At 41.5% G+C, this 144179-nt stretch overlaps 1 protein-coding gene across 1 annotated transcript; it reads left to right on the top strand.

Moving 5' to 3' along the window:
- Positions 1-23232: 23232 nt before the first annotated feature.
- GPC4 (glypican 4) lies at positions 23233-125069 on the top strand. The gene is made up of 9 exons (XM_045537773.1): positions 23233-23991; positions 90675-90833; positions 103617-104008; positions 114848-115013; positions 120622-120752; positions 120845-120991; positions 121979-122115; positions 122756-122931; positions 123028-125069. The coding sequence occupies exons 1-9, from the start codon at positions 23832-23834 to the stop codon at positions 123228-123230; spliced, it is 1671 nt and encodes a 556-aa protein (XP_045393729.1). The 5' UTR covers positions 23233-23831; the 3' UTR covers positions 123231-125069.
- The last annotated feature ends 19110 nt before the right edge of the window (positions 125070-144179 follow it).

Genomic DNA, 144179 nt, shown 5'->3' with positions numbered 1-144179 from the left:
TGGAGGGGCGGAAATGGGAGGCTAAGAGGAGCTCTGTTCCCGGAGCAGTCCCGGCGCTGGTGACCCCAAGGGGAAGAACAGGCAGTCCTTTTCGTCCTAAGCTTTGCGCCACAGCCTTGGGGAAGGGAAGTTCAAGTAGAGTTAGGAAAGAAAAAACTGTGTGGATAGGCCCTTTAAGAGATGGGAAATTGGGGCAAATACTTCCGAGGAAGAAAGCTTTAGTGGGAATTTGGAAAACTGAAAGAGGCAATTCAGGTGTATGCACTCCTGCAGAGAGTGGGAATTAGGGATTTTTCTAAGCTGTGGACTGGATTTTGTAAACAAAGGAACTGGATTTGGGCTAGGGTTTTTTAGAGCTGGAAGAGACTTAAAGAGGAACTAAAAGGTAAAAGAACTAAAGTTTCCTGATTGCTGCCTACTAGGTGCCAGCCACTTTAAAAACATGATGCTTTTTAATTCTCAGGGTAGCTCATTCAGAAAAGTATTATTGTCCTTGATCCTTGATTTCTGGTGAGGTGCGGTGAGGTGCAGGGAGGGACTGAGGCTGGGGGAATAACAGTCCAAGGTTACACACTGGCCAATGGTAGTGCCAGGTGGAGACTTCTAGCTGTCTTGAGTGGAGAGCCCCTGCCCTTTCCTCTAAGTCTAAGCCAACCCCTTTCTTTTGAATTTGAGGAAACTGAAAGCCGGGGAGGGGAAGTGATTGATTCCACCTTATTGTACAACTCATCAGAAAGAAGGCAGTACTTGAAGCCCAGTCCTCTGATCCCCAGTGCAGTGCTTTTCCCAGTACTCCTCAGGGCCAACCTCCACCTTTGCCAGGATGCCTCTGCCCAACCTGCTGCTTCCATTGAGTTCTCCTTTTGGGGGCAAATCCTGGTGGATTGGGAAGCCCAAGTTGATGTATCTCCCTCCCAGTTCTTTGCAATTTGGGACTTACTGTAATTAACATCATTATTATTTTTATTTCATTTGATTGTTCACTTCTGTATTTCCTCCCAGGCTGGGAGTATTTGTTGAAAAACATTATCTGTGAAATAAAGAACATGAAACTGAATACATAAAAGCTGTTTGCCCTGGGGCTTTATGTTTGAAATTGAAGTCTGCACGACCATTGAGTGTATTAACCAGATGATATCTAATACCACCACTTTAGAGTGTGAGAATGAACCCGTTTCTTAAAAGAAAAAAAAAATCAGAAAAGAATATTGACCTTCCTAATGTTTCCCAGCACAAAGAAATCCATCTACTGTAGATTCCAAGACAGACCAGACCAATATGTTGACATGCTGGGCTCAGATTTCATTCCTGAAAATCTGGAACCTTATGCTGTATAAATAACATGATCTTTTCCTTCGTTCGAATCAAGGGAAGAAACAATTGCTGGCAGATCTCAGGGTTTCCCCTCTCCCCAACTGTCCCCACAAGTCCTAACTTGCTACCCACAAGTCATGACTCGCATATTTTCATTTGAAGAGTTTTGAAATGTTCTGGAAATCATAGGGGGAAAGAGAACCAGATCCTCCTGAGAAATAGAGTAAGGGGAAAAAAATTTAAAGAAAAAAAGAACATAAAGGGAAATGTCTTGCATATATAAGTTTATATTGAAATAGTTAATGGGACTTGCTAGTAAATTTTCTAGTGTAGCCCTGTTAGCTATATAAGGACTATTAGATCTGTCCCCATTTTTCAGAAAAACAAAGTGTTATACGGAGAGGGTATGTGCCTAAGGCCACAGAAGGAACTGGCTAACTTGGACTTCTGGCCCAGTTCTTACTTCTCTGGGCCAATCAGGAGAGCTAAATACCACATTTTAATCTTGATACAACAAATTTCTACCTAAATTTATATCATTTCCTAGCAAAAACATTCATATTACCAAAGTTATTATTAGAAGTCATTATAATGTTAAACATGTCTGGATGTCTTAGAGTAGCATTGCATTCACTACTGTTTAAATTACAGTCCAACACTCAGCTCTGATGTTTTTCTAGAATATTCAAGAAGCAGGAGAGTCGAGGGCAGTGACCACACCTTATTCTTCTCTGTATTTCCCTTAGTGCTTAGCACTGTGCCTTGCACCTAGTGGCATTCATATAAATGGGTGAAATGAGTGGAAATTAGCCTATGGGCTAATGCCTAGGCTGTTACCTACAAGTACGTTCGCAGAGTCAATGGAATGTGCTATAGAGACAGAACTAGGTTGGAAGCTGAGTGACTCCACTAGGTGTTGCGGGAGTAGAAGCAGAGCCTCTGACACTCCACTGACTTTTTCCATACACACTTACTCCCCTGCACTCCATCCTTACCAGTATACCTTCCGGCATGTTCCCATTGGCATCAGGACCAAGTCCTCAGAGGGTTTTCTGGGATCCTCCCTGCCAACCCCATCTCCCAGGGGTCCCGCACTCCTGCTCACCCCGACCCTGTGCTCGAGCTGCAGCAAACTCTTTTCAGTCTCTGCCCCCTCCCCCAGAAACCCATGGACCACTGCTCCATGTCTCCAGGCCTCTTCCTTGAACACCCTGCTCACACTCCTTCTTGGCTAACAGACTTCTGCTCATTTATTATTTAGTTCTCATGTCATCTTCTCCAGAACTCTTCCCTTGTTTCTGCAATCAGAGTGCAGCGTTCCCTTTTCCATGCTTCCGCAGCACCCTGAAATAAATTGCTTGGATGTCTGTATCCCCTGCTACAGTGAGAGCTCCTTGAGGGCAGGGCCTGGGTCTCACTCATTTCTGAATCCATGGTGCCTAGCACAGGACCTGGCCAAAGTAGCCTAGCCAGGTGGTGCAGTGTGGTGTTTAAACTGCCCTGAGGAGTTTTAATGGGTGAGGCCACAGCAAGATCCCAGTAAGGGTGCTTTCTTTTATTGGGGAGGAGTCAGAGGGAAAGACTAGGATATCTGGGGGCTCCCAATCTCCTTATAAGAGTATTGTTTTTCATTTCCTAGAAGCATTAGGATAACAGATGCCACTGTTTCCTGGGCTTCTCCCCCATTCTCAGCTCTCTACTTCACTTCTACCTGCACCACACCCTCACTCCCCACTTTCAGGCCTAGTTTTTCATGAGTAGGTTGTGAGAGAGTCAGGCATTTCCAGATCTACCGGGAGATCCCTCCCATCCTGCAAAATAGCAGCTCCTTAAATGGACCAGTTCTCTTTTCTTTTCTTTCTTTCTTTTTTTTTTTTTTTGAGACAGAATCTTGCTCTGTTGCCCAGGCTGGGGTGCAATGGTGTCATAGCTCACTTCAGCCTTGAACTCCCGGGCTCAAGTGACCCTCCTGACTCAGCCTCCCGAGTACCTGGGACTATAGGTGCATGCCACTATGCCTGGCTATGTTTTCTATTTTTTGTAGAGACAGGGTCTTGCTATGTTGCTCAGGCTGGTCTCAAACTCCTGGGCTCAAGCCATCCTCCCACCTCGGCCTCCCAAAGTGGTGGTACTACAGGTGTGAGCAAGCCACCATACCTGGCCTGGACTGTTTTCTTATACAATGATGGGGAAAGCCGGGATTCAGAAAGACCAATCAAGGTCAGTTACAACTTTAAAAGCAGTAAGATCATGCTTTTGAGAAATACAATTTTATTAGTTTCAATCATGCAATAACAGTAACAACTAACAGAGTGTCGCCGAAAGAAGTTGGATTCACCTCTTTGAATGGCTATAAGAAAATAATGTGTAATAATCACATTACTGCAAGCAAAAGATTCCAAGTAGATGCTTTAAAGATATTTGGTCTCTTTAGTAGGGTCAGTGTACCATCAGCACACAGTCGATATAACTTTGCTTTTCAAGCCTGTTTTCATAGGTGTTCCAAAGCAGCACTATTCAGTAGAACTTTCTGAGATGATGGAAAGTTCCATATTGATGCTGTCCAATGGGGCAGCCACTAGCCACATGTGGCTGTTAAACCTATGAAATGTGGCTGGTGCAAGTGAAGAGCAGAATTTTAAATTTTGCTTAATTTTAATTAACTTAAACAACTACATGTGACTACTGGTTAGCATACTGAACAGTATAATTCCAAGGAATACCTCAGCCCGGTCAAGGTCTTGGTCATCTTGCCACCTATAGATGGTGGCTCCTGGGAAACTTTTTAGCAAAGCAATTTCTAGAAAAATTAATATAACCACTTTCCCGAAAAGTTGGAAAATAAGGGAAAGGGGGAAAAAATCCATCATTCCTAATCTCAGAATTATAGCACTCACTGGTGCATTTTGGTGCACTTTCCCCCATGCTGCCCAGCTTGCTCATTAGGATCTTGGGCTTTTTGTCAGTCAGAACTTTGTGGGGCAGCAATAGACCTCAGGGGCCCACAGGGGCGGCCATGGCTAGTTGTCTGTGGCCTCACAAGAGTGCTTCAGGAGGGCTGAACAGAGGGCAATCCCCAGGTGTCTCAGTTTTGACTTGCCAGGGGGAAGGGTCCTCTGTGTGTGTTCCAGTCTCATGTCCTATCATACCTTTTAACTTCCAGAACCTCTTCTCAGGAGGTAAATTCCGGAATGGCAGAGCTGGAAAAGTCCCCAGCAAAGAGCTCATCCAACACACTTAGGGTACAGGTGAAGACACACAGCTGGAACATGAAAGAAACTGGACCCCTGCCTCTTGACTCCCAGTCCAGTGCTCCTTCCACTCAAGCACAGATCCTTGCAGCAGCCTCCCAGGGCTTGCTTCTCCTGGTACTGCCGTATGGCAGCTGCTGAGGGGAGGCGGGAGAGGGGCAGAATACAATGCCCTTATTTTCTCCCAGACTTTCTCCCTGATCCGTTGGCTCAGCAAAATAGGAGCTAATGCCCCATAGCTGTACCTAGCCTGTGTCCTTTAGGAAGCCCCTAGCCAGATAGTGAGGTCACCACTGCCTCTCCTCGGCACCTGCCACCATTATGAAAGGCTCTGGTTGCCTGTGCCCACCATTCCCTTCTTTCTGGGCCTTTTCAAAATGGCCAGGTGGAAACCTGAGCCCAGTTCTTTCCCACACTGGAAAGAAAGGCTCCCACAATCAAGGCAGCCGACTTAAAGGCACCTACATCATGCCAAAGGGAGGGCCACACTCCTCCAAGAGGCCTGCTCTGGCCCCGGGTCATTTGCCCACGCTGTCCTGCCCCTTTGGGGGATTCCTAGCTAGGGTGCACGTGCACGACTCTCCTCCCTATGCGCTCCTGGTTTCTCTAAGGGCCCTGGTCGTCACGTGGTCTCTAGTAATTTGGAAGTCAGGACCCTATTGCTACCTTCCAAATCCCCTAGCCCCATTTGCTCCCAGTAAATTTAAACAACTGCATGAGTGGGTCTAAACTCCCCTTTGTGCTATAATTAGGCTGGAACAAGGCTCACCCCAGGACAGAAATACTGTATGGGGCGGGGCGGGTTACAGACTGCTGCTGGTCCCACAGTGGGGAAGCAGCGACCTTTTGAATAGGAGGATTAACACATTAGCACATAGATTCCTGCTTCCGGGGAGGGGAGGGTTGCATTCTAGGATGGGAGCTTCAGCTTGTTACGTGAGGGGGGAGGGAAAGCGGGAGCAATCCACACTAAATACTTTGTGTGTTCCTGGTGCATCTGGGGGGTAAACTCGGGAAGAGTCCGACAGGCACAATCAGAGGAGCCAGGCAGCTCAAGACTCTCTCAGGCTCAATGCTGTAAATGGCAATGACAGGAACCCCAGAGCAAAAAGCGTCTCCTGTTGTGTCCTCCTTGTTCCCTGTCTGGCAGTGTTGGGCAGCAAAGCCCTGAGAACGTGGGCGCTGAAGTTAGACACACAGGAGTACCTGGAGAACCCGCTGCGTGACGCTGGGCTGGTGCCTGCAACACTCAGGGCCTCTGTTTCTTCTTTCTGTACAGTAGGAGATAGTAACATCTGTCTCCTGAGGTTGTTCGGGGGGGGGGGGTATTAAATGAGATGGCACAAGAAAGCACCTAGAAACAAATAACACCTAGCAGGCCCTCAACAGATGGTAGGTAAGGCCTCACCCTCAAATATCCTCTCCGCCCCCTGCATTGGCAAGGATTTCATCAGTGAATTCCCACTGAGTCTCATCTTTGACTCCATTTTCAGCTATGCCCCAAGCTAGTTGTCCCCTCTTCTTGTGCATTAGTATATGAGGCAGAGTACAACTGGCTGTGGCCACACACTTTCCTCAGCCAGCTCTCCCTTCAAAGGGCTCAGACTTGGAACCTGGCTGGGCCACGTTGGTGATCAGCTTGAGCTCTGCCACTCTCACAGGAACCCATTGAGAAGCTGCCCTTCAAGTCCTCAAGGTCCATAGGGAAGGTGGTGGTGGCTGAGAGGGGATCCACAGGGCAGCCTCAGCTCTTGTACCTGAGCCGGGAAGAGAGGAAATAAACAAGCAAGGGACCTGGGTGACAGGTTTATTTTAAAAGACAGAGAAAATTTGGGACCCTACCAATTTTAAAGTATTCCCTCTTTTAGAAGAGGAGGAGAGAAAGCTTAAAAAAAACTTTAAAAATCTTCGACAACAATAAAAAAAGGAAGCTGACAATAATAAAGTCTTTCTGAAATCTAACAAAAACAGCAGAGACTCAGGAAAACATCTGGGTTGTTGAGTTACTAAAATAATGAAGACCTCTTCCTACACCTCTGGGGTAAGATCTGGAGGTGGAAGAAGACATTCAGACCGTAAACTTCCTGGACAGCCGTACCTCTGTGGCTTAGAGATCAGTCAGGGGGCAAAATATGAAGGGATTCCACCCCCATAACAGATCTGCCTTACACGGGACAGCCCAGGAGGCCAGCTCATTTCCATGGCTTCTGCTTCCTCTGGTTTAGCTCAGGATTGGCAAATGAGGTGAGAGGACAAGTTACTGAACAACTCTAGGCCTCGGTTTCCTTCTCTGTGAACTGAAGGTGGGCTCTGGCCACACCCCAAGGGGGCAGTGGCATCTGAGATTTCTGTTGAAATCTTAACATAAATTGCGCAGTGTGCTGGGTCTTTGCTGCTTTAAGTCCGGGTTTTCCAAAAGGCTTTGCAAATTGTAAATAGGTTACCGAGGGGTAATCCTCCCCCACTGTAGCAAAAGTATTATTATTGAAAGTAGTATTCAAAAGTCTCCAATGCTTTCTTTGTAATGAATACTCATTCCAAGGCTGAATACATTTAAAGCTTAGATGCAACTCAGGATGGCTCCAAGTCTACCCCTTAAACCTTACATCTCCAGGTTGTGTCAATCAGGCTGCAATAGCTGAATTCTGCTTTGTGAATAGCCACTCTTTCAGGGGAATGATGATTTGTGTGGGGTCAAAGGTCAAGAATGCTAATTTCATGTCTTTCACTCTTAGCGTACCTTTAGGGGACTGGCAAGCTAGTGAAAAATGGTTTGGAGTTTGTAAACGTCTTGTGTTTCCTTGCCAAGCTTGCTTGCTGGCTGCTCTTTCTTGGGGCAAAGGAATGGACTTGCCTTGGAGAGTGACTGAACAGGTGGGATGCAGGGTCTGCCTGGCACCTGGAAAGCCTGACAACAGAAGGTAGGGCCAACACCTGGAGTGTCCAACTCCCTGAGGGTCAAAGCAGGAGCATCTTAACTCACTCCAGGAAGTGCTGGGTCTTGAGCCACACCCCAATCAGGAGACAGGCTGGGGGGCTCCCACTTAGATTTCTAGGGGAAGAAATCCCCATTATACCAGCAGGGCCTGGCAGTGGCCCTGGCGTCAACAGCCATTGAGGTTAGAATGCCAGAGTCTCATACTTAGTCGCTTGGAATCCTGGATCATCATGGGCGGTTAGGGCTTTGGTTTTGCAAATTTGGGCAAAGAAGCAGGATATGTGGTTAGGAGGACTAAATCAGAGACTTAAACACTTTCCCGCATGGAGAACATTACCTTAGCAGGAAGCCCATTTAAATGTTAACAGCTCTAATGGGTTAGAAAGCCCTTCCTTGTATGGAGTTGAAATCAGCCTCCGGTAACTTCTCCCCTTTGTTCCCAGCTCCACCTTTAGGAACCACATGGGTTAAATCTGCTGTCTCTTTCTTTCCCCAACGGTCCTCAGCGACATTGTTTCCCAACTCTCAGACTTGGCTGAGCACCTGCTATAGTGATATTTAGTTGGTTCGATGCCTTTCCATCCCTGTGATTCTATGTGGGGAGGAAATCAATCCTTAAGCAGGGACATGACTGTCCCTAAGTGACATTGGATCCCAGTGGCTCCACTAGGAATACCTCCTGACTCCAGGTATGCCCTCCTTTATTCCCTGCAGACAAAAAGGCTGCCCTCACTTTCTATTATCAACCAGAATGTCACGCTTTGGCTAACATGGGAAATGGATCCTTAGCCAACAGAAGCAAATATCGTATAAAACCCCATAGAGTTAGTGCCTTTGCTGTAGTGGTGGTAGTAGCAATAATCAAAAGATGTTTATAGTATTAAATGCTTTTTAAAAGGTCAGGCTTTTAAAAAGCATACCCCTCATCTGCCTCACCTCCACGCCCTTTGGCTTCTATCACTTTTAAGCTGCAGTTTTGCTGTCAAAGACTCAATTCCTCAGAAGATAATCTGGGGACATGCTGGAGAGGCAATTATAATACATCCAATCTATTGAAGGAGTTGACTGAGCCACCCCCTGTGCAACCTCCCCATCCCCCATCTGCTCACAGCCTGGCTTTCCCTCATGAACTGCCCTTGGCAGGCTTGGACTCTGTGGTCCCTTTTGCTCTGTCTGCACCAGCCAGCCAGCCAGCCACAGTCATCAGTGAATGCCACTTAACACAACTTAAGCTGGGGCTTCTAACTAGCCTGTTGACCAAGTGCCCAAGGTCAGACAGTCAGCAACTTCTATTGAGGCTCTGCTCTGTGCTGAGTACTGTTCTAGTCGCTGTGAGAGGGAAAGGGAAACAAAAGAAATCAAAGCCAGGGGCCCTTGTCTCCAATGGCTTTACAGGCCTAATTAGCGATCTCCCAGGGGCTGTCTTGAGAACAGACTTAAGGACACTTACAAAACAACATACAAGTGGGTATAATAGGGAGGGGAGTGAGCCGAGGAGAAAGTCTAAGTTCCTTGAAGGGAGGGCCCTGCCTTTGTGTCCCTCCTGGAAGGGCCTCTCCACTTCCTCATTAACCTTTTGTTTGGAGAAATCACAAAGAGCTTTAGGCCGGCCAGCCTCCTTCGCTTTCTCTCTCGTCTCAGGCTCAAGGATCAAATTGACAAGTATGGGGACTGTCATTGACTTGAGATGGGGGAATTTCAAAATCTTGCTGAGATGACTGCATAGGCCTTTGATGTAATGTATATCCATTTGGAGCTCAGCATTGCAGTCAAAGACAGAAATGATAAAGCTGTCCTCTTGAGTGTCTTCCCTCATCTTCTCCTGCTGCATAATAATAGAAGTACTTATAACAATAGCAGCAGCTAATTATTGACTACCTACTCTATGTGAGGCACTTCACCTATATTATCTCATTTAATACAACTTTATATATGGTTATTCCAATACAAGCATTATTTAAAGTTAAAAGAAGACAATTAGGACTGTCCATTCCATGTTTCATTTGTTCAAAAAACAATAATCTACAAAGACAAGAAGGTATTCTTCCACTTGACTTGGCAGAGATGAAAACTTATCCAGAATGCTGGGTGCAACCTGGAGCTCTTCTTCTGCAGGATGGTAAAAATAAATCTGAAGGGAGCCCAGGAAAAAAAAAAAAACACAACCACAAGCATGAAAAGTTCCAAATATACAGGTGAGACCCTGCTCTAAGACTTGTCATCTCAGCCCATTTCCCTATAGCAACATGCTGGCTAAACTAAGTAGTGGCACATTTATTTAAAGCAAACATCCAAAATATAGCTGCTAAAAAACAAAACAGGCAGTCAATAAATGGTCACTCCTTTTCCTTTGAGTCTCCCCACCCCCACCCAGGTACCCAGCTCCAAGCCAGCGTATTTTATGTGCTCAGTAAATACTTGCTAGCATTGATCACAATACTGGTCCTAAATAACACGCATTTTAAAGAAATGACTTTCACTGTTTTCTCACTGTTTTTCCAAATATCAAAGCTGAAGGAGCTCAGAAAATTTCACCCCAAAGTATGACTCCTTGGTATTTTGCCCTTAGAGATTAACAGGCCCTCGGGAGGAAGAGGCACTCCCTCTATCTGCATATCTCCCAGACCGAGGGGAGGCATCTGAAAAACAATTGACTTCCATTCCCCTCCTTGTTATCTTAGTATATTCCAGGGGGAAAGCCATCAAAAATGCAACCGGACCTGGCCCAAATCATTTTAAACATAATAGCTGTCTCTCAGGTTAGTTGAATTTGCAAAGAGAATCATTTACAAGTCAATCTGTTTTCCCTATCTATTCATTCCCCCTATTAACCATTTACTGTCCCCAAACAGAATTACCTGTACTGCTCATCTCCCTTTCCCCTCTAAAAAGCAGGTATAAAAATATCTGGATCCCATTGGGATAGTGGGTAGTCACTCTGTTTTTCTCTGTGATTTCTCTTATTAATCTGCCTTAATTGTGAGTTGATCTTTCAGCCTCACCCCTTCAAAGCAAACCATCCTTGTTATGGAAACTTTTGGAAAACACAGGAAAGTACAATGGGATAATGAAAAATCCTTAAAACATGGGAGCTGGGGGAGCCCTTTTTGCCCATCTGGATGGGTCAACTCTGGGCCAGGTGCCCAGCAGGGCTGGTGGCCTCTTCCTCTATTGACATCTTTAGCCATCCGTCTGGGGGGCCTTGCCTGGCAGGAGAAGACTGGGCCCAGTGACTCCCTGAAGCCCTTTCCAGTGCAGTGAGTCAGGCTCCTAGAAAGCCCTATGGCCCTGGGGCACAGGCAGCCTTGCTGGGACCAGATAGGAAACTGAGGCTGGCCTGATATTCAGCTCACTATGCAAGATGGTGCAACCAGAATGGAGGGCCACCGTCTATATTGCTTCTCCTTATGCATAATGGATCATAATTATAATACTTGGAATGTATGTGGGGCCTGTTTTCCAGAAGCTCAAAGCCCAATAGAGTACTTTAGTTTCTCAGTCAGTCTCTCACAGAGACACACACACGCACACACACTTTAAAGAACTGGCCAAAAAGTGTTATAAATAAAATTCTAGAACATGAGTGGGAGGAATAAACAGGAAAATTTCACTGTAAGAGATGAAAATGCACCAACTCCTTGCGGATGGCTTCACTCTGACAACCCACAATGGTGTTATTCATCAGAAACAGGGTGAGATACATTATTGCTTTGTTCAGGCTTTTTCTTCATCTCCTTGTCAATACAGGTGTTAAAGATGGTGTAAATACTATAGGTTTTCCAGATAAGGCTAAAAGTAAGAGAAAGAAGGAAGTCTTTACTGGTACAGCAGAAATATACCCTGATGGGTCACCCAGTGCCAAGCATGCTGTGGACTCGTAGGTTCCGCTCACTTATTCCCGTCTGTTTCCATTCTTCCTCCAAGCTGAAATGTCTCCCACTCTCCTCCCTCTGCCCATCCCCAAATGTTCCCCATCCTCTAGGCCTTTGTTCAAGGCATTCTGTTTATCTGGTAAGCTGTCAGCCTCCTCCTACCCCCTTGGAGGCCCCTCTGGTGTGAATACCTCTCTTTGCCTAGACTCCCCTGCAGAAGGCCCAGTGACCTCACCCCTCCTCTGATCATGAGGACCACAGGTTATCTGGATGTAACACACACTGCCTGCCTTGTGAGTTAATGTTTAGGTCCCCACCAACAGTGGATGCTCTTAGAGGACAGGCCAGGGCTGGGGCTTATTCGCTGTTCATAATGTATGCTTGACACGTGACTTTTTTCCAAACTTTACAAGCAAGGAGCTGTCTAGGAGGTGGTCCTGGTTTTGATGACTTTAATTGAAACATCATTTGCTTCACTAAATGGCTGTGTATATGATTCATAACTCCTGTGACAATTCCTGCATCAGTTCCTCTCTTTTTCTTCTGTCCCTCCACCTACCTCCCACCCCCAGTTTTTTGGCTTAGTGTTTGTGGTGGGCTAAATGATTCCTATTTTTCAGGCCAAGGTAGCATTTTCTAAAATAACACAAAAGCCAGTTCCATAGCTCTAGAATTTCTTTCAGCTCTTACATTCTCTAAGCCCAGGAAATACACAGAGAGGTTGCTAGCAAGTAGAGAGACTCTTTAGTTAGGCTTCCACAAATTAGAAATAAAAGAGCCCGTGGAAAAAGATTGGTTTTGGAAGGCTCGGAAGAACTCTTAAGAGAATCTGCTAAATAATATTTTTGTCTGCTGTTTGTAAATGTGACTCGCTTTGAAACCATCTGTCATGCAGTCCTTTGGAGAGAGCTGAGAAGTATTTAAATCTGTGAAAATGAGTATATTTTTGTATCCACCAAAGCAATGCTTTAATGGGTCCCTGCTGCATGTTGTCCAGTGCATTCTTTGAAATGTGATTTTATCCAATTGTCTAGTAAGATTTAAAATGGAATTCAAAGAGGGGACGTGGCAATGCACGGAGAGGCTGCAGCACAGTTCTTAGTGCAGTGTGTGTCTCCTGGGCATGAACAGAGGGGCTGCAAGGCAGGTGGCAGAGCAGTGTTCCTTCAGGGCTGTGGGGCGGGGTCGGAGCTTTTGCTGCTGCTCCTTCAGTTTAGGGAAGCAGCCATCCTCCAGGTGGGAGGAGGACCTAGGCCAGCTGCTCCTTATTTCCTATCAAAGAGCTAGCTTTGTGCAGCCAGAATTGGGCATTGCTGACAGCTCAACAGTTCACCGTTTATAACATTTCTGTTTTCACTGCTGCCCTCCATCCCTATGGGTAATATCACCGACTTAGCAGTGCCCAAGACGTCTAAATTACTGGCGGCAGCAGCATCTGTTACAGTAAGACATTTGAAAATCATCGAAAAGGCTTCCTCATGTTGCGTGGACAAGGTAGACTCAAAGAAAAACTCCTTTCTCCAAACACCGGTAAGACTAATTACTGGTGTTGCACACATGCTGTTGTGGATCATTAGGCGTCTCTTGTGGGACGTGTCTTGTCTTTCCAGTAAAATTGTAGTCTTTTGTGGGCCAGGATCACGTCCAGTGCAAAAATCAAGTGTCAGAGCTAGAAGGAGCTCCAGAGCTGAAATACCAGAGATGAGAATATTGGGGACAAGAAAGTGGTTAAGTGGCAGAATTAGGGCTCAGTCAGAAGCCCCTGGACTCACAGCCCAATGACTCTTTATCACACCATTCTCCAACATCTGCCACTGATAGACTACTCAACTGCTGCCCTACAGAAGGAAACAGGGTAGAATCTTTGTTTTGCTCATAATACCCAGACACAATACATGATAAAGTATGTCAATATCCAAAAGAATTGAAAATTGGTACTCAAACAAATACATGTGCACACATGTTCACAACAGCATTATTTTACAACAACCAAAAGATGGAAATACTCCAAATGTCCATCAATGGAGCACTAGATAAAGAGTGATAGATCCATACAATGGAATAGTATTTAGCCATAAAAAATAATGAAGTATTGCTACATCCTACAATATGGATGAACCCCCAAAACATTATGCTCAATGAAAGAAGCCAGACACAAAAAAATTCACGTATTTATGGTACCATGTATATGGAATGTCCAGAGTAGGTAAATTGATAGAGACAGGAAGTAGATTAGAGGTTACCAAGTGCCAGTGGGGGGGGGGAATGGGGAGTTATTGCTTAATGAGTACAAAGCTTTTGTCTGGGGCGATGAGAAAGTTTTGGAACTAAATAGAGGTAGTGATTGCACAACATTGTAAAGGCACTAAATGTCCCTCAACTGTTCACTTTAAAATGGTTGATTTTATATTAATTTCACTTTCAAAAAGAAAGAAAACATTTTGGCACTTGAGCTCATGGGCCTAGGCCATGACCGATGGCTGGTTGCCCCCAAATCAAACAGGATCTTACTGGAATGCAAACAGTGTTGTATAGCAAGTACGGCGGGCAGAGCACAGGTTTTAATCTCAGAACTGGGCACAACTCTCAGCTCTGACGCTGACCATCTGGGTGCTCTTGGGCAAGTCATTTAGTCTCCCTTATCCTCAGTTTCCTCATCTGAGACACTGGGCTGACTTTCGAACGTACTCATAGGGTTGCCACAAAGATTAAACAACACGTAGCAAGTGCTTAAAAGGTGGTACAAAATATTTTTAGGGAGATGCATAGATGACTAGAGCTTGATAAAGAATAGGGTCTGGTAGCAACTTCTTACACAAGCCTCAAAGAAACAACACAGGATTCGAGCCAGTATTGGGCCTTAAAAATGCTAACAGTATTCATCTCAGAGTAGAGGACCATCTCAACCAGTCACCTTTAAGCAGTCTGACAGCTAGGCTCCCAGCTTCTCCTCACTAGTAAAGATGGGCCATGCCCCCACAGAATTTGTAGCTGTTACCCCTGATATTCCTCACTAGTTCTCAACAAAGTTTTATGCTTATCTAATTTCTACCTGGTTCTACACGCCTGGGTCTGTAGCTGGGAACGCTATATACAGTCATTCTCATTCTTGATCTTCAGCTCTCCCTCCAGGACTAGACACGTTCACTGTGCCAGCTCTTCTAGCATCCGCACATCCTGATCAGGCCTTGATAACTCAACACCGAGTTCTAATCACCACCCATGCGCATGCTCCCCCGTGGGCCCCGAGATGATGGATTTGGAGAGTAGCTGCTTGGGAAATGTTTGAGAACAATGCAAGAAGAAGGAAGACTTTTATTTAAGTGAGTTGAGATATGATATAAGTAGAAGACAGGGAACATTAGGCAGGTAAGAAAAAAGCAAGTAAGAAAAATGAGAGCTTCTCTTCACCAGGACAGTGATATTCATTAAAAAAAAAAAGGAAATATACACAGTCTTAGATGGTAAAAGGCACATATATTTACTGTAAAATACAGAAAAGTCCCACAATAATATAAATAATGAATTCTATTATTAATAAATCCAATAATTATATTTGTATGTGTGTATATACCACCTCTAACCCTTCCACTCAAAAAAAATCATAGTTGTGGTTTGTTGTACCCCCCCATTCATGCTAAGGTATAGCATGCATACAATAACATGCACAAATCCGAAGTGATGAATTTTTACATATGTATACACCCACGTAACCACCACCTGAATCAAGGTACAGAACATTTCTAGTACCCCAGAAGGTTTTCTCACATTCCTTTTTTCAAAGTAACTAAAATATTGACTAAAACCAGCAAATTTTAAAAGTTCTATCATTTGTACACATTTATTAAAGGCAGGCAGACTCATATGAACTCATACTTTAAAAGAAATATAAAGTTAGGAGTCATAGAAATTAGAATAGCTTGTTTCAAATTGGACATTTGACTTAATGAAAACAAAATTTTCTTGACACATTTTGTAGCTACCCCCTTTCCTTGACCCTGGGAAGTCGAGGGGAAAAAGCAGGGTTGTCTTGGAGGTGGTAGAATTGGAGGAGGAGGGAAGAGCCCCTTCTTAGTTCCTGCCAATTTTTGTGCATCTTCCTCCCTTCCCCCCAAGCCTCATGCATGCTGGAATTAAGGCACCATGGACTCTGAGAATTATTAAGAAAATGCCGGTTAGAATTAGCATCCCAAGTCAGTGTGAGTGAGGGAAGCTTGCATATGTTAGCCGAGAAGGACATGGGAAAAGCCAACCCCCCGTGCTGTGTGCAGCCTGGATTCAGCTACAGGCTTGGAATGTCTGTCCAGGTTTCATAGTTTCCTTGCTCATTTGAATGCGTTATTGTTATAGCAGCAGTAACAGCAGCAGTTCCGCAGACATTGCCCATCAGTGGTTAGAAAATGACAAATGTCAAACTATGTCTGACCCTCTCTGCAACTCTTTTTATCTGTGGTATCTCTTTGGAATAAAAATGCCTGCTCCCTGCTGGGTCTTCTTAAAAATGCATATTGTCTCTTCACATAAAGGCAAGGATGATGGTGCTATGGAAAAATAAGAAGAAACAGAAGAGGAGGATAAGAAAAAAAAAAGAAAAGGAATGTCATTCCAACCTCTCAGGTTTGAAGTGCAAATCCAAAAACCTGTTGGGCTAAATTAGTGCTTCATTAAGAACTTTTTTGTATCTATTTAAAACATTCTGTTGCTTTCTAACTGGGCCTTGTTTTTGTAGCTCTGCTTTCCTGATCCTCACTGAAGAGGAACAGGTTTCATAAAGTTCAGGGCCAGAGTTGGGGGAGGGTGTCCTTCAGCTCCTTGGAGCCCTGGGAGAGTGAAGCTCGCACCAGACATCTTGTCTGTTTTTCCAAAGGAGGTAGAGAATGAATATAAAATACAATGTGTGGCATCCTTTGCAATCTTGAGCCACAATGTGCCTGATACCTAGAAGCCCTTATTCTCAGATGCAATCCCACAAAGAAGAAGCAAGGTCAGAAAACACTGTTACTATTGCAACTGCTCTAGTCAGATCCTGTGCTTTGCCTCTGACAGTTTTTCACAGGCTCAAAATTTCGAACAAAAAAAGAAAAGGTCAAGTTTGAGGTGGATTGGCTAGATGAATGCCAAGGTCCCTTCCATATCTCATATTCCCATAGCCTCTGTTCGAACAATGCCTCTGCCCAGTTGCTTTTTGCCTGTGTGATTTTCTCATCAGCCGGGTGAGATGTAGAAGAGTAATATAAACATATTTGAAAAATGAATGTTCCAGAAGTGCCTTCACAATCTAAATGCCAACTCAAAGTGTAAGTGTTTTTATTTAATCGAAAGGATATGAAGAAATTATTTTCTTTCTATGAATGAACCATTTATGTCCGGTGGGCAAATTAGAGAAGGAATTCTCTCCCAATTACATTGAAGTGTACATTTTACATCTAAAGTTGTAGATCAAATCATGTGCAACAAGCTAGAGTAATGAATATCTATGGCAACCGTTTTGCCATCACATGGAAGTGCACTCACTGAAAAGTGGGCTCTTTTATTCAGTAATTAGAAATACTCTTTATAAATCAGACTATAAACGCTTAGGTGAAGTGAACACTAACCGGTTTTCTTCCTCTAGTGCCTTTGGTCTTTGTTCTCCTATGAGCATGGGGCATGAGATGTACTTTTTACAAAAGCTACATACTTCATGCAACCTTTGCCCCACTAGTACATATGAGAAAATATCAATACCAGTAGGTATATGGCTATTGCATAAGAATGGCCATGTTACTCTTTGGGCCTCAGTTATCTCATCAGGAAAATGGGTAAAATAAGGAACACCTTCCTTGGAGTGGGAGGGCCATATTGCATGAGAGTCATTCAGATCATTTTCTGTTCTACAACTCTATAATTTAATGCTAATTATGGGCCAATACAGATATAACTCATGTACCCTGATAGAAAATTATTAGACCAATATGCTATCATACTAAACAGCATTTCAGTGCTGGCAGGGCTGGGTCTGAGCAAACTGTGGAGTAAGTGGAATTTATAACAACCATAATCCATAATAACAATAATAGTAGCTGCTATTTATTGAGCCCCTACTTTTAGGCCCCATGAGAGAAGAGATTTTATTTTATTCATAACTATATCTCCAAAGCCTAAAAGAGTGTTCCTCAAAAAATACTTGTTGAATGAAGGAATGAGTAATGGGTAAATAAATGAATGCTTTGTACCTGGCAATGTGCTAACTGCTTTCCAATTACTTTAAGGCATACGTATTTCCTACTCCATGCCTGGTGCAGGGGGCACAAAAGTGAATTAGACATGGTCTGGGGATGCTTTTCACATATTTCCTTTTTTAATCCTCACAGTGTAGGTGTGACACATGAGAAAAGTGAGGCTCAGGGAGGGTAAGTTACTAATCTAAGGACACACAGACAGTAAATGGCAGAACCAGGATTCAACTCTCAGTCTGCCTGGCCCCACAGCCTCTTTCACTGGGTAACACCACCTTTCTTCTTTCTTTTATTTATTTATTTTTTGCTCTTCACACCACATTCCTGGAGGAAGAAATGTTGGGCCTTCGTCACTTTGTCAAGCAGACTGCAATGGCCTCACTTGCCTCCTTTCAGTCTATCCTATGTCGCCCCATTTCCACAGATCATTCTTTCCAATGTACTACTTTTATCTTCGCACTCACTGCTTATAAACCTTCAGGGTTCATAGGAACAAGATGGCACTGTGACCGCAGGTTAATGTGCCCCCGTTATCTGGCACCTTATTTCATGATAGTCTCCTGGACTGAACCTGTACTCAGTCAAGATAATGTCTTCGCTGGCCTCCGCTGGCCTCTACATCCCCACCCTGTCTCTATGCCTAGGTGACTCCTCCCCCATCCTGCACAGCCTAAAGGAGGTCCCATCTTCTCCACTCCTTTACTCCCCAGCTTTGGACTGTCTTCGAAGTTTTCCTGGGCAAGTTTTGGGCTTAGGGTATAATGAAAAGTGGCTGTGTCACTAACTGGGACTCAGAGGTCCTCAATTTCAATTTCTGAGTGAGTTTCCTCATCCATAAATTAGGGAAAATCATAAATACTTCACAGATGAAACACACAAAGGCAATTTCTAAACTCTACAGTACTAGACAAATATCAGTTATTATTGTGATATTGTCTTCCCATGGAAGACCTTTTAACCAAGGACTGTGATACTTGCAAATGATGCTTTAGGAAGATTGATTTGGGGACCATCCCTGGGTGGATGGGTGGAGAGCGGGGCTTGGAAGCTAGAAGACCTGTTTAAAGGTTGGCTCTACAGTACAGACACGAGGTAATGGAACCTGGATAGGGGTTGATGGCTGTGGAATAGAAAGAAGGATGCAACAGATCCAAGAGATCAGTGAAGAGAGAGAGTGAGGTAACTATGGCACTGAGAGAACAGCGGCCAACACTGGCACAGACAGGAAAATAGGATGCTGGAGATCTGGAGCTGGTGGGTAAATCTATAAACACGGATGAACTCTCTGAGGGAAGAAAGATAATGCAGATTTCAGGCAGTAAAAAACGAATACTGAAGGGAGATATGGAATTGGGAGACAGGAACAGGCTCCTTTGAGGTGGCTGATCCTTTAATTGCTGGTACTTCTGTAACAATTCCCAGAGGGATCAAGAGGAGACCAGCCACCATGAAACAAAGAGCAAATTGGGATAACTGTCCTGGGAGACATGCATTGCCTTGTGTCATCTTTGCCAGGGTCTTTCTCCCTGTAGACATGGGTCCTACTCCTCCATGCAGGGTATCAGATGCTCAAAGGCCTCTGGTCTTTCAAGTTTCTGGAGCCTTCACAGAATCAACCTTTGTACAGAGCCAAGAGTCAGAAGATACTGCTTGCTTAAAAAGGAGAGGCATGGGGTGAGGGAGGAAAGCTATAGGGTGAAATCTGGATTGAAGACAGGTTGAGTTTGTTCAACAAACATTTAAGAGTTCTGAAGTAGTTGCTAACATTTAAAAATCAGGAGATTTCAAATACAAATATATAGGTATTTTATTCTCTTGGGAAACTGCCCATCTGGTAAACCTGTACTCTTGCAGGCAATAGGCATGCAAATAAAAATAAATCCTAGAAGAGCTCTTGGAGGCTGGGAGTGGAGGAATCCTCAAAGCAAGTATGGCCTCTGCTAAGGAGCAAGTGTGGCAGTCATCTTATAGAGACAGTGCTCCAGAGGCCTAGAAGCAGGAGCCACTAGCTCTGCTTGGAGGAACCCAGGAAGGCTTTCCAGAAAAGGTGACATTCCAGCTGAATCTGGAAGCATGAGTATGGAAGAATTGTCCAAGAAATGGAGGGGAATGAAAGGATATTCCTAGAAGGTGCAGAGTAAGGGTATAGTAATCTGTGGCATGATAAAAAAGGATGACATGTTCTTTTTGGGCCAGAGTACAGGATACAGGGTAAGGAAGGGCCACTAAGAAAGCTGGTAAAGTAGATGAGAGCCCAATAGCAAAGATTCAGATCTACTGAATAGCTTGGGAACTGATTTGGAAAGCAATGGGGTGCCACAGGGGAGGGCGGCAGGGTTAAGCAGGGAAGGGACACTGTCCAGATGTTGTCAACAGCTCACTCTGGTGGCTGTGCGCAGGATGGGCTGGGTAGGGAGAGAGACTGAAGGGCTATAAGCCAACAGCTTATCCTAAGGGAGGAAGCCACTTTCTACTCCCCATCCCTGCATTTGGCAATACAGGGGTAGCTCCCCAGCAGGCTAGAAGTGCCCCCAAAGCTGAGAGAGTGGACCTGACTCCACCAGTTGTCTTGGCTTGGAGGATAGCAGCATACAAGTACATTTTTGTTGTCTCTGCTTACCAGCAAATGCACCTTCCCCACCGGGGCCACATCAGGAGAAACCCTTCACCTGGGAGGTTGCACATTCACTGCTGACCCTGAGACCCAGAGCACTGTGTTTTTCTGACAAAAAAATAGCAAGGGATGTAGTCAAAGGCCTTAGATTTCAGCCTTGGTTCAGCCACCCAATAGCTCTGTGGCTGTGGATAAACCACATAAGCTTGTTGAGATTTAGTTTGCTTATCAATTAAAAAAATCCCCACTGAAATAAATAAAATAAAAAAAAATCCCCAAACTTTCTAAAGTATGAGGGTGTACCTGGAGGCACTTCACAAGCTGTAAAGTACTATATGACCCAAATCTGGTATATTTGTACAATTAATTATTATTCAGCCATAAAAAGGAATGAAGTATGAATATACGCTACCATATGGATGGACCTTGAAAACATGATTCTGAGTGAAAGAAGCCAGACACAAGGGCCCCATATTGTATGATTTCATTTATATGAAATGTCCAGAATAGGCAAATCTATAGCAACAGAAAGCAGATTAGTAGTTTCTAGGGACTGGATGGAGACAGGAATGGACTTTGTGTGCTTAATGGGTATGTGGTTTCGTTTTGGGGTGATGAAAATGTTCTGGAACTAATAGATAGTGGTGATGGTTGTACATTATGATTGTGCTAAATGTCACTGAATTGTACATTTTTAAATGGTTAAAATGGTAAATTTTATGTGTGTGTGCATTTTATCATAATTTTTAAAAAGCCAAAAGAATGTTACATGAGGGTTAATCAATCAGCCTGAGAAGTCATTGATCCTTGCATTCTATTATACATGTAGAATCCAATCCATTTTTTGGCATTCAGAGAACTTATAAGGAGTAGGTGCATCTCCAGGAAGAAGCCTGTTTCTAAGAGAACTAGGATGGGGGTGGGGGGAAGGAAGAAGGAGCTTTGGCCCATGTGAAAAGCTTCCCTTCTGGATGGTATTTGTTTCGTAGATTGCCAGTTGTTCACTCTGTTTGTATTTAAATGAAAGGAGGCTTTGAAGTGGGAGCCGCCTCTGAACAGGGCTTGGGGTTCCTGCCTCCCATGGTAAAGTTCAGACTTGTCCAGATCCGTTTGTAGCCAGAGGTTACTGTTTCTGGTGGAAAAGGCTCAAGTTTTGGTTAATAATACATTAAGGGGAAGAGCAGGAGTAAATTGGGGGGCAAGGAATGAGTTCCTCCTGGACTTGGTGTGAGAAGCAGCTTTCTGATTTGGACTTCAGAGTTTAGGAGTCTCATTTTCTCTCTATGATCACTACATTCCATTTTATTATTAATGTTGGTTGCGTCTCATATCATATGCTCCTTGGTGAAGAACATCTTTAAGTAAATGCATCAATCAGTGAAAGTTTAAAGTTTAAATGAAAGTTTCAAGCCCCAGCAATGCCTTGAGGAGCTGATGGTTATCAGTTTAAGGAAAACCTGGACTACTTGAAAGTCCCTTGAAAATGGCAGGAAATTCAATTGTAGTTGAGTTTGCATATTTAGAAAAACTGCTCTCCTAGTTTGAGAGTTAAATGTTCTGCCAACCCACAGAAATTGCAAGTCCCAGTTATAGACAGGTCACAATCTGTCAGTTTATGCTGATGGTCTCCAAGAGAGTTAATAAAATGTAGAAGAATCTGCAGTAGGCATAAAAACAACAGCTCCTCACAAGCAACCATGTCAACGTGGTTTACAAACAACAGTGGAGAAAGTCTCAACAAACTCTCTGAGGGCGATAATTGTAATGATGGTTCATATCTTCACCCCATGTAATTTTATGGGAATTGAGAGTCTAGCCAAATAATAAGTTCCAGCCCTTTTTATCTGCCCAGTTCCCAGCACACTCCCGAGGTGAGGTGTCTGAGGCACTTCTCACCCTAACCTCTTAAAGCAGATTGTAACAATAACAACAGTAATGACAAGTTCTCAATCTGCATAGTTCCCTTCATTAAAAGAGCCCTGAGAGCTTCAAAAAACACTCATTAATGGAATCTGACAAAGCTTGGAAGGTGGGAAGACTCGCCCATTTCCAGCTATCTGGTGGCTACGTGGAGACTGATTCGTAGAGGGGTGTCAGCTTCTCTCAAGAGGCTTGAGGGGGAGGGGTTGGGGGGGTCCTGGTCTACCATTATTCCATGTGACTCGGGAGTCCACAGTCCCGGGTTCTGCCCCAACTCCCCGCGTTCTATTAGCAAGTCGCTTCCCTTGTCTGGTCATCAAGTTTCCCTACCTGCGGAAGGAGGGGTTGGGCCAGAAGATCTCCAAGATCTCCGCAGTCAACCCTGACTTTGCCCCATCGTCTCACGGTTGGGGCGGGGGAGGGCTCTCTCCCTTCAGGGTTCCGCAGGACTAGTTGTACAATGGGGGTGGGGTGGGGATTAGAGTGTTGCAGTGGCGGGAAGAGAATGTCTGCCAGGGTCCTGGACAAGTTGGTGCTTCACGAGCACCGTTTGATGGGGAGCAGGTCTGGGGAGGCCAGGTGAGGCTCTAGGGCGAGCTCTGAGCCTCAAGTCCGCCTGGGGCATGCAGAGAAACAATGCGACTAACGTGGGAGCATTCCCACAGGGCAGTTAGGGGCATCCCTGGGTGCTGGAAGGCTGAGGGGAGGCGGGTATGACGGCGGGAGGGCTCCGCACGGCTTTGGCCCGCGGGCGGCAGGTCAGGTGGCCACGTGCAGAAGGCCTGTGGCTCAGACCTGGGCTTTGGGACAAGTCCGGGGCCGCCCGGTTCCCGGGGACTTGGCCCCTTCAGCCAGTAGTAGCCGGCCTTGCCTCTATAGGTGGGGGGCGGCGGGCAGGCTCCCCGCCTCCGAGGAGGACGGGAGGAAGGAGGAGCCCGGCGGGGCGCGTCTCCCGAGGGAGCTCTGCGCGCCCGGCGCGGCCCCCTAGGAAGTGGATTTGGCCGCTCCGAATCCAGCCCCGTTTCCAGGTTTTCTCCCGGCCCGGCCCAGCGTGCTCCCGCCTGTCTCCCGCCCCCCCGCCGCCCGCCCCCTTCCCCCTAGTGCCGCCCCCTTGGCCAAGTTTGCTGAGCGTCGCCGCGCACGCCGGCCAGTCAGTCAGCGGCAGAGCTGAGAAGGGCACAGCCGCGCGGCCGAGGGCAGAGTGAGCCGAGCCGAGTCAAGCCAGGCGAGCGGACCAGCGCCGGGCAGCCCAAGCAGCCCGCAGCAAGCGCCGGCCGCCACCGCCGCCCACACCCTCCGCGGCCCCCGCGGCGCCTGCCACCTTCCCCTCCTTCCCTCGCGCCCCTGCCTCGCCGGCCGCCCGGCCAACTTGCCCTGTTCGCTGCCCCGCGGTGCCCCGAGGTCACCGGCCCGCGCCTCTGGTCCTCTGGGCCGCGCGCCGCCTCCACACCCTCGTTCTCCTTCTCCCCCGGCCAGGCGCCTGGCACCGGGGACCGTTGCCTGACGCGAGGCCCAGCTCCACTTTTCGCCCCGCGTCTCCTCCTCCCGCTCTCCTCCTCCACCAACTCCAACTCCTTCGCCCTCTAGCTCCACTTGCGAGCCCCCGACTCCGCGCCCCTCGGCCCACTCCCGCAGCACCGCTTCGCGTCCCATCCCGTCCTGTGCTGTCCCAAAGGTGGGAGCGCGTCCGCCCCGGCCCGCACCATGGCACGGTTCGGCTTGCCCGCGCTTCTCTGCACCCTGGCCGTGGTCAGCGCCTCACTGCTGGCTGCCGAGCTCAAGTCGAAAAGTTGCTCGGAAGTGCGACGTCTCTACGTGTCCAAAGGCTTCAACAAGGACGATGCTCCCCTCCACGAGATCAACGGTAGGTGGGAACCCCCCGGGAGGCGGGTGTAGAGACAGGCACCCCGGGAAAGGGGCCGCGGACCCCCTGCCCCGCCACCCCCTGTGCTGGACGCAGGTAGCCGAGAGGGAGCAATGGGCATTGGAGAGAGTGAGCAGAGTGAACCAGCCCCAGCCAGCCCTAGCGCAGAGCGTTCCCCGCGGGCGCGCCCGGGGCGGCCCCCCCACCCCCGGCACTGCGAGTTGGAGGGGCGCCGCGGAGTTGCCTGGTGCCACTCTCGAGTTCTGCTTCCATCCCTCCATCCCCCCGCCCCTTCGCAGTCTTCGCGGTCCCGGGAAGCCCCTGAGGACTCTGGCCCTGAGAAGTGTGTGTCATCGGTTCCCTTGCCTTTTCCGGGTTGAACTCCTTACTGGGCTCCCCGCTTTGTTGTGTGGGTGACGAGAGGCCGGGTGGGGGTGAGGGGGAACCTCCTGGAGCTTGTCAGATTCGGGGGGGGGGTCTCAAAACGTGGAACTTAAATTGATGTTTCATTGATGTTCTTTTAACCCCCCCCTTCTACCGCTGACACGGATTAGGAGTTTTAGTAGCTGCAAAGGCTTTAGAAGTCGCCTTTAAAAAGCAAGCGACTCCCCCACTCTCCACCCCTCCAAATCCTGACTTTTGGAAACTCTCCTGCTTTCCGGAAGGTATTGGACTAGAAGGGAATTTTTCCCCCTTTCTTTTTTCTCGCCTCATTTTAAGGGTTAATTGCACATTCAATTACAGACCTTTGAACGGACTGATTACAAGGAACCTGAATCTCAGTTTGGAGATGGTTATGCAAATAGAGACGGCTTAGCCAGTGACAAAGTTCACTGGATTTGGGCGCCGGGGGGTGCGTGGGGTATTTGTGAAAACTCTTCTGGGAGCGCTGGGGAGGCGGCGTCCCAGGGGGCGCCCTCCGTCCCTCCTCACGAGGCCCGCGGCGATGCCCAGGCGGGTCCTCTGTGAGTCGCACTCACTAATTCACAGCGGGCCAACTGTTGCGCTCAGCCCCGCGGGCCGCGCTGGGGTCGGTGACGGCGCAGGTAGCCCTTTCACCCCAGGGATTCAGAAAGAACCACTAATCTGGTTGGTTGGTGGCCAGCTTAACGTAAAGGAGGAGTAAGAGATTCGAGCCCTGGGGGCTGAGCCTCCATTCCGAACCTTTCATGGAAGTGAGCGGAGCGCGCCTTTGCCTCGCGGTGCTGATCGCCGGGTGGGGCGGACAGGGGGCTGGTAGCCAGCAAAGGAAATACTGTAATTTCAACTAGGCGCTTCCAACGGCCTAGGAAGACTTGGGGGGGGGGTCATTTTCTGGAAGGGCTATTAATAATCTTGGAGATTAAGTGCAGTCATCAATTACATAAAAATTACTAAGGTAATTGAGGGAAGTTGCTGGGCACTTTCGGAGAGTAACCGGCATCTGTCTAGAAATAGAATCGAAGAAATTGCTGGAGCAGTCCAGTCGCCCACTGCACCTTGGCAGTTATCAAATAACTTGCACACTACTGATTAGAGACTGTTTGCCCTTCAGCTGCCTGTCTTTTTGGGAACTCAAGTATGTCCTCACAGTGGCACGATTTTATTGGTTGTAGAGTCCTGAAAAGCCCTCTTTCTTCCCCCACTTCCTCCCGCCCCGCCAGAAAAAGTGAAGTGAACCAGCAGCCACTGAGGCTTGGGGGCTCCACAGGTCAGACCTGGTGTCTTTGTACCCTGCACAGTTTGGGCCTGGGCACAGCGGAGATGATTGGCGTGAAGGTTACAGTTGTCATTCCCACATTTTGAAGGGCTAGATGCAGCTATGCGCTTAATGGGAATGTGACAAGGTTTCATCTTCTGCTCATGCAAACAATATGTGCCTTTGAGATGGACTGGAGGCATTCAGGGAGTGGGTTGTGAAATCGCCCTCCCCACTTTCTCCAACTTAGCTGTGTAGTCTCACAGTGGCAGGGCACCTTCCCCAGCCAGCATCTCAGAGAAAAGGAAGCTTGGAGCGTGCTCAGGGACTCTCAGTGCTAGGTGTTTCCTTTGATTGTCATCATTCCCAGAAAACACCTGAGGTATATTTTTGCATAAATGTCTATCTGGACATTTCGCCCCTGGAAAGATGGGAGAGTTATTAGTGACCAGCAGCAGGAAATGGAAGCTAATGTGCTCACACCCAAGACATTTTATTCTTTTTGTCTTGTCCTTCATCTCCCTCCCAGGGCTGCTGCTTTTATTTCCCCTTTTGAATGACCTACTGGACTGCATTCTCCTGAGGAACAAAGGAAGTGCCTTTTTAGCTGGAATCCTTGGAAGACCACCAAGGACTTTAGCTCATGCAGTGCAATTTCGCACCACTTTCAACAATAACAAAAATGCATGACTGAATGGCTCAAAAATGTGGAGTGTTAGAGGCATTCATTTGAGTCTAGGACACTGTCACAACACAGACAGACCCAAGTAAATACCTTTAGACGGCCAGTATAGAAACAGGCGTAATCTTTACCATCACCCTGGCCTCTCCAGATGCATACATTAGTCTTGTCTTCTCTGGGTTACACTCAGATGATTTTTGGTCATTTTAGGGGAGATAGTCAATATAATGACTTATATTCAGCCTAGGTCTGAATGGATTAATTGCCAGGCACTTTCCCTTGGTGGGGAGGGTATATTTTTTTTGGTGCAAAACATCCGGGATTGTTTTCTAGGCAAAGAGTCGCAAATTCTGGGTGTCTAGTCCATTGGCTTAGCCCAAGTTTAAGGTTTTATTCCCAATAGCCTTGCACTTGCCTTCTGGAGGTTTGAACAGGCTTTAAGAGTACTCCATGTCCTGAAAGAGTCTCAGTCTTTATAGATCATAATTAAGATGATCTGATATGCTCTCAATGGTGTCAGGGAGTAAGTATATCATGCTGCCAGGGCTTCCCGCTGAGGTCCTGCATTGCCTGTCTATCTGCTTGACCCCTGTACTTTTCAAATAATGGGGAGCCCAGATGCCATGATCAAAAAAAAAAAAATCTTTAACACAAAGGACACTTTTTGTTCAGCTTTCAATGGCCATATATTTTTGGAGCCCCTACTATTTGCAGTGTCCTGTGCTTGGCAACATGGAGGCAGCAAGAAGGGCGGGAGGGGCCTCTGCCACCAGGACCGTTCCTGGTAGTAGGGAGATAAGCCAGGCACACACATAATTGGAATACAACACAGTGTGTGATGAGTACCATAAGAGTGACACAGATGAAAAGAAGGGAGTGCCCAGGCAGTTCCAAGTGGGAAGGGATTTGGGACTCTAATATTATAGAGTATTAACTAGGTAATGCTAGTTCACTAGTAAAAGCAAAAATACTAACGATAAGCTTAAAGATCTCATCATTTTCATTGTACCTCCCTCCATAAAGACAGAGGATAAAAGTATATGCAACAAATGGCATTTTATTACTAATCTGATCTCTGCTGAAATTGTTTGTTTTTAAGAGTGTGGCAGTTGATGAGAAAAGTTCTGGAGCTTGTCCCTTTCACAGTGATATTGACCAATAACCAGGAGAACTTTGCTTGACCCCTATACTTTTCAAGTAATGGAGAGTTGTGGTTTTGGAGTTTTTGTTTCTTGTTCTCATTTATGTTTATGAGCAATGCACCTGTGAGCTTGCACCCACACCCACAAATGCACATGCACAGAGGATTCTGGGAATCACATAAACTATGTTAGGATTACATGGAAAAATGTGTGTGTGTGTTGGAGAGGTAGCAGTACTTTCTAATACTGAGCTGATTATATATAAGAAAGCATGTGTCTTCAAGATTTGTATTCTCCCTTCTCCACCTTAAGTAAATGGGTTGGATTTTGCAATGAACTTTTCTCTGTTCTGTTGGAATCATCAATTTGGCTGTGTTTCACTTGAGGAGAGGGTTTGATTAAGCCACAGGGCCCGTCACTGTAGAAATTGCCCCAAGTAGTTACAGGAACTATCCCCTGGACGTGTTCCAAAAAGAGCTTAGTAAAAATTCTGGATTATGTGGCTCAATCTCCAGTTAGAACATACAGATATAAAATGTTTGATTCAGCATAACTACTGTTTTCCTTTTTTGTTTGGTTCACATTGAGTTGCATGCAATTTCAGGATTAACTGGAGACTAGACTGAGGAATGAGAAAGGAAGTTTTTTGTTATCTATGCAAGGGACACGACATTGATATTAATCTGAGTCAGCTGGAAGTTAGTCTTTCTGGCTCCCCAATAACATTAACTGTTTTAGCACTGAGGTTTATTCCCATTTGGATTAAAAAATGCATTTTGGTCTCATGATAAGAGCTAGTAGCTATTGAGTACTTTGCCTGGGCCTGGCCCTATGCTAAGGACTTCACATGATTGTCTCATTTAAAGCCCACAGCAACCATATGATGTCAGAATTATCATCATCATCTTCATTTTACAGACAAAGAAACTGAGATTCAACGGGATTAAGAAATATAGTCACAGTCTTAACAGCGGTGACAAGAGGTGGGATTTGAACCTAGGGTTTTTTCTCCTTCACCCATCATTATGTTTAATCACATGGCTAAACACAGCTCCATTTCTTTGTTTTTAATTTCAAAATATTAAGGGAGTATAAATGTAGACCTATCATTTGATCCAGCAATCCCACTACTGGGTATCTACCCAAAGGAAAAGAAGTCATTTTATCAAAAAGACACCTGCGTGTGAATGTTTATCTCAGCACAATTCATAATTGTAAAGATGTGGAATCAACCTAAGTGCCCATCAATTCATGAGTACAAAAAAGTGTGTGTGTGTGTGTGTGCATATATATATATATGCACACACACACACACAGACGCATATATACCATGGAGTACTACTCAGCCATAAAAAGGAATGAAATAATGTCTTTTGCAGCAACTTGGAGGAACTTAGGTTTTATCTGACCCAGAGTATAGTTTATGTTATGTTGTACACAGTAAGACAAAAAAGTGCTTTCTCTACTCACACAGAAGTTGTAAAGATATAAGCTATGAGAGGACCTTCATTAACTAGTAAGAGACCATCACAATGGCCCTATTTTCACACTGTAGTAGAGAGGATCCAATCACATCTTTGGCAGGCAAAATGTCAAACCCAGACATAGACAATATAGTTAACAGTGGAAGGAATATGAATTGTATTTCCTGGGCAATGGGGAGCCAGTGAGGGTTTCTGAGGAGGGGAATGTCATCAGTCAAGCTGTTTTAGGAAGATAACTAGTGGCACTTCGAGTTAAGGGTTAGTGAGGCAAGAGATAAAGTCAGGGAGATCTTTTAGGAGGTGTTTGTAATAATGCTTAACTGGCCTACTTGCTTCTTGTTTGTTGCCCTCCTATTCCATCCTGAACCGTGCCAGCTGAATTTCCTCACATTACTGCTTTGATTAGAGTCTTTTCTTTGAGCTTCAGTGGCTCCAGGTATCTCAAATGGTACTTCTTCCATTAGGTCACTTCTGAACTCTGCAGGGTTATGTGCCATCTTCCTCCTGATTCCCTGCTTGAACCAGATCTATGGTCTTTATACATAACTAACGGCCTTGTATTATAGTTAACTGTGTGTACGGGCTTATGTTTGTCTTATCTCCTCAAATATAAGCAACCTGAGGGCAGATATGGCAATTCCTGGCATTTTCTGTGCCTAACAGTACCACATGTGGTAGCTCAGTGCAATATTTGTCAAACAAGTGGGGGGATAACATAGACAATTGTATCGCATGCTTTTTCAGGACACCATTCTCTTTCAGGACATCGGTGCTATAATGGGATTATACTGCCTTGATGATAGATTGTCATCCCCATGGTCTGTTGATCTCCCAGGAATCTTCTGGATCTAAACACTTTGAAGTGAGATAAATTTAAAGTAAATCTCCATGATATGTTGGTATAACTTGGAGAGCATTTTTATTCATTTTGGGGAGTACTTGTCTTTACCACTTCATTAATATCCAACTGCTTATAGGAATTTTTCAGAAAGATTGAGCATTTTATTTTCCTTTATGCTTTTTGACATATACTTCTTTAAAGAACTGTTGACACTCTTGTGATTAGGCAATTTAGAGCAAATTTACAGCAAATTTAGCACATTAGATTCAGAACATAGAGCTTGTTCAGTACACATGAGTTATCTTTTAACAAACAAAATATCTTCAGTTTATTATCTTTGCTGAGGAGAAGAACACAGGCTTAAGGGTGTCAGAATATTTTGTATAATATAAATAAGCAGACACACTAAAATACGAACAGGTAAAAACTAGCGTTTTCAATTCCACTTGGTTAAACATCTGTTGCTTACTATAGAGAACATGAAAGTGTAGAAAATTCACGAAGCAATTCCATCCTGGAGGTAATTTGAAATATTATATTTAAGTTCTGATGCATTTAATTCAGCAATCTGGTGGAAGAGAAAAATCAAAGAGATCCATCAGCCAGGTATTCAACTTTTGAAAAAGAAACTCTAACAAATGTTAGAAATTAGGAAAAAAAATTGAAGAGTTAAAAAAGTCAATAACCTCCAGGAAGCCTGGAAACTATGTAAAAACATCTTATTGGAAGCCCAGATAAATGTGTGCCAGACATCAAAAAGACCAGCTGCTTGGGGGAAGAAAAAAAGAACCCGGCATGACTAACTGGCAGAGTAAAAGAGGCTGCTTCAGGGGAAAAGGCATCTTTCACAAAATGGAAAGAGTTTAAGCCAGAAGAGGGAAGTCCACTAGGTATGGCAAGGCAGGTACAAACTAAAAATTAAGTGGACTGACAGAATTGGAGGTAAACCTTGCTAGGGATTTGAAAGAAGGTCCATGTGATAGTAACAGTGAAAAGGGTAGGCTGAATCCAACCTATCAGAGAAGAAACAATATGGCTTCTTTAAGGGGAAACCATGCCTGTTCAATTTCCCATAGTTCTTTTCTAGTAAAGAAGCATGTAGATACAGGGGAACAGACATGTATAGTTTAGGTTTTCAAAAATTATACAATGGGATTTCAAGGCAAAGAAAATTCAGAAAATACATTTACTTTGGGATAGGTGGGAATATTGGGGGAGGAGAGAGAGAAGAAACTCCATTGACCTAGATGGAGTATTTTACATGGAGAGGGCATGGTTTCTTGTAATGAGTATTTCTAGCCTAGCTCCCTTTGGTAAGGTTCTTCCTTCTTTGAAAAATGGGGGTGAGGGTGTTAGAATGCTAGATTAGATCAGTGGTTCTCAGCCCTGGCTATACATTGAACCACCTGGGGAACTTTTAAAATACACTAATGCGTGGGCACCACCCCAGACCAATTAAATCACATTTTCTGGAGGTGGGGCTAGGTCATGGTGCTTTTTCAAAAGCTCCCCAGTGGTTCTAATGAGCAGCCACAGTTGAGAATCACTGCCCTAAATGATCACTGAAGTCCCTTCCATCTCTGAGTTCTATGATTCTAAATTTTCCAGTGAAATTCATCACAAAGTGTTGTCTCAGATGAGAGCTCTGATTTAAACTCAATGCATGCTTGTTTTAATTTTGGCTAACTTGGATTTAAGAGAAAGAGCTTCCAAACTTGGGAGAATATTTTTCAATCAAAATACAACTATGAGCCCCAACTAGTGATGCTTTGCTGTAGGTAGAGACGTAAGACAAGGACATTGAGAGTACTTTGGAGAGAATTAGAAAAGAATCCAGTGTTTCGGTCATTTATTGATTAAGTGTCAGCGTGCTAGGTGATATTTCTTCCTTTTCTCTTTATTGATAACATAAAACAATCTCTTTATCCCTTACTTTAATGTTCTCTTTGCCATGTGTTTATTCTCTTCAAGTATCTTATCAAGAAAGAGAAGTACAGTAAATCCCCAGGCTTCTGGCTGGCACCACCATCTAGAACACAGCTGGGAATGTGGAAGTAAGCAGAAAAACTAAATGATGGAAACAGCTGTCATAAAGCCCATGCATTCTACTTGGAGAAAAGACCTTCAGAATTTATCATCAGCAATCATTGAATAGCTCCTGTATGCAGAGCAGTATGCTAGGTGCTGGGGATTCCAGGAGGTGTCAAACAGGAATCAAGCTTTGGAGGAGATTACATTCAAATTAGGTAGATAGGGTTTATACATGACAAGATAAAATGCTTTGGTTATCCAGTTTCCTAGTCCATGGCTGATTAGAAGTAGCAAGTGGTACTGGTTGAGGGTGGTGGAGGGGTCAAAGGGAAGGGGTAGTTTTAGATGCAGGTAAGACTTGACATCTGGGAGAAGTTGGTGTGAAACAGGGTGGGGCAGCCAGAAGCTGAACAGTAGACCCAGAACTTGTTTATCTTGGCAGTTTGAGACCTTTTACGATGGGATGAATGCTCAAAGGCACCTTTGTAACCGTAACCTCCCAGGGCACTAGTATATTTCAGGACAGTATTAAGTAAGTGTGTTTGGTATATTCTGATTTAAAAATTCAGAAAGTATATTTTAGAAAGAGTTCATTTGGAAATACGAAAACTGCTCTTAAAAGTAGGGAAAGTTCAGTTAAGTTAGACATTTACCTATTTAGAGTACCCAGTGCTGGATCAATAAGGAGTCATTTTATGTGTTGCTTTGTCTTTTTATTAAAAAAAATAAGTTAAAGGCTGTATGTTATGAATTCAATGGCTTTTTCACTTTTGAGCTTTTGGTTTGTGATTTTGTTCCTCTGTGCCTCCTCTTCTGAGCCCTCTAGAACATCCAAGTTAAATTTAGTTACTAATACTGAATTGCCTGCTGTGGTCAGTTTAGAAAACTGACATTCTGACCTGAAGTCCCAAGAAGCAGGAGAGTGTTGGTTCCTAGTTAGAGGTGACAGGTTTAAATAATTGAATATTGGTTTCCCTTTTAAACATTTACCAAACTAAATGTATAATCATAAGAAAAGAAACAAGAGAAGTTAAGGATAGTTTCTGACCATGTAACTATTTAAACCTTAAAAAAAAAGAAACCTTTCTTGCCCTATTATTAATGATTTGAGAGACCACGTATCCCCAATTCCTGTCACGTTGCATGGCATGTGGTAGGTGCTCGAGAAGTGTTTAGTGGTTCAAAAACAAATTCAAGCATGATTTTTGACTTTTGTATTTATTCCAGGAATAGATATTTCTATTCATCCTGGTATGGTCTAATTTTTTGTGTCCTCCCCAAATTCATAAGTTGAAATCCTAATCCCCAAGGTGATGGTATTAGGAGATGGGACCTGTGGGATGTGACCCTTCATGAATGGGATTAGTGGCCTTATGAAAGAGGCCCCGGAAAGATCCCTTGCCACTTATGGCATGTGAAGTTATGATGAAAAGATGGTTCTCTGTGAGTAAACAGGCCCTCACCATACACAAAATCTGCCAGCATCTTGATCTTGGACTTCCCAGCCTCCAGAACTGAGCAATAAATTTCTGTTATTTATAAGTCACCCAGTCTATGATATTTTGTTACAGCAGCCCAAACATACTACGACTATCCCTTTTTAAATTTAATTAATTTATTTTAAGCTATTTAATTTACTTCTAACTTTCTAATACATTCATTCCTTAGATACCTAAGTAAGAAAGGGAAAAGGAAAGTAAGTATCCTTTTTTTTTTTCTTAACTTAGAATGTGGTGCTCTTTCTTGGCTTGCTTGGAGGTGGGAGCTTAGTATTTCATGTGGTTTGTTTTAATCCTGGTAGACAAATGGTTGCTTCTTCTATATTGTTTGTTCCAGATGTTAGCATGAACTTGGCTGTGCCTGCAGAGGCGCTTTTAGAAAAGAGGCTCTTTGCTCCTTTTCCTTTCTTCAGCCTTTCTACCAGGTACTCCTCTTCTTCCTCTTCTTCCCCAGGAGGCTTGGGTCGGGCTCTTATCTCTGCTTCATCTCAGCCATTCTTTTCATGCTAGTCCTTTCTTCCCACAGCTACTTTCTCAGTTGGGCTTTTGCAAGCCTCTTAAAGCCAGTCTTCTTTCTTATGTGTTCGGCCTCTGTCTTCCAGGGCAGGCTGGAAGTGATTTCTTCTGGACTGTAGAGGTTTCCTTAGTTCTCCAAACTCTTGACTTCTACATCCCAGCAACAATCAAGCCACTGGAGTATTTTTTTTCCTTCAGTTATTGTTTCTATTTCACCACACATTTGTCTCCATTGAGTTATCAGTCTGGTGTTTGGTTAGAGATGAAAACAAAGCACTGTGTCCTTGCAAACTGCAGTGTAAAGCATGTGGTTAGCAGTTACTACTTGCAATGGTCCAGTCTGAGTGGGAGTATCATTTTTCTTGGCAGTCACTTCACAGAAAGCCCTGTTTTTTTGGTGCCAGAATAAGCAGTCATTACATTCCTTAAAATTTATAGTCAAATTATTATCTACTATTGTTAAAATTGCCTTAATTATAGAATATTTCCCCATGCTAAGATTTTAAAAAGCAAAATAAGACAAATTTTCACCAATGTACTTTAGAAACAGTCCTTAAAAATCACCCCCTCACCAGGACATTGGAGGCTATGGTGAGGATTAGTTCTTTGTGTTTATGGGGAGATTTTTTTTTAAGGGGAAGAGTGAAATGAGTTCATTTTAAACTGAATTTGAACTACCTGCCCCCAGCTTGATGGTTGGGTAATATTCTGCCTTGTTGTTTAGCCCCAGTTTGGAATTAACTTTTGTTTTCCTGCCCCTTCAGGTCTGATGGGCCTGGATACATTCTGGGGAGACTCTTCTGGTGGGAGGTCAATTGATCATTAAGCAGTGTTGTGTGTGATCTTAGAAGATGTTCTTGTATTCTTCAAATTGGAGGGCAAATGATGAAATAGCAGCCTTCAAAAATAAGGGACTGTATCAGTTTTCTTGTGATCTGCACAAAGATTCAGGTGACTGGATAAGGGTATGTTTCAGCTTAGTCAGTCTTTCGTAATATCTACCTTGGGTTCTGCTTTAAAGATGCATCTAAAACCTGTCTTCTTACCATCACAACAACTACCATCCTAGTCTCGGCTCCCATCACCTCTTGCCTGGATTATTGCAGTTACCTGTAACTAGTCTCCCTGCTCTAGCACTCTGACTCTCCCCAGCCCATGCTCTCAGCACAGTAGCCAGTGCAATAGTATTCTCTTAAAATGCTCCAGTGGCTCCCCATGCTACCCAGAATGAAAACCAAGTCTTAGGATCTGCCCATCAGCCCTCTACCGTGCCAGTCCCTTCTTCTCAAGCTTAACCTCCTGTTTCTCTCCCAACCCCACCCATGTTGGTCTCTGTTTTTCTTCAAGCACATCAGGCACACTTGGGGGCTTTTGCACTTCTTATTCTCAGCGCCTAGAACACCCTGCTGCCAGATCGCAACGTGGCTCACTCCCTCATATGTTTCAAAGCTTTTTTTAAATTTATTTAATTTTTTTTTTTTTGAGACAGAGTCTCACTCTTGCCTGGGCTAGAGTGCTGTGGCGTCAGCCTAGCTCACAGCAACCTCAAACTCCTGGGCTTGAGTGATCCTTCTGTCTCAGCCTCCCGAGTAGCTGGGACTACAGGCATGCGCCACCATGCCCGGCTAATTTTTTTTCTATATATATTTTTAGTTGTCCAGCTAATTTCTTTCAATTTTTTTAGTAGAGACGGGGTCTTGCTCTTGCTCAGGCTGGTCTCGAACTCCTGAGCTCAAATGATCCACCCGCTTCGGCCTCCCAGAGTGCTAGGATTACAGGCGAGAGCCACCACGCCCCGCCTGTTTCAGAGCTTTGATTACCTGTCACCTTCACATTAATAGAGAAGCCTTTCCTGACTGTGTATAACATAGGATACTCCCCCTTCCCCACCCCCACACACATACACTTTGCCCCTTTCCCTCTCTGCTGTCTTCATCAGTTATCACCAACTGACCTGGGGGTAGGGGCTTTGCCTCTTTTATTCACTGCCCTATACCTGGTGTCTAGCACATTGCCTGACACTCAGAAATGTTTGTTGAATGAATGCATGGATGAGTACTTGTAAATAGAATGTTTTTAGTTAGGACAAGCTTTCAGAGGGCGTAGTTGACTCTTGGGGACTTCCGAGCATAAGACTACACATTTGAATCTCCATCTGTATGTAGAAAGGGGGTGCCCAGGCTGAAGATTCATTCATTCAGCAAATATTTACTGACTGTTAATTGCTAGGCACTGGGGGATAAAGCAGTGAACAAAAATGACATTGGCCACGCCTCACACTCACAGAGCTCACAATCGAAATGAAGAGACAGATTATTTTTATTTTAAAAATATTTTTAAGGCCAGTCACGTGAAGCAGTGGGAGTGGAGAAGGAACAAAGAAATCCGTAACTGGTTGTGATCAATTAGCTGTAAACACCACTGCACTCAGACCAGCCAAGAAACAGATACTGGCTCAGTAATTCTGCAAATCAGTATTTAATTGCAGTTGTGATAACTGCTTCTAAGGAGAAGCCCTTGGTCTTGGGTGTGGGGTGGGGGAATGGCAATCAGGAAAGAAGCATAGTTTTCTTGACCGTTTAGGCCTATGAGGCTTTTCTCATTTTCTAGGAGTAGTGCTTTTTACACCATCACAAACCCCCACGTCTGGCCAGAGTTTGTGTTTCTGGCAGTGGGATCTGAGGCCAATTCTAGAGTACTTGTTGGAGCAGTGCAGGGGAGATAGGCCTAAGATATCTAAGTTATTGAGACTAACACGGAGTACTTTTTCTGGTTGCATACCCTGGTTAGCATTTTTGGGACTGGGTTTACATGGGCACTGGAAAATGCAAAGTTAACTCTTGTACCACTTCATATGTTCTCTTTTCTCAAGGTGGTCTGCAGAGGGACCAGACTATGAATACTAAAGCTTTCAGGTTTTTGTGTAATGTCAGCATCCACTCTCATTGTCATAGAGAACACAGAAATACTGGTCATTTGAATGGTGAGTGGCTCAGAGCGAAGTCTTCTGGCCCGTCAATGACTGTTACAGTAGAACTCTGGTCCAGTGAAATATGGATGGAATGTACCTGTCAATTGGGAACAGGATTCCTTCTCTCCCCAAGCCTTTATTAGCGGTGACCAAGTAAGTGTGCAGGCTGCCTCAATGAAAGGAGGACCCTGGCTGTGGGGTGCAAGTGCAGAGGCTGGCCAGGGAGATTAGGATTGTAAGCAAATGCAACCTTAGTGATAAGTGTTTGCAGTTATCATAACAGGATGGGAAGGAGCATTCCCTGCCACATACTGCTGCTCTGAGAACAGGGTTTTCCCCATTTCAAGAACGATTGTTTTTTAGAATTTTAGGTGAATACTGTGGGTAAAATAGGGCCCTATTTGTTAGTTCAGAAATTCAAAGTCCTGATGAGGAACACGGAGGCTGGGGTATATACAGATACTAGTTTGCATGCCTGGCACTTTTACCTAGAGGTACGTGAGTAGCCTTGAGATCGCAAGTGTTTCCTGCTTATAACCAAGTGTTTTTAGCCATCATCTAATCCAGATCCTTCTTTTGAAGGGCATACTACATAGCAGCGACAAAGGCTGAGACCTCAAGCTCTCCATTTAATGCAATGAACTGTCTGCATTGTTGTAAATTGAGTGCATAAGTTTGTAGGCAAGGGCCAAGTCTTGCTTAAATATGAAGACTAAGGTGGGCCATAATTTAAATATGAATTTAAATATGAAAATTATGGTACATACCCTATTTAAAATAATATAGGCTTGCTGTTATCATAAGGGTAAGTTGCCTGGTGGAGAATAGAAGTAAGCGTTTTGTTTCTTATCATCTAATCTCTCAAATTGTCCATATGCTGTGAAACACTCTCATGTTGTGGGCTGAGCTGCCTGAGTTCATGATAGGGCAAACCAATCCTTACCTTTCTAAACTTAGCTTTAAGTTTCCGGGGAAGTGATTATCTGTTCTTTTATTTTTCAAACAGATGCAATATTTACCATTTCCACCAGTAATCTCTTAGTGTTTGTCCCGGACTCCAGAGATTTTCTTGGTCGTTTCTAAGCTAAGAATGAAGTAAAATACAATGAGATTCTTGGCATAGCCGTTCTTATCTCTGCTGGGTCAGTAATGAAAGGGTTTGCTAAGCAAATGGATGGTGTAAATACAATATTAGGAGATGTTTAACACCTACATAGGGAAAGAGACTATTCCCAAACACCCCAGGAACAATGATTTAAATTGAAACCATTGTGTTAATTACAAAAATATCTCTGTTTATTAAAGTAGGTCTCTCAATTGCTATAGTTGTCAATACTTCCTGGGGTCACTTTGAAAGTGATAAGTTGTTTTTTAAAAAAATACTGTATAATTCAGCCCATATTGTCTCCAATTAGTCAAATTTATAGAAGGCATTTCTGTAATTGACCATATTAACATGAGAGACTAATGGCAGCTCTGCTGTTAGGACAGGATATTTGTTTTCCTTCTTGAAGTCCCAGCAGCTGTTGTATCGTCATACTTTGCAGAAAGGAAAAACAACTAAAAAAATTGAGATTTGTTTTTAATGTGAGGGGAATGCAAGCTGATCACTAAGAATAAAGGGAAATGATTGAATTTGGCACAGTTATTAATTTCAGAAATGTCTTTGAATCTGTGTTATATGCTTCAGTGTTATGCCAATGCATTGTGGCTTCCTGGGGTGACATTTAGGAAGCGTAGATTTAGATCCTACATTTTGCCAAATACAAATTGCCTCAGGTATTAAGTACTTTTCTTAACAAAGATTGATCATAAAGGAATTTTTCACCATTTTCAGCAGTTATTACATGTGTGATCAGAGAGTTATGCCAAACCTTGAATTTTTTATAATCTGGTATATTTAGGAATGTATACTGTTCTGAAGAAAGCATAACCCCAACTGCAGATAGTTTCCTAAGGATCATTAATTTATACTTAAAGTATTTCAATTATGATAGTCATTTTTTTGAAATGAAGGAAAATTTTGATCATTAAGAAAGAATAGCAGGCATTTTACTCTTAGTAAATGCAAAAAGTGTTAGAGATTTCTTCAAATACTGCATAAGTTAGGTTTCTTAGTTGCATTGAATTCTATGTGCTGAAGCAGTTGACTTTGTGCCTATGTTCCTTTTTAAACAATTTATTGTAACCTTGAGCTGGCCTTTCTCCTCTCATATCTCTTTCTTCCCTTTCCTAATATTTGTTTTCTTTTAATCGGTTGATATTGATAATTTTTTTTCCATTTTAAAAAAAAAACAAGACTAGACTAACATGATTTCATTAGCCCTCTAATTGCTTTACTAATGGAAATCTGTTGGTCCCTCAAACATCAAGGGTGCAGTTTTAAAAGGAACTGGTAACTGATTCTAGAACCATATGTCTTTAATTTTTAAAAACCCAGCAGGGCCTGAAACTTTAAAAAATCATTCCATTTCTTCCCAAGGTTTTAAATTTTTAATTATAATATAAACCCTACCTACTTAAAATTATTTAATCCATATTCAATAGAATTCCTACAATCATAGTGATAATTTTTATTAATTATTATCTTAATAACCATAGGTAACAATTACTCAGCACTGACTGGGCCTATTTTGAACCCATTATGTGTATTATTCTGTTTAATGGAACCAGAAAATAAAAAGAGGGAGGATGGAGTAGAGAATTTTAAATGGAGTAAAGAATTTTAAAACCAAGGCTATTACAGTGAAGGAACCATGGGATTCCAGGTAGCTGAGGTAAAACAGGATGCCCAACTGGTTATGCATTTCTAGTTTATCTGATAAAAAGAAACATAACAATTCTTCGGGCAAGATATTTTCTTATTGTTTGCTAAATCTAGGAAGAATTTATTATGTGGGTTCTAATGTAAAAGACAGTAAACAGCTTAATAATCAGTCAACATGATTTCACATGGCCATTTCTTCTACTGATCTTCCAACAGTAGAAGATTAAACCAAAGAAACAACATTCAAGAAATTCAGTCGGGCTTTCAGGTCCATGGGGTTGTCTTGGTCTTTAGACTAAAGAATCAAACTCTTCCTATCTTTAATGGTAACTACTTCCTTTTTGTGTATGAGTTTATATCTTTTGGTCTCTGAGTCACAGTTCTCCTGATAAGTAGCTACCAACACCATGATAACAGCAAATACAGCCACCTGCAGTGGCCAGAAACCCGGAAAAGAGTTGCACACTGGGGCAGTGAGGGCCTGTGTGCTGAAGCCACTTTACATCTTGGAAGTGAAATAATTTGGGGGATCCAGACAGCATCTTCTCTTCTTCTTCATTCCTTTTTTTCTCACTGCCTTGATTAACTCTGCTCTCAGGACTTCGTATCTGGCACTGAGAGTTGTCACAGTGTCATTGGGCCTCCAGAGATTATGGTTTATGGTAGGTTGAATGTTTTCCAAGTGAAAAGATGATATAACAACAATAGTAAAGAGTAACCTCTATATCCTTTGCATGTCACAATCCAATCCTAATTCACAGATGTATGTTTTTATATGGTTTAAATTGTAGTACATACTATTTGGTGTATCTGCAATTTTTAATATAACAGTTACAAAAATGCTTCTACGGTTCTATACGGTTAAAAAATCCAAATGGCTGAATAATCTTCCCTTAATACAATAAAACTTTGAAATGATCAGTTCTTAAGTTAATGTACCATAATCTATCATATGTGCCACATATGGACATTTAGGTTATTATGGTGTTTTTAAATGTGTGTTTGGTTTTATATTGGAACACAGCAATGATCATCTTCATTCCTATGTGTTTGGCTTCTGTTGAATAACTTCCTTAAGTTCAATTTCATGGTAAATTTTTTTTCCTTTTTTAAAAAATTTTTTTACTTTCAGAAGGTTTAAAAGAAGGAAAATTTCCGTTTATGCCTAAAGCCTGGTTCAACTGCAGCACATGCCAAACTCCTCCGTTACAGGTGTGCAGGGAAGGGGAAGGGAAGGAAATTTGAAGTTTAACCCAGGGAGTTAGCTCTGAGAGTTCGGTTTTTTTCCCCCCAGCATTCCAAGATTCACCGTCTCTGAGCTCTTGCCAGGAACCTGCATCTACTTTGGTTTATAAAAACCTAGTTCAGCAATATTCCCAGAAACAGCTAAATCATTGGCTGGTGGGGGGGATTAATTAAACCTGAAGGCAAGTACAAATTAGTTGTTTGAAGCGTAGTGCCTTTTCTTGTGGTTATTCTGTCCTTTGATTGAAGAAGGGTTTCCCCACGTGTCCATGTGTCTCACTTTTAAAAACAAAACAAAGGAAAAAAAAAAACCAAACAAAACCCTTCCTAAAACATTTGTCATCTGAACAGAACTTCCTAGAAAGCAGTGTCATTGTTTATAAAAGGAGGAGCTCCTAATAACCCTCCATTCTCCCTCCTCTCCCACTTTTTTTTACAATGAAATGATTCTATGACTATTAGTTGTGAAATGGCTTAATTCAGCTTCTTATTCTCTATTGAAAATAACTTTTGCTATGCCTAGTGTCTCTCTCTGGTCAAAGGGCGTTTCCTGTGTCATTGGCTTCCACGGTTTGTCTGCTTTCAGCTTTGTGATAGGGAGGGTACAGTCTTGCTTTTTAAATTGTCTGCCTCATCTTTTATCTTTCAACAGGTCCTGGAAAGAAATCATCCAACGGCTTCTTTCCAGTGTCAGTTTTTGAAAGATCCGTGGCTTGCTTTATTTTGACAGGTGGCTGGTGAAAGAGGTGCTTAAAGGGTGGGGTAAAGGAGGAGGGGCATCTAAAGTGGAAGGAGAGGAAACAGTTTAGCTGCTTCTTTTGGGGCTGTGTCTGACAAATGGCGAGTGATTATTATGCTCTCTCTTTTTGTTTTTTGTTTTGTTTTTTTTTTTTAAAGGAGGTTGCCAATAAAGCATGCAGTTGGAAGACAGCTGTACCCTTTTTAGGACCATTTCTGAGTCTTTCCTTTTTAGGCTGGAGCACCACCTGTGGAAGCAGAATTGGAACATACAAGATGCAACTGTGTAGATTAATTTCCTGTAATGGACAAGAGTGATAAATCATTCAAAAGCTAGGTGTCCTTATCAGTAGGAGCTGTCCCATTGGATCAGCCACAGAATCAAAACCAGCGTGATGTCTCAGGGTCATCCCAGAGACTGTGGTGTTCAGGGATATTTCCTAGTAGCGCTGATTTGCTTTAGCAATGCTTACTTTAGTTTATTCCCACCTCTGGGGTAGCACATTGGCTATTGACTGCCTACAGGATATAAGCTAGTGCTTCTCTTTATTGTAACTGAGTATAACTCCCCACCTCTTTTAACATTTGGTTGTTGGTAGCTTCCCTATATTGTCACTTCTAGGGTTGATGGGCCTTTATGATGCCATTAGAGTTAGAACTCTGGATGTATCCATTTAAGTCTTCTGTTCTGTACCAGACTCATCTCACTCCTCATCCCACCCTACCCCTGGACTCTCCAGAATTTCAGCTCTTCTCTGCTGAACCCTCATTTCAGTTGATGTCTTGCTTGATGTGCACAACCCAGAATTATGCAGTAATGTTCCAGGTGGTTTGCAGAAAGGTAGGAGAATAGTTTTTTTTTTTTTCTGATTCCCATGCCCTTTCTCTGTTCATGAAGCAGTTTGGTGGGGGGTATCATTGACTATAGTACATTTAACAGATTAAAGCCTGTTAATAATTAAGAGCAATATGCAAGGTTCAAATCGATTTAAAAAATTAACCAGCAGAAACCACTGAAGCTGCAACAACACAGAACTGAAAGAATTTTGGATCCAGGCAATTCTTTTCCAGACCCCCTTTTCTTGTTCTATCCCAGTCCTCGTTTACAAGTGGCCTCTTGGGAGGAAAGGAAGTGAACAGTAAGGGTAGAATCAGGGAGCAGAACGCAGTTCACATTGCCTTTTTGTGCTAGAACTGTTGTAACAAAGACTGCTTGAAAAGAGGGCCATCTGCCCAGGCAGAGAAAGCTTTCTGTCCTGAAGGGATGTTTGTTGCATAGCGTTTTAGGAATTCACTCTAACTTATAGAGCCCTCGTATTAGGGAAGGTATCTCAAGCTCATAGGTGAAGGCAGACAATAATTTATTAACAATAGAAATTTGATTAGGGATAGGTTTCTAGAAACTTAGCAATATACATAGCTTTCAATTCCTTTTACTGACCTTTTCAGAAGTTGTAAGATACATTCTTTCTTGTTTGATGTCATCAAATTTCAATATTTACATTAGACTCCAGGCTGATTTTCTTTTTTCTGTTCTAAGTGGACACAAGCTATAACATGAGCACATAAACACATCACTGCCAGGCAGGAGAAAGAGCCTTTGGGAGTCAGGAAGCCTGGATGCTAGTCTCTGCCCTGCCACTGGCTGGCTGGGGGCTGGGCATTCAACGAGTCATCATATCAAGGCCTTGTTCCTGATGTTTATGAAATGGGGATACAACTCGATTATATTACTAAGATTCTCTCCAGCTGTGACATTCTGTGTTTCACTGCAAATGTGTTGAGTGCTGATGAGATGATCTGGAAAAATAAGGGGAATATGAGGAAGGGCCTTTCCTCATTGCATATGTATTCTTGAATACAATAAAACCTTGAAATGAGCAGTTCTGGGTAACTGAGCTTTCTGAATGGTTTTTGTCTCCTTCCTTGCGGTCAGCTGTCATTCTGTGCTGCTGTTAGCATGCGCACGTAGCAACTCCCATGCCTCCTTCTTGGCTACTTCCCTTGTGGTCTTTGGAACTGTAGCATTAAGCTCATCAAAACTCTGTGTCAAGTTAAGGTACGTAAGTTGTGAAGGGAGGGCCTCTTCTATGACTCCAGCCCATGGATTTTGGCTGATCAGAGCCTTTTGGGGCTTATTTGGGGGTTTCAGATAGTTAAAGTGTTACTATGTCCCTGTTTGTCTTAGTCTAGACATTAGTGTAGTTAATATGCTAATTCAGTAAGAAAGACGAGTAGGTGGATGAGAGGAGGCAAGAGAGGCAGTATGTGTACATCAGAAGAGGCCTCATTTTGTAAAAGATCAAAAAAAGCAGTTTGAGGTGAAGAGCTAGGCTGTGCAGCTTTTTGAGACAGCTGGAATCAGACCTGTAGCTTGGACTCTAATGAGAAAGCTGGCTTGGGTGTGCCTCTGCTTGAGGTTGAGCGCTGGGGAGTTTTTATACAAGCTGCCTCGATCAGTGTGTGTATGTTTATGGTCTGCTTATCTGGCTGGTGCCTAGAATGTTGTACATGAACTTCTGAAAGCCCACGGAGACCCTGTTCCCCTTGTCTCAGTGCATAGTCGCAGAATGAATTTGAAGCCAGCTGTTCTTCCTTCAGAAAGTTAAATGTCAAGGCATTAACATCCAGATATGCTCTCTTGCTCCAGATTTCCTTTAGGTTGCTCCCACCTTAAATATAACTCCATTGAGCAATCATTATGTTCAGAACAGTCTTTTAGGCTGTCAGGCCAATAGCAGTATGTACCCACAATCCGTGGTGCCGGCCACATGTGTATTTTGTGATCAACACAGAATTATCTTGGGTAGATACCCTGGGTTGTTTTTCTCCATTTTCTTTCCTTTCCAATTTTATGTCTCCTTCCCACACCCTGTACTCCATGTAGCCAAATCAGACTAATCATTCCTCAAGAACAGGTAGGACTGTCTTCCCTCTTCCCACCCCCACATTTATACTGGTGTTCTTGCTTCAGCCTAAATTTGCCCCTCCCTACTTCTGTTGATAAAAAATCCTGCTCATCTCTCATAGATCTTTGCATCCATTTTCTCAGATACCCATGGTTAGAAATCTTATGTTCCATAGCATTTTGCTATGAATGAATAAATGGATGAATGAATAGACATTAAAATAGTGAATTTTTCATCCATTTATTCGGTAAGCATTTGTTAAGTGTATTCTGTGTGCCCAGCTAAGTGTCAGTTACTAGGGATATAAAAATGAATAAGATGAACACAGTTCCAGTCCTCAAGGAAATACTCTACCTTATATTAAAATTGGCTATGGTAGCAGGGTGCAGTGACATGTGCCTGTACTTTCAGCTACTTGGGAAGCTGAAGCACAAGGATTGCTTGAGCCCAGGAGTTTGGGGCTGCAGTGAGCTATGACGGCACCTGTGAATAGCCACTGCGCTCCAGCCTGGGTGACATAGGGAGACTGGGTCTCTTAAAAAAAAAAAAAAAGGCTATTGGTTTATTACCTCTACAGGGATATAAGTTCCTTGAAGTCAAGTATCATGTCTTGCTCAGCTTTATAACCCCCTACCATGCCTTACATATAGTAGAGGGGCTCAATAAATGTTTATTAACTTGATTTGGAAAATGCCCAGTTTCTTTCCCATTAAAAAAAAGCATACATTTCCAGAAGCCTGCTCCAAAGCATCATCTCTGGCATAGCGCTTTGATCTAACAACAGTGGGGATGCTAGGCTTTGAAGCACATTCTTCCCTCGACATCAAGTGGACTAAAATCACGGAAGGTTAAGACTGGCCACTGGCAGGTATATGAAGGGTCTTTTCACTCTGAAGCTTTAAAAAGGAAGGACTTCTGCCCATTTGTGCTCCCAGGTAAGTGTACATTTCCGGTTTGTCTCGCCTGCCTTGCAGCCAGAGTTGCTAAAGTGCCTTTAGCGCAACAAACCTGTGGATCTGTTGAAAAGATTTGGTGTTGTCTTAGAAGAGCCTAGCAGAAGACTTGTCTCAGGAAGAATAAGGCTTTTAGACCACACAGAGATGTGGGGAAAACAGTTCCTCATCATCTAGTTCTTGAGCTTAAGTCTTAACATGAAAATAATATAGCTGGGGTTGAATTATAGTGGGTGTAAATGGATGTTCAATGTTAGAAACTGAAGAAGTTACTGGGTAACTCAATTCAAGCATTTGAGCCCTATGTTATATCAGTGCTGCACTCGAGTTAGAAAAATAAAAAGCTACAACCTCACAAGTCAGATGTACCATGTGATGAACAATCAACAAACATTTTCGAAGTATGATTATAAAATTAAATGCAGCTCTCATTTACAGGAAACCCTGCCTCTAGTACAAATTATAGACTTATTAGGTTTATCTGGCAATGCTTGTCCTTTAAGTGCTATATAATTATTCCTAAACCTTTCAGGAAAGAATTTGAGAATAATATTTTAAACCCATAAGCTATAATTCACTAACAAGGTGGAAATCTCATTTAGTCTTCTGTGCACTTTTCTTTCTTTCTTTATTTGATGTTCAAAAATTAACCTTTATTCACCAGAACTGCTTCCAGTTCTCTACTGTTTCCATTCTGGCAGACAACTATAAATAAGAAGGAATTAATATCCCTGCAAAGTGCTTTGGAACAATTATTTGCAGCGTATAATTGAAACCCACTGCTGTCTTTCATGCCGCATTACTACAATAACAGGAAATACTGGGAGACCAAAGTAGAGCCTCTCAGCCCACCCCAAGGATAACTGTAGGCTTTCGTCCATAAAGCCACTTTGCTCTTGTGAACCCAGGCTGATGTGTTATGGCCAAGTAAGATTTAGTGGACGTATGTGAAAACAGGATCCTGTCAGGGTACAGCTGATCCTAAGTCGGTGCAGATTTTAAAAGTCTGCTCAGTAGTGGTGCATGCATTCCTCCTTTATAGTAATAGTGAAGATTCCAATTTCTGCTAACACCAGTGTGCCAGGTCGCATGAAATTCTCCAATCTAACCCTCAGCGGGAGGGACTACAGGCTTCTGGCTGCCGCCTCCTTCAAGTATTAAGCTAGAATCTTGCCTCTAATGGCCATAAGAATTAGCTTGGGGTCCAAAAGCATCGAGTGGATTAACATGCGGGTTATTTTTTCTAAAATCTAATTCTGCATAAAATTGGCTCTAGTCTCAAAAACATAAAGTAAACGGGCTAGAAACCGGGGGTGGGGTGGTAGTCCTTTGTACTCAGAGAAGAGGTACTTTTACTTCAAGTGTGTCAGGGCGAATTAGGCCTATTAATGCTTTAACAACACTGCTACTTATTGAGCTGGCCCTTAAAACAAGGGAGGCGAGGGGGATCTGAATAGACAGATCTCTAACTTAATAGCCACCTCTCAGGTTGTTCTTTAGTCTCTGAGGATATGCACCTGCCTCCCATTTCCATTAATGTCATTAGGAGCTGCATATCATATGTAATACAGGATCATCAGGGTCTTTATTGCTGTTCTTTGAAAGGGAATAAAATCATGTCCCTTTCATTCTCTCTGAAACATTACATGTTAAAATTAAGAGCCCTTGTGCTTTGCCCAATTTCCAGATAAAGTTTCCTGATAATGTGCCTAGAGTAATTTTAATTTGAACAAGCAAATATGTATTCTTTGTTTAAACATTTTTCTATTCCATTTGTGTCCCTGGTAGAATCATCTGAAAGAGCTGCTTAGAGTTTTAAAAATGAGAGTTAAAATGGACTGCAGCGCTTGCTGTTACAGCTATTTCAGAGCCCCCCTCCCTCTAAGGCTCCCACATAAGAAAGCTACTGCACAAAAACCAAGTATCAGTGCCCTCAGTGAAGCCTAAATCCCAGTCCTATCCCCCTGTCAAACTGGTATTTTGGGAATGTCCTTTCGTTTTAGCATTAGCCTAATATGTGGACACACACACACACACACACACACACACACATATAATACACCCACAAATCAAACGTTAGTTTTGGCTGCCTCACTCTTGGGGTTGGTGATGTGGGGAAGCAAAAAGAGCTCAGCATTTTAACTAGTACTAGAATGCATGTTCTGGGTTAAGCTTGGAGTGGGGAACTTTAATTAGTTAATTTTGATGAATTTTCTCACAACTTCACAAGCATCTCGGAGAGAGGTATTTGTATCTTCATTTTTCTGATCAGAAAACTGAGCTTCAGTTTCCGTAACTGTAAAATAGGATGATGCCTTCAAGGATTGTAGTGAGGACAAAACAAATCACAATATATGTGAAGAGGCTTTAAGCACCTTATGAATGGGAGGCATTGCCATTATTATGACAGTTACTTCCATTCTGATTATAAATGCTTTCAAGTAAAAATGAAAACCAAATTAGCCAGACCTTTTGACTGTTCCTGATGTTTAACACCTGGATTCTTTGGTGTTCGTGACATTTCTCCTAAGACCATCTAGATTACAAACACTTTTATGCTCCTTTCCCCATCTTTCCCCACTTAACAACCCATAAAAATTGCCTTGAAGAGTATATGGCTTGCAAATGTCACTGCAGGTCACCGTCTTTGCAACCCTGAGCAATACTGAGTCCTTGAACTAAATGCTCTACTACAAGTCAAAAAGGACACCTTCCTGTGAGACAGAGGCCGTGTCACACATATAAACACGGTTACTTTATTATTCGCCTATAGCTGGAAAGGTAAAAGGAAATGGTAAGGAGGTAATCCTACACTCTCTTGAGGCATCAATTACCTGTATTAAGATGCATTTTAATATTTTTGTACAAACAGATTTGAGTTCATTTTGAGTACTGGCTTAGGGTTCTGTGGCTCTGACCTGATGCCTGTGGGAGTTCCAAAGGGCTTCTGGGGGCATGCCGAAGGACAGTGCTTCCCAGCCAGGTTAGAGACTATGCAGAGGGCCTTTGTTTCCAAGCTAAGTGCAGCTCACCAGCTAGCACAGATGATATTCTTCCTGTTTTGTTGGGAGCTGGTGGTGGGTCAGAAAGGGGAATGCTGGGTTGGTAAGAGATTTGCAGGAGGGGTAGAAATGGGTGTGCCTGAGATCTGACATCTGTGCTGATAGCTTCTCAGCACTCCTTTTTACTCTTGAGGTCTTTGATGACACCACTGGGGAGTGATGTCTGACCTGGGACCTTTCAGGGTCCCTGCTTGTACCTCCAGTTCTGTAGTCTAGGGCCTGAGCCTTGTGAAGTCTCCTGGAAATGCTTCACAGAAATGCTTCACATGTACCAGGACAATGCCCAGAGTCTGCTTTTGGCTTGGGCTCTCACTCCTACTCAGGTAATTGTGCATCCTTATGTAACCTTTCAAACTGAAGACTGAGACATTTATAGCAACCCTAAAGTTCTTCTCATCTCCTGTCTCTTTCCTCTTTCAAAGTTTGAACTTTGAGATCCTCAGGGGGAAAAAACTTTTTTTTAAAGAAATGACTTTAATTCACTGCAGTTTTTAACAATTGGGTATGGCCCCTCTCCTGTCTTCAGCTGAAGGACATGGCTTGCTTTGACAGAGATCCTTGAAACTTATTAACTTTTAAAAAATCGATAGCACTATTCCTTCCAGGAAAAAAGAAAAAAGAAAAGATTGGATGGCTTCTTTTTACAAAGAGTCAAAATTGTCAGAATTTGTTAGGCCTTTTACATTTTTATCTTGTGCATGGCCATTTGCTCTAGGTAGTGGGGATTGTCTAGTTCATTTGGACATGTTAAAGTGCATTTCTCTGAGCATTTTCAGCTCTCTGAAGAGAATTCTCATGTTGCACTGTTCCAATAATAAGCATAAATGATTTTGAAAAGCCTTTTTAACTTTGATTTAAGAGCTATGCTAAATATTTTTAATAGCCTTTATTTTTTAAAGCAATTTATTTTTTTTTAGAGCAGCTCACAGCAAAACTGAGCAGAAAGAACAGAGAGTTCCCATTACACCCTCCCCCACCCACATGGAGACTTCTCCACCATCAACATCCCACACCAGACTGGTACATTTGTTACAGTCGATGAACCTACACTGACACCTCATTATCACCCAAAGTTCATAGTTTATATTAGGGTTCATTCTTGGCGTGGTACACTCTATGGGTTTGTACCAATGTATAATGACACATATCCGTCATTGTTGTGTCACAGAGTAGTTTCACAGCCTTAAAAATCAATCCTCTGTGCTCCACCTGTTCATCCGTCCCTCTCCCCAATCTCTGGCAACCACTGATTTTTTTACTGTCTCCATAGTTTTGTTTTTTCCAAAATATCATATGGTTGGAATCATACAGCATGTAGCCTTTTCAGATTAACATCTTTCACTCAGTACTATGCATTTAAGGTTCCTCCATGTCTTTCCATGGCTGGATAGGTCATTTCTTTTTAGTGCCAAATAATATTCCATTGTCTGGATGTGCCACAGGTTAGTTATCCATTCACCTATTGAAGGACATCTTTGTTGCTTCAAAGGTTTGGCAATTTTGCATCAACTACTATAAACAACTATGTGTAAGATTTTACATGGATATGTTTTCAACTCATTTGGATAAATACCAAGGAGCACGATTGCTAGATTGTATGGTAAGAGTATATTTAGTTTTTAAAGAAACTGCCAAACTGCCTTCTAAAATGGCTGTGCCATTTTGCATTCCCACCGACAATGAGAGTTTCTGTTGCCCTACATCCTTGCCAGCATTTGGTGTTGTCATGTTTTGGATTTTGGCCATCCTAATAGGTATATAGTGGTATCTCGTTTTAATTTGCAGTTCCCTAATGATATACGATGTTGAACATCTTTTCATATGCTTATTTGCCATCTGTAAATCTTTAGTGAGGTATCTTCTTAGACCTTTTGCCTGTTTTGTAATCTGATTGTTCATTTTCTTATTGGTTTTAAATCCCTTTTCAACCTATGACGAGTATTAATTTGATCTCTTCTAATGGGTAGCTGGACATTTTGATTACAGACTCCACTTAGATATATAGGGCTTAAGTCAGATTATGCCTGGTATATGTTCCCTTAGGCTTGCTGAAGGATTCACTTTTATTAACATGATTCTGGTGAAAGGACATGTAAAAAGAGTGATCAACTAAGTGTGCGGCTGCTAATTAACCTACTGAATGTGCAAACAAACCTTGCAGGAAAGTGTACTCAGTTCTGTTATAACACAACATATTCATTCCTAAAAATCACCATGCTATGCAAAGTCATGCAGTAAAACAGTAGGGCTTATGAGAAAATTGGGGTTAGGGCACAACACTAAAATACTTCACACATAAAAAATAAGGAGCCTAAGAAACTTGAGCATAATTTCGCACCTGCTAAATGGTTAAGAAATACATAACTACTACAATAAATATGGCACTTTACCTCGAAGACATCTGAAGTTTTCCTGTGGACATGGGTGTCAGAAGGGTTGCAGCTTGTGATTATTATAAAGTGATGGACAGAGGGTTATCTGAAATCAGATGGAAAGTTGTAGCACTGGCGATGGGGGTGGCTCATACCATACAGTAGACTGAGGGAGCTGTGATGTTTGATGTGTGTATTTTGTAGGTTCCTACATGGCTCAGTACAGCTGGTTGCAGTTTTCTGCATTCACCTCATGTTTCTCGAAGACAAAATCACGCATAAGGGAACGTGAAATTTGCATTATGTTCAAATTGTTCCTTAATATATCAATCGCATTGGAGCAAATTCGCATTTTCAAAATAAATGTTATAACGTAATGGACTGTCATTAATATTCTTTGTTGCGTCCTTGAGCAGATGTTCTTTTCATCCTCACAGTAGCTGCATACATATGATCTTGCTTGTATGTGCTGCCCAGAAGTGTTGGTATTGAGGGCCCACTGACCCACGGGTTCTTTTATCACCAGTCCGTCCCTCCACCACAGGCCTCTTGTGCTGCTTGGGAGGGCCAGTTAGCATGCAAAGAGCAGACTTCTGTTTCTACATTGAGGGAGGAGTACTGGGTTGTTAAGAGCTATTGCTTACTCAAAATTGTTGGTGTGGATGCCAGCACTGCAGAAAGCTTATCTGGGGCCAGTCTAGCTAGGGCTGACTGCATATTTGAGCTCTTAAATGGACTGTCTTCATAAAGTAATTAAAAGCATATTGAAAGCAGGTCTTCTTTCCAATCTCTGGCATGGATCTTAGCAGGACTGTATTCAGTTGTGTCTGCATCTCTTTTCTATACACTTCGCTCCTTCTGGATTATGGAAACCATCTCTTGCTGGGGAAGCTTTCAGTCATGTTAAAGACTTGTTTTCAAAGGGAAAACAACACCTTAGAAAGCAATTTATTTTCAAAAATAGACATTCACATTGCACATAAATACATAGACAAATGTTGCAACAACAACAAAATGCTGCCCTTATTTTCAGTTTGGAGGGAGGGATTCTTCTCAAAATAAAAACGCTCTGCTCTGTGTATATCATTTCCTATATAATCCCCCTCACTAAAGATGCTTTGGATTCAGACTGACTCTATTATTCTTGGAAAGCTTTGGGTTTTCCTATAGATTGGCTGAGATAGAGCCTTACTCTTACAACGTCTTGCCATCCAGGAGCTGCATCACATTGATGAAACTGCCCTGCTTAATTAGGAATTGGACCTTGGAGTTAGGATCTGGCACTTTAAAAGGTTTTTGTCAATAAAATTCAGAACTCCTAGATCTCCAGGTCAAAGCAGTTCAGCTTTTGTGGAGCCCTAGATTTCTCTGTTATTATTTGCTATTTAGGACCATTCTAGTCTACAGCAACATCACTGTTTCGAGTGGAGAATAGCACATGTGATATCTGTGCTCAGAAAGCACGGGCAGTGGTTTTGATTCTTGGCTTGCTGATTGTTTCTCTTTCTTGAGCACTTTCCACATGCCAGCACTGTGATTTTCATGGGTTATCTCCTTTAATCCTCACAAAACCTTGTAAAATGACTCACCCCTGTCTCTGCCACTTTCCACATGAGGGAACTGAAACTTGTCTAAGTCCCTTGCCACAGGGTCAGTCGGCATGGGATTTGTTTTTTTTTTTTTTTTTTTTTTTTTTTTTGAGACAGAGTCTCACTTTGTTGCCCGGGCTAGAGTGAGTGCCATGGCATCAGCCTAGCTCACAGCAACCTCAGACTCCTGGGCTTAAGCGATCCTACTGCCTCAGCCTCCCGAGTAGCTGGGACTACAGGCATGAGCCACCATGCCCGGCTAATTTTTTTGTATATATATATTTTTTTAGTTGGCCAGATAATTTCTTTCTATTTTTAGTAGAGACGGGGTCTCACTCTTGCTCAGGCTGGTCTCGAACTCCTGACCTCGAGCGATCCACCCGCCTCGGCCTCCCAGAGCTAGGATTACAGGCGTGAGCCACCGCGCCCGGCGGGATTTGAACCAAGATCTTTCTTTTTAACGATTTTATATTTTTATTGAGGTAAAATTCACATGACATAAAATTCACCATTTTAACCAGCTTAAAGTATACAATTCAGTGGCATTTAGGAAATTCACAGTGTTGCACAACCACCAACACTATCTAGTTCTAGAACATCTTTATCACCTCACAAGTAAAATCCTGTACCCATCATTCCTCTCTCCGTCTGCCCCTGGCAACCATTAATCTGCTTTCTGTATCTCTGAATTTGCCTATTCTGGACATTTCATAGAAATGGAATCATTGTAGCATATGACCTTTTGTGTCTGGCTTCTTTCACTTAGTGTAATTTTTTTGAACTTTTTTTCCCCATTGTTGCATGTATTGGCACTTTATTCTTTTCATGCTAAATAATATTGCATGTATGGGCGTACCACAATTTGATCATCCACTCATCAGTTGATGGACATTTGGATTGTTTCCACCTTTTGGCTATTGTGAATAATGCCACTGTGAACATTTGTATACAAGTTTGTGTGTGAACACCTGTTTTCACTTTCCTTGCATATATACCTAGCATTGGAATTGTTGGGCCATATGGTAATCCTGTGTTTAACCTTTGAGGAAATGCCACATTGTTTTCCACAGTGGCTGCCCCATTTTACATTCCCACAAGCAGTGTATGAGGTGAACCCAGGACTTTCTGACTCCAGAGGCTGTGCTCATTTTCTTAGGCTATACTGCCCCCTAAGAACTCTCTAGGGGCTCCAGCAACCCCCTGCGAAGCCTAACCTCCAGCCAACAACAGAAGCATGTTGCAGGGTGCCTCATGTTGCGAGGGGGATGTTGTTGGTATTAATAATGGGATTTTTTGGCTTGGGGAAAGAACAGGTGTTAGAGATTTGTCAATGGACAACCTCCTCTTCTTTGTCAGGTAGTGGTTAAGGGTGTAGGCTCTGGAACCACATTTTGTATGATTTCAATTTTATAAGGTGTCTGAAATAAGCAAATCCATAGAGATAGAAAGTAGGATCAGTGGCTGCCTAGGATTTAGGGAGTGACAGTTAAGGTGTGGGATTTCTTTTGGGGGTAATGAAAATGTTCTAATATTGGCTGTGGTGATGGTTGAAGAGATGGTTCAACTTTGTGAATACACTAAAAACCATTGTATGGTCCACTTTAAATATATGAATTGTATGGTATGTGAATTATATTTCACAAAACTAATAAAAGTTTAGGCTCTAGCCTCACTGCCACTTATTAGCTTTGAACTTGGACAAGTTCCTTAGTGACTCTGATTCAGGGTTCATATGTGTAAAAGCAGGGTAAGATAGTTCTGTATGTACCTCATAGAGTCGTAAAGATCAAAGGAGCTAATGTAGCTCATACAGTGCTTGGCATGGTGCCTAGCACATAACAAATGCTCAATGCATGTTGTTAATTATTAATATTAGCATCATAAAATATTTTTTGAAGTTCCAACTGATAGATGTTGCTCCTGATATGTCAATGAAGATGGGAAATTGATAGAATTCCTCTTAAAATTTAAATTCTTGGTTCAACCCTGCTGCTAAGGGAAATGAGCAATACAGGACAATGTAATGGGGCAATAATTTGGGTAGTAATTGGAGATGATGTCATATGGGAAGGGGGTGTTGGGTACATCTAAGGGATAGAAAAAGAATATTGGTCCTGATGTGGGAGAGGAAATTGTATTAAAAAGGCTGCTCTGCCCTCACTGACAACAGATGTTGGGAGGTCTTGGGCTCTGGGCTCTGGGGCCTCTGACCCCCTTGAAATTCTCTTTGGTTCCTTTGGAGGTCATGATCCCACAGTTGGTGGAGCCCTGGTGTAGATTAGCTTTCTTGGATATATTTTCTTCTCTCTTTCCCTAATGCCTCTGATCCTCAGGGTCTCCAGGAACTAGAGGTAGGTGCTTATGCTAATAAAGAAACCAGCAGCTTTTCAAGGGAAATGGCAGAAAAAGCTAGATGGGATGGAAGGCAGAAGTCTGAGAGACATGGATCTATGAGTGGAAAAGGAAGAACAGAACATCAAGCTTCTCTGCTTGTCCAGTTGCTCTCAGGTTGAAGGCCCTCCACAAAAAAGCATCTCCACTGTTGTCTGTGTCCATACACGCAGGTTGCAGGCATTGAGTATCTGCCCAGTGTCTCTCAGTCAGTGTTCTATGTGAGGGAGAGACAAAAGCAAAGACAGCCAGCCTTCCTCCCCCTAGAACCCAAAGCTACCACATGAAGGCATAAAAGAACTCTTCAGAGAAGCTCACAAGTGCAAATGGACGGGGCTGTAAATCAAGTGTATAAAGTGCCGAGGCAGTATGGTTTTGGGTTTAATTTCACAGAGTGCTTTACTACCGTTTCTGTGCCTCCTTTAAATAACCCAGTGTAGTGCATGGACAGATTCCATTTCTTAGCTGCGGAAACCCTGAGCTACCAACGTGTTAAGTCATTTGTCATCGAGAGAAGCCTCAACATTAATGTCTGCATATGCAAGGAAATTTGTGTTGGGTTCCATCATGGAGGTAGGAATGCTTATGTTAGCCAAAGCTTTACATGCACACAGGAGCACACACATATGCACACATGCCTGGACAATCATGTCAGATATGGGGACTTAATTGCCAGAAGCAAGTGTGAAATGCCCTTGGCAAGGACTGGGACATGGATGGAGCAGCACTGTGGGCCTGGGGAGGTCACTCTGGGTGGCAGGAGAGAGCCTGGGGTGGGTTGTGTGGCTTTCCTTCCCACACACATATGGCCCTTCCCAGCCTGCTGTCTGTCCATCAGCTGCAGCGCTGCTGGTCTGAGCACATGGGCTCTTATTGGCTTCGAGCCAGTGGCGAGCTGGGAGCCTGTGACTTTGAGACTTGGCCCTTTTCAGTTTTCTTTGTTCAGAAGAAAGTTTCATCCTGGCTCTCTTCAGTGGCTGCCGAGGATTAGGAGAACCCTGGGGAGACTTGGCTATAGGACAGCTCTCAAAGCTGTGCTGGGAAATTTGAAGAGGGCCCGTTTCTCTCTGTCTTATTTCAAGTTACATTCTTCTCTCCCTTCCTAAACGAGATTTTACTGTTGCAAACCCTACGGCATAATCCCCTAGTGTACTTTTGTGATTCCGCAGCTATGAAGGGGATTAGACCAGTATCTGAACCCATAAAATATTTTAAGGAGTGCTGAAATGGACAATATGAAGGAAAGTTCAAATCTAGACGCTCGTTTTTAACAGTTGCGCCAGTTAGAGCCACTACTTGCTTCCTGGGTTAGCATTTCTCATTCTTAAAAAAAGAAAGGAAAAAAATCTGCTTTTCAGTGGCTAGAAAGAAAAGGAAAGAAGGAGGCTTTGCTCTTTTGAGCAGAGCCCGAGAATTGGAGTGCTAAACAGCCAAAGGCTATGGTATTCCCAAGTACAAGAGGTCCATTTTCAAGAATATGTAACTACAAGTGGTTCCTCCAGTTTAATACTGCTAAGAAATGAGAATTGCCTCAGTTGTAAAGTGCTTTTTCTATTAAGGTTTCTTTTCTTAAGTGTCAGTGGTTTTTTACCTTTTTAAAAATACTATTTATTCCATGTTTATGAATAAATTGTTTTTGAGAATCTGATTATATTACAACAAATGGACAGGTCTTTGCATTTTGCATAAACTACCTTTTAGTGTAAATCTACAAAAATGCCTTTATCCATCTTGTTACTATGTTTCTTTTGGTACTTAGGGAGAACTTTACTGTGAACTGCTTCCATTAGCATTATTTCCCTGAGGACACATTAACAAATCAAAAAGCTGTAGACTACTACATATACACATACCAGGGGTGCATAGTTCAGTTTCTGTAATCCCACAATACACAAATGTTGGCGGAATTTCAGTGACTGTATTAATCCTGTGAGATACTTTGTCATGCATGATAGATGATATTTACAAATTGAGGTCTGAAATGGTCAGAAGCTTTGAAGATGCTTTATTATGCAGTATGTGGAAGTGGAAGTGTTTATGTTACTTGTTTTAGACTATATTGGCCAAGCAGGCAGCAAAAAATATACAGTCTCATAGTAGACTGCATCAATTTCATAACAAATCTGAAGGTTCCCGGGGAGTTTTTCCAGCCTAAACCAACAAGGTTTATCAGACGTTTTGCCAAGGTCTTAAAACCTGGTGGATACTTGGAGGGTTTGGATAGCTCATGTGAAATGCTAGTCCATTTAAATGCCATCCACATACCTGCTGAATGACTTTCTTAGTAAATTTTTGTATTGTGGACTCACAGTGGAATGTGATAGTCCTGCTATGAGGAGCTCCTGGTTCTTTAAGGGCTCCACTTGATTAATCAGAGAAGATTTGAGCATAATTAAGAACCACATTGCTTTTGAAGACTGGGAAGTGGAAGCCCAAGAAGGGTCACTGATTTGTTCTCAAGGTCATGGAGTCAGATTGACTCACTAGGCCTTGTTTCCTCTCAACATGTGTAACAGACTGTAGGTGGTTTTTGCCCTTTCCCCCACTCCCTCAATTGAACACTTTTTAAGTTTTGAAAGGTTTCTCTAATTAAAGGAGTTCTTGTTTCACCCTGGCCATACTCTTTGTGACTTTGCACATTTTCTTTTTCTTCCCCTACCTACCTTCCACCTTTAGTCTGTTTCTCCCACTGGGCTTCTCCCTTCCTGTTTTTTTGATTTTTGTTACTCTTTTCTAAACGGTACCACAAGTTTTAGAATAGTATTTGGTACTCTAGGCACAAGCAAATTACCCTTTTGTATAAACAGTAGGGCTTGTTTTATTCGTTTGATGGCTGTGGTGGGATTTTTGTCTTGGTTTCTCAAATGTGCCCCCATGATGCCAAACACTTGCAGCCACAGCAGCATCATGGATTGCTGTCTTTTTCCCCTGCTTTATTGAGATATAATTCATGTACTATAAAACTCACCTTGTTAAAGTGTGCTATTCAGTGGTTTTTAGTATATTCAGAGTTGTGCAACCATTACCACAATTCATTTTGGAACATTTTTATCACCCCCAGAATTAACCCTGTACCATTTGATAGTCCCTCCTCATCCCTCTCTCTGCCCCTTTGCCCTAGGCAACCACTAATCTGCTTTCTGTCTATGGACTGGTGTTTTGGGGGCCCGGTCTGTAATCACTTTCCTATGATATGAGGAAGCATATCACTTGCCCACCTTGATGGTGGCCTGAGTTTTGCTCATTTTCCCCCATGAGCTTGACAAGTCACTAACTACTTTTAGTGTCAAATAAACTTGGAGAGGGATATACTCTGCACTGTCATTCCCAGTCTAGAGACTCCAAAAAGGGACCTTGGACAACTTCTAAGTGAACTCCCTTTTTTATATCTGACTTTCTGCAACCCCATTTTTGTCAGATGGTCACCTACCCTTTGCTCCTGAGCCCCCTGGCATTGGAAAACCCCAAGACTGGCAACTTCCTCAAGGCAGGAATTTTGGAACCCCAACACCAAGCCCAGTGCTTGCCTGCCACATAGATGTTCAGTGTTCACTGAGTGAGTGAACTTACGCAATATTGTCAATTAAATTACCCTACCTTTTTGGTACACCAGTCCCTGTGAACTAATTGAACTTATTTATGCTTGTGTGTGTGTGTGTGTGTGTGTGTGTGTGTGTGTGTGTGTGTGTGCATGCATGTGTACACACGTGTTCAACAATCCAATTGTGGAATCATTTTAAAAATAGCAAGTAAAGCTGCTCTCAGAATAAATTCTGGATGTATCCCATGTTGTGTACTTAGCAGAGATGGATGCACTTCTCTCTACTTTTTGTTTCGTGCGTTGTCAGTCCAATTCCTATCTAGGAGAAAACAACATGATGAGTTTATATTTTCAGGGGAAAGAATAGAAAGTATAGAGGACTTATTTTTATTTACTCTTTTCTGAAAATGCTATAGAAAGCAGCACTGCACATAGCTGCTTTGATTCTTTTTAGTTCTTCTTTATCTGAGGATGAGCATCTGGTAGGGAATAGTTTGACTTGCAATCCATTACACTCTTGTTGTCAGTCAGCAAATAAGTGGAAGTAAAGAGATTCTATCTCAAATCCCTCTGATGGCTGCAACAGCGGGCCTGGTGTAGAAGTTGAGAAAGTGTCAATAAAGTGTTAATGGAGATACTCAAGGAGTTCAGGGCATTTTGAGGCACAGCACATGTTCACATCTCTCTGGCATCAGCACAAATTCAAAAGTGAAACCTGTAGGGTCATTTGGCTTTAATGTTGTCCAACAATAGGACATTAAAAGCCACACACCAAGGAGAAGAATATTGAAAATTGCTTTGAACTTTCAAAGCTTGCTGTCTAAACTATCCTGGCAGCTTTCAAAAAGTGATAAGCAGGAAGTGCAGCAATTCGTAAGACATGTGCTTGCTCTTAAGCAAACGCCTCAAATGCTCCTAATTTGTACCAGAGACCTTATCAAAGGGCTTTGCAAAACTTCCAGTTTGGCAATTATGAGTATTAGTTGAGCTTAACCTCTGAGTCATAGGGTGGGGAGTGGAGAATTGTCATTTCATTCTGCTTTCAGCTATCAAGGCAGGTAGACCTAAGAGCAGAGGGTGGGTAAGTAGAAAAGGGAGGGAGTTAGAAGGGGCTCCTCTTCTCAGAGCTGACACAACTGTCCCTCCTACGGCACTGTTCCTACTATGCACTGTAGACGTGAGAGCTCATATGTCATAAAAATGTTAACCCCATCTGTGACATCTGGCTTCAGGTCAGGCTTTGGCTTTTTGCTGCTCCCGCCCTCAGACCCCATCTAGCTATGAAACAACTAGGAATCTGGCCTTTTAAAAAAGTTGCTTTCATTATTTTTACTAAAGAGTTTTAATGATACAGAAGAGAAATTCCTTGTTAGGAACATAAGTGACACATACCTGGGTGTCTCTGACCTTTAAGTATCAACTCATTTTCATAGAAATAGTATCTGTGTTTCTTGAGGAGACGCATTTAAGTAGATTATAAAAGGTAGGTTCAAAGGAATGTTTTAGGAGATGGAAAGTATCTATCTTTGTATTAATAAATACAACTCCTCAACCAGAATTTTTAAATCTTCCTCAGGGAAGATGAAGGGATAATGGTTTCTTTATAAGTAAGTGGAGACCACGGCTATTTTTCTCTAAAATGTGGCAATGGAGTAAAATCTTTTACTATATTTTAGTATTTAGGAAAACTGTTACAATTTACTTTTTTGGAGGGGGTAGAAAACACATTCCCCTTGTGCTTCAGTGGATTTTTAATCATACCCAGAAAACGTAAGACACTGGAAAAATTCTGAAGGAGCAAGTATAAGTAGTTGTTCTTATTGAACCAGAGACTGCATTTTCTCTCTGTTTGCTCTGAACATCTGAGAGTTGTGATTGTTGGGAGTAATCTTGAAGCTGGTTGGCCTGGGGGTCCTTGGTCATGAGTAGGTGTAGATGACTATGGAGAGGGAGGTGTCCAAATGTGAAGCTTGAAAGTGGGTCAGGAGATTTATCTTTATAGAAAACAACGCCAGTATGTACGATTACCCTTAATTTATGCCATTGGGGGCTCATAATAAAACAAAAAGTTTTTGAAATTTCAAAGAAAAATTTGCGTTTCCCATAACCTCTTTCAAGCTATTGTCCCAGGGTCTGGGTGGAACAGCTTGGGGGTTGGGTCAGGTGTTGAAGGAAGGAATGTGCTCATTTGGGATAGGAGCCACACTCATTTCTATGAAATCACCTGCAGACTTTGGCTCCATTTTAGAATGACGTAGAATGTCCTGGGAAGTACATTGCTTATCTTAGGGCCTCAGTTTCTGTTGGGTGAGTTAATTGCTTTTCCCTATGAGAAAGAAATATTGTAACTGGTATAATGGCCTAAGGTTTGTTATATTTATATTAACCGATTTGGAAAAAGAGCAATCAACTCAAGCATATATTTTTTCCTGTCAAATAAATGGTATACCCATTAAGGACAAATTTTGTGTATAAAGATGGCTTTATTTATATTTAGAAACGATGGCTGCAAGGCTTTTATTTGATGAATTTGTTTAGATTAAAAAACTTGAGCATATTTCAGCATCAGGGCAGGGGGACTGCTGATTTCTCCAAAAAGACAACAGTTGATTTGAGTAAAGCAAAAGAATTTGTGGTAATATATGGGTATGTGAGTTTTTTTAGTTGTGAAACTGAAAGTCATTTAAAATAATGAACACCAGGACTCAAGGGACTGTGCATTTATTTGCCTTAAGAATATAACAGAGAAAGAGTTGCTGCTTGGCAATTTATAGTTATACCCTGTCTTGTTTGTTCCACTGTTCATGGCAAATTGTGGGAGAAGGGCTATTGAGGCTAGGAATTAAAACAGGCTTCTAGTTAATGCTTTTAAACTTTGCCATAGTTTCCAATTACACTTATATTTGAACAGGAAGACAGCCTAGGACCTTTCTTAATTTCCTAATGGTGATCATTAACATACCCAATGGGAATTTGCTTAACACATTAACTGCTGTGTGAGTTGTATTTAACTCATGCTAATTTTGAGCCCAGGGCCTCGTGAAGCATTTGTAACTCACACATCTCCTCACCTTGGGAGCCATGAAAACTGTTTCTCAAGTTGCGTATAACTCACACACAGAAAACAATAAAAATAACAAATTTTTTATTGAATTAGAAAGGATCGTTTTGTTTTCAAAGCTTTTATTCTATTTTTGTAATAAAACACCACGGCCCCAAGGAAAAAGAATTTTTTTTCCTAGTGTGGCAGTCAATGTGTTAAAGACTAATTTCGTGGATGTGTGTGTATGGGTGTGCACACACCCAGACACACAGCAACTAAATTGGGATGCCATAGTTGGGTGGATTTTTCAAATATTTTAGCAGAGGTTTCAGAGCACTCATGAAACAAAAGCATCAAGGATTGCTTGTCATAGCTAATAAAGTTTGCTTGGATCTCACTTAATTTTTCTGCTTCACTTCACAAAGTAATTGAAACTTCCTTTTTGCTTCAAGCTCCCGCCCCCAAGAGCTACAGTCTTAAAAGAACATCTCTTTTGGTTAGCAATTCTATGGATTTTTTCTAAATGTAGAAGTAGGTCCTCAAATAGTTACTGAGCTAGTGGTCATTCAATCCTTGGAAGGGAAATTAGTTAAATCTGTAAGTGGCTTCTGGAGGCCGAAGAACATCCAAGGAGAAAAAAAGCTTATTACAAGTGGAACATTTCAAGCATCTCTTGTGTAAGCCTGGAAATGTGATCCAGGTTCAAAGGTAGAGATGATGGAACTGTCCCACTGGAACAATGAAGGTATGAAAAAATAAGCTCCAACCTCAAAAACAAACAAACAACCCCCCCCAAAGAACTTTACGGGTACAGGAACTGTCACTTGATACAGATTATCCAAAACGATGAGGTTTTCCAGTGCTGCTTGTCTAGTTATTTTCTTCTTTATTTCAAGTGGTTCTCTAGAAAATTGCTTTTCTCCATCAAATAAAATAGCCCTAGAACTGTTAACCCATTCTTGCAAAATAGCTCCCTTTTCCCTTCCCTCCAGCCATGTTTTGTTTTGGGTTAACAGTAAAAGGCAAAACAGATTGTTGGCTTCACCAGAAATTTGGGGACAGATTTCGCTCCTGTTGCTTCTGATGTTAACCAAAACCTCAGATTGCATATCTTCTGTTCTCAGGGCAAAAACCTATTTTTGAAGTGATGTGGGTGGGTTTTGAGCAGTGCTCTTCAGGTTTTTTTTAAAGCATTTGATAAGAAGACACTTGACTTTGAAATTTTATTCTCATATGTACTGGCTTCAGAGAGCTGACCTCCCATCTCCATTCCATCTACCTTGTCAACCTTAATTTTTAACGCAGTAATCAACCAGTTGACATAACTTGCTTATTTTAAAAACAATCATATGGGAGTGATTTAGCCTTCTTTTTTTTTATCAAGTTGAGTGTTAATTATTTTTATCTGCTCTCTTGAATGGTGGGTTGTTAATAGTAATATTAGTCACAGCTGGTCTGTGAGTGCTCAATCCAGATTCCTTGGTTCAGTGTTTCATAGGTCATTAAACAATTTTCTGATGAGAATGATTTATTTAAACCCCAATTCTCAAACTCTTGCTTCCCCCGATCCCTTAGGATAATTAAATGCCCAGTACTCTATCCGTAACTAGTTACTTGCTGTTCAAGATCCACATTTAAGCAATCATATTATATGCAGAAAGAATTATTTATCCTGCAGAGAAAGCTTTGTAAAGACTGCAGTGTTTAATTCAATTTAAATTCATTTTGTAGAGAATAGTACCATGGATTGAATGGCTGCATTATAATGTACCATAAGAGCAAAGTATTTTAAAAATATTTTGACATTCTTGATGAGGTTTTCATGTCACTCTTGATCAAATGCATCATAATACTATATTGGGTTTCTTTGCTTTAGCTCATGTTGTCTAATGGAAAAATGTTCAATATCATTTAAGATAGACTCTAGTTATCTCATTTAAGAGACAATGGTTCTGTGAGAACTGTAACTTAACAGAAATATAAGACAAACAGGAACTAGGGTCAAAAGCCCCACAGGGTATAAAAGGGTCATAACTTCTCTCAGAGGAGGCAAACGTAACTGATATACTAGTTTTTAAAGGGCACTTGATTGCACGAAGGAATGCAGTAACAGGATTTAAAGCAAACATACAGCACTAACAAGGATTAAATTAATTGTGTGCCCTGCTTTGGGGGTGGATTAAAGGAGGTAGTTTTATATAAAATCATTTAATTGTAAATAGAATAAAATTAGTTTCCTGGTTTTGCATATCATAAGGTATTGTAATTTATGGCATGTACCGTGATTACTGTGTTTAAGGGAGGATGTACACTTGAATACGCAAACAACATTAAGAAGCCATGTTAAAGCATAAAAATAATGCTACTCAGTCAATATTATGTTGAAACAATTTGTCCCTATTTTTCAGATGATAGAATTACTACACTCCTAAAAATCTTAAGAGCGAAGTTCCAAATGAATCAACAACAGTTTTTAGACGATTATGTCCCGAGAGTACAAAACACATGGAAACGTAGTTAATTTTATTAACAGTGCTTTTATGAATTGAAAACATTCCCTTAGATTTGGATGTGGTAGATAGAATGAGTTCTACAGTCAGTGTGAACATTTGGCGTAGTGTGAAATATGCTGCAGCACTGTGTAAATGAAGTGTGCCGCAGCCTCCAGGGTGTCTTGTTCTGGAAGTCCGGTATCCTTATTGAAGGGCCTAGATTGGCTACCCAGATAATTGAGATTAAATTAAGACTTCATATGCTGCCAGGAAAAAAAAAATAATGCATCCAGCTCTTCTCCAATACTATTTCAAGATGATTCACAGTTGGAAGGCAGATAACATGGAGTTTAATAGGTATGCCATTTTTAAAATCCTTCTATTCAGAGAATTTCAGCACATAGAGACTTTTCTTGAAAGCTTATAGGTAAGGGAGGGGCTGTTGTTCCAGTCTGCCCAGCACAGTCCAGGTTCACACCTGTTGTCCCAGCATAATTGTGAATAGTGCCTCCTTTCCCTCTCCAATGTGTCCTGGTTTGGACTATAATTTATGGTCACCCTAAGGACAGGAAACAGTATATTCACAAAAAGAGCTTGATAATTAAAAATGATTTAAAATAGTTTTGCTTAGGAAAAAACAGGTTAAAGGAACTTTACATTCTTTGCTAGACATACCTTAGCCTAAGGTCGAGGAACGAGGCACGATCAAGTTGTTCTCCTGGCCAAGCAGGTTACGTATATATTGGGAGAGCACTTTGTAAAGAGACAAGAAAACCATATACCTCAAAAGAATAGAATTGAGTCTTACTCTGATGGCAACTCAGGGCCATCATTGTGGACAATAAGAGGCAGGGCCCTTACCCTAGAAAGAATTTTGTAGACGAATTCCCAGGTGTCTGCCTCCCTCCGTATCTTGCTTGTGTGTGAAAATTGAACGCAGAATACACAACTGCATGTTTCCCAGGCCTGTTGATGTTTTTGTTTCTGATATGACCAATAAAGTAAAGTGAATCTTTCATTCTTTGTGAATCTCTTCCTAGGGAGCCACAAAAGCAGCAAAGAAGCACTGTTTTCTATTTTATTGGTGCATTTTGTTTCTTAAACCGGCTTTGGTGTTATAAGCTAAAGTACAAATTATGGTTTTGTGTCCAGTGATCAAAGATCGTCAGCCTAGGGAACACCGTAATATTTGGGTTATACAGAAATGGCCAAACAGTGTAGAATAGGGGTTTTGGAATCAGATTTATATGTTTATTACTATGGCATATGGTTTAGTGGGCTTGAGGCTAGGAGACTGATTCCTGGGCTGTAATGGATGACCTTGGCTAAGTCACTTAATCCCTCTGTGCCTTAGGTCCCTTTTCTACTTTCTGGGGCTTAACATAGCCACGGAAATCTTCTCCTGGGGTCAAAGAAGTGAATTGCTTGATTCCTGGAGATGTATTCACTCACTCACCCTTGTGTCTCACTTGATAAAATAGGACAGGTCATGGAGGGCTTTGTAAGTGCCTTGGCTCCAACCCTTGCCCCGAGCATAATGAAACTCAGAATGTGGAGAGTTCTTTCGCAAGAATGTGCAAGCTAAGTCTAGTGGGAGGTGTGGGAAGTAAGAAGGACTGAACACTTGCTCCTCCTTGCTGGAGCTGGGCAGCCCGCAGGTGTGCAAGCTTTTTTTAGTTCCAGGGGCACTAGGGTGGGTCAGCTCCCTTTCCAGGACAGTGTTTTAAACTGGAGCCTGGAGCGCCAGGGCCCTCCGATAAAGCTTTAAGGCAGGCCAGGATAGCGCTCCAGTCTAGCCCTGGCTGAGTATAGTAAAACTTAGTTATTTGGGCACTAGTGGTTGAGGCGGTTAAGTTACTCACTTAACAGTAGAATACCAGTAGTCAAGATAACTGGATTACCTTGTAGCAGTTGGTAAATGCTTCTTAAGCAATCTGGTTCAGAGATCCAATAATAGAGAAAAGAACACAGCAAGTAGCAAGGATGGAACCATGGATCTTAAGGGTCAGAAAATACCTTAGCTTATAAAGAGCAGATTTGGTGCCTAGAAATTTCTGGACCATCCAAGTGTGTTTACCATGGAGGCCTGTGCCCTTACAGTTCATGGTCCAAGGGCTCCAGGTATGAACCTTCACAGTAATGTGAACAGGTTATGCTAGCCTTTCTGACTTTCCCTTTCAGTGGTGATTCAGACACTTATTTGTTAGGATTTCATTTCCTTAATTAACCAATTGCAGTGATTTCCTCTGGAGCACTGGATTTGTTTAATGAAAAATTAAGTAGAGAAAGACTATAGCACATTAGAGCTGGGAGTAGCCTAGAAGACATTCAGTTTGATGGTGCAACTGAGACCCCAAAGGTAAGTTCTTTGTTTAGATACAATTATGAAGTTGGTCCTATGAACTTATTTCTGTCCTGCCAACATTGTGCTGAGGGCTAGCCTGGCAGCGACCATGGGGAGAATGTTTTGCTTTAATTCATTATTATTGTTCGGTCCTTTACCCTTCGGTAGAATAGGAATCATATTCTGCTTGCCAGTGGTGTAAGTTTAAATCGGCTTCAGAGCAAAAGTAGTCTGCAAAGGAGCCCTTTATATTATCTCTCGAAATGCCCTCCATTATTAGCCTTGACAGGCCCCCAGCCCTGCAGACATTACAGACTGAAAACCTTGCTGGTTGCCAGCTTTAGGCATCTGTAGATTGCAACGTACAGACTGAACCACCCTACAAAGGTAGACATATAGTTGCATAATTTAGAAAAATACAACTAACTTATTTGGCCTGCTACTAAATGCAGAACATAGGAATCACCAATAAACTTGGAAAGGCAGAGTTATGGAAGACAAAGTACACTGCAGAAGGAATCAGAAATGATCACAAGATCTTTCTAAGGACCTCAGTTGACTAAGAAATGAGTCAACCGTTGCTCTGACATTCCTTTCCAGCCCTCACATTCATTCATTCGACAAGTACTTATTGAAAGCAACTCAGTCAGCTACTGTGGCTCTGAGGATCTCAGCCGAGTAAAATAAAACCCTTGGCTACTGGAGGAGCACTCAGTCTAGGAGCTTGTTTAGTGGCTGATGTCAGTCAGCTCTGTCCTCCCATGAGAGGCTCCTGGGTGCCCTGGACACACAGAATCATGGGAACATAGAATCTTGGAACTCCTATGAATGTTGGAGCCAGAGGGGAGCTCAGAAGTCATTTTACAGATGAGAGGTCACTGAGACTCAGAGGGAGAAATATGACTTGCCCAAAGCAACCCAGACACTTTTTGGCAGAGTCAGTTTGAGGACCAGGATTTCTGATCCTCTTTCTCATTCCTTTTTTAAGAAATTCAATTAGTCTTTTTAAAAAAATTGATACATATACGTAGTTGTATGTATTTCTGGGTACATGTGATATTTTGAGACCTGCATACAATGTGCAGTGATCAAATCACAGTTTATCATTTTTTTGTGTTGGGAACATTTCAAACCTTCTAGCTATTTTGAAAAATCCAATAAATGATTGTTAACTATAATCACCCTACTGTGTTATGGAACATTTGAACTTATTCTAACTGTATTATTGTTCTTTAAATGATACTGTGCAATATTGTACTCCCTCTTCTTGGCCCCAGCAGTGTATTTGGTATGGTGTCATAAATGGTGACCATTTGCTGAGTATATAAGTGACAAGGGTTCACCATCCTATTATAAATCATTTTGATAATTTTCCTTAAGTGCACCAGCTCACTGAGGTTTACCTGCTACTTTTTCTGCCCACGCAGTCTCATGAACTGGCCTGTGTTCTATTCCCTGAAGATCCCATGCACTGTAGTGCTTAGTGCTGGCTATAGTGGATCCCAGCCTTTTGTAGTCTGAGAAAACTGATGCTGTGCTCTGTGAGACAGTATTCAGTGTGCAGAAAGTACTTGGCAGACCTATAAATCCATAGACTTTTGGAAATATCTCTAAGATCCACAGGCTGGGAACCACTGAACTGAACCATTGAAAACATATGTCTGTCCTTTTATGTAATGATAACATGTAGAGCTTTGGCCTTGGAACTTGATATTATAATCTGAAATGCTTTTATACTTGCATCATCTCAGTGCGTACCTGATTCATGCCTTCGTTACCTACTTTTAACCTCTGAAATTCGTGAAGCTGATAAGGACTTGAGAAGGCTGCTCTCATAGCATGTAAACACTTGGAGGGCTGATGAATGTTCTGCTGTAGTATTATATCCTTTCTGTCCAGCTCTTGAGGGATTGCTTATTAACATTTCATTATCCAGTCATTTGCCATTTTTGATCTTACTGACTAAAAAGTATGCCCTCTAACCTAACATCCAGTGTAGGACGTTGCTCCATCTTTTTGCAGAGAAACAGCTGTAACTATTTAGGAGAGATGAGTAATGTAGAAAATAGTGCATATTTGCAGGTTTTGACAGGCTTGTTTCCTTTTCTACCAAAAACTAAAGAAAAAAAAATCAGTCTGTAAGTTTGGAAGATCTTTGAAAACAAACTCATTCTAACTTTCATTTACTTATGGGGGTGGAGATCCCTAGGAATAAGATGTTAGCATTCTGAAGAGTCTTGTCTATCATTGTATCCAGCATCAGAATAAAAATCAAGTAATTTGAGTATGATAGAGCTGTTAGTCCGAAGGGCCTGCTGGGAGTTGGGAGGGTCAAGAGAGCCAGATCTGAAACTCAGCAGCCTCTCCATTAGGTAGTTTTGACTTGGAAGCTGGGTAAGATACTGTCATAACTGGAATGGAAATGGGAGTGAGAAGAGGTGGTAGACCGGTTGAATGACACACACTGGACTCTGAGCTCCTCGAGGGCAGGGGATGTGCTCATTTTTATCCTCAGCATTTGGCACTGTGGATATTCTAGTTACCTAATAAATGTTTGTTGAGTAACTAGAGGAAGAAAAGAGCTGGTAAAGATATAAGTAGAGAAAACATGGTAGTAGTGAAAGGTTGATGAAGTTGTGATAAAAAAAGATGAAGTTTTAAAAAGTAGGTGGAAACCACCAAGTGTGTCTACAGGCAGCTACCAAAACTGCAGTTGAAATAAAACATTAAGAAAAGAAGAAATTTGGGAAGTTGTAAAAAAAAAATTACGTACTTGGCTTTGGGGCTAAAATTCCACAGCTGTAATCAGGGAAAAGGCTCTGCCCAGCAGCCTGAGTAATGAATAAAAAAAATTTTCAGAGTGAAAAGAAATCAACAAGCTCTGTGACTCTCCCCAGAAAGGCTAATTGCTGCCTCCCACCATCTTTTGACAAGAATGACATTTTCCCACCCATGCCAGGCTCCTAAAATAAGTTGATAATGTTTACACTCACTGTATTAGTAGACTGTCTTGATATAAAATGAGACTGTCTTAAATTTCTTAGTTCCTAGGAAGCACGTTTTTTAGCTGTGTTCAGAACAGTGGGTATTCTTAGATTTTCAGCAGCATTTGTGTCTAGATATCTTTGGGATAATTTGTTGTGTTCTGATCCTGAGAGTTGATTATGTGTTCTCTTTACCATTTCTGAAAGATGTAATTCACATGAAAGTTATTAAAGAAGGGGGGGTTATCTGATTCTTATTTACTATTTCATTCCACTTTTACAATTATGTGTGTATTGAAGTTCAGAATGCCCTGTCTAAATTTTAGGTTGAAAACAGGAAGTAGTGACTAAATTTAAGTGTGTTTTCTTATTTGAGGGATTAAAACCCTTGTTTTAGAGTTTGTTTTGTTTTGTTTCGGTCATCATTCCCAATTTAAATGTTATTGTTGTTTCTGGTGGCCTGAGCAGTATAAAACGTCAGCTTGTAGAGACCAATAACTTGTGTTAAGCTTATATCCAAGGCTAGTCTAGATGGAATTCTTCACTCCAAAATGTCTGTGGGTGGCCATATGACCCAGAAATTCCATTTCTAGGTATATACCCAAGAAAATCGAAACCCTTTGTGTGGGGGTAGGGGGTTCATTCTAACTTTGGAGATTCTTAAGACTTTAGGGTTCTAAAGAGATTTCTGTATCAATATTTGTATCTAGCATCACAATAGAAATAAAAATAATATAATAAATAATGTAAGCATTTTCATAGCAGCATTATTCACACTAGCCAAAAGATAGGAATAACCTCTATCTATATCAACTGTTGAATGGATGAACAAAATGTGGTATATTCAGTCAAGGGAATATTACACAGCTATAAAAAGGAACGAAGTACTCATACATGCTGTAACATAGGTGAGTGTTGGAAATATTATGCTTTATGTTCAGAAAGACTACAATATGTGTAATTTCTTTTATATGGAATGTCCAGAGTAGGCAAATCCATAGAGACAGAAAATAGATTAGTGCTTGCCTAGGGCTGGTGTGTGTGTGTGTGTATGTGTGTGTGAAGGGGATAGGGTGACTGCTAATAGGTACAGGATTTTTTTTTTTTTTTTGAGACAGAGTCTCACTTTGTTGCCTGGGCTAGAGTGAGTGCCATGGCGTTAGCCCAGCTCACAGCAACCTCAAACTCCTGGGCTTAAGCGATCCTACTGCCTCAGCCTCCCGAGTAGCTGGGACTACAGGCATGCGCCACCATGCCCGGCTAATTTTTTCTATATATATGTTTTAGTTGGCCAGATAATTTCTTTCTATTTTTAGTAGAGACGGGGTCTCACTCTTGCTCACGCTGGTCTCTTAACTCCTGACTTCGAGCAATCCACCCGCCTCGGCCTCCCAGAGGGCTAGGATTAGAGGTGTGAGCCACCGCGCCCGGCCGGTACAGGATTTTTTTTAAGGTGATGGAAATGTTCTGGGATTAGGTAGTGGTGATGGTTGCATAGCCCTGTGAATATACCGAAACTCACTGAATTGTATGCTTTAAATAGGTGAATTATGTGGTATATGGAATATATTTTAATTTTTAAAAGTTGGGGCTGAATGTGGTGGCACAAACCTATAGTCCCAGCTACTCTGGAGGCTGAGTTGGGAGGACTGCTTGAGTCCAGGAGTTCAAGACCAGCCTGGACAACATAGTGAGACTCCATCTCTTAAAAAAATTAAAAAGTAAAAAAAATTTGGAGAAGCGCTTGGGGTGGGGAGCAAGCAACATGTCTAGCAGCATATTACTCTCATGAATTTCTGATTTACAGTACTTTTATGGTTAACATCAGGGTTTGCCTGGCTGATGAGTGCTGATGAAAAATCACAAGCTGGACCATAGGAGACCAGGGGTCTCTTCGTGACCAACTGCACTTCTGCTGTGCAGTATTGGACAAGTTCACCTACACTTGCAGGGCCTTCGTCTCCTCTTCCATAAGCTGAGAAAATTAGATCCCAAGATCTTTAAGTTCCTTCCAGTTCTCAGTGGTTGTGAGCCTCTTGATAGCAAAGTGATCATTTCCTCATTTTCTGACATGCAGACTGTTTCCCTGTTTTCTACTCCCAGAAAATGAAAGGTGATAATGAGAGGTGAGGATTGGGAAAAACTGTGTATCTTTTTCATAATAAAATGATTGAGAGTGTTTGTGGAAGTGTGAGACAAAAAGGAGCTATATGTTTAACAACAGAAATAAACATTATTCCTTAGACCACTGGGTACGGATGTGCACGTGTGGTTAATTCCTATTACTGAACCAGGAAAGGTATTGATTACAATTTAGCCAGGTGTCCCTTTGCCTCTCTGCCATGGAATTCCCAGCTCTCTGTCAGAATAGCAAACCATGGCTGACATTCGTTTTTCCAGAAGGAATACTATTTGTCCCTATTCCACCGTTAGCCTGGCTTTTTTGACCTGACTTACCTGTTCTTTGTAGTGAGAGACAGCAGTACAATGGCTGGGAGCTTGAGGGGGTCCAAAACCCTTTCTAGGGCCACAGCAGCACTCATTCATCACTCAGAGAGGAAACAAGGAGTTTACAAGCTTTCACTGACAAGTCATCATTGTGTAGGTTTTCATGAAATAAAGATTCTGTGAGCCATCACACAGGGCTGTTTTCAGGACAGCCCTCACAGAGGACATTTGTTGCTTCCAGAAATGCTGGCAATATTGTAAGCTTTTCATCCCTTCTTTAGCAAGGCTTTACTCTGGTGCTTTTAGTGTCTGATCCTGCTAAGAAGTAGGAAATGTTAAGAGGGCATTGTTCTAAAGAAATGATCTCCAAATATCAATGCTAAGTGCTGTCTATGACCACACACTTGTTCATTTATTAATATAAAATGCCATATGAGACTGGGAGCAGTTCTAGGTTTATATCAAAGTTCAATCTCCAAAACATGGCCATTTAAAATTATAAAGCCATTCTTAACTTGTTCTTTCAAATGTAGCATGTTTGTATTGTTTGTGTTACATGTAGGGCACAGATATGGCACGTGACATTTGGTACATTGGCATTTTTAAAATGAAAGTGTGGCCTACAATTTTTTCCTGCTGCTTCTGTTCCTTTCTCTGTCCGTACTCTTCAATGTCTTTGTCTCTGTTATTGTATTTAATTTATTTTGGAGTCTTGTCCTTACTAAGAATCCTGCCTTATCACATTTTCTCTTTTGTGAGAGAAGAGCACCTTTTCCTTTTGGGCACTCCAATTTACAGGGAAATGAATGATATAATTTATGCAGTTTTATTTTCCAGAAAACTTTGTTATTTTGGCCTTCAGTGATACCCAGATTTTGTTCCATTTCATTTCCCTGGAGCACTTAATACATTTTATGACAAAGACCAGCAATGGTGCTTTTCTGTTGTGTGTAAGCGCTTGTTCTCAGGCACGTGGTTTGAGAGTTGGCTTTAGTTAAGCATCTTATTTTTATTTCCTTCTTGGATGTTTTGGATCTGTTTCCTTGGAGTCCAAGTTGTCTTGAGAGAAATAAAGAATGGTGTGAAGTGTATTTAGCAGTCTCTCTTCCCAAATGGAGAACTATGTGCTTGAAGAAATAAATAAGCCCTTTTTAAGAAATAAATGCTATTTTCATGTTTATTTAACTATTTTCTTCAAAATCTTCTGGGATTAATATTTTTGGTAATGCGAAGCAGCTGTTTGATGCCCTTTGAAAGGAGTAACAGCCTTGCTGCATGGGTCAGTCTTCTAGTGGTGTGTCTCCGGGAAGGACATCACACTCAGGTGGAAGGAAAATGAATGTTCTTTTTTGAAACACTTCAAAAGTTATAAATGTGTACCAAACAAATCAGTTTTCCTTAATAAATCACCCCATAGGTCTTTTCTCTCATCTAGAACTTTTGTCAAGCTCTTGAGTTGCAACCTCTATCAACTGTTGACCTTTTGCTTGTAGTTTTAAAATAATGACCTAGTTATCTTGCCTTATCTGAAAAGAAAATATTTTGAGTAAGAGATTTTTTCCAGATAGTTACCCTTTTACACATCAAACTGTCTTTTTAAAATATTCTAAACATTTCAATGAAAATATTTCCAAAATATTTATTCCCCTGCCTTATTAAATGGAAGGATAAAAACCGCAATCAGTTAAAGAAGACCCAGGGTCATCATTATGAAAATCATTTAATAAATGGCTCTCTAATGCAGCAATGTCCTTAGGGTTCTTTGAAGTATGAGGAACTATTTGCCCCTGAGCCAAATGGCCACAGACTGTTCTGCTGCTGTTGCTTCTGCCTTCCTTTTCAGCTGTCACTTCTGCTGTCATTGATTTGGGTTCACTCTTTGTCCCTTTTTAACCCAGGGCAGAACTGAATGTCTAGAAATCAGACAGCAGAGTTGGTTAAATATGCAACTGGAGTATTTGTGTGAAAAATAAAGACTATGTCACAGAGGGTGGCTTCGATCTTTTACAGTAAATTTCACAGACTTTGAATGCTTTTTTTTTCAGCTTTTTCCTCTTCTTCTTCTTCATCCTATGCCTCCTCCTCCTCCTCCTCCTCCAGAGCAAGGCTTCCCTTGCTTATTGGTTGTCACACAATTTGAAGCAATGTGCAAGTGAGCCATTGCTATACTTCTAAGGTTGTTTATCTGAATAAGTTTAGTATATTAGGAGGTGATAAAAAGAACAGTTCTAAGCCCTCCCCATATGCTTGATTAAAAGAAATAATATTCCCATCTTTCCGCACTGAACCTTAATCTATTTTTGTTTGTCTTGTCTTCCCTTCTTCTTAAATAGTTGCTCTGATCTTTTTATGTAACTTCTGAATTTTCCTTATCTGCTTCGTATCTTTTAAGATTCAAGACAACACACAAGAGCATAGATAACTGATAATACTTTCTGTTGTATTTTTAGCACCCTTCATAAATTGTATCCTTGGGGTCCCCTTTATTTGTATATTCTCCGTGCACTGCCTACCCCAAGAGCTCTGGTTTATTAGATGAACGTAATTTTTCTCCTTTGCCAAAATATTTGATTTTCACTCCCCCACATAGGCTTTATCTTCATAAATGTGCAGTGATTTCACCTTTATTGTAAAGTTAGTCAGACTACTTGATATGGAAATGAGTCTTACTGGTTTCTACTTCCCAGAGTCCCTTCTGGAACACTTTTTATGAATAGGAATTGCGTTGACAAGCACCAGTCTTTTGGGCACAGTGGCTGTTTGTAAAGACAGCCTACACATGTTGGCCAAAACAATTTCACCCTTGAGTTACTTCAAAACTAGCTGGTGGATACCATCTGGTCCCAGTGATTTATCTACTCCTGGTTTGTTGATTAGATGCAGAGCATCATGTTTACCACTATTTGATCTAGTACCTCTGACCTGCCGAGTTCAGTGTTCTGGTTTGGGAATGCGAATCTCCTTACAAGACAAAGAATTCATTCAGTCTCTCCACCATCTCCCTTTTAGCCCTATGACTGTGATTAAGTGGTTCCTCTAAATGGCTTCCTCCCTTTGATAGAGCAAAAGAGTCTTACTATTGGCTTTGCAATCTCTTACAAGTTGCTCTTTCCTAGGTTTTATTTTATGTTTAACCTGCTATGCGTTATGGGATTTTCTCTTCCCAGTCTGCACTAGCTTTTTATTTTATCAACGATAACTTCATTTCTTTTTACTCTGCCTTTTAACCACGTTAAAGGTTCTCTTCTCTCTCCAGCCCCCTTCCTCAAAATGTAAGTACTTAGGAACAATTATTCTGGGATAACAATAGGTAAGGTATTTTTTTTTCCCTCTTTTTAAACTGGTCTGTAGGCATCTTGAGTGTTTACTTTTTGGAACTCTTTCTTTTCCCCTCAGTAATGCCCTGGTTTTATCATAGCTTCTTACTGTAATATAAGAAAAAACTTGTAATGGATTTTGTACTTTTATTTTCCTCTCCCATCACGTTGAATTTAATAGTGCTGTGATCACCATTATATACTTGTTTATCCACAGTTACTTGGTTGCCCTAAGTCCTATATACTACTCAGGACCAAGGCCAGGGTATCTCCTGGGGAACCTGTCCCTTCTTCCCTTCCTCCCTCCACCTCCAACCCTCGTTCTAGAAACACTTTTTCAGGAAACAGTCATTTCTCATCTCTCCAAACTTTGCCTGTATGTCTTGGCAGGTAAGCATTATGCTGATGAATATTTTTTCTTGTTCATGCCTGTGACTCTTACGCACACATGTAAGAGGATAATAGGGGCGAAATCTATGGTACCAGTCTAAAGCCAAGCAGGGGGAGACCTATTTGACAGAAATATTTAAGACATAAAGAGAGTATAAGGAGGCTATCAGGTGATAAACTGACAGATGCTCTGAGGTAGATATACTCTCATCAGCAACATCAAAAAATCAGCACTTAAATGCATCACAATTGTGCAGAGAGCTGTCATTTCCATCTTTGTTCTCTCTTTCTTTGATGTGATGGGAAACAAACTCCCTTCATCTCAGGGCGGATTTTGTTTTCTTTTCTTTTCTTTTTCTTTTTTTTTGGTTTTTATTTGACATATATTTATCCTTAGACAGTCTAAATTTCAGAATTACCTGCCTTTATTTCATAAGCGAGAGTTCTTTCAACAAAATGATTGGCTGTTAGGAAGTAATTGATCATCAGGACAGTAGAGTAGACATAGTATATGCTCTGGGGATACAGGTTTTTTTTTTAAAAAAAAGGTCAGATGCATATTTAAGCAAATAAAGAAGTCTTATTATTTTAGTCTTAATTTTATTAATAAGTGTAGGATGCAAATGAATCATAATTTATATGTACAAACATTGGATATAGTTACAAAGTTAATTCCCCAAAATATTAGGTCAGACTATGTGAAATTGCTAATCCTTGACCTGTTTGACCTAAAATAATGGCAATCTCATGTGAATCAACCTTTAATATTTTGTTTTGCATTTATCTCAAAGCTTATAACAGAACCATTTCAAAACCAAAGAAAAAATTCTCTAGCCTGTAATCCCAGAGCAGTGTTACGGCTGTAGCCTGAATTTTTATCAAGGGACAGTGTTGCATTTCTGCTAAATAAAGCTAAATTGTCATTTGACTGGTAATTTTTAGAAATAAATGTTTCCTAAGACTGGTAATAATAGCAACAATAATAAAAAAAGCAAACAACACACTCTTCCCTTAAAGATAGCTGAACCCTGAAACATAGAAAGGATCCCCTTTCAAAGAAATGTACAGCATCTTCTGATGTCAGTGTTCATAACAATAGCTACTATTGATTGAGGGACTGTAAGCATTTAATGCTCCAACAACGCTCTGAGGTGAGTTCTGTTCTTATTCCCATTTTACAGAAGATGAAGTAGTGTCAGGGAAGTTAAGCAACTGGCCCAAAGTTGCACAGCTGGTAAGCAACAGAACACAGACTAAACTCAGGCCTATTTAACTCTGAAGGCCTATGCTTTCCATATAACATGATGCCTCCTTCCTCAAAGACTCAGAACAGAAAGAGTTCAATCAGAACAATTATAGCTCATTTCTTACATTGTTCTAATGTATATACTATACAGCATGTAGTTAGATAGCAAATTGCACTCCAGACAAGCTTTTCTGTTCTCTTTCTTGAGTTTCGTGCTTGTTGTGACTTTATTCATGATTTTTTTTTTTTGAGACAGGGTATTGCTCTGTCCCCAGAGCTACAGTGCAGTGGCATTATCATAGCTCACTGCAACCTGAAACTCCTGGGATCAAGCGATCCTCCTGCCTCAGCCTCCCAAGTAGCTGGGAGTGCAGGCATGAGCCACCGTGCCTGGCTTTTTCTGTTTTTTGTAGAAATGGAGTCTCAGTCTTGCTCAGGCTGGTCTCGAACTCCTGGCCTCAAGGGATCTTCCTGCTTTGGCCTCCTAAAGTGCTAGTATTACAGGCATGAGCCACCACGTCTGGCCTTTATTCATGTTTTATACTGAACTGCTTTGCTTGAGGGTCCTTGGCGATGCAGAGGAAGCTAAAGCTCTTGGTTCTTGAAGAGCCTAACCCTTCCTGTTCTTTAAGTTTGAGTTCTGTGTGCTGTCCCAAGGCTACTAAATATGTCAGTGCTATTAGAAGAATTTTAACCAATAAACAAAATGCATCACGATTGTTACTTAATATAGGGTGATTTTGTAATAGTCGCTGACATAATTTCTGTTATGCAGCCACAAGTCGTGGAATCATGAAGGTTGATCTCTCCCGCTTACCCATACCCACCAAATCATTAGGCCAAATGGAAGCTCATACTTGGTGTCACTGAGTAACTCTGCCAATACATGTTTATGAAACTTGGGATTGAACTATGATTCTTTTCCAAGCTCATTTAATTCTAGTATAGTCATTCCATATAATTGAATTTAGTAGAGTACGTTTACTCTAATAGTGTAAGTTTGAGTTAGGCTAGTTAGGCTTTGTGTTAGGCAGTGTTAATTGTCATATGTTAAAAATATAACTTATAGACAAAAACATAAGCATATTTTCTAGACAGACTGGTTGAACTCAATCTAATTTAGGCAATTCATTTGTAAAAACCAGGGCTTATAATGCTGGACATTTATTTTCATTTTGGCTTTCGAAATGGCCTTTATTTCCACACTGAAACTGATTTCAGAATATGATTTAAAGTACGTGCTGCGATAACGTCACATACAATTTGGGATTATGCTGTTTTGACTCAATGTTAAAACATAGGATTAGGTAGATTAAAAAAATAAAATGTGACCTTGCACGGTTTTATGATCCTGTGGAAGATAAGGAGAACAAAGTGAGCTATTCTGTTCTTTCGTACTTGTAGTCACTGGTACTTTTTAAAAGTGTACTACAGTGTTTACTAATTCAAACAGATAAGCACCGAACTGCCAAGTATTATCTTTAAAACAAGACCAACATTTAATTCAGTTGTCATTTGTTCCCACTCTTGAAGGTACTTTAAAAAATTGCCTCTTATTGGTTACTATGGGATCAGGAAAAACTAGGAGCTTGTGTAAACATGCGTGTGTCTGCAAGGAGAAGGTTACTTTATTTTTCATTTTCCTTTGAAGTACCTTTAAGTACACTCTTAAAATATAAAATATATCCCGAACCACATGCTATTATTCGTTTTCCACATAGGATAAAGCATCCTCAAGGAGAAGAGCTGAAAACAAGTATATTAAAGTTGACTTATTCTTTTCTGGCAGAAGGTTCTGGTACAAAATTGGGTCCTTGAATTTTTCAAATGAGGCTGTATTTATTGCCCTTCTCTAAGAAGGGCCATTTTAATAATTTTTGCTATCACATCAAAGACTTTTCATAATAATTGTAGTCAATAATTGCAGTAGCAATGCTGTGCCATCTGCAGGCTCTGTGTAATAGAAACTAGGGAGAAAAATATATCCCTCTGCTTGATGGGAGTTACCATGGATCCTAAGGCCCTGGTGCCAGATCACTACTCGCATTAGTTGCAGGTGACCCTCCCATTACTGGGCCCTGGGATATACCATCTTCCCTTTCTTTCTCCCTCCTTTGGCTCATATCTTTCCAGTTCTTTCTCTTTCACTCCTGCCCCTTAGTGGCTGCAGGCCTGAACCTCCTCATCCTCCATGGTTGTTGCCCATCCTAAAGTAACCGATGGGCCACATTTTGGGAGTGGAAGAGTAATTGGAACTTCTTTGTGATCATATGTTTGATCAGATGAGTTGCTTTATGAGTGGGCAGTTGGCCCATCACCCAAAAGACTTATGGAGGGCAAGCTGGATGTTGAAATAATGGAACAAGCACCCACTCACCCACTTGGGCCAGGCCATAGAAAGCTGCCTGATACTTTTAATTTGTGAGCATCACATCTCAACCTTGTCTGTTGGCCAGATTTCTGAAGTGCTGGTGCCTCTCTTAGGTCCTGTGACAGACAACACCATTCTATAATATAGTGACCCCAATATCGGCCCTATGGAAGCAACCATCAGTTCTTCTTAGAAGTTCAAATTAGAGTGCCTCCTGTCCTTTCATCGCTGCCCTAAGCAAAAGGGGTAACAGGCAGCCCTTTCATTTTTGGTTATCTGACAGTTCTGCAGGATCGGGCCAGGCCACCTTCAATGCATTTTTTGGAGCATTCACATCTATCTCTGTGGCCCAGTGGTGACTAAGAGGCCTCTGGTCTGGCAGGCCTGTACCTGAAGATGGCCAGGAATTGAATTAGGTCTACACAGGGACTTGGAATACATAGCAAATGACTGGTTTCTCTCTCTTCTTTGTCATTTGCTGGCAAACAGGCCTCACTTTTCCATTTTCTCTAAGGAAGTAAATAAGTAAGCACATTAATACTTTAATTTAGTGCCCAAGATCTGCCTTTATTTTTCCTTCCTTGTGATCCTTAAGAAACCAAGGAAAATGGTTTGCGGCTGGCATGACAGCCGAGCTGAAGAATTGGCCAGTCGATTCCTTGCATTTGACTTCAGGCACCTTTTTATAAGAGTTTTACAGAGCCCAGGGATTATTCCCAGTGTGGTGGAGAAGGGACCATGTAGTATCTCAATTCCTTCACTGTTTAGTGGATCAGTCACTTGAGGGCATAGATGTTCCTCTTGTGAGAGAGACCTCAGCTACAAAAATTGAATGGAGCCTTGCTAGTGATTTTTTGACTATCCAAGTAAAAGTGTAGGGTAGCTTGCCATCAAGTGACCAGATTTAGAGCCTTTAAAAATCAAATCATTAACATCTGAGATTTTTTATTGATTTGAAAGTTTAGTGACTTCTAATTTGTGAAGTTAAATAAATGAAACTGCATTTGTGTGAGAAGTCTTTGTCCTGTAGATCTTGCTTTGTTGACCAAGAAAGGTGGCAGTGTTAGGTCCCTAAGAAGTTTGCTTATCTTCCCACCCCTATCCATCATGAGATTCTGCTGACTCCATGCTACTGTCTTGTGTAGTTTTGGATGACTCAAAAAATGGACACAGCCCGTCTGGCATTGTATAGGCATTTGAGTGTGTGACTCTCTCCTATTTTGTCCCAAGGCACCTCTTATGGCACATCTGTTGAAGTCCCAAAGTGAGAAGAAGCAGGGGTTAAGTGAATTTGTTTCTTAGACTTGGGGTGTTCCAAGATAAGATCACAGGACCTCAGAGATCTTTTGGGGATGCGCGGGTGGAGGAATCCAGATTATAGAGTAAGAAGGAAAGAGAAAAAGCCCATAGAACAAGAATAAAATCCATGTCTGTTCATCTTGTAATTTTCAAGAGGGCGGAGACCAAGGCTTTTGTATTTTCCGCACTGATGGATGGCATCTGGCACATAAGAGGCACTTGATAAATACTGCATTAAGCACCAACAATGTTTTTGTGTTGCCAAATTGGGTCAAAGGTTAGTTTGGGAGAAGTGAATGAATTCTTTGACTTAGACTTGGGGAAAATGTTAGGACAGAGTTTCATTCGTAGATAATCTTTTGAGGTAGACTAGTCAAAGTAGCTAGGTCAAGAAATGGTAAACATACGGGACCTTCTAATCCTAATGAACAAATCAAATGTAATTAACAGGTCTGATCCTAAAGGAAAGGTGAGAGATTGGGGGATGGATTGGTGTCAAGGAACTAGTAGATGACCACTAGGATAAGTCCTAGTCAGACCTGTGGTGCCTCACTAATAAGGGCAGGCTGGTAGAATCTAAAATAAAGGGTGAGAACACTGAAAAATTAAGAAAACTCAATCTTCTAGGAAAGGCAACCTCATTTCTGTAATGAGGAGAATCTGTGCTGTGCTAGTGACCTTGTGCTTTTCAAGGGGCTAATGCCTGTGTAGACAAAGGGAAACCAGTGCATGTGACCCATTTGAGCTTTCCCACCAAGCCAAGGAAACTCAAAATAACTGGTATCACCATAGAATTGTGGGACTTTGAGGCTGGAAGCAAAGGTAAGGGATAAATAGGTGATTCTCTGGATAGTGACATCAACAGTGGCATTCTCACCAAGATTAGGACTGAGATAGGTTTGACTTACAGCTCCAGGAATTGACCAGAGAGGATGTGTATGTTGAAATCTTTGTGAACAAAACTTTTCTAAATAGCCAAGGGTCCATTAAATGGGCTCAATTTCTAGAGTGTATGCCCCAAGGGTGGCAGGCCCAGCTGCTAGGGTACTAGATAATAGGGAGGAGAAGTTTTTTTTATTTTAACTGAAAATGGCATGATTCATACTGTATAACATGCTGCTTAAAGACTTTTCACGGCCGATTGGGAGGGTTGGGGAAAGTCAGCCTTGCAAAACGAGGGGGAGTGTGAGGAGGGCTCTGCCCCTCCCCTATCTACCCATGCTAAGGTTCAGAAGAATTTTTCTCTCATATTATAAAATTAACCCTTGTTCAGTTGTGGCTCATGTCCATGTCCGTGGCAACCTGGGACTAATTAAGAGCCCTTCAGTGCAGATCTGTATTAGAGTAAGTTGCAACTTACTATGACCTTTAACAAGAATTTTGTGGCAGTGGGCTTTAAAGGATGTAATGAAGCACAAACGTTGAAAAGTTTTTTTCTAGACAGTAGATTTACTGAAAACCTCTTCTCACACTGTATTTTGGGGGGAGGCATTTTAGATATACTGTGAAAGGGAGGGCTAAGAGAAGTTAAAGAGGGCTTTTAGCCTCCTTTTCACCCAAGCTGAAAGCAATTACTCAAAATGAAAAGAATTTAATGTTAAAAATTGTCATGACTCACACAACCCATGAAATGTACGTTTTTAAAGAAAGGCTTTAATCATTCTATTAAGCAAGTGCCTGGTATCTATGAGCCTCCCCACCCACCGCCTGCCTTTTCTTCTACACTTGTGGCCAACTCAGCTGCTGACCCTTTCTGATCTTGCTGTGAAAACTAAATGGCTGTGGTGGGCTAGCTGAGAATGCGGTTCTGGGGGCTTCTTTAGAGCTTATTTGGAAATAATAAGGAAAATCACCTGCTGATGGAAGTTGGTGTTCAGTCAGGCCCCTTGGGGCAGGAGGAAAGGAGTGTGTCCCCTGTCTTCGTGAGGATACCTTCGCCTTTTGCTTCCTCTGAGGGCTTGGGATCATTGTGCACAGGAGACTGCCCCCAGGGGACATCCCTGGGGATGCAGAGAAAGGGCAAGTTGCAGGCGGCCAGCCCTCCCCCACCCGAGGAGCCTGGTGTGATCAACTGTCTTAGAGATGGCCCTGCCAAGGCCGCGATCTGTCTGGGGTTATGATGCACGGCTTGAGGATGCAGGTTAGAGAAAAAAATGTCCTCGCCAGTGATGTTTCCTGTCTAGGCTGCTTTTTATCCATAGCTGAATGTCTAACTGAGGCTGTAACACACATGATCGACTTTGGGGGATCTCAGTCTTTATACAGTTTCTCATATCTATGTGTCTGTCCGTCTGTCAGCCTCTCTCTTTCTCTCCGCCCCTCCCACCCCCTCTTTCTCTCATCTCTCCCTCCCCTCTCATATCTCTCTTTGTGTCTCTCTCTCTCTCTCTGTGTCTCATCTCTTTTAATAAAAAGAAAACCTCGGAGTTGGAGGGAGGTGGAGCGTGAGAAAAATTTACCAGAAAAACAAGTAGAGAGTTGCAGAAGTCTTAATTTCATAGGCACTAGTAACAAACATCCTCAGAGTCTCTGTATTTTTTTCCCTTTTAAAGAGCTTGAAATTCAGATGTGGCTCCTTCACATACATCACTTGTATGAGTCTGAAATCCATGGAAGCATTTGGAATCATTTATTTATCTCTGGGTGTTCTGTTAAATTGTGAGCCCAGTGAAAATCATAAGTTAGTATTTGAGAGAAATTCTCAAATCATGCTACCAAGGTATGTGCACTTGAATCATTAACAGAAAAGATCTTCTCCTTTGTTAGTTGTAAAACAAGTAAGAGCGCTCCATCTTTTCCTGCCTGCCCTTCACTATCCCCCAAGGGCCCCCAACACACTTCTGTGAGCCTTTTATTAGCACTGACTGCTTAGGAAGTATTTACAAGAGCCTCAGAATTCTTGAAGAATTTTAGGTTTATCGCTAATATTACTATGCCTATTGAGTCTTGGAGGCAGTGGCTGTAAATTTGCAAAATAGATGCAGTTGCTCTGCTGGCCAAATTGATGGTAACACAAGGTTAAAGTGTGTATTTCAGGCCATTCAGTTTGGTTCGGTATGCCTTACTTAATAAACCTTGGTACAGTTAAAATGGGGGTCTAAGATTGTCAGATATTAGCCTCCATTCAGTATATGCTTATCGTTTAAAAACCAACAAGAAGCCCTGCTTGATTTCTATCTGGAGTGCAGTTTAAAGCTATTGCAAGCTCCCTGAAATGAAGTGTGGAATTTTAAAGTAGCAACCCTGACTCTTCCAACTACACTTACACAAAGTTATTCTTAGAAAAATATAATAAAACTGATTTTTGAAATGTCTGTGTTCCTGACTGGCCTTCCCTATCCTACCTTGCAGGATTAGTGGACCTAAAAATAATTGGCAGTCTTAAGCCCTCCAGAGCTATATTTTGGCAAGGTTTTGCAAAATGCTAACTAGCTGCATTTCTCCTACTGATTGGTAGGTGATCTCAAATCATACATCTGCATAATGACTGTAATTTATGTGCTTTATTATTAAGGTTTAGGTCAAATGACTTCAGGCTTTCGATGTGTATAGCACATTATATGCAGTAATTTCACTCCTTTTTGGAAGGGGGGGAGGATGGATTAATGTATACGTTCCCCCCACCCCCCTGGGATTATTAAAAACCTTTGGAGATTTTCTTTCTTTGTTCCCATGAAGCAGAGCATTGTATGCTCCTCGTGGGGTTCTTAGGTAGCATGGAGGGCTGGAGTTATACAGCAACCTGCATTTTAGCTCACTCCGTGGCTATGTGAATTTAGATCTAAGAAATGAACAGAAACTATTTTGGTAATGCTTTGGACCAACAGCAAGGAATTGTTTTACTTTCAGAACAATAAAAATTAGACAAAGGGCAAAGTAGCAATTGAGGGATTAAGAAAATTGCCCAGCAAATAATAACTTATGTAGCTCCGCAATATTAGAATTACATCAAGTATTTACATTTTTTTAAAGCATGATGAAAGTTTTTCCCTCCCTGGCCACATGTATTTATCCCTTTTATTTTGATAGCCAAACTTGCTTTTTTAAAAAAAGTAAACGTTTTATATTACTAGAAGAATTTTAGATTTAGAGAAGTTGGAAGATATCATAGAGGGTTTCCTATATCCTGCCCCAAGAATCTATTATTAACATCTTATGTTAGGGTGGCACATTTGTTACAATTTGATGAACCAATATTGATGCATTATTATTAACTAAAGTCCGTAGTTTATTCTAGTTTCCTTAGGTTTTTTTTTTTTTGGTAACAGTTTTATCGAGATATAGCTCATGTAACAAATAATTAACCCATGTAAAGCATACTTTAAATATTCACAAAGTTGTGCCTCCATCACTAAAATCAATTTTTCGTCTCCCCAGAAAGAAACCCTTTACCTTTTAGCTATCACTCCCACTTTCCTCCCATCCATCCCCTCAACCTCCAGCCATGGGCAGCCACTAATCTACTTTCTATCTCCAGATGTGCTTATGTTGGACATTTTATATAAGTGGAATTGTACCACATGGACTTTTGTGACTGGCTCTTTTTACTTAGCCATGTTTTTAAGATTCAGCCATGTTGTAACATATATCAGAACTTCATTATTTCTGATAGCTGAATAATATTTTATTATGTACCTACAGTATACAATATTTTGCGTGTCCATTCATCTGTTGATAGAAATTTGGCAATTATGAATAATGCTGCTATGAACATTGGCATACAAGTTTTTGTGTGATCTCCTTAGGTTTCTTCCCCTAATATCCTTATTCTGTTCTAGGATCCTATCTAGGAGAAATACCACATTATATTTTCATCATCATGTCTCCTTAAGCTCCCGAGGCTTTGCTTTTGATGGCCCTTTAAATGTCCTGGTTGATGGCTTGGTTGCCCTGAGTTCACCATTACCTATGCATGCCATTCAGCTCCTACTTGTTATGCTCTGCTTCCACATCTTGCTGAACTAGCTGGAAGACAGAGGTGTTGCTCTCCTTGACCCCTCTCCCTTACCAAGTACAAGTTGTCAGAAATGTCTCTTCATCCAAAACTTCAGTAGCTTACCTCAGAGTATAATAGATGTTCTTTATTTCTTTCTTTGTTTTGTAATTGCACTGTTTTATAGTTACATTAATGCTTCCTTGTTTACAAAGGGCTTTTTAGTGGGTAAGTGACTTTCCCAAGAGCCTCCAGTGACTCATGTAAAGCTGGGCCTCAAACCCATATCCCTGGCTCCCAGATCAGACCTCTTCCCCCTAGACTACCATTAGCCCTGCGGAATAAAAGATGCAACTAGTATTAAGTATTTGGGACCTTTTAAATCCACTCCTTAAAGACCCTTCCTCCAGAGCTAAGTTTTCTTCATAACCCAAGTGAGGCACTCAGTTTCTTCAAGAAAGGCCAATGCAAAATTGTCTCTTACATTTGCAGTTTGCTTAGTGCTTTCCAGTCTGTCCTTCTCAAATATTCCTCACTGCAGTCTTTTCCCCTAGGATACAGTTTGTGTCTCTTTTATTTACCAAAGGCATTTGGTTGTTTTATTGGCAAAATCAGTTCAGGTACAGAGAATGTCTGCCTTAAAAAAATCACACTGGTGCAGGCAAGCCTGGGTTCTCTGCCAGTGTCTGACAATTGTTTCTGGCCCATTTTCCTCCATTTAGGACACTGGGGGAGTAATCACTAGAGATTTACTTTGTCTCCTGCAGGTACAGAAAGAAAGCTAACACCTTAGTGGTAACTACAAATATTCCTCTATGACCACCACACTCCCCCAAAAGTGTAAGAATCAGAGAGACATTTTCTTGGCATCTAGTTGGATTTCAAAATGAATTTTTAGAGACAGATGTAGAAAATGGTTGTTAGATATAGTTGAAAATAGTCAAGTTAGTAGGAAAAAAGCTGAGGGCTGGCCCGAGAACCTAACTACCATTTCTAACATTTTTTATGGGAAACTGCATTTTGAGCAACTGAAAATAAATGAATATTAGCCGTACTCCCATTTGTACATCAGAGCCAGCATTTGGTGAGAAGAATAAATGAGATAAAATGAGAAAGCACAGTTCTACAGATTGTTCACCCCAGAGCGTTGTTAAATGATGGAATAGATTCCCCATATTCAATGCCTACTTCTTTAACCATTGATTTTGAAGTGCTTCAAAAAAAAAAAAAAAAGAACCAATACACACTCGGCAGGATTGAGAGTAATTTATTGTGATTGTCTTTGTTCAGCTTTGAAAACTCAGGCATTGATATTAAGACTAAAGAGAAATTACATAGAGCTGTGTGATTGAAAAAAGTTTGGCTCTTTCGAGTGATTTTTTTGTTTTTAATGCCATAGACTTAAGCTTTAAAAGCACGCTTCATTGAATCCCGTCCAAGCCTCCTAGGACAGGGCCAGGGGACCTTTTTTCTGTTGAGGGCCACTGACCCACAAAGAAAAAAACTAATCAAGGGCCATGTACAAAAAGCAACTTAATTTAGGTGCTTCCTTAGAAAACCATAAAGCATTCAATTCACCTGCTTTTTAAATTAAGAACAAGGAACTCTCAACAAGTACAACAAATAAAAAAAAAACCCTTCAGTTTCATGTTATGCACAGTTAAAGAGATGGGGTGGGGTAAGAAAGAACTATATGGGTAGAGTAAAAAGAGAGTGGAAAGCAGACAGGAGAGTTTTAAGGGGCTAGAAAAGATAAGTGGAGAAGAAGCTACATATGTCAAGGGTCACAAAAGCAGGAGATTGATTTAGGGAAACAAGAGACAAACGACAATTTATAGATCATAACATACTCTTCACTGAGCTAGTATATTAACTGATCAACTGCTAATCCCAAATATTCTGCAGCTGGAATCCTGAAGACTTTCTAGCAATAATTCCTAAGGAAGGATATGTATCAGAATCACCTAGAGCCCCTTTTAAGAAGTGCACATATCCAACGCTACCCCCACAGTTGCTGTCTACCTGTCCCATATTGATTCAGTTGTCCCTGTGTTCAGCTCTCAGCCTAAAGGAAAAATTGTGGCAACTTTCTTAAATGAGATGTATATGGGATCACCAGGTTTAGAAAGGAGATCTCCAGAAAGAAAAGGCATTTCTCATTCAGGCACAGCATTTTGGAAACAGCCTCAAACACATAAAACAGACTGGCTTTCAAATAATATATATGCCCTGGCTTTCAAAAGAAACCATTTTTGGTACTTAAAGTAGAATTATTCAAATTTTTTAAAAAACCAATTGAGTTGCTTGAATTCTCAGAGATTCTTACCAGAATGTGGAGCTATAATTCCATTTTCACATATGCCAAGACTGTCCCCTTTTTCTTCCCTATTCTTCTCAGCACTAACTGGTTATGGCACTGAATTCCCAGTAGCCCAAGTATGTCTTGGGGTTTAATTCACAAGTATGTCTTGGACTGCATGTGTCTCAGGGCTTTTGGCAAGAATGTCAAATTACATTTTCAAGTAATGCTTTTAAGAAATGCAAACAGGATAAGTGGTGCATTCAGGACTATATGGCCGAAAGTTATTGGAGTGGGAATTTTGCACTGAGGGGAAATCCACTTTGCCAGCAGAAACATTAGCCAGGTGTCTCTCCTGTTGTCACCCTTGACACAAGGCAAGCCTTTCACCATCAGAAAAGTCTTCCTGGAAAGATCTCCTGTCTAAGATGAAAGTGCACTATTTTTTGTCTTTTTATTCGATATCGCCAAAACAAAGATGTACTCCAGTGTTCAAGTACAAGCAGATCTCCATAGGTCCTGCTGAAGGCCCCTGGTGGATGTGAGATGACTGGAGTGCATGGGCTGTGCTGGGCCTTTTATGTGTGCCAGTGTAACTGGTGCTGTCTACTTTCAGCAGGTTACCAGTAAAACTTTTATTGCTGCTACACATTTTTGAAGAGTGTATCCTTACTTATTGTAAATTTCCTGTGGGTAAATTTAAACCTCTCAAAGTCTAGCACCTTCTTGAATGGAGAAAATTATTCTTTCCTGCTGTCTCTTAGTATTTTCTTGCTTCAGGGTGTGTGTGTGCGTGTGCGTGTGCTCACACACACATGTGCATTGGGGGTGGGGGGAAAGAGTGCTTTTCCTTGAACTTAGATGCCCATTTTGATAGGATCCAGTAAGTGACCCTTTATTAATAATATATGAACCCTGTAAAGATTAGGTGAACATAATTTATTTTCTAAACTCATGAATTGCTTTGCCTTGGAAATTCACACATACCACAATGGAATCTTTGCAGGGGCTTGAAAAACAACCTATCCTATGATGCATTTTAGCCTGTGACAGACTTTTAAAAGTATCAGCTCCCTTATTGTGAAGCAATTCACTTAAATAGCCTTATGTGTTCTCATTCTGAACATTCCAATTCATTTTCTATAGGGGGTGCGAGTGTAATGTGTATTATTTAATAGAGCTATGGCACTATACCATTTGGGGTCCTTCATATTGTGTTAAGACCGTAATGGAGGAAACCCTCAACCCTGAAACCAGGAGACAATTGAATCTCTCTCTCTCTTAATTATATGTCCCAGTACCAAAGACCTGCTGTGAACTTGTGAAGCCAGTGAAGAGGGAGTTTTGTTTTTGGTTGTAACAAAGGTGTTTCCATAAAACAGCCTTAGCAACCCTTCTTTTTCACTAATGAGATCTAAGATATTCTGCAATTTCACAGCTCCAACTCTACTACACAATCATTTTTATCTCCTTTTTTTCTGTTGGTAGAATTATCTGTTGACCAAAGCTTTCAGATACGCCTAAGGAAACTTTTAGCAGTTTCTGGATGAGGAAGTTATTTGAGGATTGTTGCCCTTTCTCCCCTCCTTACATGGTCTTTTAATGATGCATACCCCCTTTTTCCTGGTAATAACACTCTCCCTACTTTTTAATTGCCAGGAAGCAAGGAAGATCGAGAACATATATGATTGTGTAATTATTTGCATATGTGCAGTTGACAATCTAGTGTTAGTCAAATAAGTCAATCAAATACATTGCCGACTCAGTTTCATCTGAACTACTGCCATACCCCAAAGCTACCTTGGTATCTATGTTAGGTAAAGGCCTATTGCCTGTCAATGGCCAGCTTATGGCCCATTTCTTTACCCATGATTAGTGTTGTTGGAAAGATTTGCTTTTCACTCCCCAGCACTTTGTCTGTTGGACACACTCACCATTGACAGATTCATATGTCTTCAACATATTCATTCCTAAGAGCTTGATTCTTTTCAGCCCCCTTCTGTTTTACATGGAACATGAACAGCAATAGCAGAAGAAACAGTGCAATCCTTGTAAACATGTATACCAAATTATACCACACTAATATCAGAGCAACTAAAGTGTTAGTACCTAGTGGGATTTATTTTTGAGTGGTACCACATCTCTTGGTCATTTTGAGGGAAGGGGAATTGTCTCTTCAAAGCACAATTTTTGTTCTGTGACAGAGGAGGAATAAGGTGGGGGAACTGTAGGGCATTATAGAAAGAACCCCGCTAAACCCTCATCTCCAAACTGCAAGCAGAATGTAGTTGCTGTCAGGGAGGGGAGATACTTTGGAGGTTGGGCTGCTGTAGAGTGGTGTATCTTTGACGTTTCCCTTGATTCTTAGGGCTGCATCACTATATAAAGATTACATTCATCAGAAACTGTTAGTCTATGCTGGGATGAGTGGCTACACCATACAGCATCATAAGGTAGATATAGTCCTTGACATCTACACAGAAGACAACTGGATATAAATCGAGGATTGTTTACCATCAGCTCTTTGTGACTTATCATAGACTCAGATTGTCCAGCATGAACTCTCATAGTTCCCTCTTTGCTGACAACCCCTTGAAATGCAGGAATCCTTTGCTTCCCCACAGTGTAACTATTGCACATATATTTGCTCAGTTTTTGGTTGTTGGCACATGTTTTATAAATCATTCTTCATTAAGGATAGTCTCTTTTGGAACATAAACTCCCTAATCTAGAAAAAGTATGTCTCATTCGCATGACTTGTACAGTATTTAGCAATAGTATCTGAGGGAATTTATAAAAGACACTACTTGATACTGAATGCTACTTCGTTTGTTGGTCCCACCAATTTTCCTGTGGTTTATCCATCTCCCTGATTAGAAAGTTATTTTGCCTTTTGGAGGAGGCTTTATTATTTTATTTTTTCAAGAAGGGCATACAATTTTGTTTTGGCTTCAAGAAACTTGTTAGATACACATGATGCCTGGGCCTTTTGCAGGAGCCTCGGAAGACTGAAATGAAGCAGAGCATGTGCACCTAAATCAAACACTGCCCTCTTAGACTTGATGAATGATAATAGAGATTGACCATTCTACTTTTTATCTTCCAGGTGACCATTTGAAGATCTGTCCCCAGGGTTATACCTGCTGCTCTCAAGAGATGGAGGAAAAGTACAGCCTGCAAAGTACAGAGGATTTCAAAAGTGTGGTCGGCGAACAGTGTGATCAATTGGAAGCTGTCTTTGCTTCCCAGTACACGAAGTTTGATGGTATGTTATTCAAGTCACATTTAAGAGCTGACAGTTAAGTTCGTACAATAGCTTTTTCAGGGCTTCTCTGTTCCCTTAGTGCTTGAGTTTTCTCTCAAGATGTTCTCCTTGTTGAATACCGGGGGCAAGTTCACCCTGCAGCTTTAGTGCTAGAATCCTTCCGGATGCACTGGAATCTGTATGGTAGGCATTATGGAAATACAATCTCAAGAAGCCAAAAGATAGATTAGTTTACTTTAAATGCTTTCATTTATTTTCTTGGGTGAACACGGAATAGTGTTGTTGACGCAAGTTCCTTAAAAAAAAAGAAAGGCTTCCTAATAAAAAGCAGGCATCTGAAAACTGTCTCAGTCAAAATAACAAGAGAGATTTTACAGATGCAGGACTTCAAATTAAATTTCGAAATGGATCCCCAAAGACAACTAGAATTCCTAGAAAACAGACAGAATTAAAGCTCAGGTCTTGAGTGTCCATGCTGCAGTGACCCAGAAGTGGCTACTATGCTATAGTCTTCATTATGCTGGGCTCCATCCTCAGCCTCATTTAAACTTGGGCTCTGGCATAGTCTTTTCATGTAAAAGCCATGACAGAACCCAATCTAATCCCCTGTGCCAGACATGGTTTCTCACATGCACACTTTCTTTTAATCGTGAAGAAATAGCCAATATAAGCCCAATGAGAGACACTTCAATCCCATCTGACGCAATGTTACAGATAACAGACTTTAAAAAAATAGAATGTGGGGTCCAAAACACCTCAGGATTCTTTTCTCTGTTGCTGTTCACTCAGTTTGAAGATTGTTATGAAGTAGATTTAGTTTTAATAGGAATGATTTCTTTTGTGCCTGTTTTAAAGGCCATTCTAATTACATAGTACCTTTGAAGGATGCTTTTCTTGACATTATGTGTGGTGAAGAAGTACAAGGCAAATTTTCTAGATATGAAATGTCTTTGACTATTTCTGCAAAGGGCTTGTTACCATGGTGAGAAGTTAGACTAAATTAGATTTGATGTAGCTGATAAGGCAGTCACCAGCTAAAGAACAGGTTGTTTTTCAAATGTTGGCTTTGAGATGTATTATTTCAAACTTATAACCAATTTAATAAGTGTTAGTTAGGTTTTCAGGCTAGACCACGAATTATATTTACTCTGTAATGTAGTTGAACTAAAACACTGTCTATGTCATATACCATTGATCCTACCCATCTTTCAAACACATTGCATGCAAAATTGTGTCTTAATTCTATCTCCTTTCCTTGGATGGATGGGAATAATTTATATATCTCTATATCCTCCTTATTACTCCATATCCCCTACACATATGCTATAACTGTTAAGAGTATTTAACAGTATGTTAACACCACGTGAAAATGAATGTTACTGGCAGAATACATCATTAGACCACCTGTCTATCTTGATCACTAAATTATTATTATTGAAAAGAATATTTCCTTGACTATGGCATTTCTCATTCATGATAATAACCTAAGCATTTTCTTTGACTTTCGGGAGAAAACTTAGAAAGATAATTAGATGATCATCTTTGAAAACTTTAAGATGTGGATATTTAAAAATTACCACTTAGGGGCTTCATAATGGAATTTAGAAGGAAAAAAATCCTGCTCTTTAGAAGTGGCTCTCCTGTTGGCAGCATGATGCAGTGGAGATAAAGCTGTTTTTAAGTTCTAAGGCTATCTCCTCCAAGTCACCCCATTTCTTGTTAGACTTGTCTCTTCCTGGCATGGAGCCCATAGTCATTGCCTACAGGCCTGCTGGTTTAGCTATTCTTACCCCTTCTCGCTCCCCATGGTTTTATAGCAGCACCCCTATGATTCCAATGTGTAGTTTTTTTTTTAAACCATACAGAGAAACTTTATCAGCAAGTGTTAACATATGTTTTTTAAAAAGGACAGAAGAACAGTTTCTCTTGCCCTTCCCTACCAGGCTTCACATTCAATAAATATGTGACTCTGTGCCTTTTTCAGTTTCAAAATGTTTCAAGAAAAATGATTATTAAACTCCAGTTTGTTTCTTATGACTTCTAATTAAAATGTGGCATAGATAATAGTTAGCCTAGATTACTTTTTTTTGAAGAAGTAGCTGAAATGGATTTGGTCTGGAGATCAGAACAGAGTTAGAATACTTTGTGTACATTTTTTCCAAATTAGGTTGTCTGAAATGATGAAATAATTTTATATGGCAAAATCTCAGTTGACTAGTACCCAGCAAACTAATCTTCTAGTGAGTGCTGCATTGATTGATTTTGAAGGTGGTCAATTAGGATCTTCCTACACTTGTCAATGCCTAATAATCCAGGGATGTTGAATAAAGTGCTTTAAGGGGGTATCTTGGCTCTAAGAAATCCAAGGGTGGGTGCTTTGGTCAAAGAATTGTCCAAACTACTATAAAAGCCAAACCCTGGGTCTTTGATGTGAATGGAAGAGAGAAAGTTGGGTAGAGTAACGAGATGGTGACTGGGGAACCAAGATGAGATTATACAAAGACAACTGGGGACATGAAATGAGGAAATAGCAAAGGACTCATAAAAATATTCTGGGTCAAGCAACTTTAGAGGAGCACCTTTTGTCATTTCCAACTTTCAGAGCAAATTCAGAGTGGTTACCCTGACCCCAGGCAACTTCCTCTATTGGCAAAATTTGCCTATGTCTATGAGATATACTGCTTCTTTCTAAGGCAGGAACAGTTACTTTTTTAAAAGTAAACTTTTCAATAAAGTTTGGGAGCTTGTAGGGAGTTAGCCTTCTGTTATCAGAAATTATCCTATTATCCCAGTTTTCCATCATTCTACCTTGATTGTCAGGGTTCTAGTGCTAGCTCTGGCATTTTTGGACTTATCAGATTTGAGGGATGCATCCTTTCTCTAGTTCTCTTATCTGTAAGGTCCTTTTTGTTATGTACTTTTAATTTTCTACTGTTTGCATATCTCAAGAGACTATACAGTCTATAAATCAGTTTTTATCTTTTTTCTTATTTTGCGGGGGGGACATGGTCTAGCTGTGTTGCTTGGGCTAGAATGCAGTGGCATCATCATAGTTCACTGCAACCTCCAACTCCTGGGGCTCAAGTGATCCTCCTGCCTCAGCTCCCCAAGTAGCTGGGACTACAGGCCCATGCCACCATGCCTAGCTAATTTTTATAATTTTTTGTAGAGACAGGATCTTGCTGTATTGCCCAAGCTGGTCTTGAATTCTTGGCCTTGAGCAATCCTCCTGCCTTGGCCTCCCAAATGTTAGGGTGTTAGGATTACAGGTGTGCCCCACCTCGCCCAGCACAGTTTTTAAGTTATAAACTCTGTGTGTCTGGGTGTGCGTGTTTTTTTCAGACCTGGGTGAAATACAAGGTCTAAAAACACAGACTCCCCCCGGGCCCCAACAAAATTCTCCGGTTTCCCATATTTTAAATGTGTACCTCTGAGTTTAAGGACTCACGTCTGTATTTTTCTATACTGTCATTTTTTTAATCCACTGTTTATCTTAGGATGTTTAGCACCAGAAATCTACCATCCTGGGCTGGAGACATAGAGCCAGAGTATGATAGTGACAGAGCTAGCTGCTCCCCCTCTTGGCCAGTTGTGGGAATTGTTTTTGGTAGTAGAACTGGTAATTAACATAGCTGAATCAGTTGTCTCATGAATATGCTAATCACATTCTCAGTTCAGAGGGGTTGGGAAAAATTGTTTGGCAAAGTGAATAGAAATAGTAGAAGTGGGGCATAATCAATGTTTTGGGACCACGGCATAAAGACCCACCCCCAAATGTCTAGCATTTTGTGAGAGACTAGTTGTTTTTAAAAGAAACACAGTTAAGAACCCAGATGGGTTAAGGTGATTAGAGATGCCATGTCAAATATATTTCTGAATTACATAGTAAAAATGATATAACAGTTATGAAGTAATATTATTGCTAAACAACTTGCTGTAGCAAACTGTTTGCTAGATATTTTGCATGTTTAAAGAAATCTTAAGGAAATAGAGATGTTGCCTGATGCTAGTCTATTGGGAAAACTTCTTTAATTTGTGATTTTTAGGAGCAAATTTAGTAACCTTGAACGGGAAGCAAAACACACTGAATTGCCATCCTGGTTCTGCAGCTAACCTCCTGTGACCTGGGGCAATTAACTGGGTCTCAGTTTTACCATCCATAAAATGAGGGGGTTGAGCTAGATGCTCTCTAAAAACCCTTTCAATTCTAAAAATTCTGCGAGAATCTTTTAAGCATGTGACTAGAGCAGCTGCTTTACTGAAAGGTCTTACAAGATGTTAATTAGCCATCTGTATAGTACCCTCTATTTTCCCCCTATCATTTCTTAACTCTCAGCTACTTTCACCAGGTCTTTGAAAACCCTCCCAGGAGCCTGAAGCTTGTTAACTTGAATAATAGTAGAAATTTTCTGAATTAGCTTAAAACGCACATAAAGGAAATAATTGTCTGTCCCATCTATCTGCATGGGCCAAGTGTAAATCAGAGCGGCCACTCTTCCCTTCAGCCCTCAAGCCCCCTTGTTTTCTGTCATTTCCCAGAGGCAGGGCATGAAGCACTCTTCAGACGTAGCCGAATCTGTGTTTTAATCACTGACTGAAAATTGTCTGTCATTCATATTGGCCATTAGTGCATTAAGTCAGTAGAAAAAAACAGTTTGGAGGTTCAGTGAGTTGAAGGTGTGGGGGTGAGAGGAAACTTCCCCTTTCCCCCAAAAGTTCACTGAAAGATCAACTCACAATTAAGGCAGATTAATAAGAGGAAGAGGTTTACTTACCATGCTCATGGGGACAATCACAGAGTGATTACCCAATATCCCAGTGGGACCCAGATATTTTCACACACTCCTTTTAGAGTGGGGGGGAGCTGAGGAATATAGGCAATTATGTTTAGGGGCAATAAATCGTTGCTAGTGTGGATGAAAGGATAGGGGAAACAGGTTGACTTGTAAATGATTCTTTGCAAATTAAATTAACCTGAGAGACAGGTATTATATTTAAAATGATTTGGGCCAGGTCTGGTTGCATTCTTGATTATTTTCTTTCTTGCAATATAGTGAGATTAACAGGGAAGGGAAAGGATGGGGAAGTCAGTTGTTCTTTTGATGGGTTCTTCTGGTTATGCAGATAGAGGTAAAGTCCCTTCCAAGGGCCTGTTGATCTCTAAGGGCCTTTAATTAAAAATACTCCTTATGGCAAGGAGTCATATTTTGGGGTGACATTTCCTGAGCTCCTTCAAAGGCATTAGAATTCATAGGCCCATGAAAGTAATGAACTCAGTGGAAGTGAGCTCACCTTAAAAGACAAATATATCCAACTGAGCTTCACAGCCATCAGCTAAGCTGGAATTTTCCTGACCTTAAATATTTTTTAACTACACAGATTTATTATTATCCTTTGTACAGCCATAGTTATGTACTAAAGATTTCCTGGGAGGTTTTTAGGTTGAAATAAGTCTAAAACATCCTCAAAGTAAGTGTGTCATAGGTATGTATAGCACAATGTACAACATTTATCAGTTTTTAATCCTTGCCTTAGATTTCATTCATTAAGACTTCCTTACAAATTAAAAAAAATTTAAAACATCTGCTACAGTGTAGTGGGCAACATTTCACAGGCTGAGTAGCCACAGAAGTACAGAGAAAGACATGAGGCCTTCTAGCCTTCCTGCAAATGCAGTGTTCCTTCCAGATCATGTCTTTGATTTAGTTGGAAAGCACTGCTACTCCGTGCCGTTACAATTCTATTTTATTTCCCTTCCATGTGAAAGAGACTAAAAAGCTGGGTACTTTTGCTAATTCTTTTATAAATCCCTCTGTGAAACTTGACTGCCAGCTTACTGTAATCAAATCAAGAGCTCAGACAAAATGCTTACATTTCTCTATTGACAAAGGTTTTCTGCCTTTTTGAGTTGTTATCTGAAGTGTGACCAATTGCAGCTCTAGCATTGGCTATCTCTTTGGATTTAAAATGCTTGTGCGGCTTCTACAGAGCCTGAAGCACTTTTACTTTGGGCCTCTAATATTAGCTTTGACTTAAGAAGGCATGACAATGAGCAAGAAGCAGTGATTTGTTTGGAGACAAGTAAATACGTAGAAGAACTTCAGCTGAACTGCTGCTATTGACTGTGTTGGTTCATTGCACTTTGGGTCTGGGAGTTTGGAATGTTGTTCATCACTGCCCATCCCACTTCTATGTGTCTGTCTGTCCAGGCAAAGGAAAGTGCTTATTTGATCTAGCACTGACTCCAGCTGATTGGCTGAGAGAATTCCCAAGCTGGGGAGGCTTCATTTCAGCCCTTTCTTATCCATCGACTACACCCATCTGCATCACCATCTCTCTTGAAAGAATTAACAGAGCAATGGAAACTCTTATGATAAATATGACTCCAATAGCAAGGGTGGTTGGTACCTGGCATACCTTTTCTGGAGGTTGATTTGGCAGTGTGTTAGAAGTTTTGAATAGCAAATCATATCAGTCACAGTTGAGTATATGACCATGCCTTAACAGGCACTCTTGAGGAATGAGATTGTGCCATGATAGAGCCAAGTGCCCATTAAAACACTTTCACAAACTTTATCAAAACAGCAAGGCAGAGGAGATAGTCATAAACCTTAGGTTGTCAGTAAAATGCTTTCTGCTTTTTTTCCCCATACATTTGTAGGTGCTATTCTTCACTAAATATTTAATACTTGATCTCAGGTGAAAGAATAGATGGTTATAACTCTTTTAGTTTTCTTTACAGTTTGAAAAGTATGATTTGTAGCATCTACAAGGAGGCTTCTTTCTTCAAGAATTTTGTTGATGTGATAGTTTATGTTTGCATGCTACACCAGGGCTGTGAAATACGCCATTTATAGTAAAGAGGAAATTAATCCTTATATGTAAAAGGCAGCTTCCTAATAATGTAAATACAATGTGGTAATTTATAGCACCAAGCAAATGGATTGAATAGAAAGGGATTCCAATCTCTTAGGGTCATGGGTTAATTCTAGAATGCATTCTAGCTCATTAATCAATAGCCAGTTGATTGTTTATAAAGGAGTAACTAATGGCATTTAATAGCAGAACTGTAGGCCCTTTGACCTGTTTCAAGCATTTTAAATGTTTATTTGATGCAAGACAAGTAGCTGGGGACAGAAGTTTTAGAAGTACATTATGTTCTCCTTTTTAAAAGACAGGATATTTACATAGAAAACTTTTATAGGGAAAAGTTTTGCCTTTTCACTCTAGTGTTTCCCATGTTAAATTGGTACTGCTTACATTAAGAATAATTAAATTTTAGAGCTGGAAAATACTTAGCATCCCCTAGCTCAGTCTTTGTACTTACTGGGTGGACTTCCAGCAGCAAAGCTAGTATGCAAATGAAATACGTGGGGGGAGGGTGACCTGCTGATTAATTCCCAGTTTTCATATGTGTGTGATATGTATGGCGTTCTTTCTTTTAATATAGTGTCAACTCTCTTCCCAAGGTTGAGGTTTCTTCATTCCCTGTTTTTCACTCAGCAGTCACTCCTGCCCTGATAGATATCTGGGACATTTTACAACCTTGGAAGATAGAGCCATTAAGCATTTTCCTTTGGATAAACAGCTTCCAGTTTTATAAGTCTTTGGGTCTTAGCAAACCTCTGGAAGCTTCAACTTCAGCTTCAGCTTCATTTCTGTTCCCCTAGATGGACAATGCTTGACTCCACTGGGAAAGATAAAAACCAGTCTTAAAAGACTTTAAAAATGATGTAGATATAAAGAAACTCTAAGGGTGACAATAATATCACCTCATGTATTACTAATAATGTCTATTTATCGACCATCTACTTTGTACCAGGCACTATCCATATGAGGTGAGTGATAATGGCCCCATTTTATGGATGGGCAGCAGAGGCTCAGAGAGGTTAGGCCTTTTGTCCAGTCAAGGTCATAACAGCCCCTAAGGGAGAGAGCTCATGCTCTTCCCACTGTGTTATGCTGCTTTAGATTCGTAGCATGTTACATGTTTATTTCTATCCCTGTGTTAAATGACCATCCATAAGCTGAAGGAGTAGCAGCTGCTTGATCCTTAGAAAACATATACCCTTAAGCCCCCCAACTGATAAATTGAGGGGGAAATAAACCCTGAAACACCATATTTCAAATGCTTGCAGACCACCTCCTCTCTGACTTTCTTTCAGATGCCAATAACTTAACTTAAAATGGACTCCCTGCCAGGCACAGGGAGTACGCCTATAATCCTAGCACGTTGGGAAGCCAATGCGGGAGGATTGCTTGAGGTCAGGAGTTCAAGACCAGCCTGAGTAAGAGACCCTGTCTCTACACACACACAAAAAAAATCAGCTTGGTATGGTGGCATGTGCATATAGTCCCAGCTACTTGGGAGGCTGTGGCAGGAGGATCCCTTGAGCATAGGAGTTGAGGTTGCAGTGAGCTATGATTGGGCCACTGCACTCTAGCCTGGGCAACAGAGTGAGACCCTATCTCAAAAACAAAACCAACAAAACGGACTCCCTGAGGAACATTTTTCATGAACAAGCAATTTCTGCAAGGGAGATCTAACTTCCAATTAACTTGGCTTCTGACCATTGTGAACTCTGGTTTACACTGTTCTTGGCTGGTTCTCTCTTAGCCACCAAATGTATTATAATTGGTTTTCGGCATAATGATTATGAGGGATGATTGCTAGGTGTCTCAGGCCTATAAATTCTTCAGCAGTTAATATCTGACCCTGCTCCTGGGTTGTGAGAATAATTGAAAAAAAAAATGGAGATGAGCATCACAGTGATTACTAAAGTTGCTAGTGATGGCTGTAGATGGGGGACCTGAATGGGTAATTTGTGCTCCATTTCTAATTGTAGAAGGAAATGTCATGAGATGAGAAGGGAGAATGGGAATGTGAAAGAATTATGCAAGAACATATGAGAGCTGCTAATTTAACAAGGAACAGATGCAAAAGGGTTTTTTCCCCCCTTTTTTCCTAATAGCAGATTATTATTCTTCGGTTGGTATTGTACCTAGTTTGTATGGATTTTAAAACTTAAATTATGTCTGCCATCCCTGTTGAGGTCCCTTTGAGGCACAAAGCATATGTAGAATAGTCCCATTTAATAGGGTCAGTAAGAATTAGTCTAGGGAGAAATTAGTTTGGTCTTTTGGATCCCTCAATTTTTGTTCTGTTGACTCCCATAGATTAAATAGATGAATATTGAGGAAGTTGCTATATGAAATGAAGGATTAAGAACTTTACAGATGTTTTTAAAATCTCTGGTACACTCATAAAACCATGTGTGGAGAGTGGCAGTGTATAGTAAAGGTGAATTAGATGAGGGAAATTTGTCTTTCTAGAAATTTTCATTATAGTCTGATTGGGCAGGAAGAAGGTTAAGATGCATGGTAAAAACACTGTGCTTTGATTTGAGCTCAGAATAGCCACTCAGTACATACTTGTCAAATTTCATAGCCATTTGGAGAAATTAAATTGTGAGGTTTTAACTTGTTATATCAATTTTATAGAATTTCTCAAGCATTTATTAACCACATGCCCACTCAAATGGTCTTTATGTTTGCAACTTATATGGTCACATTAAAGAGTCTTTTAAAATGTGAAGAAAAGAAAATAAATTTTCTGAATCATTAAATGAATTAGGATTTAGTATGTATATAGCACCACACTAAGCTCTTAAAATACAAATTAACACACACACATACATACACACATACACAAACTTTCCTAGACAGGATTTGAGTCCTGGAAACCAAAGTAAGGTCCATTATGGTGTTGGACAGGTAAGCTTCAAATCAGTCTTCTCTCCATTAGGTCATTCCTTTTGTACTCCAAAGTAGCTATGTTATTAACATATAGCTATATCAACCCATAAGCTCTTAACCTGGATGAGGAACTCTAAGAGAATTTACTTTTTCCACGAAAGGTTCAGCGTCTTAGCATTTGTTTGACCTGCAATAATACTTTGAGGCTTAAAGGATGAACCTTGACATTTCTAAAAGTTTTAAATTAAAACTAAGCTTGACATGCCATTCTACCCACCCCCCCAAAACCAACATGACTGTAGGTGACATTCATTAAAAATGTAACTAAGTGAGGAATGAAGATTACTTCTTAAATGAGTACTAAAATACAAGTCAAATAATTCTCAACATCCAGTTTTATGAGTAATATGATAAAAATCCAATATAGGGAAGGACCTGTGGTTGCTGTTAGAATCTTCTCTTTTAGGTCATGAAATATTAATAGCACTGGATTGGCACAAGCCTTTCCTGTTGTTCTCATGATGACCAAGCTTTATTTTTTAGTATATGATACTTAATGTGTGCCACACACTGGTCATGTAATACCACAACCCATGTTTGCTTCTTTTATGCCCTCAACCAGCAAGCACAGCTTAGCAGCAAGGATGCTAGTGATTCAAGCATGGTATGGGATGTGGACCAGATGACATTTAAGGTCCCTTCTCAACTTTAAATTCTAGAACAGTGCTGCATGCACTTAATTATCTATGTTAACACTTAGTTGAGAGGGTTCCACACAAGAAAATTTGTCCCTAAGACATAATAAAAAATTTTTTTCAAAAAGGCAATTCATTGGAAAGACATTTTTCCCTAATTAAAACATTAATGCTTACCCTGACTGCTTCCCACTCAACACAGCCCCTGACCTGTTGCTGATTGCTAGTGACAGGTGAAATGGGAGAAGTTTCCGCAGCTATAGAATAGTTGTTGCCAAACTTTAGGGTGTAGCAGAATCACAGATGGCTGGGCCGGTCCCCGGGGGTTTTTGATTCTGTAAGTCTGGGGTGGGATGGAGAATTTGCATGTCTAACAAGTGCCCAGGTGATGCTAATGCATGCTGGTCCTGGCCTGGCCGGCACTTTGAGAACCACTCAGAGGATTTGGGGGAGAAGTAGCTGATTTGAGTGCTTCTCATGTTGTTCCCCTAGCTCTTTGTGCCCTTTTTGCCCTCTCTCTTTCAGGGAGAGAACTTCGGTAAAAATGCCAGGCCATGCACTTGTAATGGGGATGAGTTGACCTGCCTGTTTCTTTACTCTGCAGAGGGAATCCATTTCCCTTTCTTTCTCTCTGAAGAAAGCCCAGTAAATAAAAGGCAAGCAGTAGCAGGAAGAACACCTAGATAAAAGGAGAAGAGAAACAAATACACACACACAGAGAGAGACACACACACACAGTGTTTGAAAAGCTGGAACCAGGCAGGACTGTGGATTTTAGCCCTAAGCCTCAAGGAACCACATAGTGACGAGTTAGGGGCCGAGAGGCATAGGTAGAGATAGGTATAGAAACTCTTGGCATGTAAGGAAAGCCACACACAGCCATCTCCCTCCAAAAGGCTTCAGTTTACTCAGTCTAGGTTTTGAAAAACTATTTGGAATTAATTGTCAGCCTCTGATTTGCCCACCCAGCATGAGAAGAGAATGGTTTTGTAGCACTATTGCGTTTTGATAAGCTCGCCAGTGTTCTGGCTTTGAAGCAGGCATCATATTTTCTTTTCTGTTCCATATTTACATAGAGGCAGTTTCTTATTTGATGTGGTCCTTATATTTTGCTTTGGTATTTATTATATTTCCTGCTTATAAACATGATAGCATGAGGTGTTTATTTTTGTACTAGGCAAGAGATTCTTTAAGAATGATTAATGTTACAGATACACTGTTAGCTCCTCTTTTCATTGAAGTTCCTGAGAAAAGCTTCAGGAGAAAACTAATTTGTCATTTGTACTTAAGAGATTAAAATCTTTCACACTTTGGCTGTGGCTGTGTGGTGGCCAGAAAGTAAGTCTGAAATGACAAGGTATTCTCATTTGTATTTTTCAGTTATTTTTCCACATTGTCTTACAAATACGCCACATTTATGGATGAGTCCATTATGCATATTCTCTCTCTCTCTCTCTCTCTCTCTCTCTCTCTCTCTCTCTCTCTCTCTCATACACACACACACACACACACACAGATGCACACACAGAAGGGACGCTAAAAAGAGTCTTATAATATTACTATATGAATCCTTTATGAACCTAAGGTCAACTTGGATACCCCCAATTTGTGCTAATGTCACAGGGAAAACCCAGGAATTTATTTTCAAAAAACTTACAAGCTTGCTTCTAGTGGTGTTTCATTATGTTTCTTGGCCTCAGTCATTTTCCAGGCAGTTATCATGCATGTCGTGTAGATAAGTAAAAAGGAGAAAAGAAATACGCTGAAATGAAATAAAATAATCAGACAAAGAGAATATGTTTAATTAAATTTACAACAACAACAAAAGAAAAAAATCATGCCCAAGTAAAATAGCAACTTTTGAAAATACCTGTCCTTGTCTTAGGTTATAATTAGGGGGCATGATTAACTTGGACTTAACATTCTTGCAGTAAAAAGTTCTAAGAAACCTCATGTTTTAGACTTCATGTGCCCATTTTTTTCTAGTTCTTCTTTATTCACCTAATGATACAGTGAGAGAGAGAGAGAGAGAGAGAGAGAGAGAGAGAGAGAGAATGTGTGTGTGTCGTACTGATTCCTGAGAAGTTGTTGGTTTAAAAATTCATTTTCTCCCCTTTCTCAGACTTAGATACCTATATAAGTGACTTTGTGATATAGGTTTCCTTTCATTGACACAGTATCTAAGATGCCAAATTCCCCAAGAGAAATTAATCCTATATACAGGCATGTTTTCCAATTTAGTTGTTACTTTCTTTAGTTTTTGGATTTACCCGAAAAGCAGTATGTTATTTAATTACTAAAACCCTTTCTTTCATTTTTCTTTCTTTTTTAGAATTCTTCAAAGAACTACTTGAAAATGCAGAGAAATCCCTGAATGATATGTTTGTGAAGACATATGGCCATTTATACATGGAAAATTCTGAGCTATTTAAAGATCTCTTTGTAGAGTTGAAGCGCTACTACACGGCGGGAAACGTGAACCTGGAAGAAATGCTAAATGACTTCTGGGCTCACCTGCTGGAGCGGATGTTCCGCCTGGTGAACTCCCAGTACTCCTTTACAGATGAGTATCTGGAATGTGTGAGCAAATATACCGAGCAGCTGAAGCCCTTTGGAGATGTCCCTCGGAAATTGAAGCTGCAGGTTACTCGTGCATTTGTAGCAGCCCGGACTTTTGTTCAAGGCTTAGCAGTTGCAAGAGATGTAGTGAGCAAAGTCTCAGTGGTAAGCACTATTTGTATTCTGTGTTTTTGTTTTGTTCTGTTTCATTGTAAAAGAAAATTTGGGAAAGGTAGAAAAATGAATCATCAGAATTCCATTGGCTCAGTAAGTCTTTTGCTTCTCTTTTGCCTCTTCTCTCCCATTCTTTGTCCTTATATGTGTACATTTCAGAGTTACTAAACAATACTATGATGAACATCATCATATATCATTATTATTCTTTTTACTGGTTTCTTTGGTAGCTATTCTCAGAAGTGGGATGTGTTTTCACTCTGTAATCTTAATTTTAAAAGTGGGTATAATACCACCATACTCTTTTTAGTTCTCATTTTACTTCCTCTCTAAAGAAAGAAATATGCACACACAGGTTCCATCCACATTTTATTGTTTTGAGTGACTATATTTGAGCCTAGTTAATAGTCTAGAAAAGCATTTTAATACCCATCAACAAATATTTCCTTGTTATAAGGTATACTCAGAGCTGTTTAGAAGACAGAGCTTTCTATGACAATTAATGTGGACCACACTGCTTTTGACTTATGACTGTGCTTATAGGATTATCAGTATAGAAAAAGAAAATTGTAATATGTGACCAGGAGCGGAAGAAACAAACCTCAGTTTCCTCATTTGTAAATTAAGGGAATTGGACTTAATCAGTATTTTTCAGGCTATGTTCCTTGAAACCAGCTTAGGGGCTACTTCAGGGGCTTCCTTGAGGAGGGGCAAGGGAGAAGAAAGTCTTCTAGTGGGTAAGACTGTGCATCTGGGCCTTTACCTCCTGGTTCCACCAGGGAAGCTTTGCTTTCCTTGATTTTATGCAGTAGGGTCTTAAACAAGATTTCAAGGGAAAAGGTTCTACTATTCTTCGCCACCCACTCCCTTCCCCCAAATTAAAACTGAAAACTTCTTGAAGGGCTTTCCACCTCTACCCTTCCATGACTCGACACCGGGGAAGAAACAGAATATACTTGGGCAAAGTTCTCTTTCCAAGACTGATCTTAGTGCTGTTACCTTTAGGCCCTCAAAGGAAAAGCCAAATTGTAGGCCATTGCTAAAAAGCTTGCACGCATAACAGCAGCTTCTGCTTAGACCATTTGGTTGTGTAGAGGACTGGGAATGGTCAACATAAAAATGGGACAGCACTGCAAACACTAAAACGGCTGCCTGATTGCCCATCAGAGAGTTCATTTATAGTTAGGGTGACCATATAATTTATTGTACAAACCGAGACACTTATTGTCTAAACCAGGACATGCTTATTAATGATTATACACAGACAGCAGGTGTCACTAACCATTGATAAGCAACCTTGACTGTCCTGGGCCAACGAGCGTACACAGTTATGCTAGTTAGAGAGGAAACTTACATTCACCAGAGTAAAGATAAAGATTCTGAGAATGGTGCATTATGAAAAATAGGTGTGCATAGGATTTTTCCTATTAGAATTTAGTGATAATAAAGATTAGTTGATTATTTGCATTCATTAGTATAATGTTTGTTCTCTTGCTCATGACCAGGCCATAAACTGGCAGGAAACAATTCTTTCTAGTGTGTTTTTGTTCACTCCTTCTCCTCCTGATATTTTCATTATAAATTGCAGATATTTGTTGGGGTACATGAAGGTAGAGTGAGGGTAAGTAGGAAGATGATTGTTATAATGAAAGGAATAATCTGATATCTGAACTTCTGCCAACCCCAGCAACCGTTATTAATCTTGGAGATATGTATGTCAGAGTCCCTAAAACAATACATAGTTAATCCAGATCAAAGTTATTTACATTGTAGTTCACCTAACACACTTGCCCTCCTTGGGCAATTCCTTGGGTTCATCCTCAGCTGAAAAGGCAGAAAGGCACCACTGTGGAGTTTGAATGTCTGTGTGTACCTGTGCACATGTGGGTACAGAAAGGCAAAGAGTGGAGGACCCTCTGCCTAGTGTTTGAAAAGTGCTTTCTTTACATTAATCCTCCCCCTTTCCTTTGAGTTCCAGTGTTAATTCTTGGAGAAGGAGGACCAGGCCGCTGATGCAAGCCTGTCTTGGTGTTAATCTCAGCCTCACTTTGCAAGGTTGGAGCCACTATAGGGAGCTGAGATTCTGGAACCCACCAACCTGGGGTAGGGGAAGGTGGCCAAAACAAGAAAGAGGTTCAGAGGTGGTTCATTGCAGGCTAAAAGATTGAGGGCTAGAAAAGGCATCCCTTTGTTCATATCACCCCATTTCCCAGGATAGGGAGAAGTAATAAGTTGTTGGTTTCCCATGGTGCATTCTTCTGGACATGGTTCCCAGAATTAACTGCAGGAAATCAGTAAACTTGGATTTGATATTTAAGAGTCAGACACCCTTATGTATGCAATAAAGAGTATGTGACCTAACATGAAATAGTCAGAAAGTGGTTGTGATTATTTCGCATTGGGTCACATACTCTGTTGCATCACTTTCTGATGTTTCAAAAGTATGAATTTTGCTTAAGCAAGAAAGAGATTTCCTGTCTACCTTAGTATCGTTAAGTTCTTTTGAGAAAGTTACTTTCTAAAGAGAACCTTAAAGATTTATTTTTAGAATTGATCTCTATTGTACATTCATTGTACTCTCATGTCTGCCCAAGAGATATTTGCATAGTTTCACGAGAATATATTCACTACAAGCTATGTGGCTTAATGTACATAGAGTAAACATTACTTGCCAGTTGTTCAGTTAAAAATAAAGTTTTATGTAGGCTTTAAGTATTATGTATGTAATTGGAAATTTTTAAAAATCATGTTTTTGCTTCACTACTGGTTAAGGACTGACTTGAAATCAAACCCTTCAACTAAGTTGAGTTATGTTACCTAAATTACATAATACCATGACACTTAGGCATCAAATCAGTTTCTAAATATGCTGAAAAAATTATGTAAAAAATCTATCATTTATGGAATGTTTCTGCATAGAAGCTTGCAAGGTACACTTGCATACTTGAGAAAATATTTATTACATTAAGTTTTATAGAATGACTACCAGTTAAAAAGAATTTAAAGGCCAGGCGCAGTGGCTCACACCTGTAATCCTAGCACTCTGGAAGGCCGAGGTGGGCGGATCGTTTGAGCTCAGGAGTTCGAGACCAGCCTGGGCAAGAGCGAGACCCCGTCTCTACCAAAAAAATAGAAAGAAATTATATGGACAGCTAAAAATATATATAGAAAAATTAGCCGGGCATGGTGGCGCATGCCTGTAGTCCCAGCTACTCAGGAGGCTGAGGCAGGAGGATTGCTTGAGCCCAGGAGTTTGAGGTGGCTGTGAGCTAGGCTTATGCCACGGCACTCTAGCCCGGGCAACAGAGTGAGACTCTATCTCAAAAAAAAAAAAAAAAAGAATTTAAGATACAGCGGTATGGGGAAGACAAAAAAATGATATGGCTACAAAAAACATTTCAAATTGGATATGTTGAAAAATCCATTTGATTAATTTATAAATAAGATTCTCTACCAGTTTGGGTACCCAGGTAATGTTTTCTCATATATATGGGTTCCCATCCCTGCGGACTCCTGCCCAAGCATCATTTGCAGGTGGAATTGGAACAATCCAAGAAATGAACATTCCTTCTTTTTGTGCCCAACAAAATTAATCGCCTTGGGCCTGCAAAAAGACCTTTCAAAGTGGGGCACATATTTCTTAATTGAACAGTGCCACCTCACCCACTTCATCTACAAAGAGGTCTTTAAAGTCAAATATGAAAAGCATCCTGGTCTTGGGGCTACTGATTGCATGCTTAACTCAGAGGCTTCCCCACTTTCTCTTTAGGAGTGGATATCTTGCTTTTTTAGTTTACTTTTGCAACAAAAGGGTTGCAGTTATAAGTTGAGCAATGATTTGATTATCACTAACCTGTTGAAAGGCCATTAGCACCAGCAAGCTTGACTTGCTTCAAGAGAGAGGCACTTCGTAGTTGAAGTATACTTGCCTTACTGTCAGTTTTGCTGGGACCAGACATCCAGTGATTTCAGTTCACTCCGTTGAGCTCTACAATTCAAACTTCACAAAAGCCCCCTTAATTACTAACAGATGGTTCAAGAATACCCTCGTGCTACACATCCTTGTATTACTTATTCCATCTTTACTTGTCATGGTTCGTGATACATTTCTTATTTACCTGCTTATAGCTGCAGTTTTGCCTGGAAGGATGAAGTCTGTTGTGGTCTTTCAGAAATGCACAAGTGGTTACATGCACCATGAAAATTAATAGCTCCTATGCCAAAGAGAGTTGCATTTTCATGGTTTCAATTAACACTGACATAATGGGACTATGTCTACACCCCACCCCAAACTACAGGGGCTATAATTAGAAATCAGTGCTTCACCATTGCAATGTCTAAATGACTGTCCTGCCTTGAAAACAATTTCCATTGCTCCCTGTTCATTTCAGTCTATTCGCAATACTGTGACACCTACAAGAGCACTAAACAAGTTACTTTGCCATTTCCCAAAATCATTATAAACGTACATTTAAAAATGATCAATACTCAAAGCTTTTAAGCAAAGTGTAGACATTTATTCAACCCTTAATATTCTTTTTCACTGACATTCTTAAAGACTAGATTTATAAAGAAGAAGAAAGTGGGACTGACTCAAGCTATGGTGGGGGTGGGGATGGAGATGGTAGGAGTATAGCAGGTGTCAGTAGTTGAATAAATTGACCTCACATACTCTCAAAACAAAAATAGAGCCCTCTTCAGGGTGTTTAATAGAATGATGCTTTGACTTATAGGCCATAACTGAATCTAATCATTAAAACAAAGACAAGACATACTTTTAAATATTTATGCAGCTTCTATTTTACCTGCAACATGTCCATAAATATTCCCAAATGAATCCTAGTTTATTCTATATATTTTGTTATGTTTTTTAAATTATCAGAGAAATAGGAACTTCTCAACCTCCTTTCTTTGTGTGCATGCACTGAAGTCAAAACTAGTTAGGAAATTATTGAATAAACTCATCACATTCCATGGCAAGTGTGGGTTCCCTATCTCTCTTACCACAATTTTGGGAAATAGTTCTGTTATTTTTATTGGGTACTTATGTTACCAAGAAACAGATAAAATCTAAACCTTTCCTGTTTGTTTGGTACTATTGGGTATAAAAAAAATGCTACAACGAATGTATGTTAGAAGCTGGAATAAACTTAAAAGGAAATGTGTTTCTAACTTCAGTGCAGCATGTTGACTGCCATCACTGTGTAATGTGGCTTAAGGCTCGTTCTGAATTACTGAAATGAAATCCAGGCTGCGTGAAGAGTTCTGCTCCAGCATTTTTCTTTTTTTGGGCTGCTTGCAGTAGTTTTTAATGTGGTGTTTGGAAAATGCAGGTTATTTGGTAGAAAGTCTCAATGCATATTAAAAGAGTCTTCGCAGACAAGACGACTTTTCTGTAAAGGCCTTTTATAGCAGATATGGCATGCAGATGTCATGATAAATGTATGTCCCGAGGAAGGCAGGAATGAGTATTTTAGTCTTAATAAGTTAAAAAGGAAATGAGGAGTCTTCTCCCTGCTGACTTTTACCATGAAACATAGACTGGCTCCTAAAATCTTAAACTTTTAGGCACCTCCTAAAAGTTACCTTAACATTTAGAAAGACCTTGGTCAGTCTTGAAGGATTTTACAAGGCTTGGAAATTGAGTATCAGGTATTTGTCATTATGGGTCAATAACTCAGATTGATTTTGATATTTGAGTTAATATCAGACGATGTTCCCTTTCTATCACCCCCCCCCCAAAATAAGTAAATCAAACCTAATTACTTAAATAATGTCAAAACCCTTTTGGTATTAATTCTGTCCCACTTTCTAATAGGAATTGATCATCTCTGCTACATTTAGCTACAATTCCTTGGTAAAATACATAATTGTTTTCTGGTTTGTTTTGTTTAAATGAACTTTTTTCTCTCTATGTCCAGCAGTTTTTTCTTGAATCTTTGATTCTTTGTGAGCAGAGGCTGGTGAGATTTTATATATATATATATGTATTGTATATGTATTTTTATCACACCTGTAGCACCTTGAACAGTTCTAAAGACAATAGCACAAGCTCAGTAAGTCACTATTGTTTTATTAAGCAATGTCATCTCATCTATGTAGAACACATCCTAAATTACCCTCCAACATAAAAATTGATTCATTTGGTCAGGAAACTTTGATTACTGCAAATTGTCACTAGCAAACATCCAGCCCCATAGCTGAGTGTACCCTGTGTGTGGAGATGCTGTACTAGATCTAGGAGCTATAGAGAAAGGATCAGACCCATGTGCTTCTCTCAAGCTTTCTATAGTCTATTACTCAAAAGAAGCCATTTCGATACATATCAAGGAAGTCAAGTACACATGTCTGGAACCAAACTGCCTGGGCTCAAATCTTGCCTCTGTCATTTATTGGAAAACCTTGTGTGAGTCCCTTAATCTCTTTGAGTCTCCACTCCCCCACTTGTGAAATGAGATGATGATACTTGCCCTGTATGACTACTTTGAGCTTAAATGAATTAATACATATAAAGTTCTTAGAACAGAGCCTGGCATATACCAAGTACTCATAAATCAGGAAAATCCAATAGAAGCCATCAGTCATAAGTCTGTAATGGGACAGAATATTTTTCTCTTGCATCTTGACATCAAGACCCTCATGACCATGAAACCATAAAAGCTAAATAAACATTTTCTCTCTGAGACAATTAAACCATTCTTTTTGTTCAAAGGGAGAAGGGAGTATACAGTTTTCCTCTTCCTTCATATGATTTTGAGAAATTACTATTAAATCACTAAGAGACGTCTTAAAAATGTGACTTTTATAAAAAGCAGTCATAACCCCCAGTCCCAGGGATTCTGGAAGTCATTGACATCTGGGCTCAACCAACCCTTCTGAATAAAGAAAATCATATAGTCAAGAGCTGCGCCCAAAGTAACAATCAAATCATTTTAAGGGGCATGTCATGCCATCAAGAATAAATACATAACTGAGGATTGAAGGAAGACCTTGGAGTATAGTTACTCTTTTTGTTAATGCCTATGTCGCATGATCTACCACTTGTTCTTGGGCCTCTGGAGTAAGTCTACTTAAGTAAATAAGTTTTGGGGTACTCAAAAGAAGTAAATTGATTTCAGGGGTTACCAGGGAGTAGGATGTAAATGAACTTGAATTTCTATTCAAAATGAAGAAAGCCTCATAACATAGTATGACTTAGTCCACTGTTATATTTGCTTAAGGGTGAAAGGTTTGCCCCTGGTAGTATGGAGACCACTGAGAGCTTGTGAAGGAGTGCCCAGCAGTGCCTGGTATTATCACCATGTGACAGCAAGAGCCACCACTGTATCAAGGACATCTTGGAGTTTCACCAGAAACTCCATGAGAGAACTTAAATTGAAGTGCAGGTTGAACATCCCAAATCCAAAAATCCAAAATCTGAAGCTTTTTTGAGGTCCAGAACGATACTCAAAGGAAATGCTCATTGGAACATTTCAGATGTTTGGATTAGGGATGCTCAACTGGTGAGTATAATGCAAATATTCCCAAATCTGAAAAATATCCAAAATCTGAAATACTTGTGGTCCCAAGCATTCAAATAGGGCCACTCAACCTGTACCATATACTGTGTTGCTTTTTCTACCCTGTGGTCGTGGCACACCTTTACCTCTTTCACCAACCTACTAAGACATCTTGAAGATCCCACAAGAGAGGCAGCCATTTTGTTTACTCTTGGCACTCTGGATCCACCATTCTGAGTTTGGTCAGGTAGGCAAGGGTGGAGCCCCAAGTCCTGGGGAGTGCTAGCATCATTGATGCTTCCTCTGGGGGGATGAGGGGTTGCAGGAGACTCCTGTTTCTTTAGGTCTCACAACTGTTTTAAAACCCTTTCCTTTCATAGTAGGGCCTTATCCCACTCTAACAGATTTGCTTTTCAGGCTCTGAGATCCCTTCATGTAAAATATTGCATGGTGGTCTGATTAGTGGTTATGAGACGAAAGACATATTTTTCTCTAACTTTGGTATCTCATATGTCCTTTGTCATCCCAGTTTTCTTATATAACTTCCTCATCTCTCTTTTCAGTTCTGGTATTATTTAGTGTTTCTGTAGCATGTTATAGCCGGGGTTCCTTGCGATCATTTTTAGTAGTTACACAATAAATCATGTGCAGAGCATGAGCTAGTACTTAGCCAAAGAATGAAATGGAAAAGCCCTGCCAAACCCAGCTTCATAATTTTCCTTTACTAAAACTCCACTGTGTCATTTAGTTTGTTCTCTTTTTAAAACTTGATCTTCCATCAGCCTGTTTCAGGGGAGGGCACTACCAGGTCTACTACATAAATGATTTGACTTGCAGTTGAGCTAAGAATACTACGAACTACTTCCTAGAGTTATTCAAAAAAAGAATGAGAAAGGACTCTTTGAAAAAATATATTTTTTAATATAACTATCTTGGGTTTACAATTTTGCTCATTTCCTAAAGGCCCATACCACCTTGGCATTTCTTTGTGTTTTGTAGAACAAGTTTCTCATTCTAACAGGAATTCTTACTTGACTTGTTACCTAAACCCAAACACATTCCAGAATAATCCCTGGCACATAGTAGGTGCTCAATAACTATTTGCTGACACTTTATTACTAGGACATTGTCTCCTCTTAAGCAAAATATTCAACAAATGCCAAGTGGCTGTTCTGTGCTTTTTCACAGTCATTTGTGTAACTCTTTACCTCTCTAAAATCCAGCCATTTAGCAGTCTCATCAATGTGGAACCCAACTAAAAATAAAGAAGAAAATAACAGATGCCTAAGTTTAGAGTTTCCTATCGTCTGTTTAAAAAGGCAGGGAAACGTGATACATCTGGGAAATCTTTTTGTCACAAATGTTTGATAAGGTGCAGTACTGGAATCAAATGTCACGAGGTGACTGTCAGCAAGTTGCTTAATCTCTTTGGCTTCAGTTTTCTTATCTCTTAAATGTGAGAGCAGCACTCAGTGATCTCTAAGGCCCCTTCCAATTCTAAGTCTTCTGTGATCCTGGGATTCTTGGGGCACTTCCCCCCTCCAGTCCTGTTTGCTCATCTGTGAAAGGAAAGATGGACAAGTATTAAAGTCCTAACAATCTGACTTTAAGCTATCCAGAAAATCTAGCTGTCCAGAAGGACCATTCCCCCAGGATATTGGTTAGCCAAGATTTTACTGTACGTTAATACATAGTTTAAAGGACTAATTTAGTGCCTAGGAAAACATTTGGGACTGGTTAAAACTGTGGAAAAATCCTAATTCTTTGTAGGGAATGGTGATTTCAGTGTATACAGTTACCATTTGTTGTTGCATGTTTTCCCCCCTTTTAGGCTAGAATTCTGTTTGAGGGGTGTGGGGGGGGTGCGCATATATCAGATAGGAGCCTGGCAGTGTGAAGTTTTTCTCCTGACAATACTAATCCCCTGTTCCTAAGGGCACTGTTGATAAGTGGTATCCAAAGTAACACTTCAGAGCAGGTGACGGGCACTGCCGGGCTGCCCTGCATCCCGGCATCTTTTCCCTGCAGTGGTGTCTGCTTCCAGAAGTGTGTGTTTGCAGAACTGGTTGGTACTGATAGAGAGGAGTGCACTAATCCTCTGATATTGACTCTGAAAGAGGAGGGTGGGACAGAGAGAATGAGAAGACAGGAGCTTTAGTTAGCTGCCAGCATGTGATACCTAGCCATGATCCTTTCTAAGCCTTGATGGAAATGAGTGACAGGATGGAATCAGCTTGTCTATGCCCCAGATCCTTCCACCTTTTAGAACTAGCCAGATGAAACTGACTCCCATTTCTCTGCAGAGGACAACCAGCCCAATCTGACTTTGACATTGCTTCTATCCTTGCTGCTCCCCTTCCTCAGGAACTTCTAATGGCCCCCTGTGTCCTGCCATATGGTGTCTCAGTTTCTGCCTGGTGTGCAAGCCCCTCTAAATTCTGGCCCAGCATGCACCTCTCTGTATCCAACCTTGTTTCCCACAATTCACCAACCCCATTCTGAGATGCCATGATCTGCCCATTATAGTTTTCATAGCTTTTGTTCATTTCGTTGTCCCTACTTGGGATGCTCCCCCTTCATTGGATCACTTAAATCCAACCCCTTTCTTCAAAATTTAACTGAAGGTCCACCTCTTCCAGCAGGTGTTCCATGAGTACTCCATGCTTTACTGCTCCCAAGCCTTGTTTAAAGTTACTCATATTCTGCCCTGTAGAATACATTAATTTTGCCTTCTGCGCAGCTCTTGGCACACACAGAACAGAGTACACACTGGATACTGTTCTAAACCTTGAATAGAGGGTTAAGGTTCAAAGGGAAGCCTTTTAGTCAATGTGTTTGAGAAGAAGATGTGCTTGTGTTCCAGTCTGGCAAAGACAGTGGTGGTAGAGGCCGTAGCAGGGCAAACATGGTGGGCAGATGAGGGTAGCCTCCACTACTGTGTCTCACGGCCCACTCTGGAAAGTTATTTGTAAAAAGACTGAAGTAATTGATCAATTTATGTGTGCAAGTGAGAGATTGGGAAGGAATGGGGTGGAGGAAGAATGAGAGTTTACGGGGTGGGAGATATATACACCTTGGTTGTTTAAGGTCATGCAATGTTCATCTCCACCTCCATCTCCTCCTTCCCAGCACACATCTTCCCTTCATCTAATCTTGATCTAATTCATCTGTTCAGGAGGCAGGCCAGGCTTGCCACTTGTGATCCGTCACAACTCATTCTTAAATTACGTTCATGGCCAAGCCTTCATTGTCAACCTGTAGACTTGCAATTTCTGTGTCTATTTAAGCCCCACCACTACTGGTTTATTTTTTTTTTCTTCTCACTCATTAGGTAAATCCGACAGCCCAGTGTGCCGACGCCCTGTTGAAGATGATCTACTGCTCCCATTGCCAGGGTCTCGTGACTGTGAAACCATGTTACAACTACTGCTCAAACATCATGAGAGGCTGTTTGGCCTACCAAGGGGATGTCGATTCGGAGTGGAACAGTTTCATAGGTGAGCAAGCAATTAATATATTTGTGGTGCTGGAGGTAGCTCCACTTCCAACCACAAGTAATGTCGTGATTGACAGCTATGAAATTTATGTTCATTTTAGTATTAGTTATTTCGTGTTTGCCAGACTTTGAGCGTAGTAAAAAAAAAAAAAAAAAGTCACTACAAGCCAGTGTTCCCTTCAACTGATGGTACCATTTCTGAAGACACTAGATACAAGTGACTACCAAGTTTTGTTGGGGTTTTTTTTTGGTTTTTTGTTTGTTTGTTTGTTTGTTTTTTGTTAGACAGAGTCTCTCACTCTGTTGCCTGGGCTAGAGTGCTGTGGCATCAGCCTAGCTCACAGTAACCTCAAACTCCTGGGCTCAAACGATCCTCCTGCCTCAGTCTCCCAAGTAGCTGGGACTACAGGCATGCGCCACCATGCCTGGCTAATTTTTTATATATACACATATATATTTTTTTTTTTAGTTGTCCAGCTAATTTCTTTCTAATTGAGACGGGGTCTCGCTCTTGCTGAGACTGGTCTCGAACTCCTGAGCTCAAAGGATCCACCTGCCTTGGCTTCCCAGAGAGCTAGAATTATAGGCGTGAGCCACCACGCCCGGCCAAGTACCAAGTTTTAATAATAAGAAAATGCCTTTTTGATATTTCCCCCTACAAGTCAATTTTGGTTATGGTCATAGGCTTGTATCCATGTAAATGCTATAGTACAGCCCTCATGGAGCTGTGAAAGTAGCTATTAAAATGTTATGTCTGTTACACTGCAACCAAATCATCTACAAACTGGAAAGATACCCATATGTTATTTGGATCAGGTGAAATCTGATTGTAGAAATTTAGGGGCTCTGCTCCTTTTTTATTTTTATTATTTATTTATTTTTTTTTTTTGAGACAGAGTCTCACTCGGTTGCCCAGGCTAGAGTGATGTGACATCATCATAGCTCACTGCAGCCTCAGCCTCCTGAGTAGCCGGGGCTACAGGCGTGTGCCACCATACCCAGCTGGTTTTGTTTTGCTTTGTTTTGTTTTATAGAGATGGGTTCTGGCTATTGCCCAGGCTGGGTCTCTAACTCCAGGCCTCAAGCGATCCTCCCGCCTTGGCCTCTATGGGTTCTGTTTCCATAGAGGATTTAGCAACACTAGACTGCTCTGGTGAAAAGGAGAGGACTTTTACCCTGATAATTACCATGTAGGAAACCATTACTGGGACTCAGATGGCAATGTTAGTAAAGTGGCCAGTTTCTGAGAGGCTTAATTATGATTTGGAAGAAAGGACAAATTAGGGGTAATTTCAATGTCCAGTCATCAGCTACCTTGATGCCTGTTTGGTGCAAATATTAGTCCCCAAACAACAGTGACCAGTGTTGAGGCTCCTAATGCTAAGTGTGAATGGGACCTCACACACATACTAATAGCTGACAAAAACCAACTCACATTTTTCCCATCCCCCAGTAACATTTGCATAATTGCAGAATTTGAGTATCTTTATAAGCACCGATTTTTCACTTATTTCTCCACATTATGGGAACATGCGTGCAATTTGCTGGCATGGTTGTTTTTTGTTTTTTGTTTTGTTTGTTTGTTTTGTTTTGTTTTGTTTTGTTTTTTGGTGTAGGGGAGTAGAGTTGGGAAATGCTTTTTAGTCTGCATGAGAGCTAATTACCATATTAACTCCGTTTGAAAGTGCATCAATAAGTTAGCTCCAACAGATTCTTGAGAACACTGACACAGAGAAAAAAAAAAGATGTGAATATTAAGCACTTCAGCACAATTGTAGCCTAAATAGCTCAAAGCTAGAAGACCTGAAAAAATCTTCGACGCACAGAAAAGCAGAATCCCATGAAAGGGAAGGCATAAGACCAGCAAAGACACACAGGCACAAATGGCACGTCATGCCTAGAATGAAGCCACAGGAGAAAGTCTTGCTTCAAAATATTTCTCATGAAAGTACAAGCCCATGGCATTTCCAGATCTAAAGTTGCTATTTTTTCTTTCTCTCTCTTTCTCTTTAATCCCAAACTCATCCCCACACCCAGATGTCAAGTTTGCAATTCACTTTTGCGAAATTGGGTTTTTAAAGAAAGTTGGTGAGCCTTTTCACTTTCCCCTATAATGTACTATTTCTCCATGCAAGGGAGTAGAATTTGCCATACAGCACACACATACAAAAAAGGGATATGGTGACAGTGATGGAATTTTGCTAACTTTTTTGTAGCTACATCAGGAATGAAGGGTAGAGGGGCATGTCCCTCGCACTATTCTGTTATTCTAGCATGTCTGGCAGAAACTATAACTAAAGTCTTCATATCCTTATATTAAAATACAAATTCTTCTACATATTTTGCCAAGAGTTTGCAGGTCCATATCAAATCAAAACCATACTCTGGCTTGCTTAATTAATGTTTTTAGTCATTTACTCTAAAACAAGGAGGGCTTACATTGCTGCTGTTGTTGTTGTGTATTTTTTAAATTACATTTGTTATCTTTGAAGAAACAAAATTAAACCCAAGTGGAAATTGATAGGATTTCTAAATTGATTTTCCCCAGTTATTTTAAATGATACTTTTTGGAGGGATGAGGCATATAATTGTATCTAAACTTCATTTTTAATGGGCATACTATTCTTTATTTCTAATAAGCAGATATAAAAGGCCAAGAGTAATAGACATTGTTAATCTCCAGTGCTTTTTCATGAATTTTTCACAAGAGTTTAATTAATCTGCACTGTGGTTGTAATATTCAGTCCCAATTTACATGCCTCTGCTGTAAATTCTTTTTTTTTTTCCTTGTCTTTTTTTCCCTCTCTCTTTGCAAGGAATTTTTCTTTCCCCTTTAAATGACTGCAGTTAATAAATGGTCAAGGGCTTTTCCCTCCCTTCTTTAAACCAGATCTTGGGGTTAAGTCAGGAAACTGCCTTTTGTCCTTTCAGTCAGGTCGTGAGGCAGAAGATGTGGGTTTCTGATTATTTGCCGCACAATGCAAAAGGAATCACTTTCCCTATTCAGAAGGGGATGCTTTGTTGCTGGGGGGAGGTCGAGGGGCAACTTAATGCCAGTATCCTGAGCACTGAAATCATGCGGTTGGACTAGACCCTTTAAGAGACTAAGGATGGGTTTTCCAAATCTGCCACCTTGTTGTCATGCCCTCCCTTTCCTCTCTTAACTGCATCTGCCTATTGCCATGAAATGTGACCCTTCAGTAAATATCAAAGTCTTGTCACCCTTTATCAGGATGGATCCAAATAGCTAAGGCACTTGGAAGTCAGTTTTATAAGGGGCTGATTATATGAAACGTTCAGTTTGAGAAATAAACCAAATACCTCTCTACCACCACCACCCACCAGAAAAGTCAGTTTCTAGAGAATCATAAATTATGCTAAGGTGCAACTTGTTCTCTATCACATACTGTAGCTATGTTAATGCTTATTTGACTCATAGCCAACCCTATTAATGTCGCATGTTGCTGCCAGTGGGAATTTAGCATGCGGATTGCTGGCGGGGACACCAGCCAGTTCCTGGCAGGAGGCAGGAGCCAGTGGGATATCCCACAAACAAGAGCCCCGTGGCTCACATCCACCAGAAGAAAACAAAAACACCAAACCAACTATCTTTGGATTTCTCTTGAAGCTTCTTATCAGGGTTGGCTGCTGCTACGGAGGAGCCGATTGATAGCCAATCATGACTTCCCCCGGGGTGAGAGGCAGCTTTGGCTCTGGGCTGCAGGCAGAATGCTCCTCAGTCACATTCTTCAGCCGTGCAACACACAACGCCATGGCACCGGCCCCAACAAAGGCCCGGCTTCTCTCTCCATTCCCAGGCCCTTGTGTATGGCCGGCCGGCTCAGAGTTTACAAAGACGCCAAACAGCCAGAAGAATTGGGGTTTATGTTTCCTTTCAGTCTTTCACAAACACATTAGTGATCTGGCCTTTCCTCACCACTAGGGGAATAAGTAGTTACAAAATGCACTGGTTTTTTGTTGTTGTTGTTTAAACCTCTGCATTTTGGATGTTTATTATCTGTCTATTCATAATATTTTTATTTGGAGCAAGCCATTTCTTCTCAGCTTACGAAAGAATGTGCTTTCTGTACGTGGCAGCCCTGATGATTTGACAATGATGAACACATTTAAGTTGTGCTCCACTTGTTTACAAAAGTCTCCTTCTGCTAGCTCATCAAAAGCATTTTTTCTCTCCTCTACTACAATGGTCAGCCTTCACTTAGAGGTTAGAAGCATCACTTTATTGGCACTTACCACAATGCAATCTGAAACTTCGTTTGTTATTACTTTTAAAAAAATTAAATTTCATGGAAATCTATTTGTTGTCTGTGACATCAGAATTGTACATCAGTTTAGAGGAATGACCCCATACATTAATGTTGTGTAGCATTTGTTCTAGGTTGAACGTGAAAGGCTGATGACCAAATTTGGCTTCATTGATACGCTGATGACTGTACTCCTTTCCACTAGAGAGCTTAGGTAGAAGCTCAGTTGGGGGCTGCAGTTGGCCTGGGTGTTCTCTGGGGAAGAACACACAATCTTATGGAGACCAGCCCACTACCTGAAGGCAGTGGATAATGTGGGTCTAACTTCTTCTGTTGCCATTCATTAAGCACTGCAGTGTAAAGGGGAAAAAAACAAGCTTACAAGTCCACTGCTTGTCATTAACAAAGCATCCTTTCTGTCATTTGGGGATTTCATTTCCAAGATCTTTTAATTTTGTACAGTAGGTATTAGGCAAACATATTAAAACCTCATAATCCCAATGAACATGTATGACAAGAAAAAAGGCAGAGCATATTTTGTTGAAGAGATTGGTGCTTCCTGGAAAATGCTAGATTTCTCAAAGTCTGAAAGTGACTTGCAGGCTAATCAGTGAAGATACATACTGTGAGCACATGAATTTTGTGCACTGTGTCTTCTGTTGTCTTTTCACTTGACAAAAAGGAGGTACATGCTTTGTTTAGAATGAATTGAGGCCTTTATATTTGAAATGGGAAGTTTATCTTAATACAAAAACTGCATCATTCAGAGTTTCATTATGTGAAAAGTCATTAGAATTCCTAGGAATGCTTTCATTTGCATTTTCCAACTGTGTACTCAAAGATCTGAGGGGTTTTATTTTAAAAAATGAAAGAATAGAATTGGTATGCCAGGATTTTAACTGATTTGTGTTTTTAACTCTTGTAAATGGAACCTGAAATGCAAAGGTCCTAGGGGAAGTGTCTTAGGAGAACTGGCATGTTGTTCTGCTTCCAGCCTTGGGTTTGGCATCTGGGAGCTAGCTCAGAGCCTTACAGGGACAGCCACTGACGCACGAAGGAGTGAATAATCAGTATGATGGAGGATTGCTGATGGAGTTCCTTGCTGTCGAACAAAGCATTCATCTGGCCATTTCTCACTTTAGAGAGCTGCTGATACATGATGACTAAATACAGTTTGGTGTAATGGCAATAGATAGAAAAATATGAATTAATTATGATGTGTGCTTTCTCCCCACCCCATACAGGAAATATGGGATAAAATAGTAAAATAATGACTGATTACCCAAGGCCAAACTAATGATTTACTTTATATGCTGTATTGTTCTTCCCCAAACCTCGTATTAGATGCTATGCTGATGGTGGCAGAGAGGCTAGAGGGTCCTTTCAACATTGAATCGGTCATGGATCCCATCGATGTGAAGATTTCTGATGCTATCATGAACATGCAGGATAACAGTGTGCAAGTATCTCAGAAGGTAATGAAGGCAGGATACTGGAAGGAGAGCTGGAGGCCCCCTCTGGCTTGCAATGTGGCTTCCCTAATATGACCTCACTTACTCCAATGCAGGTTTTCCAGGGATGTGGACCCCCCAAGCCCGCCCCAGCTGGACGAATTTCTCGTGACGTCTCTGAAATTGCCTTCAGCGCTCGCTTCAGACCACATCACCCCGAGGAACGCCCAACCACAGCGGCAGGCACTAGTTTGGACCGACTGGTGAGCACTTGGGCAGGAATGGCCGTCCGTGTTCAATTACAAGGAACTGAAAACATTTGCTCAAAATGAATTTTTCATTGGAAAGCTTACGAATATGGGTCTTTCAGGTATAACTTCTCAAGCAGATTGTAGGTGGATATCAGTAAATCTGCTTCTCTCACCTTCTAGCTCAGAAAGTTCCTATGTAGTCAAGGGATGTGATGCGGTAAGTCTTGTCTCAAAGCCTTCCTTTAGTTTCACTGTGTATTTACTGAGCATCTACTATGTGCCCAGCGCTGTGCTAGGCATAGGGAGGCTCAGAGGAATAAGGCAGGTCCTTGTTCTCAAAAAGCCACAATATGGAGGCAGTGACAGAGAAGCAGACATTCCAGGCTTATTGATGTCAGATGATAGACGAGAGCTGTCCAGAAAATATCCAGCCATTGTTGATATGTAATTTTCATATTACATGGATGGAAACTTTCTGGACAGGCCTCGTATAGTAAATGCTAGGATGAAAGAAAAGCAAAAAAAATACATAGGCAAATTTCTTTATGCACAGCAGCATGCTACAAGAGCGTAGGAGAGTATTAATACAGTAGTAGGGAGGGAACGCAGAGCCCGAGGACACGAGAAGAGCCATAACAGTTATGTTTCAGAGTGGATAATACGTAAGCTTGGTTCTGAGTATAAAAGCCTTAGCAGAAGAGACTATGTCTTAGTGTATCTCCAGGGGACAGGACCTGGCAGGCCTCAGACAGTAGTTATAATTAGGGGATAGAATGGACAGTGGATCTAGGCAACTCCTTCAGAGCTTGCATGTCAGCTATTAACTTATTCTAGTGGTTCTGTACTTCTAAGTATAAATAGGATCTGTGTCTTTCTCTCCCAACCAAAGTTGACAGTGAATTGCATATCACTCTGGAGATACTTTAGAAATGGTCAAAAGGCACTTCCGTAGGTAGTTTTGTGTTGTTTTACAAAGGTCTTTGGTTTTTTCTTAATTAGGTTACTGATGTCAAGGAGAAACTAAAACAGGCCAAGAAGTTCTGGTCCTCTCTTCCGAGCAACGTTTGCAATGATGAGAGGATGGCTGCAGGAAATGGCAATGAGGATGACTGCTGGAACGGAAAAGCCAAAAGCAGGTTAGCTCTGTTGAATGGATTTGCAGTCTCTCCCTTCCTCGATGCCTGGGTGACCTTCAGAGGGGGTTCTCTCGGTCCTCAGAGGAGGCATCGGGAAGCAGTTCACACACGGTCGGCAGCAACAAGAGGGAAGGCTTCTAGATGTTCTTAGGAATGGGCTTTGCAGTAGAAATGTTGAAAAGGTCCCCACCTACTTGCCAAGAGTACTGGGTCAAAAGATTGACAGTAGTTATGTTCTAGTATCAGGGCTGTTACAACAGTGTCATTGTTTTAAAAATGTTTAATGTCTGTGGCCCTTTGCTTAGTGGCCTGGCCTCATAAAGCACCAGTTCTTAAAAGGTCTCATTCTCTGACCTGTTGATGCCCTGTGTCCCTCCCTTACACACTCACTAACTTGGATAACTTACCCGTTCGGAGGGTACTTTACTTTGCCACCCCAGCCTCCACAATAGGGATAGCTTTCCGGAAGGTTATGGTCAAATTGGAGAAACAAGACATACCCAGGAAAACGAGAGATTAGTGTTCATTAGGAATTGAAGAACTTCCATTTAATTGTGCTCTGTGGAAATTTACTAGAGTCTAGCAGATATATTTGATGATGCTTTCCTAATCATCTTACTGGGATCGTTTCTCATTCCAGGTACCTGTTTGCAGTGACAGGAAATGGAGTAAGCAACCAGATCGACAACCCAGAGGTCGAGGTTGATGGTAGCAAACAGGACATACTGATCCTCCGTCAAATCATGGCCCTCCGGGTTATGAGCAATAAAATTAAGAATGCTTACAATGGGAACGACGTGGACTTCTTTGACATTAGTAAGCCTTTGCAGTTTTAAAAGTACAAATTGTTCTTGCATGCCTCCTCATGGAAACAAGGGAAATGAAATCGGTATTCCATTTTTTAAAAAATAGGTGATGAAAATAGTGGAGAAGGAAGTGGAAGTGGATGTGAGAATCTGCGGTGCTTCCCGAAGTTAGAGAACAACTCCACAGACCACGCCGGGAAGAGTGCCAACGACAAAGCCGACAGTGCTGGTGCCCGTCCTGGGGCACAGCCCTACCTCCTCGCTGTCTTCTGCATCTTGTTCCTGGTTATGCAGAGAGAGTGGAGATAATTCTCAAACTCTGAGAAAAAGTGTTCATCATCAAAAAGTTAGAAGGCGCACCGGTTATCACTTTTATATCATTCTAGTGACTTTGCTTTTTCAACGAATGGACAACAATGTACAGTTTTTACTATGTGGCCACTGGTTTAAAAAATGCTGACTTTGTTTTTTCACTCAGTTTTGGGGGAGGAAGAGGGACTTGTACGTTAAGTTGGTTCCTGCTCCCCCAGAGTCGTGTTAAATGTGGCTAACAGTGTAGGTACAGAACTGTAGTTAGTTGTGCATTTGTGATTTTATCACTCACTCTATTGTATGTTTGTTTGTTTTTTTGCTCATTTTGTTTGTGGGTTTTTTTTTCAATTATGATCTTACCTTGTTTCTTACAAGAAAACCAGGGTCCTTTTTCTTGGCATGTAACATGTACGTACTTCTGAAATATTAAATAGCTGTACAGAAGCAGGTTTTATTTATCATGTTATCTTATTGAAAGAAAAAGCCCAACAAGTGGTAAAATGTCCATCTGTCCCTGTTATTTTAGTTGCCTTATGTGAAGAGAAGTGGAGGTGATTTTGGTTTTTTAATTATTATTAAGTTAGGACAGAATGTGAAGGCACAAGTGGCCTTCTGAGCCACTTGTCAGATTGTATTCAAGCATAAATCCAAGAAGGTTATACATACTTCATTTATAGCTGGATTGGAAGAGACTGCAGACTACCATTTTGGTTGGAGTTGAATTACATAAGCTAAGATACAGGTCCATTTCTTGAACCCACTTAAAGTTGTAATCCATTTAGAAGAAGATTCTTGATAGATATAAGACATACAGGATGTCCCAGTTATCACATGTTCACACTTGGGTTTGGGGGTGTATTTTTTTTTTAAGTTAGCAAGCCACTGTGTGCTAGTTTTCATGTCCACACTGACCTTCTTTGAATTAATATCCCAATGGCAGCAGTAAGTGACCAACAATCTCATTTGGTCCCCCTTGTTACAGTGGTCCAGATTTCAAACCCAACCATATACAGGGAGCTGTCTGGGAGCTAGCCAAAATTGGGGTACAGCCTGGGCTCAGGGAATAGTTGTCAACACTCAAGCAAATTTTTGTGCATGTGTATTTGCATTTCTTTTTGGATCCCGGTTTTTGTTTTAAGAGAGTATAAGGTGTCTTGGCGTCTTTTTCTTGCCCAGTCCCCTCTTATCAATAAAGCGAAAGTCTTGGAGTGGTTCACAGCTGTGTGCTTCCCATATCCGCCAAGGAGCCCACTTGGGGGAGAATTATGTGTCCAGATTTTTTATTTGTTTTTTTTTTGGGGGGGAGGGGTGGGAGTAGGTAAAGCTGAGAAGACTACATCTTAGCAGTGACCCATAGCCACGTGGGTGAACTAGCAAAGGCCACATGTGTTGTCCCAGGCCAAAGACTAACAACTGCCTTGGCCCCTTGGGAACCCTTTCCTTGTATCCTTACCAAATGATGGCTCATAAAACTATGAGAATGTAACAAATCACTTTAAAAGGAGTTCCCAAAAGTCTACAGAGAGCCTAAAATTCTGCAAGTCTCTTCCTACTTTAGACAGCCATTAATGCCAACCAATTCCACAGAACCTAAAACCCACAAAGAGGTTGTTTGTGTTATTGTTCAATCTTCAGTTGTAAGAGTAATTCTCTATTTTTATATTGAATCATAATTACTTGATAGCTCAGGGTCTACATTTCATTCAACTTTTTACACCAAATTCTGCAGAATGGTAAAAATGGAATATTGGGGGCTGTTGTAAACAGAGGCTTAATTTTATTAGAAGTGGCCAGTTATTTATTAAAGCATGATGTTAATAAAATAGGCATATTCTGGCTGGTGTGTATAGTGTTTTTTTTAAACAAATCACAGAAGACATAAAATTGAAAAGGGACTCCATTTATGTATGAGGAAAAATAGATTGTAAATAGCTAAGCTGCCTTGTGAGAACTTGGAAAATGTGCTGATACTTAGTAACTACCTCAGTTGTGAGGAATTTCCTTTTTAGCTTAGACTGCCATTACTTTTACTTGGTAGAAACGAATCTGGTCTCCAAAATATGGCTCAAAGAGTTATCCCCATAGACCTTGTTAGATTGTTTTTAATTTAAAACCTTGAACTCTACCCAGCTGTTTTCTTTCAGTCAAGTTCTCTAAACCAATAACATTTTCCGAATTAAATATTCTTGAAGGTTCTTCTGGACTCTTATTCATTTGTTTTCTTTCTTTGCATTTTTTTTCCTGTTCCCCTTTTATTATTTAAATTGTCTCTTGCTTTTGAACTTGAACTATGAAATAAACAAATCATAGATTTTTCCATTCAGGTCTGACTGGATAACTCTTGGCTTCTAACCAGTTGGCAGGCTCATTCTCACCCCCCCAAAAAAGAATAAAGGCAAGTTGAATATTTAAAACCTTAAAAGTTTTGAGTATGAGGTAGAATAAAAGCCTTGTTAGGAGAAGACCTGACTTTTCCAAAGTTAATAGCGTGTGAGGGGGTTGTGTTTTATAAAGTCAAGTATTTTTCTTTCAAACACTTCACCTACTCTACACCTTAAAAAATTTACAACTTTAGATTTATATTTTATTTCAGAAATAGTAATAACACCTATTTTGATTAAAAGGCACTGCAAAGAATTGACTTAAATTTTTAAGCTTAGTTACTGAGTGTTTGAAACCTAACAATTTACGTGAAGTAGAAGTTGTCATTTGTGATTACAGAACCAAAATAAAAATAGATGTAGATGGTGCTACACAAAGTTCTACTTCCCCTTTTGTGTGAGCAAAATATGTCTATTTACACATCTAAAAGGTAATAAGTTCATAACAGTTATCTACTAGGAGAGGCGTGTGTGTGTGGGGGGGGTGTGGGTGTGTGAGTGATCTCACTGTTAAGCAAATACCAAATACAACTTTTTACCTTTTTTAAAATAACAGAAAAATACTCAGAAAATTCTCCCAACTTAGAACTTAGTGGGGAAAAATATAACTCTGCATTCCATGATGTATTTTACAAATTCAGTCTACTTTTATATCTCATAATTCTTCTCAAATTCCTTATTATATATGTGAAAAATTTCTGGAAGATGACATGGTAGCAGGAATTCTAGTCCATTAGTGAGCTAAATGCCCTATAATATTACTTGTCTACTTTAGTTTTTAATTAGATAATATATTGACAGGGTTTAAACACCAAAACATATAAAGGTATTGAGTGAGTTTCCCTCCCATTTTTGTATCCATCTGCTCAGTTGCACACACACTGCTAGGAAACTCTTACCAGTTGCTTGTTTATCTTCTTCCAAAGTTTCTTATGCATTTATAAGCAAATAGGAGTAGAGATTTTTCTTTTTTAATACGAAATGTAGCATTTTATGCATATAATGCCCTATTTCTTTAGGTTAATTTAAAAAATACTGAGAGTAGAGGACTCCAAAGATACAGATCTATAATTAAGTTTGCGATTCCTGTTCTAAAGGCATGGCTTTGGAGTGCTACAACATTTTAATTTTTACTGCATTTTGGCTCAGATTAGTCTAGGTTGTTTTTCAAGAAACAAACATTAAATAGAATTAGAGGAGCAGTTTGACATTATAGTGCTACAATCCTGGAGTGCTCAATTAGGATGCTCTCTGTGTTAAGGTTCATTTTTGGTAGTTTTCCTGTCATCGCCAGTGAAAAAGACCAAAGCAATTGGGAAGATCCTCTCGGAAAACAGCACACTAGTACCATTGAGGGTATTAGGTTATTGCATCCAATGGTCAAGGAGTCATTAGAAAATGCAAATAATTGTCCCAACTTCAGTTTTCATGTAAAGTTGAATTTTTATGAATCAGTGTTTGAAGAGACTTCCAGCTTCATCATTAATCAGTAAAATCTACAGAAATGCATTTCTCAGCATGAGTGTCCACGTGTGGAATTAAATGTACATTTCACTCTACTTTTGACATTTCTTAAATGTTAGGAATTCTGGGGGAAAAAAAGCACAGGGTTGTTGGAAAGAAAAAGATCTTCGCACATCAATCCAACCAGGTAAAAGCAGATGAAAGATGACAAGTGTGGTTAAAGAGTAAAGATAAGGGTAGGTGTGTGATGACCCAAGAAGGGTTTTATGATCTTGTTCTCTGGTCTTTAGGGAAGCCTTTGGCCATAACTTCCTTGCGACTCCATGTTATTTTTAATTCTCGTGTTTCTTGCATGATAGGATTAGAAGACCTCTGTGTGTGTGTGTGTGTGTGTGTGTGTGTGTGTACACTTATACACACAGATTTATTGATTTATTGTGTATTTTCAAACAATCCTAGGTAGACCTTACCCTGTTACTTATGGGCTGTCAGTATTGTGTGCTTGGGGAATGCAGACTAATTTTAATAATAGCCAAAGGGAAACATAATTAGGAAGGTAAGTCTCCTGCCAAGAAAAAGAAAATACATATAAAATGCATTCCAGAACCCAAATAGAATTTCTTAGATTTACCACTGCCTGGGTTTGCTTTTTTGCATCACCATAGATAACCTAAAGCTGACTATAACCTGCTGTTTGTGGTGACTCACTGCACAGGGCATTTTGATGCCAGGTTGACCACAAAGAAGTAATCACGGCCAGTGGGTAATTTTCTGAGCACACGTATTGTGTTCCCAGCCCTCTTTCAGTGCATTTGTCTCTAAAGGTCGTTACTGCCCCTGATCTCACCTCTCTTTTAAAGTGTAATGAAAAATGGTTTTCACACTGCCACTCCAGTTTTGAATGCTTTGCAACAAATTCTGACAGCAGCCACGAACACTCATTTAGACACGTTTATTGTAAAAAGAAAAAAAAAACTAGGCATTTGCTGTGTATTTACCTGTACTATCCTGACTGAGAAGGGAGGCAGGAAGAACCTGTGTGCCTGGCACTAAGGCTAGGCTGCATCGATTCTCTCACGCAATCCTGCAGAGCAGAAGTCATTCCATTTTGCAGATGAGTCAAAGGACATGAAGAAGTTAGGTAACATGGCTAAGGGTGACGCCCATGTAAGAAATGCAAGAACCAGATTTGGAGCAGATGTTGGTCTGCCATCAGAGATGTCAAGTGCTACTTCTTCAATTTCCCTTTACCCTTATTCCACGTTGTCTAGATCATTCATTAGGAAGGACAAAGCTTGTCAAGCTTGCCACACGTAGAGCTGCCCTGGCCCCAAGGAAGGGTCAGGGTCATGGCTATAGGAGGCACTGGTTGAAGTGGCTGACCTGAGTATGGGTGAAGGAGTCAAGGGTCATCTGGAGACAAATCTCGATGATAAAAAGGGTTTCTAACTTCACACAGTGGCTCCTTCCCTGTGGACTTCAAAGCAGAAAGAGCTCGAGTGATCGTATGTGGGGACTATGTAGCACCGATGTGCTGGTTCTTGAATAACTGGTGTTAACTCAAGTGTGATCCTGTCCACCCTCTCCAGGACAGCCTCCTGAGACCCCGTGTGAAAGTGTTCTGGGGGTGCCCCAGCAGCTGTGATGCTGGGAAGGCTCAACTCGCTAAACACGCAAGCAAATCCAATCTGAGAAAAAGACCACGGTTTTCACAGGGAAAATCCATACCTGCTTAAGCAGCTGGGGCTCTGTGGGGAGGGAAATGCATCTCGAGATCAGTGGCTTCCAGTAAATGTAATCTGGGCTTCTTAAAGCATCCTCAACAAAATTCCATCTTAAAATCTACACCTGGGTCAGAGATTGGACACAAAGAACAGGGATAAACAGGCATGGCTCTAGATGGGGCATGTAACAATACATTTTTCCTGTTGGACTGGTCTTAGTGCACATTAGAAAACACAACATCTAAAAACAAAATCTGTGCTTTGGGAAGAAGAGATTTTTGACTTGCCATTTCCTACTCAGGAATGAAACCCAGAACTTCTGGTTTTTTTTTTTGTTGTTGTTTGTTTGTTTTGAGACAGTCTCACTTTGTTGCCCAGGCTAGAGTGAGTGCCGTGGCGTCAGCCTAGCTCACAGCAACCTCAAACTCCTGGGCTTAAGCGATCCTCCTGCCTCAGCCTCCCGAGTAGCTGGGACTACAGGCATGCGCCACCATGCCCAGCTAATTTTTTCTATATATATTTTAGTTGGCCAGATAATTTCTTTCTATTTTTAGTAGAGACGGGGTCTTGCTCTTGCTCAGGCTGGTCTCGAACTCCTGACCTCGAGCGATCCACCCGCCTCAGCCTCCCAGAGTGCTAGGATTACAGGCGTGAGCCACCGCGCCCGGCCCAGAACTTTTGTTGGTTGTTTCCTCAACACATATCCTATCATGGCCATCAGGCAAAATGGGAAAGGTCTTGATCTAGGAGTACTCAGGAATCTGGTGCTGGACCTCCACTTTGACACAAGGTACAGGGAGGACAGCAAGGTCAGCGGGGACTGGGGGCTCCCTGTCCAAGGGAAAGAGAAGTGATGCCTCACTAGTCTGCAGAGAGACTGAGAGGCAATGTCATAGTCACACAAACCTATGGAATCGGGGGCTGTGGGGAGGGTGAACTCCTAAAACTAAAGGCAGACTCCCTGCTTAGAATGAGTAAATGATTCATTTCGAAAACGAATTTCGGCATTAATCAATGAGTGGTGCAGCAGAGGCTGACAGTGGTCAGTGCATGATGAACACATTCACTGGACCCAAAAGGTGAATCAGGGTGGAAAGGGGGAGGCAGGCGGCATCTGAGCTGGCTGTCAGAGATCAATATTAGCTATTATTCAACCTGCCCCTTGGGCCATCGGCCTGCACATAAGTCAGGGCTGGATAAACCCCTGTGTGCCCTACATTGTGACATTTGTCTACTAGGTTCCTTTTGGGAAATTGTATTAAATAATTTATGTCCAAAGAATTTGAAGGTCCTTGTCATAGTGAAACAGAGACTCCAAAGAAGTGCCTAGCGAGGCCAGCCCTTGGTTAGCAGAGGCATGTGTGGCTCTGGATGTGTGGGCCTCCAAAACCACCTAGAATGAATGTGAGGCACTAATATGATTTAGGGCAGGTCTGGCCCTGGTCTCTGCATAGTAGGGCGAGAGAAAAACTCTATGTAAGATGACGTCTCTGCCTTCAGGAAGCCCATGATTTTACTGGGGAGACAAGGCTTGCCAGGAGACATGCCAGTGAATGCATAAGCTCTTTAGCGATCCTGCAGGGCAAGGAAGCGCAGTGCGCACTGGATGGGCCAGGGGAACTTCCAGGGGGGAGGCAGCGCTCAAACCAGGCTGGATGGGAGGGGAGAATTGCACTGAGCTTGTGGGCGGGACCCATCATTAGTTCTTATAATTCCTTGGGTGCTACAGGCTGCCCCGCAGGCTCAGTAAAGCACTGGCTGGTTTGGAATTGCAGGAGGAGGGGCAGGGCGGTGAACTGGTGGGTGTGGGGAGTGAGGAAGCAGGAGGGAAATGTGCGTACAAAGCAGAGCTGCTGGGCTCCTTGGAACAGGGCTGGGGAAGGATGCGATCAGAGTGCGAAGCCCTCAGGAGGGAGGCAAGGCAACTTCAAATTCAAGTGGGCGGGCTCTAACGACAATTCCTGAGGAGGATGAGACATGATGCACAGGGTGTGTAAAGAAGATGAACCAGGTAAGAGTACGTGGAACAGATTCTGTGGAGCCGTCCTTGGGCTTGACAAGGTGCTCAGTGCCATACTGTGCAAGATGAGGGGCCTCAGCCCCCTTTACGCTGTGTAACTCCAGCCTCCCCAAACCACCCAAGTTTGGAAATTTCCAGTGAAGACAGTGCAGTTCAGCACAGGGGGTGCTTTTTGGATGTCTAGGTTTGGGATGCAGTAAGACGTGTTAAAAGTGGTCCTCCCAGTCTCCCAACCCCTCGCACCTTTGAATTCTGGCCAGCCACATGCACCCACCTTCCCCAAATCTTTAAGCTTTGCTTCCAGCTCCCTCCCACAGCCCTGCCCCCAGAGGCACTCCAGAGATCCCAGACATCGCAGGTCACTCTACACTGCTGTGGCCTCCTGACTCTGAAGAGGAACATGGAGAAGCATCCCTGCGGTCTGCTTCCCCAGACACCATCCCGCAGGGACCTGGGATTGGATGGGTGCTAGGAAACCTCGGCAGGCATTAGGCAGCCAGCTAGTGGGTTGACGGGACCAAGTATAAATCAGGTTAAGGAGCCATTCTGACAGGGGGTGGGAGGGACAGAGCCTTACCTGGTCACCTCCCAACCCCAGGTGATTTAGGTCAGGTTACCACTTGGGTACCCTAGATCACAGTTCAAAAACTACATAGCAACTGTTTGACTTCCTGCTGGGCTTTTCTCTTAAATGGGGCAATCCCTGCCCCATCTACTGCACGGAATGGTTATGAGGATATAGTGGGAAGATGCACACACCAGCACTTTGGGAGCTGGAAAGCACAATGGTGTTCCAAGATAAGGAATACCCTTACAGGGGCCAGCGTGCCAGAGGGGATGGGGTGCTCTATCACAGGGCTTTGCCCAGAGCAGTAGCGACTATCGTACAGCGCCTTGCTCACCCGGCTCTGTGACCACTTAGGCCCTTGGATGAGGGTTGGCTGCATTTCTGATATCTGGCCACTGAGTCCCACCTCCTGCAGTGGGCACAGGTTGGAGCCTGGGCGGGAAAGAGATCCTGCCGCACGGACTCCGAGATGGACCCTGGCCCCACCTGCACTCTTGTCGCCCTCTTTATAAACATTTAGAATGTACTATAAGCATTTACATTGCAGCTGGCCTGCACATGCTGTGTCTCTGTGCACCTGCCATTGCCAGGTGATAGCAGGAAGGCTGCATTCAGATAAAAATCTTTATGGCTGAGGTATTATAGAAAATGAGCAGCTGCGAGTGTAAAGCCTTGTTCTTTATGGCTGGAAAAGAATCTAAATCTCTAATGATGACACATTCTGATTTAGGGATTTTGCACAGGGGAGGCTCCCCGTGGTCCCTTTGCCCTGCCTTTTCACCTTCCCCTATCCTTAATGTATGCCTCTTTCTACTGTTTTATCAATGCAACTAGGGGGAAAGAATTCCACACAATAAGCCTCTTTCCTAGGAGGCAGGCAGGGCACTCAGATGAGCACCTCTCTATTGCCTAATCCCCCACCCCACTCCCTCCTGCCAGTTTCCTGCCACACTCTTGAGGAGTGCCATCCCTCTGTAATTAAATCTCTTCTCTCCTGGTCATGTAGCAAAGCTGCACTAGCTCATCTCAGTCCAGGGTTGACAGGGAGAAGGGAGAAGGCAATGCAGAAGTATTTCCAGTGTCTAATTCCCATCTGCTTTACCCCCCAAAATCCAAAGTGGTGTTGGAAGGGAAGGGGGTGAGTAGAGGTGGGCTGCTGCCAACAAAAGACCCTCTTGGACCCATTAGGGGCTGTGCATGTTTCCTCTTAGACTGGCCCTTGGGTCTTTAGTGTTCTGTGCAGTCAAGGCTTTGGCAAAAACAAATAAAGGAAAGGGTCTCCGTCAGGACACATCCCGCAATGGGCAGTGGCTAATACTCATGGCTTCTTAGCATGGCATTTGTCTGAGTGGAAGTCACTCTCTGGAATAATTTGAAGTTGTTGTCATTGTGAGTTCAAGTTAAGAAAACCTGAAAGTCAATTTAGCAGTTGTACTCAGCTTAGAGAGTGCTATGGTTTGAATGTCACCACCAAAACTCATGTTGAAATTTAATTGCCATTGTAACAGTGTTAAGAGGTGAATCCCTGAAGAGGTGACTAATGCCTTTGTTGCAGGAGTGAGTTATTTATTGAGGGAATTAGCTCAAAAAAAGGGGTAAGTTTGGCCCCCATCTTCCTCTCTCTGTCTCACATACTTCTGCCTTCTACTCTTCTGCCATGGGATGACCCTTGCCAGATGCTGGTGCCATGCTTTTGGACTTCTCAGCCTCTAGAACTGTGAGAAATAAATTTCTTTTCTTTGTAAATTAGCCAGTTTGTGGTATTCTGTCATAGCAGCAGAAGATGGACTGAGAGAGAAAACATACTGTACGATTTGAAGATCAACTAGATAATTATCTTAGGAATTTGCTGAATTTAGTATGGAGCAAAATATGCCACTGAGTAATTTATGTGGCCCATGAGGGCCCTTCTTCACCCATTCCACAAACACTGATGGAGGACATGCCATGTGCCGGGCATTGTGCTAGGTACTGGGGATGCAGTAATGAAGAAAAACAGACTTGGTGCCCAATCTGGTGGAGCTCACCACTAGTGACAGAGATAGACAATCAAATAATCACAGCAATAAAAATGTAATTACAGAGTCAAATGGGACCCTGTCAGTGCAAAATAATCGAGTTAGAGCCTTAAGAACCCTCCACACTCCCAGTTACCAGTCATTGCAGTGTCCAAAGTCTAGGGCAGTGGTCCTCCAACTTGAGCATGCCTCAGAATATCTTGGAGGGCAAGATAAGCCACAGATGGCTAAGCCCCACCCCCTATTTCTGATTCAGTAGGTCGGATGGGGCTTGAGAATGTGTATTTCAACCAAGTTTCCATGTGATGCTGCTGGTCTAGAGACCACACTTTGAGAATCACTGGCCTAAGCAAAGGGATTTTGAGCCTGGCATTTGATGCAGGGCACACAGCTCTGCAGTGCAGTCAGTTGGGGCGCATCCAGGGAAATACTGGGAAGAAAGGAATCAGCTGAATTGCCTTAGACTGCCATCATCCTGCCACACTGACAGGTTAGGCTTTAGGAACATTCCTAAGTTCTGTCCTGTGATTATACCTAAGCTATGTCCACCATACCCCAGCATCCAGAAAAGGTCAGGCAAGTATAGGTCTCATTTTATAAGGATCAAGGAGTCACCCAAGCATGATGATTCCACAAGGGAAACTCAAGTGAGGATACTGGCTGTGGGGTTGCTTATAGACCAGTGTTGAAGGGAAAAGGTAAATCTAAGGGCTTTCTATTAATAATTTTCTGGCCTAGACTCCATGGATTTAAAAAGTGGTTTCACTACAAGATTGCTTCAAAGACTGTGGTATTAGTTAAGATGCTGTTGGCTGCAAGTGATGATGAATCCAACTCAAAATGATTTCAGCAATAAGGGATTGTTTACAACATAGCACTACAACAAAAAGCCATGATATAGAGAAGCTCTGGGGATGGTTAATTCTCAATGTTATAATATTATCAAAGATCAAGGTTCTTTCCATCTTTCAACTCTGCCAACTTCAACATGTTGGATAGCTTTCCTTATGGCTGCAAGATGGCTGTAACAGTCCTAATGATAACACGTCTTCACACACCACTTTCCATTGGTAGAAATAAGAGACTATTTCTCTCCAGTCTCTTTTGAAAAGCTAAGACATCTTTCCCAGAAGGTACCTTCTCCCAGCAATGTTCCCTCACCTCTTGGTGCCTAGAATCAGCTCACATGCTATAATCCATAGAGTATAAAGGCTAACCAATATTCATGGGCTGGGCTGAAGCCAGTTCTACTTAAAAGACATGGCTGCAGGAAGGAGGATGGCCATTGAACAAATTAGGGGATGACTGATAATGAATAAGGGAGGAATGGCTATTGGGTAGGCAGATAATTGGATTGGCTACACTCGTTTGCTACCAGAGGATAACACTAATAGGAATATAGGGCACTCTTGCTCCATCTGGGATGGAGAAGTGGAGCATTATATCAGTGCAGAAGCCACCAGCAACTTTGGTGGGGATAGGAAACTTCACTGAACTTCAGGGATTCCGAAATGCAATGTAGAGCTACGCAGAAATCAATACATGACCTTCTAGACATAAACCAGCCTAACTCAACTCCCACAATCCTTTAAAGGTCATCCAGGTCAATCTTGAATCCTTGATGATTAATTGTCCTCTACAGTAGTCCTGCCAGGTGATTGCCCAACCAGTGCTTGAACACTTCCGATGACGGGGATCTCATTACTTACAATGCTCTATCTTTAGGCAGCTCTGCATATTAGAAAGGTTTTTCTGCAGACTCTGCATATCAGAAAGGTTTTTCTGCAGACTATACACATGTAGTGTTTGCTCAGTAATTAGGGGGCAGAGCCTTTGAAGTTGCTGTCAGTATTTCCACTGTTAATGGAAGTTTTCAGAAGTTGCTAACAAAAAGTTCCTTGCAGATTTATATGTGTTGCTGATAGATACTTAAAATAAACACCCAAATAATTCTGGGAAAAACTGGCTTTTCTGCATTATGATCTGCAGATATTTTTCATACTCCAAACCCATTTTTGGTTTGAATGCTTTAAATTTTAACAAGAGATTAGACCATAGCATAACTTAATAACTAATGTTTTGGGAGAAAATGTTTTAAGGAAATGCCTTGTGGTATATTACCTTTGAAAGTAGCCATTGGGCTGGGCGCGGTGGCTCACGCCTGTAATCCTAGCACTCTGGGAGGCTGAGGCGGGTGGATCGCTCGAGGTCAGGAGTTCGAGACCAGCCTGAGCAAGAGTGAAACACCGTCTGTACTAAAAATAGGAAGAAATTATCTGGCCAACTAAAAATATATATAGAAAAAAAAATTAGCCGGGCATGGTGGCGCATGCCTGTAGTCCCAGCTACTCGGGAGGCTGAGCAGTAGGATTGCTTAAGCCCAGGAGTTTGAGGTTGCTGTGAGCTAGGCTGATGCCACGGCACTCACTCTAGCCCGGGCAACAAAGCGAGACTCTTTCTCAAAAAAAAAAAAAGAAAGAAAGAAAGAAAGTAGCCATTGTATGTGGGCCCCCGCATTGCTCCGTCCCTAATTAGATTGGAGAAGCCTACCTGAACTCCTGGGTGTCCTGGTGGGAGGAGCGGAGCACTTCCCTTGGTGCCACCACACACAGTGAGCGTTGGATGGTGTGTGCGGTGCATTCATATGAATCAAGACACATGGAGAGTAACAGTGACTGCCACCTTGGCCAAGACTGTTGAGGGGCTTGGTATCATTGACTATTGTGTGATGCAGTGGGTTGGGGCTTGGCAGTGGTACCCCAGGGAGGCTTAGGTCAGAGATTAGGAGACCATTTGTGCCCCAGTGACTCTGTTCTCTGACTACACGGATCACCACTGCCTGACCAGATCAAAGGGAGGAGCCCAGATCCACCAGAGTCATGTACTCTAGTCAATTGTTTTTGAATCTCAGTATGTCACTGTGGAAAGATTTGTTCTATTTCCAGCTGAGAAGAGTGACCTTAAGTATGCCTGCAATGTCAGAGCATTTTCTGTCTTTCACAGGACATGACGTTACTTTTGATTTCAAGATGGATTCCATCTATAATGACACCTGTCTTCTCACCACTGGCCTGATGTGTGTTCCCTTTCTCAAGCCCCCCAACCCTGAAGCTATTATCTCTGCAGAAGCCCTACTCCTCTCCTCCACATCCCTTCCTTGGGCCTGGCCGTTCAGACGTGGCCTCTGAATTTGCTTTTGGTTTTGAAATATGGTTAATGCAGATCCAGTCTTCTCTAGCTGGGACGGAGAGCTTGACATAGCCGTAGAATCTTCCTTCAGACAATTGCTCCCACTTCCTAATAGTTGCACTTGGCCTTTCTTCTCCTTTAATAGGTAGGTCCTCACTTTTGCCACGGTGTCTGCTTAGGTTGTCTCCTCAAGAGGTTAGCCACTGTTCCTGCAACTCAGCAGGGAATGCCTTCCCACCCTGCAGCACGCTTGGAGTAGCCCCTACCTTGAGCTTTATCTTCAGCCTCTGTTGATAGATATATAATTTTTTAAAAATAGCCAGAACATAGCATAGGCCAAATACAGAGCACTGGCCAAAGGCTTCTATCATCAAACAGATCCTTTTGTATGTGGGATAGGCGTCAGGGAAGCCAGGTCCTCACAGGATGCCCTCAGCCTCAACATAAGCAGTTTTGCTGAGAAATGAGATGTGACTACAAAAGGAAAGAGATTTTCTCATGTGGCTCAGAAAAGGGCACTAAAGGCAGATCTTTTTTTTTTTTTTTTTTTTTTGAGACAGAGTCTCACTCTGTTGCCCCTGCTACAGTGCCGTGGTGTCAGCCTAGCTCACAGCAACCTCAAACTCCTGGGCTCAAGCGATCCTCCTGCCTCAGCCTCCCGAGTAGCTTGGACTACAGGCGTGGGATACCATGCCTGGCTAATTTTTTCTATATATTTTTAGTTGTCCAGATAATTTTTTTCTATTTTTAGTAGAGACGGGGGTCTCGCTCTTGCTCAGGCTGATCTCAAACTCTCGAGTGCAAACGATCCACCCACCTCGGCCTCCCAGAGTGCTAGGATTACAGGCGTGAGCCACCGTGCCCAGTCTAAAGGCAGGTCTTAAGGTAGTGCTTCAAGTCTAGTCTCATGAGTGTGGCAATATGGCTGGAGCCAGTCGATGGCTTCCCAAAGAATCTCCGTCCTTGGAAGGAGCCAGCACTCCTTGACAATGCCAGTTCTGCTCTTTTGTTAAAAGTCATCAGTGTCCTGACTGCATGGACACATAGCGCTGATACAAGGCTGTGACAGGAAGTCCTATCAGCTCAGTGGCAAGCTGCATCATTAGCTTTTATCCAGCTTCCTTAAAGGTTGGGCTCTGTCATCTTGTCACCTGTGACATGCTTCTCTGGCAGTTACCATGGGCGTGACCAGACCGATCACAATGAAATCTGCACAGTCTCAGACCTACAGATTCTGAACCTCAGAGTTTAAAAAATAAAACCCTCTTTCTAGTTAGCACAGAGTGGAAAGGATGAGAAGTGCTCTTTGAATTAATATTTGTGCCTGGAGGGGTACCTTTTCCATTAAGGACTTAGATCTGACTTGGAGGTGGACTTCCACTGCCATTTTGGTCCTGAGGCGGGGAGAAAAAGGAAGGAAATGTGATTACACACCAGCAGTTGAGCATCAGATGCACAAGTAATAATGACTTGATCACTACCTCTTAGTACCAGCCACTGTGCTAAGTAATAATAAACACTATCATTTAATCCTTATGACACCCCCATGAGGCAGGGAATATAATCTCTATTTTCCACATGAGCACACTGAGGCTTATAGAATTTAATGATCTTTCCCAATATCACAGAGTTAGTAAGTAGTAGATACAGGGTTTGAACCCAGGTCTCTTTGCCCGTACTAATAAATCTCAAATATTAATGTGCATGTCAATCATCTCAGAATTGTTTTTAAATACAGATTCTGATTCAGTAGGTCTGGAGTGAGGCCTGAGAATTCATTTCTCGCATGGCAGGCGGAGCCAATGCTACTTGTCTGAGGACCCCACCTTGAGTAGCAATGATATACCCTACATTATAATCAGGTCGCCAGTTGGAGTCCTGCTTTGTCCAGAATTCTGTGAATTCTATGAAATCCAAGGTTAATTCCAGGAAGCAATGTGAAAAGAGCTGGGTTTGTCTCAAGTCCCCTCAGCCTCCCAGAAATCAGCTCCTTCCTACCTCCCACCCCACAAGCCCCAGAGGCCCTGACAGCCTGCTTTCCCTCCTGGAGGATCTGCATTTTTGACAGGGAGCGAAGTTTTAAAGCTGAAGCAATGGCGCTGTCATTTTGGGATTTGGGGCGAGGGTGGAGATGAAGAGAAGGTTGTGGGAAGCTGTTTTCAGGTTTCCCAAATCACTTGTTAGCTCCACAGAACACCAGCTGCTGGACTGTTTCACACCCTCAAGAGAACATGCCACCAAGATGGTCTCCAGAGCCTCGTCATCACTGGCCAAGAGGAAGATGGTTTCCATTTCGTCTATACTTTTGGCTATTCCCCTAAGGGAAGATACAGCTCATCCCAATCATGGCTTTAATAACAGGCAGGAGCCTGTCTGGTGACGTGGCCAGACTCGTCGGGTGGCTATTTGGATAGCAGATAAGCTGAGTGAGCACTCAGGACTGAGGGCACCGTGAATGGATGCCAGCCAGACCACCGTGGCCCAGGCAAGCTGATTACACAGGCGGATCCCTGCTCTGGGGAGGGCTGGGCTGCTGGGGAACTGGAGGCTGCTTCAGCATTCGGCCTAATTGGAGGCCTAAGTAAAAATGTGTTTTTGGTAACACAGAAACTCATATTGAAAACAGGTGGTGTTTGGGCTTTTGCCTACTCTCCAAAACAGACCATCTGAGGCCTGCAATGCTTTTCTGTCTCCAAAGTCTCAGCCTTGCTGTGGGTTTGGATCTCCACTAAGGAAAAGGCCTGCCTGAGCCTCTATTCTGGACAAGGGCTCCCTGACGGTCACAGGGACATGGGGTCAATGTGGAGTTGCAGACATGCCTAGTGATGGGGAGCAGGGAAAGGAATGTGGGCTGCCTTTATGAGCAGCAGGAACCTTAAGTTCTGTCCTGTCTGTCAACATATGTGCCCTGAGCTCAATGGGGGTAAGTTACCAAGTAGCTGCAAAAGTTACTTTGAACCCCAACCGTGTGCCAGGTACCATGTAGGCATATGGGAGAGGTAAAGCTAGGCTTATATGCTAATACAACACAGAAATGTACAAAAATGGTAACAGTAGAAGGTAGCACAACTCCAACCAAGTGGTATAGAGTAGGGTTTTTCAGACTCTTCTCTAAAAGCTTGCCGTGGTGCAAGGGAGGGGGGTTCGGTTATAAGTAGAATAGATTCATTTGTTCATCCCTTAGTGCTGGCATTTACTCATTCCATAAACTCTTCTTCCATGGAGACAGAGGCGAATCAGATAAGAGTATGGGTTTGTTTGTTTTTTCAGGTGAGGACTGATTATTTTTTTAAATGCATTTTTTTCTCTGCCAACTATACTCTTCATTTTCACCCCGTAGTCTATTTTCGAGTACAGTCAAGAATTAAGCTAGAAAGTGATCTGTTCCAGGGTTGCCACCTGTAAACAGAAAATTTATTCCATTTAGATGCCCAATACTCCACAACTCCCTCTGCCAGCCTAAGTCACCTAATTTTTAATATTTTATCATTCTTGTTATTTAAGAAAAACCAACACTCGCCATGGTGTCTTGGTTACAACTGGTCAATGTAGGACTTAATTGGAGTTTTTGTGGGTTGAAGCAGTCGGTGTGTTGGTTCCATGGATGGGAGCGGGTAGAGCTCAGACAGGTTGAAAGGAGGGACTGGTTATATTTCCCCCACCACCAGCCACCACACCCCACTCTGGAAGCCTCATTTGGATGAAAAGAACCACTAATGTTTAGGTAACACGTGGGTGTTTGAATAGAATTTCTAAAGTTCCCACTTGATTGAAATTTCGGTGATTTGAAGATCACTCAATGCATTATATTAGTTCTGCACAGTTGAGAGGGGTAGCCAGGAAGCTTCAGTTAGCATCCTTTTTGATTGTGGCTAACTTTATTTTAATTAACTTTTTATTTTTAATTATTATGGGTACATAATAGTTCTATATCTTTATAGGGTACCATGTGATGTTTCGATACAGGCATACAATGTGAATTAATCAAATCAGGGTAATCGGGGTATCCATCACCTCAGGCATTTATCATTTCTTTGTGTTAGGAACATTTCCAATTAATCGTGGCTAATTTTAAAAGTGTTTGAATACAGAGAATAAATTTGTGGTGAGATTTTCCCACTGTGTTGGGCCACATTTAGCTATCTGTTGGGATTCATGGAATTACTGGGGAAATTACCTGCAAGATTTTTCTTAGTGATAGGTCTCAAATGCTTACTGGAATGCAGTGAATACAGAATCATTGACACGTACGAATCCTGAGGAATTCGCAGGTGGATCTCTTCTGAGTGTCCAGCAACGAGCTAGGCGATTCTCTGAACTCAAAGCTGGGCGCTTCACCGCTAGCATTTTGTTTCATGTCAAAACAGGGCCAAACTCAGTGTGGCTTTCTAATTCCCATCAAATCCCCTGCAGCCTTTCTGCCTCTCTGCAGTATGAGGGTCTGAGCCTGGAGCTGGATAGCATTGCTGTGTATCCAAAGGGGATCTGAGATTGGAGGCCATTTCGTTTATGACCAATTGGGGGTCTTCCATGCTCATGAAACTGAATGGGTCTTTTTAATTTTGTTGCTGAGTTAGTTGGATAATTGACTTAAATTCCATTTTGCTGTGGCTGGGGACTCCACTGTGCTCTTGCTCTTGTTTCTTGAGGACTGTACTCGATTTTCTTACGTGAGTTCTGCAAAGATGCTCTCTTCCCTGTGTTCTCCCAGGGGACTATTCTTTGGCTGTGTTCTCTGATACCCTGGTAAACAACTGAAAAGTCCTGCTTCTCATCGGTGACTGGAGAGCAGGGCCCTTTTGATCACTGTCATGAATCTTGCAATTGACTCTCCTGTACAGCTAACCCAAACTGCTTCTTAGAGAACACCTCCTGTTAAGGGAGGACCAGAGGTCTGAAGATAGTCTATATGATATGTGACCAGAGGGAGTATAACCGAGGTGGGAAGTGCTTCACATAGCTTTTGGGAAGATTACCCTCTGCAAATACATGTGTGCAAAAATATACATTGTGGATTTGCCTTCTCTAGCAAGAACCTACCTGAGTAACCTAAGTGACAAACTAAATAGAGACCATTTGAGACACTTTGTGGTTTCTTTACGCTTTTTTTAAAAAAAATCTCCATATAATTAACCAATCACTTTTAAATCCAGGAGAAATTTATCATATTTGTAGGTGAAAACTTGCAGAAAGAAAAAATAAAAGGGAAGAGTAGCAAAATAGTAGGTACAGGCACAGTGCATGTATCTCAATTTTTTTTTCCTAAGACTTTGAAAAGATAAATGAAGTTTGGCATCTAACAAGTTTAGTAGGTTTTCTGATTTCAGAACAGGATAAAGTGGGCTTTTCCCTCCTAATTGTAGGTTAGAATTTAAACTGAGGCCAACCTTGTCTTCTTGGACATAGAAAGTATTTTCTACGGAGAGTATCTTAAGGCATGACTGTCCTCGTAACTGGTCAGTATATAGAAAAATGTAACAAATGCCTTCCTTGGGCCATGGCAAACAAGTTGCTGATAAGATGTAGAAATAAAACTGTGACCACTTGTTCAATAAGGAATTCCAGGAACAAGAGAGAAGGAGAGGGAGAGGGTGAGCAAGAGTCAGAGTCACAGAGAGAGAAAAAGAGAGAACGTGTGTACCCATGTGTCCTCAACCCAAGGACTTTCCTAGGCCAAATGACCTAAGTTACTAAAGGAAAAGTGGGTTGGTCCCATTCAATATATTCATAAAGTTTGCTGCTTTCTTAGCAAGAGCTTGCAACCAAGCATTGGGCAATGCTTCTTGGTTTGGATGGGCATCCTTCAGGAACTGTTTCCCAAAAGCAAAGTGAATGAGTTGCTTGAGTGCTCTTTAAAAAGTGCTGAGTGCGCCAAAACTTCAAGAAAATTTATCCAAGTCATTGGAGTAGCTTCTAAAACCAAGGAGGGATGTTATATCCAAATTTTATAAACCTAGGGCATTTGGTCTGGAAGGCAGCTGAAGGTGAAGCCATTTTAGAGAAGGCAGCATTGCAGATTCACAGTTACTTTGTCAGTGGCAGGATTGACCTAAACAATCTCCTGAGTGCAATGCTTTGTCATTGAACAAATAATTAAAGTAAGAATGTGTTCAAATTGTATTTTGTTACACCGATTTCTTTTAGACCCAAAGTGAGTCTGGTATGTAGAGCTTTAACATGAAATGAGCTCTATGAAGAATTTCATTTTCCCAGGATCTTCGAATGAAATGGATACCTATACGGTATTGTTTTCTCCCAGAGCTGACCTGGCGTGAGAACAGAGGGGCTATAGAAGTGTGTGCTCCTCTCTTTCTTTGGAGTAGAGATCAAGCAGATAAGAACTAGGGATCTTCTACCAGCAAGGACTTCCCTTCGGAGGAGGAATGTGAGCAGGTCAGTTCTTCCAGGTCTTGATATCCCAATGTCTCAGGTTCAGGCTTTGGGTTAGGAGTTGGTGTGTATTTATGTGTTTACATTTGGACAAGCTAGCCCTCTCCACTTGGCTCATGAGCAAATTTTATCAAGAGACTCTTTGCATCTTTCCTTGGCCATGAATGTTCATCAGTACAGAGCTGAAGTTCCGGAGTGTTCTACCCTTTGCTCCAGCCTGAGGAGGTTGCCATTAATAAATTCCCCGGATACAGTGCTATTCTGCCAGGTGCAAATCTCCCTAAACATTATCATCTAGCCAGGCTTCATCATTTTTTTTTAATGAAAGTACCATCAAAGACAACACAATGTAGAACATACAGAAGATAAGCAGAACTTAGAACGTGCAAGAAAAGAAGTATACTTATTGAATCAGACAATCTGGAGAAGGAGCTTCACTGCTTTGTAAATAAGGAAGGAATTAGAGATGTTAAAAAATAAACTGAGGCACAATAAAATTTTAAAGAATTTATTTGGGCAAACAATTCATAAGTCAGGCAGCTCCAAACCAGAAATGGTTTAGGAGCTCCACTAAGGGATTGCTAGGGGAAGGCATTTACAGGACAGTGACAGAAGTAAAGCAAGGAAAAAATGTGATTGGTTGCAGTCATACAGTTGCCTTATTTGATCTGCCTTGTTGAAAAGTCCTAGTTATATAATGATAAGTTTGTTGACTGCTTCTGACTGGTTGATCACACATTCTGTTTTTCTTTAATATATTTATGTTTGGAATTTAAGCAAAGTTAAAGTCACTTCTGAGGCCAAACTGGCTTTGTCTGCTCAGGGATTCTTCAGGCCTGATATCCACTTCAATTTTCTTTAACAGAGGTCTGTATCAGCAACCTAGTATAAAGTATTCTAGATTGTCATTTGCATTTTTTTTTTGCCATGGGATCCCACTTTGCTGCCCAGGCTGGTCTTGAACTCCTGGCCTCAGGTGATCCTCCCTCCTCAGCCTCCTAAGTAGCTGGGATTTTAGTTGTGAGCCACTGTGCCCGGCTCTCTTTTGCATTTTTGTTCAAGTTTGCTGTTGCAAAATATAATTAATTCTGTAGGTTCAGTCATTCTTGGAGCTTTCATTGCCTGTATGATGTTCTGAATTTAGAACCTCCTCCAGGTGCTGTAACAGAAGCAGGAACACTATTGCCCTTCC

The sequence above is a fragment of the Lemur catta genome, chromosome X (genome assembly GCF_020740605.2).
Source record: "Lemur catta isolate mLemCat1 chromosome X, mLemCat1.pri, whole genome shotgun sequence".
In the NCBI taxonomy this organism is placed as follows: domain Eukaryota; kingdom Metazoa; phylum Chordata; class Mammalia; order Primates; family Lemuridae; genus Lemur; species Lemur catta.
The sequence above is the reverse complement of the archived record's forward strand: the minus strand, read 5'-3'. Positions and strand labels throughout refer to the sequence as shown.

Coding starts and splice junctions, on each gene's coding strand:
- GPC4 (XM_045537773.1), top strand. CDS start 23,832: ATGGCACGGTTCGGCTTGCCCGCGCTTCTCTGCACCCTGGCCGTGGTC. Junction 23,992..90,674: donor TCCCCTCCACGAGATCAACG/GTAGGTGGGAAC, acceptor TTTATCTTCCAG/GTGACCATTTGAAGATCTGT. Junction 90,834..103,616: donor CCAGTACACGAAGTTTGATG/GTATGTTATTCA, acceptor TTTCTTTTTTAG/AATTCTTCAAAGAACTACTT.